This window comes from Peromyscus leucopus, chromosome 7 (assembly GCF_004664715.2).
Source record: "Peromyscus leucopus breed LL Stock chromosome 7, UCI_PerLeu_2.1, whole genome shotgun sequence".
NCBI classification, from domain to species: Eukaryota; Metazoa; Chordata; class Mammalia; order Rodentia; family Cricetidae; genus Peromyscus; species Peromyscus leucopus.
In genome coordinates, this window is record NC_051069.1 from 81,012,460 (window position 1) to 81,156,638 (window position 144,179).

General features: G+C 39.3%; 1 protein-coding gene and 1 long non-coding RNA gene across 3 annotated transcripts; one reads left to right on the forward strand and one right to left on the reverse strand.

Annotated features, from left to right (window-relative positions):
• Positions 1-45,900: 45,900 nt before the first annotated feature.
• LOC119088359 lies at positions 45,901-47,553 on the reverse strand. Its single transcript, XR_005092020.1, has 2 exons — positions 46,944-47,553; positions 45,901-46,513 (listed from the first exon to the last, which is right to left on the reverse strand). It is a non-coding gene; the product is annotated as an uncharacterized LOC119088359 (long non-coding RNA).
• Positions 47,554-47,566: 13 nt separating this feature from the next.
• Positions 47,567-118,340, forward strand: Plod2 (procollagen-lysine,2-oxoglutarate 5-dioxygenase 2). 2 transcript variants are annotated; one of them, XM_028865988.2, is made up of 20 exons: positions 47,567-47,924; positions 82,367-82,458; positions 82,768-82,904; positions 89,874-90,037; positions 93,614-93,726; positions 95,791-95,854; positions 97,505-97,602; positions 100,588-100,689; positions 102,758-102,883; positions 104,351-104,472; positions 106,262-106,366; positions 108,765-108,890; positions 111,267-111,408; positions 112,498-112,560; positions 113,485-113,598; positions 115,333-115,398; positions 115,965-116,069; positions 117,169-117,315; positions 117,416-117,541; positions 117,706-118,340. In XM_028865988.2, exons 1-20 carry the CDS (start codon positions 47,816-47,818, stop codon positions 117,859-117,861), a joined length of 2,277 nt encoding a protein of 758 aa, XP_028721821.1. In that variant the 5' UTR covers positions 47,567-47,815; the 3' UTR covers positions 117,862-118,340. The 2 variants fall into 2 exon arrangements, with proteins under 2 accessions (XP_028721821.1, XP_028721822.1); XM_028865989.2 differs by lacking the exon at positions 112,498-112,560.
• The last annotated feature ends 25,839 nt before the right edge of the window (positions 118,341-144,179 follow it).

Here is a 144,179-nt window from a genome sequence, read left to right on the forward strand (position 1 = left end):
TGAGTCCATATGAGCTGTGGTTAAGTTGATTTAGAGGCCCTTGTTTCTTGGTGTCCTCTATCCTCTCTGGTTCTTACACTCTTTCAACCTCCTTTTCCACAGGGTTCCTGAACGCTGAGGGGAGGGATTTGATGTAGACATCCCCTTTAAGGCTGAGTGTTCCAAGGTTTCTCATCTGCTGCATAATATCTAGCTGTGGATATATATATATATATATATATATATATATATATATATGCCCATCTGCTGCAGGATTAAGTTTTTCTGATAATGACTGAGCAAGCCACTGACTTATGAGTATAGAAAAATATCATTAGGGGTCATTTTATTGCTACTTTTTTTTTTTTAAAAGAACAGTAGTATTTGGTTTTCCCCTAGGTCCCTGTGCTATCTAGTCTCGGGTTCTTGGTCACCCAAGCAGTGTGAGATGTGGAGTGAGCCTTAAGTCAAATCAGATGTTGGCTGGTCACTCCCACAATTATTCTGCCATCACTGCACTAATGTGTCTTGTAGACAGTACACCATTGTGGGTCAAAGAATTTGTCCCTAGCCAATTTTTTAATTGGATCGCTTGTTTCCTTGACTTTTAAAAAATCCTCTATTATGTGTATTGTGAGAATATTCTTTCCCACTCTATGGGCCTCCTATCTATTCTACTGATTGTTTTAATCTGGCTTCTCCTCTCAGAGATTTCCACCCCCCCACACCCAATCTTAACTTCATATCCACCTTTTTATTTACTTTTTCAGTGACCTGTTGTCTCTAACTTGTGCTGCCTGGGTGGGGGCCATTCACTAGAGTATGGTTGACCTACTAGAGACCATACCCTTAAAGAAAACTGACTCTCTTTTTCCCCTGGTGAGTGACCAATTGTCAATAGCAACTCAGGTGTTCTTTTTGGGATTTGGGGACTCATGAACTTCTGTCCACTCTAGGATAGAATGCTAACTGGATTGATTTTGTGCAGATCTTGTACAGTCAATCACTACTATTGTGAATTTATCCGTGTAGTAGTCTTGTCATATCTAAAAGACATGGGTTGAGTCTGTCATTCCTGACCTCCTACTTCTACAGTCTTTCTGTCCCTTGTTCATGGTGGTCCCTAAGCCAAAGGGAGAGGGGTGTCCCATTTGTGGCTGAGCACTCCACTGGTACCTACTTTCCCTTGAATCTTTACCCATCACTCACAATGCATTTCCCATGTGCATCTAGGTATGTCTTTAATGTAAATCTCAGAAAAGACAGAAGCAAAGTGATACATTCATGAAGTCAAAGTGGGGGGTGGGTAATCTGTTATCTGACAGTATATAGCATGGCTAAGAAGAGCATGTGGTAGACATTCTTTCAGTATTCACAAAAAGAAGAAAAATATGGTAAGTTTGTGAAATATTATTATAATAGCCAATAAGCTTGGGTCAATCTTTCCACTATTTTACTCCATCAGTAATTACTTTATTGCATATCTGCTAAATTTAGGAACTGAACTGAAAAGCAAATAGGAGCACTATTTTATATATTATATATATATATATATATATATATATATATATATAATAAAGGCTTGTAGCCAAGACAGATCCTTAGAACACACCTCTGTGATGGCTGCCATAGACATTGACCTTTTGGAGTACTGGTATATTCACAGGGGGCTGCTAGCTCTGTACTATATGATTTACTGCGGTCACAATCAAACTATCAAGGCTGACTATATAGTATTCCTGAGAGAGTTCCTGGAAGTGCTATAGATAAGGTAAATTTTACAGCCATGTCTGCAAGCAGATTCCATCTTGATATACTTTTAAAAGTCAATCTGGAAATTTTCATGAAGGAAATTAGTGACTGGCTGTTTATTATAGCAGTACACAGCCCCAGACATTGTCCAGTCTATTTAATATTGTTCATTAGGAAGATACTGCTATGCAGCTGTGACCCCTGTGTAGCATGAATCTTAAATGGTCTTATTAATAAAAAAATTCGAGAGCCAGATATTTGAGTAAAAGCTGGAAGATCAGAGAGACAGAACAAGCAAGCCACAGCCAACCTCACCTTGATAACTTCTAAGCTGATATTATTTCCTCAAACTGGAAGCCTCTGAGTCCTCATCCGAATGGATCTCAGCTGAACTGCTGCTAAAAGTCTAAAAATTTAAAAAGCCTCTAGTTTCTGGTCCTCACACGTGACATGAGATCTCAAGTGCTGGGATTAAAGGTGTATGCCACTACTGTCTGGCCTCTATGTCTAATCTGGTGGCTGTTCTGTTCTCTGACCCCAGATAAGTTTTATTAGGGTACACAGATAAAATATTACCACACCCCTGTCATCCCTATGACAGGCCTCTGTGATAGGCACTATGAGATTTACATTGTAGGGTGGAGGAAAGCAAGTGGGAAACTTTGCACATGTTCACGCATGTTACTGTCCACAAAAGGACCACAAGTTCCATCTTAACCACATGCTGTGATCTTCCTCTAGGTAGTGTTTGGTTAATTTTCATTTTGATGGTGTATATGAAAACAGAACAGAATGGCAGCATGTTTTCTTGTGGTTTGATATTCTGGAATACAGTTGAGAAGGACTTGAGGCAGGAAGGAGGTCTTATATAAGGTGTACTCTTTTTAGAGTTCAATTGCATCCCTGCTAGTGCCACAGGGGTAACAATCAAACATATTTCCTGTGATCGTATGTGTTTTTAAATATAAAATCCAGGACAATACTTAGTTTTTAAATTCTTCACGAGTAATTAAATTTTTTTTGCCTGTAGCGCAAGTAATAATATATTATATAATTAACACATAATATTAATTAAAGTATAATATATACATATATAATTCTCTTCATGTCCACTTAGTAGTGGATCAATTTTTCTAGTCTACTCTTTGCGTCATGTGTACCTATAGGGCTTGGAGAGTCTCTATTATAAAATGAAACCTTGTTATGCCCAAGGCTGACTACCAGCCTCATCCTGGATGATGAAATGGAAGCTACTGTTCACAAGGTTAGTGGACTCCCATCCAGCCTCTCTTCATAGTCAAGCATTCAGATTGTTTATCATTTTTAACCTCTACCAAATTCTTACTCATCTAGAAGCAAGCTGTACTATACCATCAAAATCTTTGGTTTATACTTCAGCCACACTTTCTAGGTTTCCTACAGCAAGAGAATTCTGTGATCATTTACTTTGCAATCATAGCAGCAATAGAAGGGAACTATTAAAAACAACAACAAATAAACAAGCCAGCATGAAGTTTGGTACTAGATAAGTATGGGAAGGTCTGTAATAGAGACACAAAGTGGTTACATCGTGCTTGCAGATCGTTGCAGTGTGTTACGCCTCTGTTTTCTATTTTAAATGACATCAACCTTCATTCATAACATTGTTAAATTCCAGATAGTTTTTAAATGCTTAATATTCCTAATACTGTTGTTAGGTAAAAGACTGTTGAAGCTGAAACACAATGCTCACCTCAAAGAGAACAAGGAAGGGCTTGTTCTGGAGCCAAATATTTGTGACCATGAACACAGATTTGGTAACCCCAGATTCTGTGTTCAGTGCAAAAGTAGTTTCATGAAGCTTTCATAGTAACAGAAAAATGGAAGTTATAAACCATGACCCTCTCCAGATACACTGGTGAAGGCATCAAAGAAGCAGGCTGCAGCACAGCAGAGAACTCAGTCTCGGCATCAGGTGCTCTCTGTGGACTCTATGCTTGGATTTGGGGGGAACTGGTGTTCTGCTGATTTTGATATGCTCCAAAGGCTTTGATTTGTCACAGGACATTAGGTCTGACACTGAGGTGGGCAAATTATAGCTATTTAGGGGCTAAAGCTAGCCCAAGATAAATTTTAGTTGAACTCTAGAACCACAACATTTCAACTTCTCCACAATCGTAGAAGTTCTAACCAGCCTTGAAGAAAGTTCGGTTTGAAGGTATAGTTCCTAGGAACTTTTGTCCCAACCACATTCATTACTCCAGACACAAATAAAGTTCATTTGTCATCATCACAGAACAACTTTTTAAAGTTTGTCCAAATTGTCTTCACTAACAGTCATTAAGAATAATTAGAGTTCCAACTCTTTGCATTATAACATATAACAACAGAATTAAAATTGTGCTGTCTTTCATGCTTTTGATTTTGTAGAAATACACAAATGGAGGGTACTAGGGAGAAGCAAACTCTAAGTACAAGACCAAAGTGCTAACTGGTTTTGCAGCCTCCCCACCATGGGAGTCAGAAAACTGAATATGATGGTGTGCGATAGGGGGCAGCAGAGGCTTGTGGATTTCATTCGTAAACCACAATCATTTTCTCAGCCAGACTCCATCTGTTTTAATCTATGAGATGTAAGTATTCAAACCCGGAAGGGACATGTAGGACCTCTTACTCTACATTTTGTCTACAAATGAAGGAATTGACAACACAGAGAGAGAGAGGTCAGATATCCAATGTGCCCTGGAAATTCACAGAGAACCAACAGTGAAAGCACAGGTCTGTTTGTTGTTGTTGTTGTTGTTGTTGTTTTTTTTCCTTTTCCATCTCCTTGCCATAAAACCAAGACTTTCACAGAGTCTTGAAAACATTTAATGTAACATGTTTTACAGCACTGATAGTTTGAATTATTCGTAGTTTTCAGAGTTGTTTTTCAGCCCTCATGCGATCAGTCTACATAAATCGCCTAGCGCCTATAGAGCTACATACACTCTTACTGCTGTGACAGTCCAATCTGTGCAGGGCACACATCACAGACATCAGCAATGGCTATGTTCTTCCTTCAGCCACTTTGGAGGTCAATATATCACAGGGTGGTGAGAAACGCCAGACATCAGAGTTGTCCATCTCAGTCATTTGGTGGAAAACCACACAGTTTTTTTTCCCCCAGTTATTCAGTAAACCGACCCTTTAATGTGGATTCTAAGAAGTTCTAAGGAACACCCTGTTCCTTCTGAGAAAGAAGCCATCGGGTTTGGCTTCTCTTGGCTTCATACCAGTCCTGCTGCAATGAGCTCTGTAATAATGGGAGCTCTGTGGGTGATACAGACGACTCAAGGCTTTGCAGACAGACCTACTGCATGAGGAAAAAAATAACCTTGGTTTTGTAAGGAAGTAAACACTTTTACAACTTTGTGATTTTTTTTCATTATTTTGCTTATTTTATGTGTATATGTGCATGTCTACATGGTATGTATAAGGTCCAAGAGGGCATCAGATCTCTTGAAACTGGAATTACAGGTGGCTGTGAGCCACCATGTGGGTACTGAGTCATCTCTCCAGCTCCTGTAATGATCTTTGATAATGAAAATGATCCATCTTTTCCAGGTAATGTTGGGTAAATGATAACTTTTCTGCATAAAAACACAAAATTAAATATTTAAATATAAACGATATCTTTCATTGGTGTGTGTGTGTGTGTGTGTGTGTGTGTGTGTGTGTGTGTGTGTGTAAAGGTAATTTCAAATCAGGAAAATCTATGAATGTATTTCAAGCAAATAAATAGATATTATTCCCAGATCCCTAGGCTGCTGTGGGATGTCTTTCTGTATGCTGTGAATATGTGTTGCTCTGATTGGTTGATAAATAAAGCTGTTTGGCCTATGGCAAGGCAGCTTAGAGGCAGGCAGGAAATTCATGAGAGAGACAGGGAGAAGAAAGGCAGAGGTGGAGGAGATGCCATCACACCATCCTGGTAGCAGCATGTAATAGCACACAGGTAAAGCCATGGAACACGTGGTGACATATAGATTAATAGAAATGGGTTAATTTAAGATATAAAAGCTACCTAGCAAGAAGCTCAAGTCATGGCCATGCAATTCATAATTAATATAAGCCTTCCTGTGTTTATTTGGGTCTAAGCAGCTGCCAAACACTGGTAGGAGAGATTCCTCCCAACCGCAGGGCTGGGCAAGACTGGAGAAACCTTCTGGATACACTAGCCATGTCCTCCAGCTGTCTAAAAAGAAGTAGCAGACAAGTAAAAATAAGATTTTTTTATTTTTATTTCTTTTATATTTTTATTATTTTAATAATAAATTAAGGGGTTGCCCTGGATTTAGTAGATAAAGGAAATAAGGCCAATGACATCACTAATTCTTTCTAGATATGGCCTAGCCTGCCTGCTGGCCCAGCAAACACCTTGAAACAGACAACATGGCTGGGGTGTGAGAATATTTTATACAAAAGTTTGGCAAGTCGGATGTGAGGACTCATCATCTGTAAAGACGGGTGGCTATTTGATCTATTTAATTTCCTGATTTGTTTTCTGTCTCCTCTGCTTTGGCTATCTTCTTCATTCCATTTGACTTTCCTGTGGTTTTGTTTATAAAGTGTTCCTGCTATTTACTTGAAATATGGACAAAAGAAATCATGTTCAGAGGGCACTGTTTTCTCCCCTCTCCCATGTCTATGGGATAAAATGTTTTCATTGCTAGTGTTTAGTGAACTTCCTGTGTGAACATAATCAGTTGAGACAGGTGTAGGAAGGAAACACACATCACTTTTATCCTGGTTAGGCTATTTTAAAGAACATGCCATATTCTCTCGTAACAATCAGCCTAATGATGGGACAATAGCATGAGTTCCTTCCCCATCTCAGGCAACCAGAGGCCCCATAGACTCTTTTCTATAAATTGTACTCTATGGGTGTGCTAAGAATATACATTTTTTTAGACAGACTGTGTCCCCAAAGATACACAAAAATAGACAGAGCTGCACATGCCTACTCTCACCTTTCGCATTGACTTCTTGAGAAAGTCATCAAAGTTCAAAGAAAGTACATGAGGGCTGAGAAATGTCCAGGTGTCTTCTCCAACACCTTCTCTCTGCACAGGGATGCTATAGATTGTGAGTGACCAGGGTGAAGTTGTGCTTGTTCTTTCAAGCCTGTTCCCCATTTTTTACCCAACACTACAGTTTCTAACTTGCTATGAAGACTAGTACACAATGTGTTTCTGCACAGCTAGATGGAGACCCAGTGACAGTCCATTCCTGTGCAATGGTAACTGGCTTGGGTCTTTTTGCCAATGATCCTTTCTGTCTTTTTTTTCCCTGAGGACTCCAGTGCCAATGTCATGGTTGACATAGTGTTTCTTATACTTTCTTATATCTGTGTGCAGATATCAAGAACAGAAAGTAAATGATATAACAAGATCTTCTATTCAGAGCTTCTTAAATAAAGTAATGCTACCCCATAGTTGTCAGAAAATCCAGTGGCAAACTTGCATGTACAAAATGAAGAATATATTTTGTTTGCTCTGGAGGACATTTAAACACAACAACAACAGGTTGACCACTGAACAAAAATACCTTTTTTAAAAAATAAATCTGTGTATGTGTGTGCATGCAACTATTTCTAAAGGCCAGAAGAGAATGTGGACTTCTCTGGAACTGGAAGTACAGTCATACTCCAGCTTACTAGAAGTTTCTTTGGAATACGAATAAGCATCCCGTCCTTAGATATTGATTTTATTGTCTGAAGGTAGATTCCAGGCAGTATTTTAAAGGTTACTGTGGGTTTTGTCTTGGTCAGGTCAAGAGCCATTGAGCATCAGTCTCCAATTCCTTGTTATTACACCGAGAAGTCACTTGGATGTTGTGGGAAATCATACATCCACATCAAATTCCATAGCAACAGCAGCGGCACCAGAGTTCCCCAGGAGACTCTATCCTGCCTTCAAATTTAAGAATGTCTGCCTCCAGAAAACTTTCATCCAATTTGCAAATAAGTGAATAAAATATACTCTCTTGCTTTCATGAATTTTAATGAAATTGCTATATGGAATACAAGATGCCTAGTTCAATGCAAATTCCAAACCAAGTGTGGAAGCCCAAGCTTCCCTCACTCAACACAATAAAAAGGCAGATGATTCTCAAACCCCACTCATTTCTCTTCCACTCTAACTTTAGCCCATCCACCTCTCAACCAATTGAATTTGCTTTAGTTTTTGCTAATATTGATTTTTTTCTTTTTTTTTCTGACACATGCAAATGGTTCTAAATCAAAACAATACAGGTAGGCTAGCTACTGTGTGTGCCTGTGTGTGTGTGTGTGTGTGTGTGTGTGTGTGTGTGTGTGTGTGTAGAAACTCAAGTCTCATTTTCTTGCTAGTTATTATTCATGTGGAAATGAACTTCAGGGCACAGGTGTGCCTGCTCAACTACAAGTTCAGGTAAATATATCTCCTAACTGATGATTTCAGTGTCATTTTCCAATATAAACTATGCAATCTCCTTCTGAAAGAAAGACTATAATCACTGCCAACATAGAATCTCTGCTTTCCAGAACTTTCCATTAATCACACAACAGGTACATAATGAAAAATAATAACAAATGCTTACACTGCAACTGAATGATTTTCAACTGTGAGTATCATGCATATGCCTCTCAGGTCCTGAGTATTTTCTAGAGTCACCAGGAGTCATTTCAGGTATTCACTAGACTTTGTGGCCTGAAACCTGCAGCCACCCTTGCTAAAATGCCTACAATGTAGGCAGGGAATTCTGTAGTCTGCATGTCTGTGTCTAGAGAATTAACTCCACGATGACCTAATTGCTTTGATGACAGTGTTATTGTGAGAATTTATGAATAAAACTGTATTTTTTTAAACCTTGATGTGATGTAAAAATGTAGAAAAAGGTTTTGCTTTGCTTTATGCAAGGTAGGTAAGCCAGGCTTTTATAGAGTCTCAAAGCAAACTGACCCAGAAATAGCTGAAGAGACTTTTTTTTAACAGGCTAACTCTAAGTACTGATTTTCTGAAGGAAAGAAAAAAGAAAGACGACAGCCAAGCCACAAGATTAGCTCCTCTGAGGCTGCTGCCATCATAACTGGGGATCATGGACTGAGTAAATAGTCATGTTCCCCTCCTGGAAGCATTAAGTCATTGGAACCTACTGCTGAGTCACAGACAAACTTACAGGAAGATCTTCAAGTCGGAGAGGCAAAGGGAAAACTTCATTCCCTTAAGTCTTGGTTAACTCCTTCAAAACTCTCATTAAGCACCAGAGTCCATTTCTGTGTTCAGAAGTCATGGAAATCACAATACTTTTGGGTCCTCTCAAATGATATTCAATCATTACAAGCTCAAGAATTGTTTTACAGTATTCATGAACTAAACAAAACACAACACACCCATCCATTCAAAAAGAAACATGAGTAGCCATATTATCTGTCTAAATACAATTCATATATTTACTTTAGAATCCTAGAATTTTTACAAATGTGACCATCTACATGTGCATATCTATTCTAAACTAAATATTTATTCCTTGTGAGGAGTTACTTGTTACTTGGTGAGGAGGACTGGCTAGAGGAATGTGCTGCGGGATATTCAATCATACTGTGAACTCCAACTTTGCATTTCTGTTAATTAAATAAAATCAACCTTGGGTCAGGAGGCCAAGTTAGCAACTAGTTGACAGAAAGTAAACATAGAGAGTCAGAGGGTTAAGGCCAATAAGCTGATTTGCAAAGACAGTTTGGATTTGATGATGACACCTTGACCCTATGGCATTTAGCAGCTTTGAATGCTTTGGACAAGGTTGAACAATCAGGAAAGAGGTCGGAGTCTTTTGCTTAAATTATACAAGGCCCAAAAAAAGCCTTTACTGATTTTTTTTCCAAGAATTGACTTCAGCTATATATAGAACAGTATCAGATGGAGAATTTAGAACAGTATTAATTAAATCTTTGGCTTTTGAAAATGCAGGTGTGGAAAATGCCAGCATTGGACTAATGAATGAAGATCAAGAAGGAACAGGCAAGATAACCCTTTGCCATCGGGAAACACTTTAGTGGTCCTCTTGAAGGCCCCAGTATCAAATATGGTTCAGTCATTCCCTGTCAGCTTTGGATAAACTCATTCACAGGACAATTAAGATTTAATGTATGTTGTTAAAAAACAATGCTGCTCTGAATAGTAGATAAAACAAAATTTTCAGGAGAAATAATGAAACAAGTATTTTTGAAAACTTCTATAAATTATCAAAGACCAAAGCTAAAAATACCAATAAATGGTATTGTAATTGCAGGTTTAGTAGACATAGGCACAGATGTAACAATAATTTCCTTAAAAGCTTAGCATCCAGATTGGACTCTTCAGGAAGTAAATATTTACCTCCTAGTGATTGGAATTATATCTCAGGTAAAACAAAATGCAAGATAGGTTCAGTGTATAAGGCCAGAAGAAGAGATAGGAAAATTAAAGCCATGTGTGGCTAACATAGCAATGAGTTTATGGGGACATGATTTGTTGGAGCAATGGAAAACAGAGATTAGCATTCCTCCAATCTCATAAATAAGCCATAAAATAAAGAATACTTCTGAGAAAAATATTAAAAGTTATTATCAAGAATAGTCACAGATCATTCAGCTTGTCCATAAGCAGGGCACAAGAGTTGTTAATCTTTCAAAGGTACCAAGACCCCTACCTTTAAAATGGTTAACTTTAAAATAGATGAACTTGTCTTGGTAGAGTAATGGCCTTTGACATCAGTAAAATTACAGGCACTAGAAATGCTGGTACAGGAGCAGCTAAATGCTCATCATATTGAAAACTTGACTAGTCCTTGGAATTCTCATATATTTTTCATTAGAATGAAATCTGGAAAATGGAGAATGTTAAAAGATTTAACAGCCATAAATAAGGCTATTCAGCCAATGGGCTCTTTACAGCCTGGAGTTCCCATTACCTAAGAGATGGTCTATTATAGTGATTGATTTAAAAGACAGCTTTTTTTTTTAACTATACCTTTACAAGAACAAGATAGAGAAAAATTTGCCTCTATGGTAACCACTTATAATAATTCTCAACCTGTTAGAATATCCCAGTAGAGGGTCTTGCTACAATGAATGTTAAACAGTCTCACTTTATGTCAATATTTTATATGACAGACATTAGAAATAATTCTTAATCAGTTTCATCAATCTATAATTTACCATTATGTAGATGATATTTTAGTAGCTGATTCAGATTCAGATACCTTAGAAAAAGTGTTTGATGAAGTAAAGAGAATTTTGCCTTGTTGGAGATTTCTGCTGCCCGGGGAGCTAGTCTCCAGCAGCACTGAGCTTGAAGAGAATCCATGAAGTTGGTGTACTATGACTTTTTTATCTGAAGGAGTAAGGAGAAAGACACACTCTCTTGATGGTTTCCTTCAGACCTCTTCTTTATTCTTTTGTATTCTCTCTTCTATGTTCTATATTCTCTTTTATCTGTATCCAGAAATGTCACTTCTGTCTCTCTTGATGTTTTCCTTCTAACTCTATCTTTATTCTTCCCTATTCCTCATTTTTGGTGTTTTCTTTCTAACTCTGTCATTATTCTTGATGTTTTCCATCTAACTCTCTTAATGTTTTCTTCCTAATACTCTCATTTTTGAGGTTTTTCTTCTCTCACTCTATCTTTTCCTTACAGCTTATATACCCCAGCAAAATCTTTCAGGTGATATAAAAATTACAACATGGTTACATTCTATTTTTCTAATGAATAATTACATTGCATACAAATTAAAAAAACAGCATGTTTTCCATATCCCTTAACATGATTAAACATTTTATGTATTAGAAGTGAAAAACAAATAATCCCAAGAACCCACATACATTCTTATTATAGATTAACAGAGTGTAAGCAAGCAAGATATTCTTCTTAGTCAGTTCTTTTACTGGCAGGCTGCATTTTGTGGTTACAATGAAAGGACCAATCACTTTATTACTTATCTTGGAAGGTAATCTTATAAGGAATCACAAACCTAAACTTTTATACATGAAAAAGAATCAGTCAGCTCTACTTCAAGTCTTTAGGGTGAGTACCCACTCATCAATAGGTTTTTATAGTAGGAGATTGGGGGCAAAAATGGGTATAAGGAATTAATCATCACTTTTGGTCACCAACAAATCCTAGCAAGAAAGACACATCAGCTAATAATAATTAGACTGGTTTATTCTTGTTCCCTGACCTTAAAGAGTTCCTCACTCAAGCAGGTGCCTTTCTAACACTTTAGATTGTCTTTTTGGGTTTTTCACCTCAAAGCAATTTAACAAAAATATCTTAGTTTAGCTTTATTTTCAAAATTTTGTTTCAGCTATGATGCACTTCTAAACCTGTGAACACATCTCCCAACATTAAGATGAAAAGAATTTAAGTAGGCTGGGCTACTGGGACTCAATTGTTTTACTTAATCAGTAACCTAAGCCACAGTCTACATGGCTTCTCTTGAAAAAATACAAAGAGGAGATTCTATTAATTACCTAGGATATAAGCTGGGTTTATAGAAAATTTAACCACAGAAAGTACAAATCAGGAGAGATCAATTAGAAACCCTTAATGGTTTTCAAAAATTACTAGGAGATATTAACTGGCTATGCCCCACAATTGTCTTAGCCACTCAGGAATTAAGTAATTTTCTTCAAACCTTACAAGGACTTGTAAGAAAATTTTCAGCTGAAGCTGAGAGAGAATTGACTCTGGTAGGAAAGAAGTTACTGTTGCACATGTGGATTGCGTGGATCCAGAGCTTTATTGTATTCTTGTTATTTTACCTTCTACTCATTCTCCTACAGGAATTCTTATGCAGGTTTTGCTTCTGTTTCCACAGGAGAAGAAAAGCTATGAATGCCATCAAGATCAATAAAGATTAGATTTGAACACAAGAGACTGCTTGATTAAGGAGAGGCAATAGTTCATCAAACAGTGTGGCCATTCAATCCAAACTAAGTTATAATACTAAAAAATAACATCTTTCATTTTATCATACACACACACACACACACACACACACACACACACACACACACACACATATATATATATATATATATATATATATATATATGATATTTTTGAATGATAATTTATGAAAGGCACAATTGCCTTACTGGCATAAAAGGAAAAATGGGGTTTCTTAAACCACATGTCTTAATTCCATATTAGAATGCTAAATTGTAGATTGCCATATGGCTCATGCCATCTTGGATAACAGCTTTTGAGTTTTCTTCTAAAAAAAAAGGATATTTTTGTTGTTTACTATTAAAAACCCAGTTAAGAGATAAAATATTTTAAGTAAATTCAAAGGGTGACTATAAAGATGGTCTAAAATTCAAAATGAAGGTCCTTTGTGATATAAAAATAAATACACCTTAACCTTGAATATATATATATATATATATATGAATAGGTATATTTATCCACACATTAAATTATTAAAATACATTTAATTTCAAAAATGTTTTTAATTAAAAGACAATACTTTTTTCACTGCCCCAAAAATTTTGCCTTAACAAAATATAACCTGCCATAAAAGGAACTCCCCAAAGATAGGGATGGGGCAGAGTTTTATTTTTGTCTTTCCAGGATTTTAAAAGCATCCAACTAAATAATCTGGAGACTACTGGACAAATGAGACATTTGAAGAATGACAAATCATCATGAGAAAATGTCCCAAGGAAAAGAGTAAACTGACCCAATGGTATAGCACACCTTCAAACAGGTAATATTTTATAAATCTTCCCAAATGCTCTCTACAAACAAACAAAAAAAAGCAAATGGTCTTTTTGGTTTCAATTCAATCAAAAATTAAAGCTGGCTTTGGAGTTAGAGTGTGGCTCTCTCATTCTCTAAACCCATGCATGCTTGTTAAAAAAAAATCCAAAATCTCTGTCACATGGCAGAAGAGCCACCTGTTATGGGATGGAAGAAAACCAAAATTAAGGAACTATTCTATTGCTACTAATCTCATATTTCTTTGGTTTCTGTTTGATTCTTTAAATTTTTTCTTAAGGTGTAAATATTATCTCAACGTTTATAAGATAATTATATATCTATATATAAACTTTCTTTGTGATATTAATGGTTATATAGTGTAGCTAGAGTTTTCCTGCCTTGCCCACAGTCAGGACAAATCTTTGTCACCTGCCAGTCCCACAGCCGCTCAGACCCAACCAAGTAAACACAGAGACTTATATTGCTTACAAACTGTATGGCCGTGGCAGGCTTCTTGTTAACTGTTCTTATAGCTTAAATTAACCATTTCCATAAATCTATACCTTACCACATGGCTGGTGGCTTACCAGCGTCTTCACATGCTGCTGGTCATGGCGGTGTCTGCAGTGTCTCTCTGCCTCAGCCTTCCACTTCCCAGAATTCTCCTCTCTCCTTGTCCCACCTACTTCCTGCCTGGCCACTGGCCAACCAGTGTTTTATTTATTGACCAATCAGAGCAATTTGACATACAGACCATCCCACAGTAATATAGAGTACTCACTAATTCTAAAAAAAATCCATCTAACTTCTTGTATGTCTTTTTGGATTTGAGTCTGATCAGGTAATTAGGAACTAAGTGCATATACTCTGGATGTACTTGATAACTTGTGGCTCTCTAACTTTTCAGAGATCATCTACATATGCCATTTAAAATATTTAAGTTTTATGTAGTGAACCACGACCATTCCTAATGGCAACATTTGAGGTCTCCAAAAGGATGACATGGCCCTACAATGACAAATCCACCTGGACTGTGGTAATGCATTAAGCTGACAAACACCACCCAAAGATCAGTTTCAGACTACAAATTGCTTAGGACAACTTCAAAGCTGCTAGCTGAGAGGGTCCAGCCTCACACACTACTCTAGCCAGGACTTCAGATAAGCCCTACACTTTCCCATTACATAGAGACTGGACATCAAATGATACAGCTAGTTCTCCCAGAACTTGATCACTATCCCAATTTTCTCAGGGTCTACGTAAGATGCTGTGACCCCCAGACAGCAGTAAATAATTTGAAGAACACAATATCCACATTCCCAATAGGTGGGGTGGGTAATTTTTGATCATTTGATGGGTTATGGATGTTTGTCATTGTTTAGGTGTGTTAGTTGCAAGTTCTTACTGGTCATGGTCCAGGAGAAAACTAAGCAAAGGAGGTTAGATTCATGGATCTCTTTCTGAAAAGAAAAAAAAGGGTGGGGGGGAGGGATATAAAGATGATAGGATAAAAGGGTAGATTATTGAATCTACTTTTAAACTAAGAAACAACTATTCATCTCATATATTTTACATTGTTATAGATTTTTGTATATTGATACAAATTTAAGGTTATTTGTGTTAGAACATACTGTATATGTGTTTCTACCTTGTTTAAGGTACTGTACCTACCTATGCAGTTCATTTAAAAATGTAATGTAAAGTTCTACTCCTTGAAAGTTATTGTAACAAACTGTTCAGGATAATTAAGAAATTCAGGTTAGTTGTTAGTCATCCATATCAATCAAACTTTTAGTTATGTTAGGTATGTTTTCAAGGTTAAACAGATATATTTTAAAGAGAGATAGGTGGTCCTCAATAACTTCAGAGATCCACAGAGTATGATTTAAGATGTTTTAATAATACAAGGCTTTTCATGACAGTGAGATAGGTTGGCTCCTGGCAGTACCAATCTACTTCAAAAGGATGATGAGTATTGAATAACCTCCATATGGAGTTTGCTTTCAATGTAACAAAGCTAGCCACTGAGCAAGAAACTTCCCTTGCCTTGACTGCTGATACTATGCTGTCCAAATTTGACAAGCAGGACACAAAATAAGATGACTGCAGAACTTTGCCAAGACAAGGTAGAACAGTCCTTTAAAACTCTTGCTTCACAGAAAAGTCTGTCAGATATTCTAGGCTTATAGGCTGACTATGAATGCCCTGACATTGCAGAGTAACCTTGGGTGACTGTCCAGGCAGCCAGATGTCTCTGTCATTTCTGTACTTTCAGAAGTTGTTTGCTTTGTACTTCCTGTTTACTCAGGTAATATTTTATCCCTCTTGGGTCTTTGATGGGATTGAATACTAGATAGTTATACCATTTTCTTGGTTACCAAATTCAGAAAAGAAACTTACAAAAGAGGTACAAAGTTTATAAGGCTAAGAAACATAAAAGCCTAAGTTGTTTATGAAAATGTTTTAAGGTCTAAAAAGATATTTTTAGGATGTTAACAGAAGTTATGATAGAAAGGGTTTAGGTATAAAACTGTAGACTCATCAAGATAGGATAGATAATAGAGTAATTTCTCCAAATTTGCTACATACAAATAGACTGGGCATTGTGAAGGTAATCCTTACTTGACAAGTGTTCTTATTGTATATAGTTTTACTGTGTTAAGAGTTAAAAATCTTTCCTAGCAACTAATTGACAGAAAGTAATCATAGTCAGAGTCTGTCTGGAAAATGATAGGGAGACACAGAGGAAGTAGTAGGGAGGGACCTTTGTGTGAATTTTTTTATTTTTATTTTTTGGCAGAGCAGGAAAGGAAAGTCTCTTTCCGAGATGCCAGCAAAGAGAGAAGGTTAGCTAGTTGCTACTCAACCTCTCTGAGCTAACAGGTTTTTATCCTAGTCTTGGGCTCCTGAGTCTTATTGATAAATAGAACTATAGAGATTTAGTTAAATCTATATTTGTTGGCAGTGACAAAGCCAGTGCCTGTGGGAATGGAGTTCCCACCAGAGCGGCCAGGCCACTGCCAGAGAAGCAGGTCAGTAACGGCAGAGCTGCAATTCCTGGCTGAAATGGTAGTAGATTAAAGTGCAGCCTCTATGCCACCAAACAAACAACAGGTATGCCCTAAATTCTCATTTTTGCTGTGTTGTTTCGGACACCATCTTTTAGAAGTGCATCACCACCCCTCAAACTACAAAACTAAGTTTAGTTCAGAATCTTTGACTCAAATCTCTTACTCTCTTCATGCACTTATTTTAAACCCACTTTTAGAGATTTAGCAAATTGGAATTAATCTGAAAATGCTCTGGCTTTCCATTTACCTGTGTGAGAGATAAAACGTGTCTATGTTATGCTTTGCTTATCTCACGGCAGCTACCTTCTTTTCTTCAGAGGTCATCACAGCAGAAAGGCATATCTTGTTCCTCTTTTGAAAATATTTACATGCATGGGAGAAAGAACTGTAGCATATGTTCTTCTGTGTCTAATTTCACTTAGCACAATGTATGCAGTTACATCATTTTGCTAAAAATGTCAGCATATCTGTGGCTACATAATATTTTGATATATATGCAAACCACATTTTCTTCCTCCATCCATCCATTGATAAGTAGTTACCTTAATATCATATTGTAGTCATGTTGAATTATGTAGCAATAAACTTGAACGTGCAAATGTTTTTTCAAATGCTGGTGCCATTTTCTTTCAACATATGCCCAGAAGCGAAAATGGGGAAAGGGTTATGCTAAAAGTGGTGACCCAGGTGTGAAACAGTGATTACCGTAGCGAGAAACAATGAGAGGTTGTTTAACTGGTCCAAGAAGACAATGAAGTTATAGTATTCTACAGCACAGCTTAGGAATTGTCCAGAGAATGTAGGGTTTTTAATGAGGAGAAGAGAGAGTTCAATGTCTCCAAACACTGAGCAATAATAAGAAACTGGGGATATTGATTACCCCGATTTGATCAGTGCATATTGTATAGGTGTGTTGGAAAAATCACACTATATTTCAGGTACCATTATTATTTGTTAACCAAAAATTTAAAGTTTCTGTGGAGGTGGAAATGTTAACTATCCTGACCTCACTTTCACATACTGTACAAGTATAAAGTTAATGTTTTGCAACTCCCAAATAAAAATAATAATTTTTAAAAACCTTCCAGTCTTTCAAAGTCACTTCCTTCTTATTCTCAGAACTCAACATCATCAGAAATGTAATTTATTAACTTGTTTGTAAGAAGTTACAAAGGGGCTGGCTAGAGAGATGGCTCACTTGCTGCTCTTACAGACACCCAGGTTCTATTCTAAGTAGCCCCATCAAGCAGATCATAACTACCTATAACTCCAGTTCTAGAATTTTCAGTGTCCTCTTTTGGACTCTAAGGGAACCTTCACACACATTGGGCACATACATACACCCAGGCATACACACACACACATACACACACACACACACACAGACACACACACACACACATGCTCACAAAGTAAATATTTTTTTTTAAAAAAAGAAAGACCCCAAGCTCTGAAAAAGTAAAGGCGTTGCCTGCAATGTTTACACTGTGTCTTCATTGTTCATATAGTGACTGGTAAGAATCAGACTAAACAAAGATCATCAGTGTTGAATAAATGACCCATTGACAAAATTGTATGAGGGTCATTATGAAGAGAATATCAAAAGAAGAGTTTTAAAAAGTATGGACAAGGATGACATTAGAACTATTGTGTTCCTAATCAGAATCAGTGCTTGAGATCACAGCTGGCTACCCAGAAATATTCATTGGCCATAAGAAAAATGTCTGTAGGTTGAAAGTGAAAAACATTTTTTCCTCAGTCTCATTCTCTGCTCTTAAACTCTTGTTCGCCTTTCAGCTAGAAATTTTGTTCCAAGATTCAAATCTACTAAAAATTCTTTTGCTTTACCATCTTTTCCAAAACTGTCTTGCAGTCAAGAATCCAATAAATGTCTCTGAAGTAGGCACAGGAACCTAGAGAGATACTAGCTGTTTTTGTTTTTGTTTTTTTCTTCTTCTTTTTTAAATTTTTTTCTTTTATTTTACAATACTATTCAGTTATACATAACAGCCACAGATTCCCTTGTTCTCTCCCTTCCTGCCCCCTCCCCTTTCCCCCAGCACACCCCCCATTCCCAACACCTCCAGATCAAGGCCACCCCCGAGGACTGAGATTGACCTGATAGACTCAGACCAGGCAGGTCTAGTCCCCTCCTCCCAGAGTAAGCCAAGCGTCCCTGTATAAGTCCCAGGTTTCACACAGTTATCTCATGCAGCGGGCCCAGGACCTGGTACCACTGCCTAGATGCCTCCCAAACAGATCAAGCCAATCAACTGTCTCACCTATTCAGAGGGCCTGATCCAGTTGGGGGCCCCTCAGCCTTTGGTTCATAGTTCATGTGTTTCCATTCATTTGGTTATTTGTCCCTGTGCTTTATCCAACCTTGGTTTCCACAATTCTCGATCATATAAACCTTCCTCTTTCTCGCTAATTAGACTCCCAGCGCTCCACCCGGGGGCCTAGCTGTGGATGTCTGCATCCAGATTCCTCAGTCCTTGGATGGGGTTCTGGCACAACTATTAGGGTGTTTGGCCATCCCATCACCAGAGTAGGTCAGTCCCGGCTGTCTCTCGGCCATTGCCAGCAGTCTTTTGTGGGGGTATCTTTGTGGATTTCTGTAGTTCCTGGTAGACAAAGCTGCTGGTAAGGGAAGTAGAAGTCTGTTATGATGTTTTAGACATTTCTTTCCAGAAGAAAAACCAAAGGAAAGCTTAGGTTGCCAAATGGGCAACCTGTGGCCATCATAGTAGCTTCTGGAATGAATTAACAGTGGTGGTTGTTTTATTTACTGTTGCAGCTGCTCCAAGAGCAATAATTCCTGGAGGACAGTGGGCAGAGTTTGCAGGGAGGACGCTTGATACATAGATAGAAGCAATCAATGACTTTGTAACTTTCTGGGCTGGGAAGCCGTTTTAAAATTAATAAGTAACCCCAAAAACAATAACAAAAATCCAGGGACAAGTTGCCTGCAGTGGACAAACAAATACATTTAGGCCAAAGGAAACTCTATTACAAATAAGTTAGTTGGCTTAGCAGAAGGGAAGAAGGCTGAAACTCAAATCTCTTCAGAGTGGAAAGGCAATGAAAAATCAAGTCCTGGAACCCAGCTGATAGGATTAGTCTATTCTTTAACTTCTAAAGAATAGTTTTGTGCCTGGAACACAGTCACAACACTCTGGTTCTCTTATGGAGAGGGAGGGTCAGTGCCCCCTCCCCTTGAATGTGGGCAATCTTTCTGTTATGTCTGTTTCAGTCAGTTAAGGAAAGAAAGCTTGACACTGTGTAGCTTGTGACTCTGAGACATGAGAAGCACTGTTTTCTACAACAGATTTTCTGGAACACACATGCTCAGGGCCCAAAATTTCTGTGTAAAAGCAGACTTATCCTGAGGCTATAGGAAAATAACCAGAATTATCTGTCAGGGCTTAAAAATTTATTTTTCCTCGACTACATAGTTTTAGGGTGTGTGTGCATTTTTATTGTATTTTATTGCGGTGCCAAAAAGTGAACCCAAGACCTTATGCATGGTTGGCATTAAATGTCTTACTTCTGAGCTATATGCCCAGGCCCATATAATGTCTATTTTTAACTTAAAACAATAGCTATAGATGAAAATAGCCCACACAAACACAATGTTTTTGGTGTTTCTAATAACTTTCAAGTGTATAAGGTATTTCTACAACAAAAACTTGAGAATCTCTGGCCTGGGTAGATGGATGTGCAGCATCAAGGAAGTGAACATGAGATGTGCTTTATAATGATGTAGTGTCTATAGCATATGCCAGTGTCTGTAAAATGTACAACGTGGGGAGGGAATTGAGAAAAGAGGAGGATGGTTACCGCTGGAGGAGGAGGTCGTATAACCTGCGAATTCAAGACTAGGGCAAGAGCAGGAACCTCCGGAGCTGCAACAGTGGGACACACAGGGATGACAGCTTAGAACTTCCACACAGATGACATCTAACTTTTTATTATGTAGAAGCCAAAGGCTTGCTTTCTTCTTCCTTTCTTCCTCCCCCTCCCTCCCTTCCTTTATTTCTTTCTGACAGTTGAATCCCTGGATATAGAGAGTCATGTGCAGAAGTGAATTTTTGAATTTTTGAACCATCTTATAGACAGAGTCTTTGTTTTGCTGTGGCTGCTAGTATATACATATCATTCATTTAGATTTTCCCCATGCAGAGAGGAAAAAAATGAGGGAAAGTTTGTCTTAGAAAATGTAATAAATTAGGGCTCAGTGATAATTTACAAACCCTTTTATAAATTCCAAGCATTAATAAATAACAAATAAATAACTTGAAGTTAGATAGCATGAGTAAAACTTGCCCTTAACCACACATGAAGCTAAAGAAAACCTTTTTTTTTAATTCTAGGAGAGCCCACATCCTTATTGTTTATATGTACAGTGTGAAAAACAGTCTGTCAATTTCTAATCTAGTATGTGACTGAAAGGTATAGAGCTGGAGTTAGATCAGAGTTAGAGTGAATTTCATACTTGATCAAAAAAAATTCTCTCCTTGTAGAAAAATCCATGTGGCCTCAGCTCTACAAAAAGAACTACTAGAAGTAACTGGGTAAAGCTGTGATTGAGAAAAGTGGCCCTCCCTAAGGAAGAGCACACCAACTGGTTGTCCAGGGCCAAACAGTCAGCCCTGAAAACATACAGGCAAATTACATTATATGGACTCAACAGGTTCTAATTGAGAATGTAGATGTATATACAAATAAGTATGTGCATGTAATTATAATTGATGAAATGAGAGAACATGAATTTGAAGGAGTATGGGAAGGGTATATGGGAAGGTTTGGAGCGAGAAAAGAGAAGGTAGGAATGTTGTAATTAAAATATAATCTGAAAATAAACAAAAAAAGAATTAAAAATGTGCTCAAATGGGAGCTGTAAAAAAATAATAATAATAAAATTTCCCCTTGCAGCTGGCATTCAAAGCAGTTTGGGTTACTACAACTGCACTAATGGAACCAGAAAGGGATGTGCTGGGTCCCACTGTGCTTCTGTGTCTTCCAAAAATATCATGTTCCTTTCAGGCTCTTCCGTGAAAACACTGAATAATGTTAAACACATGACTCAACTCCACCTCAAATATTTGTTCAGGGACAAAGGCCTGGTGGAAAGGCCTTGGTGTGGCTCTGAGCATGCCATGTGTCCAGGGCATGGGAGGTAATAAAAGCCACTACCTGATGAGATTTCATCACACAGGCAGAACATCTTGAGGCATAAAACGTGGTCTCACAGCTACCTCACCTTTCACAGAGCACCACATCCCTGAAGGAGATGCTGCTGTTGATAAAACTTGCAGTGATTAATGGAAGCATCAACGATGGCAAATTGTGTCAGCAGAGCCTAGTGAGGAAGACCAAGCCTCACTCTTCATGCTGTCATAAGCCAAAATACAACTTTATTCAAACTATGCAACAAAAAGTCACTTCAGATTTCTTTTATAAAGCTATACCCTTGAAAGCCTCAACAACACTCGCCCAGGAGGGAACCGCATGGACTTAGGTCACCTTGCTGGGTGATTCTATGAGGAGAGTACCTGCACCTCACTATTGTGTTACTCTGTCACATCAAATCACCCACACATTTATTTCACAACTGGAACTGATACCTTGATTTCTTAGTTAAAATTGAAAACTGTACCATTTATAATATTTAGAATGTATTATGAGAAAATACAATAATAGAATACATTCTAAATATTATAAATGGGACAGATTCTCACACTACTGTAAAAAAATAAATCAGACCAAGATTAAACAAAGAGGTGCCTGGTGGATGCCCTCTCCCCTCTGAAGTGGGTCAGCATTTAAGATCACTCCAGGAGTAACACTGATTTCTGTTGACTGTAGCAATATGTTGAGAAACTGTCTTTGTTTAAGAAGGAAAAAAAGTATTAAATTTGAGCCACTTCTGTGGCTATACCTTGTTCAGCTTCTTTTATTTATTTATTTATTTATTTATTTATTTATTTATTTATTTATTTTACAATACTATTCAGTTCTATATAATAGCCACAGATTCCCTTGTTCTCTCTCTTCCTGTCCCCTCCCCTTTCCCCCAGGACACCCCCCATTCCCAGCTCCTCCAGATCAAGGTCTCCCCCGAGGACTGGGATCGACCTGATAGACTCAGTCCAGGCAGGTCCAGTCCCCTCCTCCCAGACTGAGCCAAGCGTCCCTGCATAAGCCGCAGGTTTCAAACAGCCAACTCATGCAACAAGCCCAGGACCTGGTACCACTGCCTAGATGCCTCCCAAACAGATCAAGCCAATCAACTGTCTCACCTATTCAGAGGGCCTGATCCACTTTGGGGCCCCTCAGCCTTTGGTTCATAGTTCATGTGTTTCCATTCATTTGGTTATTTGTCCCTGTGCTTTATCCAACCTTGGTTTCCACAATTCTCGATCATATAAACCCTCCTCTTTCTCACTAATTAGACTCCCAGTGCTCCACCAGGGGCCTAGCTGTGGATGTCTGCATCCAGATTCCTCAGTCCTTGGATGGGGTTTATGGCACAACTATTAGGGTGTTTAAAGCCCTCAGAGTTTACTATTAAGGGTTCTTCCGGTCACTGCAACTGCTATGAAAACGTAAGATTGCATTATCAGTCAACAACCTACAGAGCTGGCGATGCATGCATGTGTTTATCCTGTGCTGGACAGAGCGGCAGAATAACTCCACACACATGACCTACTGTATGACGTCACCATGGCTTGAATCCATTCACAGAAAACAATACAGCTCACAGGTTCCTAGACAGAATACAATTTATAACTGCATCCGTACACCAGAAACCTTTGGAATTTTTGCATATAAATCTTACTAATACTAAGTAACCTGTTAGCTGTATTGTAGGTCATGTGTGTGGAGTTATTCTGCCGCTCTGTCCAGCACAGGATAAACACATGCATGCACAGCCAGCTCTGTAGGCTGTTGACTGATAATGCGTCTTACGTTTTCATAGCAGTTGCAGTGACCGGAAGAGCCCTTAATAGTAAACTCTGAGGGCTTTAAAAACCTAGAGGCTGAGCTGGAGACATGGCTCAGTGGTTTAGAGCACTCACTGCTCTTGCAGCAGACCTGGGTTTAGTTCCCAGCACACACTGATGACTCAGAACCATCCTTCAATGCAGGTCAAGAGCATATGATGTTCTTTTTCACTCCATGGGTACCAGGCATGCATGAGGTGCCAACAAAAAAAAAACATACACATAAAAATAAATATAAATAAATTATGTTTTTTAAAAAACCTAGAAGTTCCATGTTACCTTTTAAGGGGAAATTCTTTGAAGAAAGATTTAAACAATCTAATACTGAAAAGCATTTAAATTTTGGTACAAAAATTTAAATCATATTTAAAAACACTTAACAAGGTTATCATTTAATTCAAAATCTGGCTTCTAGCTTTTGTATGTGTGTGGGTGTGAAGTTTATTTCTTCTTCACTCCCAGAACATTCTGCTTCCAAGTCTAAGATGTTTATTCACAATGTATGTTCTGTTCTATTTTGTTATCTGTAAATCGTCTTGTGTGATGAATGAAAAATATTTTAAATATGAATAGGATTCCATTTCTGTGACTCACTCTAAGTTGTCTTCTTCTGTAGCAACTCAGCTACCAGGTGCTGACCTGGGTCTACTCCCCTGCCAGCAGCCCAGCAAATCTGGCTTCCAGGCTTGGAGACATGTATATTTAGGACACACTGGCCAAGAAGTACAAGACAGATGCTTAATGTAAAAGTTCTCTCTTCTAATATTTTTCTGCCAAATTTCACTCAGTATTCTAGACTCATTTAAATTGTTTCTGGTTTCATGAGAATACATACTGATACAATTTCATTTGTATTAAGTCTACTTGTCTGTACAAAGCAAAAAAAAAAAAAAAAAAAAAAAAAGCCAAGTTTAAATGTGTTACAGACAGCCCAAGTCCATTTTTATAAATCCCTAAAAACCCACAACTTGTCCTTTAAAAACTCTCACAACTCAACAGCCTGGGAAAATGTCAACTAGTGTACAGTAAGCAACTTACAAAAGAAAAGTCTTACAGCATGCTTGCTTACCATGCTCATGGGGAACAGACTGGCTTTCATGGTACTGCTATGGCTTCTTATAAAGCCAGGACGCACATCATATTATAAACTCACCATAATTGTACAGTTGCTAGAGAGCAATTTTATGAGCACCAATTCCTTCCCTTTTCCTACTGATTTCATTATTAGATTAGAAAGGTTCTCCACTAGAAAACATTGTGGTTCTAATTATATCTTATTTCAAACTTTACTCTTTATTTTTTTAGTTTGGATAAAAATTCAGAAACCACAATGTAAAACCACAAAATGACATCATTTTTTTTTTTTTTTACTTATCCTAAAGACTTTCAATGTTTCAGGAAACAAAAGTATGCCCCAGCTGAACTTCAGAAGTACAATAATGGACAATTAGCCACAATGTACAAAAGTTCTCTCTAAAAGTCTTTATTATCAACTTAATTCCAAGTTACCAGAATTGTATCTAAAAAGAAGTGGAGACAGAGACTCACAAACAATGATTAAAAGAGAACACATGAAAATAATGAGGTGCTACTACAACAACTTTAAGATTATGGATTTGGGTTCAACATTACACAGATGAATCTTGTTTTATTGGCTACTGCATAGAATGTAAAAACGATATGTTTTAATTACTGAAAGCCTGCTCAGAAGAGGGAACCAATGAATTGGGTCATTATATTTGGCAAAAAAGGAGAGAAAAAAGTAAACATATTCATTCATTCATCAGGTGGTTATTACATGCCTGCAGTTTCAAGGCACTGTGCCAGGGCTTCAGGGAAATGTAAACAGGAATCAGGCATCCCTGCCTCAAAAGAAAATACAACCCTTGTATGAGGACCTTGGTACACTCAGAAACACCGCCATTCCTCCCTCACGATAGAAAATTAAATAAAGGTTGGAAATTGCTTAAACATTTGCTTGTTTCCTTACTCTGCAGATAAGTAGATCTTGTGAGCTTCTGGCAATAATCATCCATGTGTTAAAATAAGCAATTGCATAAAGAAAGAAGAATTTAGAAAGGAGAATTTGGTGCAGAGGGATGCCAGACCAGGCAGAGGAGAAGGGAGCTTTCTTTCTTAGCTGCAGAGATCTGAATAACTCTTTAATTGATAAAACTGTGGACTGTGTTCCTTTTTCTCATGGAATTTTGGCAATTAAATTCTTCAGTGGCTAAACTAATGTTGATAATAAAGTTTTAAAAGAGTGCATGTTTAGTATGTTGGTCACTCAGAGTTTATTCACAGGTTTCTAAAGCTAACACTTGGTTGACTGTAAGTTCAAATTCCACTGTGAAACAAAGCAATTCTTGAAAAAAATGTTTAAAAAGGCTATTGAATTTAGGAGATCAGATTATGTAATTTTCACACAAGTGAAGAGGTTACTTTGTCCTCTGTACAGAACATGCGGGTCAGAAAAGTGGTCCAGCTTTGAATGTATACCAGTAAAATGGAGATTTACTCCCTACAGACTGTGGAGTACAAGAACACAAAGAGGATCAGCCTAACAGGACAACACTTCAACGCCACAGGGAACTGAAAAAGGATGTGACTTTTATTTCTTATCCTCTTTAGGAGCCATAGTATAACAGCCAGGCTGAAAAGCTGTCATCTAATGCTAGGTTTAAAAGCTATGCCACTCCTGTTTTCAGGATGGAGGTTTTGTCTGGAGATAAGATACATCAGAAGAAAAGGTGGACACTGACAGTTGGAGCTGTCCCCAACAAAATGACTGACTTCTCGTCTCATTAACACTGTCTACCCACAATGGACCCAACTTCAACACACTCACCTCTCTCTGGTCTGTTGAACATCTTCTTACTGTATATTAAGGATAGTTGAGGCATTTGAGGTAAATGTTTATTATATAAACATAGTGTCTAAATAAGCAAACGAGCTAGATGATAAAAAAGTGCAAGCATGAAATGGAATGTAACAAGATCAAAAAATTATCCACATGTGACACACAAGCAATATAGTTGAATAATTAAAACAAAACAATTGTTATTTGATGATGAGCATTCAGAAAAAAAATTCGTTCTTAAATTTCAAATTATGACACCCAAATTTTGAAAATGGTAGATAAACTTACAGGATTTTCTATTAAGCAAGAAAATGAAGGAAAAGGTGCCCCACAATGGGTGAGAGACAGAGATGCCATGCAGACAGCATTCAGGAGTTTTATTTGGTGGGGAGAGAAGAGAGAGGGGAGAGATAGTTAGCTTTCTTCTATGGTCTTGTTGAAGATCTGGTCTATGCCATTGACCTGGGATTTGTCTCCTCCTTACCTAGTCATAAGTCAAGGATTTGGTCCTTGCACTGTGTCCCATAGTTTCTGCATGTATCTTCCTTGTGTGCTTTGTTTGGTCATTTTTTTTTCATATTACTTGCCTGTGGGGTCTAATGCACCTACTTTATCTTTTAGTTTTGACATTTTATCTTAAATCATTCTACCTGTAAGACATTCCACTGAGTTTTCTAATTTAGTTATTGAGTTTTTCAATTTCATCTTAATTTCAGCTTGAGCTCTCTTCAATAATTTTGTCTCTTTATTGCAAATCTTGGAATATCTTCATCAATTTATTTATCGTTCTTTGTGTTTTCTTTGACATCAGTCAGGCATTTATTGCCCTTCTTTTTAAGTTTATGAAATGTTTTGTCTTCTTTAATATCTCTGAATTCTTTGATGAAGGTCGTGATTGTTCTGTGCAATTGATATTTCTCATTATCTACTGGATGCCATTTTTATGAGACTTGTAGATATGGGATGCGATATACTATAATGAATGGGGTATGGAATCCAGGCTAGGTATGGGATTTGGGAAGGTACAGGCAAACGAGGTGTGGAAGGCTCATCAGACTGGAAAGGAGCACAGGATGTGAAACCTTGGATAGGTCATGAAGTTTGAATGTTGTAGGCATGCTATGGTCAGGCTAGCTCTCCAGGCTGTGCTGGTGCACAGGATCCAGAATGAATACACTCTAAAGTGACACTATGTCCATCACTCTGACAACAGAACTATTAAAGCAATAGGCCTAAAAAGACTGTAATCCTCCATAGGAATCTCATACTGAGAGAATGAAAAGGCTGAAGCCTGGTACCAGAGAGATTCTGCCTCTCTGAAAGAGATTTCACACATTTCTAAGATCTTAGTAGGCTACCCTGATGGAGAGATGGGGATAAAGATAGGTCAGTGGTGAACAGGATCACCACTTTGCTGGGACTGCTGTTATGCACATAACCCTGTCCCTCTAATCTCATTTCAGGACCCCAAAGGTAGACTGGAAGGGGATCACTGAGACTCTTTATCCTTCCCCCCAAAGACTTCACACTGGGCAAGTCTTCTTCCTTATGCTTTTACAATTAATATGGCTGTTCTGATTGCCTTCTCAAAGACAGGTGGCTGAACCAGGCTTCTGGAAGTACAGACTGTGACTCCAATGTCTGGTAATAGTTTCTACATTCCAGGTTTTACATTAGGATCTTTGATTCATGTTAAATAATTTTTGCTCAGAGTGAGACATATGCGGATCTACTTTGTCTTTTTTTTTTTTTTTTTTTTTTGGTTTTTCGAGACAGGGTTTCTCTGTGTAGCTTTGCGCCTTTCCTGGAACTCACTTGGTAGCCCAGGCTGGCCTCGAACTCACAGAGATCCGCCTGGCTCTGCCTCCCGAGTGCTGGGATTAAAGGCGTGCGCCACCACCGCCCGGCTCTACTTTGTCTTTTTTATGTGAGTTTTCCCAGCACTTTTCATACAACTAAGAAATGGAACCAGCCTAGATGTTGATCAACAGATGAATGGGTAAGGGAGATTACTACATATGCACAATGGAATTTCATTTAGCTGTAAAGAAAAACAAAACTATCAGGAAAACAGAAGAAACTTGAAACTGCATTAAGCAAAGCGGCCCAAACTCAGAAAAATAAATATTGAATATTTTCACTCATATGTAGATTCTACATTATAATTTTTATGTATGTGCAGATGTGTGTGTATCTATCTGTGTTATAAAACTGGAAAGGAGATCATGGAAAGGGCAAAAGAAGTCTTAAGGGAAGGTTGGGAAAGAAAAAAAAGTGAATAAACAGAATAAATGTGGTGTGTGAACAAAAGGTCGCCTAAGGGAGAGAAGAGACAGAAGAAGTGGGAGAAGAGGGGAAGGGAGAGAAGGGGGAAGGGAGGATCAACCAAAACAAAGTAAGCATAAAAATGCCACCAAGAACCCCGCTACTCAGTATGCTAACTTTAAAACCAAAGAAATTAAAAATAATAAAGTGAAAAAGGAAAGCAACTTTATGTCAGAGAGCTTAGAGAATGTTTAAGTTAGGTGATAAGCCCTTTTGGTCAACAGTAAAAACTACAAATAAGAAAGACGGAAGGAAGGAAGGAAGGAAGGAAGGAAGGAAGGAAGGAAGGAAGGAAGGAAGGAAGGAAGGAAGGAAGGAAGGAAAGAGAGAGAGAGAGATTGCCTCATATTGTTTATGCTCGATGTAAATATTTGGTCATTGTTATTTTTCAAGGTAATTGAAGTTTCAAAATTGTATCTTTCCTTGGTTTGTTACAGATTTAAGAAAGGAATGACACAAATGAACATGCACAATATTTTGGCACAAGGGCTGACAAGAAGACTCAACAAACAAAGTCTTGCTTCTGAGTCTGATTGATGACCAGAGTTCAATCCCCAGGACTCATGTGGTGGAAGAAGAGAACTAACTTCTACAAGTTGTTCTCTGAGCTACACACATGTGATGTGGCATGGGGACACACACACATACATACACACACACACACACAACAACAACAACAACAAATAAAAATGCGATAATTTCTTTAAATAAAACAATACAAAAGATCATAAATCTAATGTTTTATTACTTAATGGTAGAGCAATATCAAACACATTTTACAACTATAAACAAGGTGTCTAGATAGTTATTCAAATTGTTTTTTAATCTAAGATATTGAAATATCTTTAGAATATCTACATCCAGTACTCAAATAGCATTTTTTCTAACAAACTTTTATTGAGATGCACTATAGATTGGAAAAAAAAAAAAACAGTAGTGTGTAGACATTTGAGGGGAGAGAGTCTGTTCCTCTTGGAATCTGGCAGGGTCTGAATGCAACAGCAGCATGGCCACTGCCAGCTCTCCTCAAGCCTCGGGTAAAGATGGCTCCCATTTTGGTTCAGCAGTGAAAACAGCAACAGTTCTTGCCTTTCCTGCTCTGCTGACACCTGTGATCTTCCAATAGTGACTCTGTGAACAGCCTTGAATGGAATAAAGAAAAAAAAAGAGATTTTCCTACTTTTAGGATTCATTTTTTTTTCTGACATTTTTGCTGCATGGACTTTATAAATGTTATTTGTTTTGAGTTAGGCAATAAATATCCAGTACTGAAAAGCTGAACAATTCAAATGAGCCATTAAAGTAATTAATTTCATAGTGTTTTCCATTTTATGAGTTTAAAGCTTTCATGGAAAAACTGAACCTTATTTAAAAACATACTTTAAGTGGTCACATGGCTTTTACAGCCTATACCTGTATTTTTGGTAGATGTCGATTATCCTTTGAACTTAGTAGTTTTTACTGTGGGATAAAATTCATGTTAATTATCTCTAAATTGTGATTTTTAACAATCATATTAGTGGCTAGAAGAAAAAACTTAAGAGTTCCCACATGCTTTAACAAGGTAACATTACAGTTACTTAGAAAAACACCATGATTAAAAGGAAGATAAATTAGAGGGCAGTTTCCAAATGGCAGCTTTTTGATACTGGAGTGGTATGATGACAAAGTCAGAGGACTTTATAACACAGGTGTCTGCAAGGAGCTCATGAGCATTTCATGTGCCGTGAGCAAGAGAGCTGCATGCTCATTATGGCGAGGTTCACAAAGAATCAAATGGCTCTGAGCTTTGCCATCTGTGCCTGTAATCCAGAAAATTACACCTGATGCAAAGTACAGTTTTAGAAACCCGTAATGTAATGGAAGCTATTCTAAAGGAGACAGCATGGGCTTTCTGGGGTGGTGTGTGCAGACTCAGCATGGAATGGCCACACTACAGGGTTTCCTCAATTGGCACACCCTTTCAAGTACATGCTCTTTTTCAGTTCCATGGCAAAGGCGTTTCCTGTAATGTATGCCACAGAGCTCATACTCCAGACTAAGAATGGTATGGGTGATTTCATGACATACATCTGAATAATGGTCATTTGTCTAAGACCAAAGCTTTATAACTTCTATTATTTTATATTCTGTTCATATCATCATATAGCATCATTATCTACAATTACTTTCATTACTGATGGATCTCTCTCTCTTTTTTTTTTCTACATTAGGTTGTACTTCATTTCAGGGTGACATTCTTGAAGAGCTCACCACAGGGCATCATAATGTAATTATGTAAACTCAAACTGCTCTTGTTGGATCAAACAATATAATCAATGTATGTTAAGTTCAGGTCTGCCAGAATCAGCTTTGCAAGAATAAAGGTTAGAATACCAACAGCAGTGGCAGGGCACAGAGCATGAAAGGAATCACTCAGTAGGTACTATGGTTTGTGCCACTAAGAGGACTAAAGAGGTCTAGAGGTAAAATTACATTGTTTGGGACTGTATACAATGGTGACTTCAGCTTGAGATATCTCAATGTAAAAGTACAGTTCTTATCTGTGGTGATACATTGTACACGCCAATAAAGCTCACTTGAAAATTGTGTACCCCAATAAAGCTTGCCTGGGGATCAGAGGACAGAGTCAGCCACTAAACTGGACATAGAGGTCAGGCAGTGGTGGCACACACCTTTAATCCTATCACTCAGGAGGCAGATCTCTGTGAGTTTAAGGCCACATTGGGTTACACGAAATAGAACCAGGCAGTGGTGACACATGCCTTTTTAATCCCAGGAAGTAATGTGGCAGGACACAGAAAGGTATATAAGGCCTGAGGAAACAGGAACTCTCTCTCTCTTGAGGCTGAGGATTTCATAGAGGTAAGCTAGTGGCTGGCTGTTCCACTTCTCTGATCTTTCAGGCAAGCTTTATTGGGGTACACAATACATCACCACACTTATCTCAAACAGGGCAAGGTTACTCTGGAGTCAAATATGAGTGACCATGGCCTGTGAACACAGGTTCGTGTTTCACAAAACACTGTCTTCCAACATGGTAGCAGCTTCTTGAAGTTCTGATTGTAACAAAACAGTCATAAGTCAGTATTATAAAATATATTTGTGGGAACATTAGGCAGGCTGTAGAAATGTGAGGAAATCTCTGCTATGGGCCTTGGATTCTATCTGATGACATTCTTAGCTTTCTGGTTGGTGGAAGTTAGTGGTCCCTTGTACACTGCCAATAGATTTACTTGTTAGTCACAAAGATGAATATTAGGGAAACACAGTGGTGAGCAGTGAATGACCATAATTGAGGTTAAAGGTAACCCAAATCACTTGGTTCTTGACATGAGACATTCCAGCTCTCCACAACCACAGAGGTTCTATTTGCTCTTTTCACCTTTGTGCTTTATGTAGGTTGTGGGAGTCAAACTCATGTCTTCAGTCTTGTGAGGCAAGCATTTTTATCTGCCAAGTCATCTTATAGGCCTATGACTGAGGAGGTTTTTTTTATTTCCTTTTGGCGGGGTGGGGGGGGTGGGGGTGGGGTGGGGGGAGGGTTGGGACAGGGTTTCTCTGTATCTGGCTATCCTGGAACTCACTCTGTAGACCAGGCTAGCCTTGATCTCAGAGATCCATCTGTCTCTGCCTCCCAAGTACTGGGATTAACGGCATGTGCCACCACCACCATCCAGCTTCAATCTGTGTTGAAGAATCCTTAATACAGGTGTGTCTTTTTTCAAAAAAAATCAATCCATAGGTGAATTAATCAGTCAGAGAGTAGAGACATGAGTTTATGATGAAGATTTTTAAATAAAATTGTATAAGAAAGTGCTACTCACAGAGGAGTAAAATAATCTCATTGTAGGCAAAGAGCACAGCATACAGAGCTGATCCAGGAAGCCCCAGTGCAAGGCTGACTCTAGAGGCTCCTCAGAGTCTCAATATTACATGTCGGACTGGTTCTAGATTCTAGGGACTGGACAAGGAGACAGTAAAGTCAACTAGGACTCTACTGTCTTTAATATTTTAGGGATATTTTCAAGAAAGAAGTATAAAAACTGTGAATGTAAAACAGGATACGGATGTTATGGCAGGCTGGTGTCTTAGGGTTTTCATTACTGTGAAGAGACACCATGACTATGGCAACTCTTACAAAGGAAAACACTTAATTGGGCTGGTTTACAGATTTGGAGTTTTAACCCATTATTGTCATGATGAGATATGGTGTTCTGCAGGCAGACATGGTGCTGGAGGAGGTGTTGAGAGTTCTACATCTTGATCTGCAGGTAGCAAGAGAGATTGTTTACAGGGAGTAGCTTGAGCATATATGAGACCTCAAAATCCACCAAGACAGTGACACACTTCCTCCAGGAAGGGCATACCTCCTAACAGTGCCCCTTTCAACGGGCCACATATTCAAACACATGAGCTTATGCAGGGCATACCTATTCAAACCACCAGCAATGGCTACTACAGTAGCAGGGATGGGACTGTCAAGGAATGAATGATACAAATAGATAGAAAACAGGTTTATTTAGCCTACTGTAAGGGGCAGCAGACTAGACAATAAGAATACCACCTGTAGCATGAGGCACTGAGTTGCAATATCTTCGTTTTAGAGAATTTCCTTTGTTAGAGTGACGTGCTACTTTGCAGCTTCTTGACATCTCATTCCTGCCATGTGATTAAAGGTAGTCAAGAATGGTTTATGTATGGTCTTGGGAGGTTAGCATGAGTTGTGTTGTGTGTGTAATAAGTAGTCATGAAATCTTTACCATGCAAATAAGGGCTGTCCTAAGTGACCAGTACGGGCTATGTGAAGAAACCTAGCTTACAGCATTCTGTAAGTAGCAGTACAGCTCAAGGCAAACTTTTCTCTTAGGGATTTCTTGAATAAGCTTGAGAAAATTCCCTAATGGAAACTGCAATAATAAATAATGCTAGTTCATGGAAAAGTTGAGACCAGTTGCCTCTTAAAATGATTCTTTTAAGGGAAGTGTTATAACCACAGGGCCATGACCATGCCTTGAGATGGGAGAAGACATAGCTTAAAATGAAAGATAAGAAAAGATAACACTAACAAACATCATGGCAGGGAAACTGAGAGAGTCTTCCAAGAAAATCACAAACAAAAAGAAGGTCTGGCTTTTGTTAAGTTTTATTGGGTAATGGGAAATTCCACCCTACATTAATTTAGTTTGACACAGTGACTCCTGTTATGCATGGAGCCAATACTAGATGGGACCCTAAGTTTCTCTTCCAGCTACAACAGAAAAACACTCAGTTTGATACAGTGTTTTCAAGGTAACAGATTTTAGAAGGGCATGACCTTCTTATGTGTGTGTGGGTCATTGGATTCCCTTTGAATTCTTAGTCTCACTAATAAAAGAATTTAAAAACAGACTTACAAGCATTCTAGATGACTATTTTATTAAACATTTATAGAAAAACAAGAGTATATGAAGGCTAAAAACCCCAGCAACCACAAAACACAGAGCGAGGGGGTGTAGAGAAAAAGGCATGCTTTTTCAGTTAGGCATGGAGGTCAGAGAAATGGTTAGAAAGGCCAAAGTGTGAGAGAAAACAGGCTTAGGAATGGTGAACCATAGGTCTGAGAGAGGGCACCAGATTCTAGCCTCTTGTGTTCCGTGGCAAAGGACTACATCAAGGACACATGGTAAGAAATAGGAATAGCATATTGAACCACAAAAGACTCCAGATGGCCAAAATAATCCTGAGTAAAAAGAACAATGCTGGAGGGATTACTCTTCCAGACCTCCAGATTACAGAGCCGTAGTAACAAAAACAATATGGTACTGACATAAAAAAAAAAACATACCTGCAGATCAACAGAACAAAACAGGAGATAGAAATGTGATTACATATAATTAAAGCCATCTAATATTTGTCAAAGATGTGAAAACCACACATTGGAGCAGACAACATCTCCAACAAATGGTTCTGGGAAAACTGGATGTCTACATGTAGAAGAATAAAACCAGAGCCATATTTATCACCCTGCACAAAAATCTGACTCCAAACGGAATCAAAGACCTAAATGTGAAATCTGAAACACTGAACCAGCTAGAAGAAAACATGGGGAGTACCCTACAAGTCATAGATGTAGGAAGAGATTTTTGAATAGGGCCCACTTTGCCAGGAATTGAGGCCAGCAATTGATAAGCACGATCTCTGAAACTAAAAAGCTTCTGAACAGCCAAAGAAACAACCAATAGAGACTTTGGCCATTCTGCCTGGGGTAAGATGAAATACTAAAGTAGTTTTCATTAGCATTTCCCTGATGGCCAAAGGTGTTGAACACTTAAAAAATTATCCCTAAGCCATTTGTATTTCATCTTTTGAGAAGTCTCTGTTTAAATCCATGTCTCATTTTTAAATTGGCTTGGTATTTCCTTGATGTGTAGTTTTTTGAGTTACGTGTATATTTTAGAAACAAATCTTACATCAGATATATAATTGGTGAAGATTTTTTCTCATTCTGCATGCTGCCTTTTCATTACGATGATTTTTTTTCCATATTAAAAATTTTTAGTTTTGTGAAGTTCCATTCATTAGTTGTTGGTCTTAATGTTTGCACTATTAAGGTCCTGTTCAGAAAGTCCTTTCCCCTGCCTACAAGTTCAAGTGTATTCCCTACTTTCTCCCCTATCAGATTTGGGGTATCAGGTTTTATTTGAAAGACCTTGATTCATTTTAGCATTATTTTGTGCAAGGTGAGAGAAAAGGATGTAATTTCATTCTTTTACATGTGGCTATCCAATTTGAATAGCACCATTTGTTGAAAATGCTGTCTTTTCTTCAATGTGTATTTTTGGATCCTTTGTCAAAATTTGGGTAGCTGTAGGTGTGTGGACTTATTTCTCAGTATTTTACTCTACTCTGTTGCTCAATATATTTGTTTATGATGCCTGTGTCATTTTATTTATACCCTGTAGCATAACTTGAAATTAGAAATAGTTATACCTCCAGCCATTCTTTTATAGTTAGGATTATTTTGTCTATCCTGTATTTTTTGTTTTCAAATGAAATTTAAGATTTTTTTCAATTTTTATGAAGAACTGTATTGGAATTTTGATAAGAATTACCTTGGCTCTGTAAATTGCTTTTGGTATGATGGATATTTTCACAACATTTATACTATCAGTTTAGGAGCGTGAGAGGATTTTCCATTCTCTGGAGTTTTCTTTAATTTCTTCAATATATTCAAGTTTCTATTACATGCATTTCACTCCCTTACTTAGAAATATCCCAAGATATTTTAACTTTTTAATGGGACTGTTTCTCTGATTTTTTTTTCTTGGTATTAGGGTCATTTGTATACAGAAAAGCTACTAATTTCTGTGTTTTCATTTTGTATCTGGTTACATTGCTGAATTCATTAATCAGATGTAGGAATTTTCTGGTGGAGTACTTAGTCTTTTATGTTTAGAATCCTATCATCTGCAAATAAGGATGATTTGATGATTCCTCTTTTCTTATTTATATTTCTTGTATTTACTTCACTTGTCTTACTGTTCTAGCTAAGGCTTCCAACACTATTTTGAACAAAAATGATCAAATGAACAAACTGAACAAAAACAAGACAAGGCATCCTTGTTTTGATACTCATTTAATGGAGATCTTTGAATTTTTAAAAAACTTATTTAACATGATGTTGATTGTGGGTTTATTGTACACTGCCTTTATTATGAGGAGATATCACTTGTATCCTTAGATTCTCTACTACTTTTTATCATAAACGGATATTGACTTTCATCAAAAGCCTTTTCTAAAGCTAATGAAGTGATCATGTGATTTCTGCCTTTGAGTCTGTTTATGTGATGGTGGATTACAGTAATCCTAATACTAATTTATGTATATTGAACTATTCCTACATTTCTGGAATGAAGCCAACTTGCTTATGGTGGACAATCTTTTTTATATGCTTTTGAATTTCATTTGTAAGTATTTTATTGAGAATTTTTGCATATATGTTCATTAAAGGTATTGCAACATGATTTTCTTTTCTGTTTTCTTTCTTTTTTTAAATTTTTGTCTGATTTTGGTATCAGGGTAATTGATGCATCATAAAAAGAGTTGGAAAGTACTCCTTTTTCTATTTTATGGAATAATTTGAAGAGTGCTGGTAGTAGTTCTTTGAAGGTCTGGTCAAATTCTGTCCTGAACTAATCTAGCTATGGGCATTTTTCAGTTGGGAGATTTTTAATTACTGCCTATATCTCATTGGTTACTATGGGCCTATTTAAATTATTTACTTTATCTTAGTTTAAATTCGCTAGGTCATATGTATTGAGAAATTCACCTATTTGTTTTATGCTTTCCAGTTTAGTGTAGTACAGATTTTTAAAGTTTGTCTGTATATTTTTTCAGAATATTTGTAATGTTTTTTTTCATCCATAATTTTATTAATTTGTGTCTTCTTTCTCTTTCTTTTAGTTAATTTGGCTAAATGTTTGCCAATTTTAAGTCTTTGAAAAGAACCAACTCTTGGTTTCATAGATTTTTTTTTGTTTGAATTTCATTAAATTCAGTCTTGGCTTTTATTATTTCTTCCCATCTAATCTTTTTTGGTGTTTGTAACTAGAGTTTTCCTGCCTTGCCCACAGTCAGGACAAATCTTTGTCACCGACAGTCCCACAGCCGCGCAGACCCAACCAAGTAAACACAGAAGCTTATATTGCTTACAAACTGTATGGCCATGGCAGGCTTCTTGCTAACTGTTCTTATAGCTTAAATTAATCTATTTCCATAAATCTATACCTTGCCATGTGGCTCGTGGCTTACTGGCATCTTCACATGCTGCTTGTCATGTCGGCAGCTGGCAGTGACTCCTTCTGCCTTCTTGTTCTTTCTTTTCTCCTCTCTGTTAGTCCCACCTATACTTCCTGCCTAGCCACTGGCCAGTGTTTTATTTATTGACCAATCAGAGAAATTTGACATACAGACCATCCCATAGCAGGTGTTGTTTGTTCTTGTTTTTCCAATACTTTTGGGTGGATCATTAAACTATTAATGTAGGATTTCTCCAGGGTTTTTTTTTTTTTTTTTTATGTAGGTACATTATGCTATAAACTTGACTGTTAGGATTTCCTTCATTCTGTCCCATAAGATTTTGGTATGTTATGTTTTCACTTGCATTTAATTCTGGACATTTTTAGTTTTTCTTTTTGAATTCTTCCTTCACTCAATTTTCATTCAGTAGGGCGTTGTTTAGCATCCATGATTGTACTTCCTGTTGTTGTTGATATCTGGTTTATCCCTGTGTGGTTACATGATGTGCAGGTTGTTATTTCAGTATTTCTAAGTTTGTTGATTCTTGTTTTGTATCTCAAGTATATGGCTGGCTTTAGAAAACATTCCATGGGCTATTGAGGAGGAACTATATTCTTTAGTGCTTGGGTGGAATGTTCAGTAGGTGTCTGTGAGATCCATTTTGATTTATGATGTTATTTAGCCTCTAGGTTTTCCTATTTATTTTTTGTCTTGGTCTATGGATAAAAGTAGATAGAGTATTAAAGTCACACACTATCACTGTGTTAGAGTCAATCCATGATTTTAAATATGTTATTGTTTCTTTTACAAAACTGGTGTCCCTGTGTTTGGCACATAAACATTTAGAATTGTAATCTCAGTGGATTTTCCTTTAATAATTATGAAATGTCCTTCCCTCTCTCTTCTGATCAGTTTTGGCTTGAAGTTATTTTTGTCAGATACTAGAATAGCTACTCTGCTGTTTCTTGGTTACATTTGCTTGAAAACTTTTTTCCATCCTTTTAGCCTAAGGTATGTCTATCTTACATGGTAACGTGTGTTTCTCAGAGGCGGCAAAAAGATGGATTCTGTTTCCTAATCCAATCATTTAATCTGCATCTTTTTTTTTGCTGGGGAACCAAGACTTAATATTAAAGTTATTATTGAACAATATTAATTCTTGTTATTTTCTTGTACCATTTTGCTCTTAGACCTCTTTTGGTTGACTGTTCTGGGACTATATATTCCTTTTGCCTTCTTGGGTATGTTCAGTCTTCTCTTCAGCATGAAGTGCCCCTTGTAATATCCTTTACAGAACTGGGTTTTATGAGCATAAATTCCTTAAATATGCTTTTTTTTTTTTTTTTTTTTTTTTGGTTTTTTGAGACAGGGTTTCTCTGTGTAGCTTTTGGAACCTGTCCTGGAACTCACTTTGTAGACTGGCCTCGAAATCACACAGATACACTTGCTTCTGCCTCATGAGTGCTGGGATTAAAGGCATGTACCACCACCACCACCACCACCACCACCACCAAGCCCTTAAATCTGTTTTTATAATGAAAAGTTTTTCTTTCTCCTAAAATTGTGCCTGAGAGTTTTTTTGGGTATAGTAGTTTGGTCTGGCATCTGTGGCCATTTAGAATTTACAGGACATCAGCCTGGACCCTCTGGTTTTCAAGAACTAGCTTTCTATCTGGTGATCTGTATGCCTCTTACACCTTAATAGGCATTTCTTTCTTCATATTTTGGTAATTTTCTTCTATGATTTTGTTGAAAATATTTTTTTGACTTTTTACCAGTTTCTTCTTTTTCTTGTATACCTATTATTCATAAGTTTGTTCTTTTTATAGTGTCCCAGATTTTCTGCATGTTCTATTCCTATTTGTTTTTTTTAACATTTATTTTTCTTTGATCATTTCTCTACCTTGTCTTGAAGACTTCATGTTATTGCTGTAATCTGATCCAACCTATTGTTGAGACTTTCTGAGGCTTAAAGAGTCCCTCTTTTCCAATATGCGGGTACTCAGTCACATACCTGTCTATAACTTTTCAGCCTTAGGATGAACTGAACATACTTAGACAAAGAGGTTCTAGCTGCCAGCTAGGGAAGACAGGGGCCCAGTGTGATTCTCTTATAAACTCCAATGAACCAAATACTGAAAATGGTTGATAACAATTTCTTTCTTTCTTTTTTTTTTTGAGACAGGGTTTCTCTGTGTAGCTTTGCGCCTTTTCTGGAACTCGCTTTGGAGACCAGGCTGGCCTCACACTCACAGAGATCCACCTGCCTCTGCCTCCTGAGTGCAGAGGGATTAAAGGCATGTGCCAACACCCCCCCCCCCCGGCCAATTTATTTCTTACAGGCCAAGAAACTCTCAAAGTGCTGGATCTCGTATCCCCTGACCCATTACAGGACTTTCACATATCACCTGCCTCTCAAAGGTTTCAATAGCATGTGATTTTCTGGAGCATGCTCTGTTCCTCAGAAGCCCAGGGAAGAAAGGGCTCCTAGTCTTCACTATGTGGCTTCTTTTATATGTTAATCTTGATGTTTCATTCAGTTCCCATTCTCCAGCCACAACCTGATATCTGAGTGGAAAGGTGAGGAGGGAAGGAGAAGGGAGGGGAAGGGAAGGGGAGGGGAGGAGACAGGAAAGAGGAGCCTGGCAGTCTGTGATCTGACAGGGAGTGTTCCCATTTTTCTCATGGAAACCGGGCTGTATCCTGCCGGATGTAAAGCATGGCTTTTCAGACTGTGTCTTTCCCTGATATACTCCATTTTTTTTTAAAATTAATTTTTATGTATTTTATTTAACTTTTTTTCCATTCATTTTATATACCGACTACAGTTTCCCCTCCCTCCTCTCCTCCAGTTCCCCCATCCCCCGCTGGCTCCCATCTACTCCCTCCCCACCCACTCCTCCTCCATTACCATTCAGAAAGGGGCGGACCTCCCATGGGCTTGAACAAAGCATAGCTCATCAAACTGAGGCACGACTAAACTCCTCTCCCTGTATAAAGGCTGGACAAGGTAATCCAGCATGGAGAACAGGTTCTCCAAAGCCAGCTAAGTGCCAGGGACAGGTCCTGATCTCACTGCTAGGAGCCCCACAAACAGACCAAGCTACACAACTGTCACGCACATGCAGAGGGCCTAGGTTGGTCCCATGCAAGCTTCCTAACTGTTGGTTCAGAGTCCATGAGCTCCCAAGAGCTCAGGACAGCTGTCTCTGTGGGTTCCTCCGTCATGACCTTGACCCCTCTGGCTTGTAAAGTTCCTCTTCCCTTTCTTCAGCAGCACTCCAGGAGCTCGGCCCAGTGCTTGGCTGTGGATCTCTGTATCTGCTTCCATCAGTTACTGGATAAGGCTCTCTGAGGACAATTATGGTAGTTACCAATCTGATTACAGTAGATGGCCAATTCAGGCACCCTCTCCACTAGGGGTCTTAGCTGGGGTCATCCTTGTGGATTCCTGGGAGTTACCCTGGCACCAGGTTTCTCCCTAACCCCAAAATGCACCCCCCTCATCAAGACAGATAGACTCCATTCTGCAAGCAGATTCCATTTTGAGGAGGGAGGCTAACAGTGCGTTTGGTAGACATGCAAACAACCCATCTGTCTGGCACTATCCAACAAGCACAGAGTGATAGTTAACTTATGCAGAAAAGCAGAGAGTTACCTGATAAATTTATCAAAGAAAATTGGGACTACTGGAGCATAAAGGAATGCTAAAATCATACCAGGAAAACTAGGCTCAAGAACGTACTGAGTATCAGGCTGGGAAAAGGTTAATCTTGGACCCCTCACTTGGACCCCATAAAGAGGACACCTAACACTGCCTTGATGCGAGTCCCACAGCCCTATCATCTGATCACCCAGTGTGTACATCAAAGGATAAATAGGCAGAGGGCTCCCAGCTGTCCCAGGAGCTTCACACAGGCTCTGTGGATATCTTAAACTGCCATCAGTCATCACCCTTTGTCTATTTGGACCTGTCACCCAACTGTGCACCCATTCTTTCATCTGGATCTGGTCCTGCCCTTCACCTCTCTAGCTACCACAGTCCCACACCTCACTCCTGCAGCTCAACTCTGACCTGACAGTCTGTCTCCATGGCAGCGACAGTAAGAGCAGCAGCACTTCATCAGATTTCCATCCGGGCTCCCCGTATTCTTTTTGCAGAGACTTTCATGCCTCTCAGTGAGTTTCCCAGCTTCTGACTCAGGATTCTTTGAAACTCCTTAAACTCTGCTGCAACCTCTTTAACCCTTTTGGCTATTCTACAACTGACACAGAGCTGTTCTATTTACAGTGTGATACGTGAAGTGTGGTCTGAGAGCTATTACTAGTTATTAAGATTGAAAAGAAGCCACTTGTATTTACGTTGGCTAGTGTCTTAAGAGTTTCCATTGCTCTGATGAAATGCCATGACCGGAAGCAACTTGTGGAGGAAAGGGTTTATTCCACAAAACAGGCAAGTCCATCATCAAAAGAAGTCAGGGAAGGAACTTGAGGCAGGAACCGAAGCTGACAGAGAAGTAGTGCTGCTTACTGGCTTACTCTGTGTGGCTTGCTCAGCCTGCTTTCTTTTAGCGTCCAGGACCACTATCTCAAGGGTGACACCACTCCCAATGGGCTAGGCGTCAATCTCTAATTAAGAAAATGCATTACAGATTTGTCTATATGCTAGTCCTATGGAGACATTTTCCTCAGTTGAGAATTCCTCTTTACAAATGACTGTAGCTTGTGCCAAGTGGATATAAAACTAGCCAGCCCAATTGGCTTTCAGGAAAATGGGCCTACTTGCTATACCCTGTGTATTATTTTTTTGTTCAATAAATCTTGACACTGTTGAAGGACTCAAACATGTTTGTCTATGTTTCCAAAAGTGTGTGTTCATGTGATGGTCCTTTATTCCAGGCCTTCTCTCCACAGACGTGTACTTACTTGGTGTAATGAAAAGAGTCCTAATACTTTACTGGATAAATGAAACTGAGGAAGGCCCTGGGTCATTGAATTGGCTCAGTGACTTAGAGCCTTTTGACCAGAGTGCCACCTCAAAACTCACAGTATAAAGAGATAACTCACTCCTCAAAGTTGTTCTTTGACAGCCTCCCACATCTCTTGTAGCATATCTCCCCCCCCCCACTAAAATATAAAATGTAAATTAAATCTTAGGCCCCTTTTTCTAAGAGCTCCATGGCAGTGGCTAAGAGATGTTTTCTTAACGATTCTTATTGATTATGACCCGGCTTCCTTTCCAATCAAGACTAAGCCTCTACTCCCAGTCACCTCTCACATTTACAACATGTGTGTGAGACTTGAGCCTTCCTAGCTTCAGGACAGTGTGCCCCTGGGTCATACATAATTAAGGGGATGAGAACATTGAAAAACAAGAGAAACAGAAAGAAATCATTAGAAACTACTGTTGAACAAGAAAACGAGACAGTACCCATGGCGAGTCACACTTGGTGGAGCTTTGGCGTTATGTGTCTCAACCGATCTGCTGCAGCACTGGACTTCAGCGAAACATAGTCGGATGGTAAAGGCAGACACCACGACTGTCTGCTGCTGGGCTTGTGGGGTGACTCACAGCACAGACAGCTCTGTCCCAATCATCCTGACTAGTCAGAGAACATCTGCTAGAGTCATCTTCTCAGAATACCATGCACGATTTGGCTCTCCTTTTGGCCCTGGCCTACTTCTGTTATTTTAACTTGGCTGAGTTGGTTTTATGTCTGACATCATTTTCCAACGTACATGGATTTCACAACTCGAATCTACCTAGGGATGATTGATACCATATATAAGATGACTAAAGCATGTAATTAAGATTTAAACAATGATATTTAATCTGCAAGTGTCGGATGGGAACCAAGATTTTTTTTATAGAAAACTATATGCTTATTTATCTCTAATGACATACAAGTGAGAGTCAATTAAAAAAAAATCACAATACAAATCAATCAATTCTCCCTGTCATAAGTAACTAGCTTTGATTGCTGAGGATTTGATAATTTAACTTTCTCTTACTGGCTGAAAAGACATTCAACCTCACAAATATATATATCACCTGGGACATCACCTTTGCTTAGATTACAGCTTGAAACACTGGAAAACGGCTGGGGCCCTGGAGCATGCTACAAACCTCTCATACTTGAAGGGCAGTGTCTGCTTTGTGGTAACTTAACCATCCTTAAGTGGGGGAGGCTGCACTCTGATGTGCTCAGAAAACGCCCGGTTTAGATGGAATCACAAAGGAATGCTCTGCTGATTTCTCTTTCTCCACCATGTGGCTTTCACTCCCTTCTGAGGTTTATATCTTAAACTTGTATCCCGACCACTCAAACACCACTCCCCTTTCCCTAAACTTCTCTTTTGCTGATCCGTTTTGTTTGTCTGACTTTATTGGTTTCCTCCGCCTCCAGAAGGCCCTCTTTCTTTCCTTCCTTCCTTCCTCTGTCTCTCTCTCTCTCTCTTTCTTTCTTTCATGTCTTGGCTCTCTGGTTATTTTCTTTCCAGTTTGTTTCTTATAATGGTCCTCTCTCTGTTATGTTCCACCCCAGTTATGAAGTATGTTCCCAGAGCATTACTTCTCATTCACTCGACAAATATTCACTGAGTAAATATTCCTTGACATTTTTTCTCCTACACCCACATACAGACCATCCAATTTGTTGGCTGTACAATAAAACTTATTGAGGAATTGACTTTGATTTATTAGCACCAATGTGGTTAAAGCCACCATGGTCTCTTTGCTGGGCTTCAGTCTTTAAATCGGTCTCTAGTGTTGCTTTTTGCCATCCCCTGCCCCGTGGTTCTTAATCCAACATCTGGAATCTCTTTCTTTCTTAACCCACCTCAAAGCACACTTCTGTTCTGCTTAAAACGTCCACAGGACTTTTCTCTTCACCCAGGAGGAAGCCACGGAGGCTCCCTATATGCTCGCTGTTTGCCTCTTTCTTGTTATCAGTTCTTCGGTTTTATCTTACTTTTTTTTCTTCTTCTTCTTTTTTTTTAATCTTACTATTCTTACACAGTATGGAAACCCAGCTTGGCCTCTCTTTGTCCCCTAACTTCAGGATCTCTGAGCTTCTGTTTATGGTGCCAGGATCACCTTGCTCACACTATACAACTCAAGTATGTTCTCTGTAATGCTGTCCCAGAAGCCTTTATTTAAATTTATAGCAAATTTCTTCTTTTATATTTTTGCTATTCCTGATTTCTCTATATCAAGTGTTACATTTATACACTTAGTATCTTTTCTTCACTTGAGAGTAAAACTCCAAAATGTTTTCACTGACATCAGAAAAAAGTCTAGTGAAAAAACTACAAAGGAAATAGTCTTGGCCAAGCACTTAGCATGAGCATGAACTCTGAATATTCTGCCCTATCCAAGTTGTAGTCGGACAAGATACAGGAGTCTCTAAGAAGGTGGTTCTTGAGCTGGTTAGGACAATGAAGGAGTAGGCTATTTTTCTGTTATCTTTACACAAAAAGGTAACATGAACCAAGGAATGTAGGCCTACTCCTGCTTCTTCCTCTGATCTTACCATTTCTTAGCATGTCAATCTAGCTTCTTACAGTCCAGAGTTACGTAATCATTGGTAGGTTGCTGTATCTCTGAGCACAGCTGGCTGGGAATATGTGGAAAGCAAGACATGTTTCATGGCCCTTCAGTCAATGATTGACGGAGGTGGGAATAAAGATAGCCCAGGTATCTTGCACCCTGGCTAGTTATCTATGAGGGTAAATTAGTGCCTGTGGACAAAGGGCCACACCCACTGGGTTAGACTATAGAATGAGTCAACTTCTATTGTCTTTTCTGGAATTTCTTTAACCTCACCTACCTCAGTTTCTTCTGACGACCACACAAAACACTCTTCCTGATAACCTTGGGTCAAGGTTGGCCTATGGAGGAACCCAAATGATGTCAATAATTGCAATACAAACGTTGCAGGGTAAAAATAAAAATAAAACTTCCTGCTTTGGTAGACCAAGCAAGCCAAGTCAATCAAGTGTAGGATATAGAATGAGGTGGTTTAATATTTTAGTAGAATAATCTGAATCATAGACTAATGGGTTAGGACTGTTTTCAGATCTTCTGTGAAATCTGTGTTTAGGGATGAAAAAATCACGAGTATGATGGTTCTAGCCATAATATAGAGTGGCACAGTTTGAGACAGGAAGCAGCCACAGGAAAGTTGGCCAATGAGAATACAGTTTCAGCTGTGGCATTAGGGGTGTGTTACTTAAGCAGGAAGGAAAGAATGGAAGGAGACAGAGAAAACGAGAAGGAAAAAGGTAACAGTTCTCTGGGTTGGTGGTAATGAGAGCACATTTTTTATTTTTTTTTAAATCTGAAGCCATGTAAGGTAGAACATCATTAGCAAAGACAAAGAAACTGGATGTGAGATCTGTATTTAATGAGCTAAAGATTCTAAATGTTTGTCATGGGAACAGTGAGGTAGACATCTCCAGCAGAAGGCAGGGCTGGCAGCCTGAGATGGCAGGAAGGCTTTGGTTTCATAATGGGACACTTTCAGGCTGTGATTGAAGCGTCTGGCTATTTTGAAAATCCCAGAGACACTTGCTTTATAGAAGCTTTTAAGTTCTGACGTTGAGACTCAACAGAGGAGGAGAACGTCATAATAACCAATAATTATTGGTGGACTCTATAGTTAAGCATACATGGAAATTCCAGTACTAGTCAGGCAAATTGAGGACTTCAGAGGTTCGGGAAGCAGGAAGTCAAGTTCAAGGAACTTGGCAGTGATAAGGATGGAATTCTGGAAACATATTTACCCCAAAGACTAGCCATTCTTCTGAGGGCTGGTTCTGCTTGGCTCTGCCAAGATTCATGACACTGCACCTGCCACCCACACTGTAAAGGGCTCCATCCCTCAGCTGCTCCTTCTTCAGACGATCTAAGCCTCACTTTATTCTTCTTTTTCTTCTCCAGTCACACTTTCCAATTCTTGATTATGTCTACTCATCTCTGAACTTTCTCCAATTTTCCTTTATTAAAAAAGGGGGTGTGGGGAGGGAGACAGACAGTTTAAAACCTTCAACACACTGTAATAACTGGCTTAGTTTTAATCTCAGGATTTTCTTTTTCTCTAAATGTCACACTCAAAGTATTTACAAACTTTCCTACCTGTTTTTAATATGCTAGCTACTGTTCCTCTTGATTTTATGCTAATTTTACAATTGAGTAATTTTTTACGTCAAAACTTTTGAGTTAGAATGAGTATTTCCTTCCTCTTATTTCAGGGAGATTTAAGTAGGAGATTCTTGAATGCGGTCCATCTGATTCTTTCTTCTTCAAGTAAGAAATACCATGGAATGTGTGAGAGAAAGTTGTCAAAACTTTTGCCCCCGCACAATTCAGTTTAAATCCTGGGCTAAAGAATAAGAACACAGGAAAAATGATTTTGCATAGACATACTTATCAAAACCCGAAGTAGTGGAGGCGGCTCCCAGGAGCCCAGGAATGGCTCCCCCACATCCTCAGAAGTAATTTTCCATGTGCCGGACAGGAAGATCATGTTAAGGCACAGTCGGTCTCAGGTTGCACAAGCTGGTCTTGGAATCAGCCGGATTTACAAGCTTCATTACTGGAAAGAGTCTATGGCTCTCCTGGCATCAGCAGCCGGAGAAATGTTCAATAGCACAATGAAAAGTTTCTGTTTACAGAATAAAACCAAAAGCATGGCCTTCTCTGCCATGGGGGTGGCTAAGCTCAGAAGCAACAGTGTCCTGGGGATGGATCCCCATCACTGTGGCTGGAAGTGTGACCAGAGTCTACTCAGCCAAGCAGGCTGAAGCCCCGGTGGTCACCACTCACCTCCGGGAGCGCCTGGTTCAGTAGAGGAGGGCTGGGCAGGCGCGCCGTGGAAGCTTCTGGAACGCGGGGAGAGGGGCGCACTGCCCGCAAAGGCGCTCCGGGGAGCCCGGGCGTGAGGCGGTGCACGTAGGCGTAGGCGACTCGGAGGGTGGGGGCTCAACCTCGACGGCCCGGGACGCGGGGTCCTGGAGCAGCGCCCCGCCCCCGGCCCCGCCCGCCCGCCCTCCGGGGCCGCTCTTAAACCCGCGCTGCCCTGGCCGCCGGTTCGCTCGTCCGCTCCGTGCGCTCTGGCTGCGCGTTAGTCCGTTCCGTCCTCTCCGCCCGCTTCGGCGTCTGCGCACGCAGCGGGATCCGCGTAGCCCGCTCGCCGCTGCCGCCGCCCCGGGCCCGGGTCCGGCCCAGCGCTCTCCGGGGTCTCCGCGTCTCGCGAGAAGTCGCCGCCGCAGGCCTCGGGCTCCCGGGCGCAGGGGCGAATGGGGGGCGGCGGAGCGAGACCCGGCCGGCTGCTGCCGGTGCTCGCCCTGCTCTCCTGGGTGGCAGGCCTGGGCGTGGCGGAGGAGACGCCCTCGCGCATCCCTGCAGGTGAGCTCCGCACGCCGGCTTCCGCGGGCGGGTCTGGCGGGCACTTGGCATCTTTTCTTTCCGCTCCGGGACCTAGCCGCGGGGGCTCCATGCTTTCGGATGGACGGCGACTGTCTTTGCAGCGCCCCGGGAAGCCCCCGCCATCCTGCCTCTGCCCCTAAACCGCGCTCGGGACCAGGCTGCGGGCCGACCCACTGCGCGCCCACCCACTCCTCCTGGTCCACCCTGGGACGCAGAGTCAGGCGTCCCCGAGCTCTGGCTCTGGCCGGTGTTCGGAAGCTGAACTAAAACTAGTAGTTGGAGGCAAGATCGTGTGAACAGAACTTTCTGGGTTCAGCCAGAGGAGAGCCCCGCCGCCTATTTGTCTAAACAGGACTTTGCTGCGCTTTATCGCGCAGGGGAGTTCTTTCAGCGGTTTCCACTTTGGGGCCCTGGGCTCAACTCCCTGGAACTGAGCCTTGGGTTTAAATGACCTGATGCGATAACTTTGCCTTCTTCAGTAACTAGTTGGATTCTTTTCTGCTGCAACCTAAGCCCACGAGCGAGCAAGCATTTCTAATCTCGGGATTCCAATTTCAGAGGGTGACATTTGGCACAAGTTCACTTGGTCTGTGTACCATCGTTTTGTCTTCCTCTTCGGGCAATTCATGAAACTTAAGCGCTTAACAGCTTCTGGTTCTGTGGAACACTGCTTGCTTTGTTGGTTGCAGAAATGTGTGCCTTTATTATATCAGTCACAGGGAAATCTGAACCCGCATGATTATTCTGAATTTGAGCTAAATTTAATCACACATCAAAAGCCATAACACTTGAGAAACACACAGATAAATGCAAATAGAGACATAAAGTGTAAAAACTTACCTTGAAAATTTTCTTTGTTAAAACACCCAAATAAGCTTTTATTGATAAATAAAAGTAACCTCGAGGACTTGCTAATTTCAGAGTTTGGCTCCAGAATTCTTTGTGTTTTATGCCACTTGGATGCCACCTCTCACTTTTTACAGAGGATATCCGTGCCAGGCTGCTACCTTTAAATTTGTCGTCAAAAATCACCTCCTTCCCTGTGCAAACTTTTAAGTTTCCTGGAATCAGATGTTAAACGTTTTATGGATTGTCACATCAGAGGAAGGGAATTTCAGATACGAATGTTTTCCATATAAAATCCAGGGTTGACTTCTGAGACTTGGTGTCTGTGGTAGGTGGGCACAGAGTTCAGTTATGAGCTAAAGGTTGGAAATGTTAGTGTGTACTAATGGAGCCAGCAGAGCAGTAACCAATCTGGTTACATACAAAGGTAGGTGGTCTTACATGTTCTGTGATAAGCTAATAAGTGAAGAAGATACATTGTTTGGTAATTTGGTCAGATTTATCAGCTGTGGTTAATTTTTATCCCTGAGGTGGTACACCTGAAAATTACTACATAAATATGGAAATAATCTTTAAGGTGTAAGTTGTCTAGATTAGTAGGCCTTCAGGAAGAGTACCAATCACCTCTGACCCCATTATTTGTCAGTGTGTCCCAGCTAGTCAGTAAAAGGTGTATTCAGAGCTGGGGAGATGGCTGGGTTGGCAAAGTACTTGTCCTGAAACTGTGAGGATCTGAGTTTGGATCCCCAGGTTCACTTTACGGTTGGGGGTGGTGGCCTGGGCTTGTAATCTCATTGACGGTGAGATCATAGGCAGATCCGTGGAGCTGACAGGCTGGCCAGCTAGTGTAGCCTGCCTGGTGAAGATACACGCTAATGAGAGACCCTGTGTGAAACAGGTGGCTGGTACCTGAGGAGTGACTCCCGAGATTGTCTTCATACCTTCACAAGGCACACCCTCCCACACAGAAGGAATGGATTCTCTCAGCATTTCTTGGCTCTATCAATAGTTTGGGCCGTACCCCTTTGCTCCTGGTGGCTGTCTTATGCATTATAATATTACCTGTGTCCTTGACCTCTACCCACTAGTTGCCAAGTAGCACTCAGCTCTGGATGTGAGAACAAAAGAAATCTTCAAAACAGCAAAAGGTCAGTCTCCTGAAAGGCAAATGGTCCACGCTGGAGAATCTGGGCAAGATAAATAGGTGTCCCAGAGTGAGCATGGCATAATGGTATCGGGAGAGTAGTTGCTCCTCCTCTGCCCTTTCATTTATTTTTGAGAGTTTTTCTGGAACTCCTGGGCTCCTGTAATCCTCTCACATCAGCCTCCTGAGTAGCTGGGATTACAGGTCTTCACCCCTTGCCTAGCAGGATATTTTTTTTTTTTTTTTTTTTGGAAAGCAATTTTTTCTAAGAATTTTCCACTGTTAAAGTGAATGTACTTTTGGAATAGGTTTCCTGCTTTGGGATGTGTGCTCAACAGTTGGGAATGTCCTACTTGTTACAGCAACTGAAAGGTCTGCTGCCCTGAGTGCCTTTTGGCTGCCCCTGTATTCCAGACCAAGAGAGAATGTAGACAAGATCTCAATGAAAAGCATCATTTGTACTCATTTGTCCTTGAAACATTTGTCAGAATTCTCTCTCATGGAGCTTTCCCAGGCGGAGCTCTTCAGTCCAGTTCATGTGTGGATGCTTCTTTTTGTACTCCATGCCTTCTAGGTGAGAGGAGGGGAGTGAGTTCCTGCCAAACCTTTGCAGTCTGGGTGCTAGACCTGGATCCAGACTGGTGTGTGCCTTTAGAGGCACCTTGACTGTTTCATGAACTAAATTGGGCAAAGACCAAGTTTGAAGCAAAATCGAAGGAAATGGTTTCAGACATTTCTGTTAAGACCAGTATTTTTCAATGATGTCCATTTATAAGCTCTTTAACTTGCTATGTTGAGTTCGAGGAAGACAGAAAAGGCTTGTTCCTATCTGCTGATGCAAACCAGCAATTTACAGGGTGGAGAGGGGAAAGCGAGTCCCTGGAGAGGCTGTGGGGAGGGAAGGAGGGAAACTCCTCTGTACTTCCTCTGTCTGTCTGTCTGTCTTCTCTGTAGTTCTCCCAGGCAGTCTAGAACATAGGAAATTCCTCTCCTGGCTGTCTTTCATTTTTGTTTTCCTTTCTTTTATAACTTTTTAATATGGTTGGTATATGCAGCTCAAATCTGTTTTGCTTTGTGTTTATGATTTAATGACTTATAGATTACATTCTTCAGAATGCAGGCCTGGATCCTTTGACCACAAAGAGATTCACCGTTTATTTTGTTAAGCTGAAGGTCTTCTTTAAGAATTATGAAAAGTAGTATGCAGCCAGTGAGGTTAGTAGCTGCTTTTTTTTCCAGGCCTTCACCTAACTTGGCCGATCGTTTTTTTTTCTCCCTCAGGTACCCTTGCTACCAAGACTGAGCACTGTAACCGTGTCCTGTCAGCCAGGACCTTGTTTCCAAGTCACTGTTGATGGGTCTTCTCCACAGCTCATGTTTTCTCCCGATTTCTCTTATAAAAGGTGGTGCAGACGGTGTTCTTCTCGGGTGCTTGTGTGCCACAGTCTGTTATAGGGCCAGAATTGAGATTGGAGATGGTCCACACCTTCCACAAGGCCACTGGGGAGCAATAAGAGAGCGTGTACTCTTTCCCCAGGCTGTTTCTGTTTCTCCGTGCCCTTCCTGCCTTCATTATCGCTCTGTTGGGTACGGGGAAAGAAAATAGCAGCTGGGCTTCAGTGGCTTAGAGAGAGGGATGTTTAACAGGAAAAGCATGCTGTTCGTAGGTTATGTACATATTGGTATATGTGCAAGACTATCCCCTCAGCCTAGGGATAGACTACCAACCATAGGCCGAATACGTAAGGTGAAACCTGGCTATGTGTTTTTGTACGACCTTCCAGCAAACAGACTTCACACTTTCGGATGGATGGGAAAGATCAGAAGGAAAGTAGTATACCATGGCATGTGAAAACTTTATGAGCTAGAGGCTGTATTGGCTGCAGTCACATTCGTGTGCTGGCATGTTGTCTGTGGTGGTATTCGTGTTCCCAGGCTGAGCTGAGTAGTTCCACCCAGGTGGAACTGAGGACGCAGTCTAAAATGTTCACCGTCTTGCCCTGTGCTGCTCCTTGCCGAAGGAGATGACATTCTCATTGAAGCTGTAACACATGTCGATTGTTCCTCTCTTGGAAAGAGCCACATTTGGGACAGTAGCAGTTGGCTCTGGGCATGGCAGAGGCCTGGTTTTCATTTTAGAGGTTGCCAGTGATTTCTGCCGTTTTTGAAATACAACACTTGAATCTAACTAGATATATACTTTGGTGTAAATACTGTTTATGTAGTCAAAGACCAAACAACTTTACTTTGGCCAGATGGGAAGGAGATGCATTTTTCTTTTCTTTAGGGTTTTTTATATTCTAGAAATTTATTCAAGATTGGTGATTCACTTTGGCTTAGTTCTTTGAGTAAAATAATTAGTACATTTGTCGTTCAGAATTTTTAATCTCCTGTAACTGTAACAGTAAATCAGGCTAACGGAGAAGGTGGTATATTTTCAAGTGACTTGAACTGTTTTGTGTGTGTATTTTACTTTTTTTTTTCTCTGTGAACACACTATACAGGAGTGATTTCCAAAGCTATTGAGATTGTAGTTAGCCCTGAATAGTTACTTGGAGTAGTAGAATGTGGACAGTGTCACTGTACTGAAAGCTTGGTTTGTTAGGCAATTGCTGTTAAATTAGTACCCTGCTAAGGGGCTCACAAGGATACTTTTTATACTTGCAACACTTCATAATTTCAAAATGTAACTTCAGATAAGTTACCGTTTATGTAAAAAATGTGGTTTAAACTTAAAAGACAGTAACTTTATGTAAGTTTTACTATTTTTCATTCAGGATAACTTCACTTGGATTGGAGATGTGTTATTTTCATGCAGAAAAGTAGATTTCCTTTCTATAACATTATGAATATCCTTATTTTAAAAATTCATTCAAGCCAGAGCAATTATGGACTTATCTGTGTGACTCATGACTTGCAACAATGTCCTCAAAATAGCAAGAGTCTCTTGCATTCCTGTTACCACAGGAGTTTTCTTAGACTTCTTGAAGGAGAGATGATTATGTGCAGAGCGACCTATGGGGAGTCAGTTTGTTAGTCCTGTGTAGTACACTGTGTAGTACACTACACTGCTACCAGAACTTTCACTTAATGTCTAGTCTGTTGCCCAGCCAGTGAGATGTCTCTATAAGGAGGCCATGGGCAGTCTTTACTCATCATTTCCAGAGCGGCCAACACTGAAATCCTCCCTTTCCCTGCTCTTTTTGATTGCCACTTCTCAAAAAAAATACCCGTGTCTTCGCCAGTTTCTGAGTGACAGGGAGACTCCTCGAATTGCCAGGACAGGGAGAGCTCTTGTCCGGGAGTGGCCGTCTCTTCTGTCTGCGGATTTCTGTTCCTGAAGGACAGCTGTACGGAAGAGTCTTCACCAGAGGTGAAAACAGACCAACCAACCACCACATTTCACATTTTTATGCAACCTACAGAACATGATTATCATTATCAACAGTCCCAGCGAGGATTTTCAGTTAACATACAGTCATATGTGGGCCCAAATGTGGGCTTGTCAGGAGGTGTTTCTGTCAAACTAGGGTGGGAGTTTCTTACATAGGCCAGACTTAAAATTACATCTCATTTGTTGTATTGATTATTTATTGATTTTAGTATTGCTTAGCTTATTGTTGGATGCATAAGCCATCTATTTATTATGTTAACTTACTTTGGGCTTATTTGCTTATTAGGGTTGCCTGTCAAATGTTGCTGAGGACTCCTCCGTCTGCTGTTCAGTTTTAAGGTTTCTTCAAAAAGCAGCGTGAAAGAGGCTTTTCATTTGATTTCACTGTTATGGTTATGTTCCACACAGGTGAACTTTTTTGTTTTTGTTTTAAATAAATGAGCTTTCAAATATGTGATTTTTGTGTTTTGAAGAAGAGGAGGGCCTGACTATGTAGCTCAGTCTGGCTTCAAACATATTCCTCCTGCCTCAGCCTCTGGGGTTGTAGTATGAACCATCATATCCACCTCAGCACAGACAGTTCTTATGCTCTTACCCTCACTGTCCCAGACACTAAGATACACATGAGATATTAAATATGGGCTAGGTCACAAACCCTCTCACATGGGGCCACCCCCTCCCCACCCCATTTTCTCATCCCCATTCTGGAACTGCCAGGGAGGGCTGACAGGCAAGTGCTGCTTCTTAGATCCCCACAGATGAAGTCTCCACTCCCACTGGTCTCTCCCTCACAGCTCTCCTACAGGCTAATCCTTCTCTTTACATTTACAGATAACTTGGACTGCAGGGGTGTTGCAGACAACAAAACTATCTTATGACATTCAACTATAGCCATTGTCACACAGATGACCCTTATCCAGGACTGCCCCAGGGACCTTATAAACATTTTCCTCAGAAATGCAAGCAAGGATTTCCCTGGTTCTAACTGTGTGATGTCAGCTGACCTTGGGCCTACTTTTTTGGGTACAACACCTCCCCTCTCCCAATTGTCTCACCAGGGACCTTAAAATAACCGTCTCTGCTCCTTCTGGGCCAGTTGAAACTTCCCTTTCACCCCACTGTCCAGTCCTGTTCTCCAATAAACTCTTTGCCCGACAGTCGGTCCTACTCTTTGCTCTGTTGGGTACCTTTCTGTCCTGTAACCAAACAGTGCACAGCATGGTTGACTCTCCTGCAGGCTTAGCAATACATGGAAGAAGTGCGTGGATTCAATCATTGACTAAGTTCCTGATGCTGGAGCATCCTTGGTTGGTAGGGGGCACACCCAGAAGCCATCCTTTTTCTTTCTAGAGTCCAGGCACATCTCTGCCAACTGACTTTGGTTTAGTTAGCTTGGAGCCATAGTTTATATAGGGCTTTAGGGTGCTCATTACTTAATACCTGTTGCACAGAGGGGAGCCAGTTATTAGTTACTTTTCCTTTTTTTACGGTCACATCTCGCTTAGTAAACTGCTGGTCCTCTTGCCTCTGTCTCCTTAATGCTGGGATTACAGTCCTGTGCCACCATGCATACCTCCTATTTTTGGTGATCTAGATCGAGTCTCAGACAGTTCCTCAAGCATTTAAAAACTCTCCTTCTTGGTTCTATAAGTATGGTAAACACCAGCAGCTATTTTGTTTTGAAAAATTCTGCAGATAGAGAATTTCAGTCACTATCTTTGAAAACCCAAATGACCTGGCTAGCCCACTCTCCCAGGAAGTCTTGCGAGCCCGTGTGCCCAGAGCCGAATGGGTGTTTGTTTGGGATTTTCCAGTCCTGCCCAAGCCAGCTCTGAGGCCTCTTGTCTTCAGAGGTCCCAGCTCCCAGTCCAGCCATGCTGGTATTTCCTGGCTGCCAGCTGGCACTGTGGCTGTGACCAGAATGGGCTGCTCATCCAGGCCCTCCTAATTCCTGCCGGCCACTTCTAGAGGACAGTTCTCTTTTTCTTCTTAGTTTAGTTTAGGCAAGGCTGGAATTTTTTAAACAGTGACTTTACTAGGTAACCAAGGGCAAAACAAAACCAAACCCGAATCTGGAAAATCACCAAAGCAAAGAAATGAACAGACCCATGTAGCAGACAGAGTTCTCAGTGTTTTCTGACCTTGGCGTCCTTAGAGCCTCCTGCTCCTGGCACACTCCTGGGTTCTGGAAACTCCTGCCTAACTTTTGTTTTCTACTTCTTTATCTCCTGGTTTTCCCCAGCACAGTATTTCACAGACAGCCGTTTTCCAAGGCAGGAGTCTGTGACTGACATTCAAGGTAGACAAGAGCTCATGGACGATCAGATTTGTAACCTCTTGGCCACATGTTAGCATTCCGTTTTCTTCACTAGGAGGAAGAGCTTGTGCTTTTATTCATTTACTTGTTTATTGTACATGTATGAGTCCCCTTTTTCTTTACTAGTTCTTTCAGAGTTTTGAGTCTGTACATGTTTTGATCATAGTCACCTCTTCCACCAACTCTTCCCAGGTGAAACCCCCCTTCCCTACCCACCCAGCTGTGTCCTTTTTTAAAAAAAAAACCCTTCAAGGCTAGTTTGTGCAGTCTAAATATCCTTGGATGTTTGGTCTTCCAGTAGAGCTGGTAAACTAACTCGTATTGCTAAAATTCTAGGTTTTGAGTAGTGATTTGCAATGGCTTTTGTGATTCTATGGTTTACTGCTAATTTAAGTAGCCAAACTATTTTTCCCCTTAATAATATTTTCTGTTGGTAGCTAACAGTGCCACAGTTCTCATTGTTTAATACTCTAGGTATGACAGTATTTCAGGGCTCAAACATTTATTCAATGACTTGTTTTGTGCTTTGTGTGGAGGGAAGGAAAAAATAACACAAACAAACCCACCATAAATCAGTTCTTTTGTACACTGCAATTGTAGGACTCATGATAGGAAATAATTCACATGTAAAGCTGTAGAAATCAAAGGGCCTTCAGGAGGAATCCTGGGGAAGAGAGTAGACAGCTGGCGCCAGGAGGCAGGGATCTGAGAGCCCTTCCTTCATTCTGCAGCCTGAGCCCTCACACCCGCAGCACACTTGATTTGCAGTGTATGATCTTGCCGTCCCTGACACTTGATACTTCTTGAATTTTAATGTAGGATGAGTGGCAGAAACCAACTACTGCCAGAATCAGAAAAGAGGCCTTGGGAAACTTAACTATTATTTTATTAGGCCAAGGAGAACAGAGATACACAGTGGTCTTGTATTTTGAAATTTGTGTTTGCTCTTAGTTATTGTATCTCACATGGGATTTGACTGAAACTTGATGTGGCCTTTTTTCTTAATGAGCGTTTGATATAGAGGTAAGATAATAATGCCAACAATAACTAGAATTAAATTTACATTTTAAAATGCTCCGAATGTTTCAAGAGAGAGGAAAACAGTCTAGTGTTTATATGAAGCTATTTCTGTCTTCTCAGAGGAGTCAGAGAATCCAGTACATTTAAATATTGTAAAGCTTTCTAAAAGAACTGTATATTCTGTTGCTTCCTTCCTATTTAAAATGTATAAATTAACAAAGATGTTGCTGGTAACTGTGGAATGGTTAAAAGTCAGCCTATGTAGTGTACAGTATTTAAAAATTGATGCTCTTCAGTTTGTTACTGAAATAGATTTGTCCTGTAGTTTTAAAATATGATGGCATTTAGTGAGCTAGAATCATATGTTCAAAAGAAATCACTTTATAGAAGAAAAGTGCAGGTGTGTGTGTGTGTGTTTGTGCTCGCCTGTGTGCCTGTGCTCACAAGTGTACGTGCCTGCTTGCATGTGCTGTTAGCTACAGAGATCGCCCTTAAGCCTGTGGAATGGAGTGACCCTGAGCATGCCTTCTCTGACCTGTTGCTGGATTGCTGTCTCAGCAGTATTTGTTCTTCCTGTTTGCCCTTCCAGAGCCGAATGTTATCTAGTGAGTGGTACAGTCTTACTGATAATCCTAGGCAGATTTCTTTTTCTTTTCTTTCTTTTTCTGGGACTATTTTAGGTACTGTTTTCAAAAGGACCACACTAACCTCCCACAGTTAGAGACCAAACTTAAGGTTTTGCTCTTGCTAGGCAAGTGCTCTACCAGTCAACTAGACTCCGAACTCTCCAAAATGACTTTAGGTAAATGAAAGGGAGAAGTTCAAACAGGACAACTGGGAGGAACAAGTGTACATTTTGAAAAAGCAAAATTACTTTTGTTGCGATACTCTCAAATTGCAAAAGCATTCGTCTTGAGTATTGGGGAATTAACCGTGATTTGTTGAGTAAGCAGATAAACCTTAGTAATTATTTGTCCCAGAATATTAAAGAAACATCTAATTTATTAAAATGCTAAACTCTTTTGTGTATAGTTGTACACGCACATTTACACATGTATGCGTTCACGTGAATGTGGGTACACATGAGCGTGTATATGTGTGTGTGTGAATGGCAGAGATTGAGGCTGGGCATCATCCTAGGTCCCTCTGCACTTTATTCATTGAGAGTTCTCCCTGAACCCAGTGCTCCAGTACTTTAGCCAGTTAGCTTGCCCCTAGGATTTCCCTGTCTTCCTTCAAGATTATTATTATTAAAATAAATTTAAATTTTCCTTGGGATTATAATCTTGGAATTACTCACACACCATGTACTCAGGTTTTTTTTTTTTTGGTTTTTTGAGACAGGGTTTCTCTGTGTACCTTTGTGCCTTTTCCTGGAACTCACTTGGTAGTCTAGGCTGGCCTCGAACTCACAGAGATCCACCTGGCTCTGCCTCCCAAGTACTGGGATTAAAGGTGTGCACCACCAACGCCCGGCGTACTCAGTTTTTAATATGGATGCTGAGTATCTAAATTCTGGTCCTCAAGTTTGGGGGCAAGCCCTTTATCTATTGAGCCATCACCCCAGCCACCAGTTAACAAAACTTCATATTTCTAAGTATTGCGTATTTGATGTTCTTATATTCTTCAAGTGCAAGCATTTTCCCCTACAGGGTGTCAGTCCTAAATAGCTAAGCTCATCATGTAAATCAGTTAATGGATCAGTTATCTGACATATCTGACTTATAATGATTGGGTAGGATTAGATGCTCCTGGCTGAAGGATGAGTGTTTTAAAACACATACCAGCTAACGGAAGCCATCACTGATAATGTGTTTTCTTTCTTATAACTAGTCTTGAATTCTGTGTGAGCAGCTCAGTGTTAAGAGTGCTTGACTATCATGTTCAAGGACCTGTGTTCAATCCCTAATACTGAAAATGAAAGGAAACAAATTCCTCATAGGTATACGTGCATTTTCCTCAGTAGTCATAATCACCCACATGTGAATTAATTGAAGAGTATATTTGAGTTTTAGAAAAACCTTTTGAAAAATACTCATGTGAAGAGGTGATAGAGGAGAGGCAGAGAAATTGCTTTCAAGTGTGGAAGAAAATTGCAAAGTATGTGATCTGAAAGGGTACAGACAATTAATAAAAAATGTTAACCAGAATCCATTGATAGGCACCGGCATTGGAGGTATTTTGATTACTAAGTAGAACCTTTAATTCTGTCCAAAGTAGAAATATGTTTTGAACAGTTTCATTGTAGGAGTTTATCTAGGTTATGCTAATTGATGTTATGGCATTTTATATGGACCATATTGGAAGAAGGACTGTTCCCGCTGTTCTTGCTAGACCATCGTGCATTCAGCTTGTGGTTTCCTGTGGGTGGACTCTGGCAGTACACACACACACACACACACACACACACACACACACACACTTGCAGGAAATCAGCTGGCTTCTTCCATGATTAGCAGAGATGGAGAAGTGTAGATATTATCAACTGTACATGGATGTTCTATGAACAGGGTGCTCATACACATGTCTCTTGTTACTTCTGATGATGAATTGAATTGTAAGTCTGCTCTGCTGTGAATGACCTGAATAGCTGTATTAATTCCACTTTCATTCTGTTTAACATTACAATGAGTTTAAATATGGCATTACTTTCTTTTGAAATACTAAGAGAAATGTAGAAGGAATAGAGAAGAGTGTGCTTGCTTTCTGAGAACAGCCAGAGAAGGTTAAACATGGAACTCTGATAGACGCCAAACTTCCAGTTAAAAGTAGCTATGATGTTGCCTCTGATACTGGGATACATGATACATTTGAAAGCCAAAAGCTTACAAATTCCTTACATAGTAACTGTGAAAGATAGATGATGTGGAAACAATGTGTAGGGCAGTAGTTAAGAGGATAAAGCCTTTGAATGAAAACAGAGACTTAAGGTATCACACATTAGCAGATTATCCTCCCAACAAGCTACTTATCCTCTCTGAATTTATAATAGTTCTCTAATAGTAATGCTGCTACCTAGGCAATTATTTGAATATTAAATATGATAGTACCTGTAAAAGAAGCCTGCCTACAAATAGAAATTGCAATTTGTGCTATTACATTTGTGCAATTTTAAGAAGTATAAATCTAGTTAGCATTTTTAACTTGGAACCTAAAATAGTGGAATTACTCTTCTGTTCAGATAAGGGGAGAAATACAGGATTTCAGTGGGTTTTAACACCTGAGTTGTAAAGACAGTACAAGTTCCTAGGGACTTAAAGGAAACAAATGATAAATCATACAGTGTAGATACTGTCTTTTTGATGAATCTGATTACGTACTCAGTTTCAAAACTTAAATATTGCCGGACGGTGGTGGCGCATGCCTTTAATCCCAGCACTCGGGAGGCAGAGCCAGGCGGATCTCTGTGAGTTCGAGGCCAGCCTGGGCTACCAAGTGAGTTCCAGGAAAGGCGCAAAGCTACACAGAGAAACCCTGTCTCGAAAAACCAAAAAAAAAAAAAAAAAAAAAAAAAAAAAAAAATTAAATATTTTCTCATTGTTCTGATGTATTTTTTTTCTTTCTAAGCCCAGATTTCCTTGGAAGCTGTGATCATGAATCTATGATTCACCTGCCCCTCCTGAGTCCCCCAGACTCCTCTGTTTAGTCCAGGTACTCAGACAGGTTCCAGCCACTCCCTTGTCACCTCTGCTTTTCTAGTCTGCGGTAGAAGTGTGTGCACCAGTTATTAAAGGGCTCAGGCAGGTACGGGCCTTAAATACATGATCGGAAGCTATGACTCTCTGAAAACATCTTTGCTGCTGTTTCTCAGAAATCTCTTCTCAAGGAGGTTCTAGATCAGATCCATTTTCTCTGTCCCTGAATTCACCTCACAGCTTTCTCCACTCTACTCTAGGCTGCAGAGTCAAATCTCTCCTGTTTATGGGATTTCAGAAAAGTCAAATCGTGTTAGGTTTTCAGAATCAGGGAATTTTACCTGAAATCCATTTTTCTTGTCTTGGTGGGGAGAGAAGAAAAGGGGGAAAGGAGAAGGGAAGGGAGAGAGGGACAGGCAGTTAGGCAGGCACACAGACAGACAGATTGACTGACAGAGATACCCCAGAGCTTCCCACAGGACACAGGACTGCTAGGGGATTTGGGGGGAGGAATGCAGTGCGCTGCTGTTCCATGCCTTCACTCTTTGACACTTTGTGTCCCTGCACTGGGCACAGGTCATAGAGATAACCATAATGTTGCAGAATATTCATTTACACTGTGTGAAGATGTGTCACTGTGACTGGTTCAATAAAGAGCTGAATGGCCAATAGCTAGACATGAAGACATTAGGCGGAGCTTCTGGGGACAGATAGAGATCAGGGAAGAAGAAAGGCAGAGTTGCCAGCCAGATGTTGAAGAAGCAAGATGGGCAGTACAGAGTAAAGGTAACTGAGCCACGTCATAGAATGTAGATTAAAAGACATGGGTTAATTTAAGTTATAAGAGCTACTTAGAAACAAGCCTAAGCTATAGCTGAGCTTTCATAATAAGTCTGTGTTTTTTTTTTTTTTTTTGTTTTGTTTTGTTTTTTGTGAGCTGGTGGCTCAAATTAAAATCTGGCTACACCATAATGTTTCTTACTATGCTGCTCTTGACCTCTCTCAAGCCCAGTGGCTCTGGAGCAGAAGACATTCTCCTTATGGATATTTGATAATGTATGTAGATGCTCTGTTACAAGTAGTAGGTGCTGCTGCAGTCTTGTGGATAGACTTTGGTGAGTGGGTGAGTGAATGGGGGTATGCTACATGGTACAGCATGGTTCCAAGGAAGAATTACCTGCTCTGATTGGCAGTTCTGCTGAGTTTAAGGAAAGACTCATTATCTTAGCTCATTCCTGATTATACTGCCTGCATCCTGTACTTCTCATGATTCTGAGTATATCCATATTCCCTCAGTATTCGCAGTGGATTCTTAGTTGTCAGCCACATCTACTTTTACCTATACCCACTTTTGGTCATATTTCCAGGGCCCTGGCTTTTAAATCCTACTTAGCAATTCTGTTAGTACATCCATGGAACAAATTTTGATGGCATTTTATCACACTATTCTATAAAAATCATCTTACTAGAAGTGGAAGCCTTTTTAGAAAAAGAGTATTTTACTATATTCTCCTGGGGTCCTCCATCCAACATAGGAGAGCGGATGTAGAGGAGTCTTAGGAATAGTCTGGGTTTCCTCAGCTCTCCCTGCCACCCTGACCTCCTGCAGTGGCCTGGGCTGATACATGATCAGTTACTGGATATGCAGAAAGCTTTTTTACATTCTTTTTCGTTGAATCAGTGTTTTAATCTGAGCTAGACTTTTAATGGGTATGGGAGAGAAACAGGACCTCCTGGTATTGGTTCTGATATATCTCCAGCCCAAGCCTCTGGAAGCCTTTTGACTGCCTGCTCCACTCACGGTGGGCAGGACATAGTGCCATAAATAAGAAAATGGGAGGAGGGCTGCCGCCGGTCAGCACTCCATTAAGGAAAATTCATTTTATAATTTCTGGTTTTATATTTTAAAATCCGTTTTATGTATCTCAAACAGAGGGGCTATAAGAACTCATTAAGTGTAGTGTCCTGGTTAGTTTTGTCAGCTTGACAGGCCTGGGAAGAGGAAACCTCAGTTGCAGGATTGCCTATATCAGATTGGCCTGGGGGTATTTTCTTTATTGCTAATTGATGTAGAAGGACCCGACTCCTTGTGGGTGGGGCCAGTCCTCAGCAGGTGGAACTGGGGCTATAGGAGAAAGAGAGCCGAGCAAGCCAGAGGAATCCAGCCTGTAGGCAGTGCTTCTCTTTGGTCTCTACTTCAGTTCTTGCCTGCAGATTTCTGCCCTGGCTTCCCTCAATGATGGACTAAAATAGACTCTTTCCTCCCCAAGTTGCTACTGGTCAGTGTATTATCACAGCAACAGAAAAGCAAACTAGAACAAGCTTATGATTATTGGAAGGGCTTGAAGAGCAAGCTCTACATCAAGTCTCTAGCAGTTACTCCTAGAACATCAAAGGGTTCCGACCAAGTAGAAGGTGGTGCTGCGTCTGTTCCACTGGGACTTCAGGAGGCTTCCCATCTGCGCCCTTCATGAATCTGGATTCTGCTACCTTAAATACGACTGAGGCATTCGGAAGCATCCCCAGTAGCTCTGCACCGTGAGATTGGTGCTGATGTCTGGATTCTAGAATACAGAATTAACTTCTGCCTCTGCCTCTGTCTGGCTCTGTCTTTCTTGCTGACTTCCCGTGCCTCCCTCAGTGCCCACTGTGAGAGGCTGACCCTGGAATTCTGGGGGGTGATCTTCTGTATATATTTGGCTGTATTTGTTGACAAAGACGTGGCTGAAGGTGGGGGAAGGAAGCTGGTAGTGTCAGATCTGCCGCAGCATAGCTGACAGGCTCTTGTTTTCTCAGAGTGCAAGGGTTTTTCAGTTTTGATATTTGAACTTTCTGTGGATTTTTTCAGTGATTACACTCTCTCGTAGCATGAAAAGTAATTCTGTGACTTTAGAATTGCATAGATGTCTATTTGACAATAGAGATCCAGGTACAGGCAACAGAACACATCCACTGTGGAACTCTGCACGGAACTTGGACAATCCAATTTATTAAGTTTTGAGATGAACAATTCATGGAGAAAGTCATGGGAAAAATGAAAGAAAACTCTGAAATGGAAGTAATTCATGGAGATTACCTATTTCCTCATTCCCCCTTCTTTAATGATCATGGATCATAATTTAGGACAAGGAGAGTGTAGCACAGCTTATCTCTAATTTTAGTTATACAATATTTTATTTTCAGCTGTTTATTTAAGTGTCTACTGTGTCCATTTTACAGAGTAGCTTTTGTTAACTTTTAGTAAATACTTAGCAACTCCAGTTACTTTCCTGATGAGAGACCAGGGCTTACTCAAGAACTTGAGAAGGATCCGGAGATAACAGAAAAATTCTGCCTCATTGAGGAAGGAGGGACTTGACTCAGCCTCCAAGTGCTCACGAAACTGAAAGTACTAAAGCGAACAGCCTTTTGAAATGCACTGCCTTGCTTAGCCAGCAAGAGCAGAGGCAACAGCAGCAGCAGCACACTGGAACTGCTTGGTGGTTGGTGTCTCACTGTTGCTAAGTAGCCCTGAGCAGCTCTCCCTGTCCCTGTCCTGGGCTTCTGATAACTATGATTCTGTCTCAAGGTCTAAGAGATCTGTTTGCTTAGATCCCATGTATGAGTGCAATCGTGTTTTGTCTTTGTGTGCCAGCTCTTTTCAGTTAACTTAATGACCCCCATTTCATCAGTGTTGTTGCAAATGGTTAACTTTTTTTTTCTTTAAATCCAAGACAGGGTTTCTCTGTGTAGCCCTGGCTGTCCTGGAACTCACTCTGTAGACCAGGCTGGCTTCCAACTCAGATACCCAGCTGCCTCTGCCTCCCAAATGCTGGGTTAAAATGTTTGCACTACCACTGCCCGCTCTTGAGCTCCTTTATGTTTGAGTCGTATTCCATTGTGTGTATGTGTCATATTCTCTTTAACTACTCAGAATGAATTAAAGACTTAAATTTAAGGTTTATATTTCTTTAATCTGCTGCCATGGCAGTTGTAGCTCTCTCTCTCTCTCTCTCTCTCTCTCTCTCTCTCTCTCTCTCTCTCTCTCTCTCTCTCTGTGTGTGTGTGTGTAGGCATGTACCTATTTGTGTGTGTTTGAAAGGATACATTTAAAACCTGTTTGCTTTCTTTTTATTGACGACTTATGTTTGTATTTAACTGTGTGTACACCTGTATGCCCTGGGTGTGGGGTGGGGATGTGCACATGAGTGCAGTGGCCAGCAGAGAAGAGAAGGGGTAGTGGGGTGCCCTGGGATGGAGTCTCAGTAGGGAGTGGCCAGTGTGGGTGCTAGGACCTCTGGAGGAGCGGACAGCACTGTGAAGCACTGAGTCATCTTGCTGGGGGGGAAGCTCCCCCTTCCCCCAGCCAATGTAAAAATAAATCTTTAGTGAGTCTGGCTTTGTTCTCATGACATGTGTCAATGAGTTCAGGTTTTTCATCTGTAGCATCTTCTAAAATGGTCAAGTAAGAAATGACAGCGAGAACTTCAGTAAGAAATGTCAAAGCACCAGTAGAATCAGTGAAGACTGATTAATATAAATACTATGTCTTTACTTAAAATTGTGGTTTTTCTTGCAGTGAAATGGATTTCTGTAACTGAAAGTACAGTTAAGAGTAAATTAAATTTGTCTGTGATACCACTATCAAGTAGTAAGCAAAATATTGTGATATTTTTCCTGTTGTTATACCTTCATGTGTTTTCTTTACAATAAACAGTATATCCACGTCGACAAGCATTTAAAGGCAATTTTGTATTCTGCTTTACTTCAAAACATTGTTCTATAAGTATTTCTTACAGCATTTATTTCCTTTCAGGTTATGGTTTCATAGTAATATCTTGGTATCTGTGATGGGGTTGCTTCAGATTTCCTATGTTACTGCTCACTGTTGAACAAATGCATCATTTAGATGGTGTATTAATACAAATTATTTTGTAGTAATATTATTGAAAATACATTTTGGATTTTATTTTTAGTTACTTGGATGTTATTTGTAAAAGAAAAACGTGTCATGGAGCATGGACTTTGTTTTTTCTTGTGTCATGTATCAAAGTGCATAGCAGAAAGCTGTGTGGATTATCACCTGCCCCTTACTTTTGTATTGAATCATGGCAGCTCTGCTGATACCACTACTGATTTATTTCTTGAATTTCCTTACTTTCTACTTACCAGAATAAGAGATTTTTTCCTTCATTTTTTTGCTATTTTTTTTTTTCTGGGAGATGTCATATCATTTTACTGGAATACACAATCTTGTTTAGTGGAAGAAGCACAGTAAATAATTGTATCAGTGAATGTGAATGCCAAGAAGAAAGTGTGTGTGTGTGTGTGTGTGTGTGTGTGTGTGTGTGTGTGTGTGTGTGTGTATTGGTGATGCAGTGTAAGAATGATGGGGTTGGAAGCTGTCATTTCAGGCTTTATTCCATATTTGTGTTCTAAAGAGGCCGGGGGATGGATGCATCTTTCTGGGAGAGAAGCGCTGCAGCTGCAGAGCTTAAGTACCAACTTCCTGAGTCCAGGATGTGTCTTCAGAATAGCTAGACTCGTGGGCTTGAGGTAGCTGGTGCCAAGAGTTCAGACCCAGGGATGGAGAGATGGGTGGCGGTTAAGAGCATTCCAGAGTCCTGAGTTCAATTCTCAACAACCACATGGTATGGTGGCTTACAGTCATCTATAATGGGATCTGATGCCCTCTTCTGGCATGTGGTGTATATGCAGATAGAGCACTGTATACATAAAGTAAATAAATATGAAAACAAAGAGAAAAAGAAAAAGTTCAGGCCTACAGACAGGTAGAGAAGAAGCACAGTGGCAAAGAGTCTGACCTTTACTGAAAACAAGAGAAAAACTGCTGAACTTTTCGGAGGTGAAAGAGAAGATTTGTGTGACTTGGCAGGCCACCTCTTTTGATGACAGGAACAGATTGACGAAGTCTGGAGTGATTGCTGTGTGGTCCTTTAGAATATGGGTTTTCATGATCAAGAGGAGATGTTGGTGTCAGAACAGGAGACATGGCCAAGAGAGCCTAGACCACATTATGCTGATAGAATTTGTAGGCAGAGTGCACATAAACATGAGAGAGGAATATAGGATATAAGGCATCACTACAAGTTTACATGTAAACGACAGGTTAAATGTTTAAATTTGCTTCAATCCTCACAGAGTAAAAATGCATTATGCCTGCTCTAACTTATATTCTGATGTGGAGGTAGACTAGCACTTTCTCAGAAGCGTTGGTGGTGTTGCTTATTTTTGCTCTTCTGCAGGACCCGCCTTCGAGCTCCCAAATAAATCATACACAGAGGCTTATTCTTAATTATAAACGACTGACCTTAGCTTGGCTTGTTTCTTGCCAGCTTTTCTTAACCTAAATTAGCCCGTCTACCTTTTGCCTCTGGGCTTTTACCTTTTTCTATATCTGTATACCTTTCTTTCTTACTCCATGGTAAGCGTGGCTGGGTGACTGGCCCCTGATGGCCTCCCCCTTGTTCTCTTGCTTTTTCTTTTTTTCCTCCCTGACTTCTCTTCAGTATATTCTCTCTGCCTGCCAGCCTCGCCAATCCTTTTCTCCTGCCTTGCTGTTGGCTGTTCAGCTCTTTATTAGACCATCAGGTGTTTTAGACAGGCAAAGCAACTCAGCTTCACAGAGTTAAATGCAACATAAACAAAAGTAACACGCCTTAAAATAATATTCTACAACACATCGGTGACTGTTTTAGTAATCACTTCTTAAAGCATATAGCCTTTTTATTTTTGTAATGTTATCTGAGCGCTTAATTAAGTTTTGTGCTAGGGTTGAAAAACTGAGTGCTGAAACAGGGATTCTGCAGAGGGACTTGGGGTGTAAAACTCCAGGAAGATCTGGAACAGCTGCTGCTGGTCACTCACCCTGTGAGTTTGGGACACAGCATTCTGCAGAACTTTAGTACTGAGAAATTATATTCCCTGGAAGCTCTTACATTCACAGCAAGGGAAATGGAAACCAGCGTGGGAGGCTGGTTCCAGGGCTCTAAGATCACTGCTGAGGTTCCGCTGAGTCAGCTGAGGTCTGTTCCAATGTGATAAGCATATTTGATCTGATGCCCATTAGATTATCGAGCTCACTGGCTGACAGTGTGTGATAAGTGTATTTGATTTGATGCACCGTTGGCACGCCCGCTGGCTGACACTCCTCCCTCATACTCTGTTGTAGTACAGTAATTAGAAGCTTTATTTTGAATTCATCTTTTTATTTATTTCCTATCTATTACAAATTAAATTTGTTTAAAGGCAGGCATTGCTTTGCATGTTTCAGCTTGCTTAAGGGAGGCCCTGGGCATTTATGTCCCCTAAAAGTGCTTTCCTCTTACTCCACTGTCCGTTTAGTTCTTGGGGGTTGCTTTACAGTCCCTGATGGTTTTTTCTACTAAACATGTAGCCCTTGCAATTTTAGAAGGGTGTTTAGAGGTGATGTTGCTAAGTGTTAGTCTTAACTTTCAGTAAGGGATAAAAGGGAGAAATAGCTGGAAAAGAGACTGAAAGGAAGAGAGAAGAAGAGAAAGAATAGCTCTGAGAGGCACCAGTGGAGGATGGATGAATGCAGCTGGACAGTGAACTTGGCACCAGCTAGCTTTGCTAATAGACAAGGGACTTTATTGCATTACATAATTTTCTACTTAGTGAAGAAGGGAAGACTGTTTTTCTTCATGCTCCTTCCCCTCAGTGGCTGTGATAAAACACTCTGATAAGAGCAGCTTAGGGGAAAAAGTTTTATCCAGTTACAGTTCCTTTGGTGGAGATATTAGCTTGAGGGCCCTGGTCACGTTGTGTTCACAGTCAGGAAGCAAAGCATGCTAAATGCTTGTCCTTGGCTCACTTCTTGCTTTTTGTATCGTCTAGGAACCCAGGCCAGGGAATGGTGCTATGGGTGGGTCTTTCTACCTCAGTTAGCCTCTTCAGTCTCTGAGATGAATCTGGATCTCATCAAGTTGACAGTTGATAGTGGCCATCGCCTTATTCCTAATGGTTCAGAAAGTATTTTTTGTAGTGACAGAAATTAGTGGAATGAGTCAGTTCATGGTTAGAGAGATGGCTCAGCAGTTAGGAGTATATACTGCTATTGCAGAGGTCTTGAGTTCAATTCCCATGTCGAACTAATCACATCTGCCTGTAACTCCAACTCTAGGGACAGTTGATGCCCAGGCTCTGTGGGCACCTGCACTCACATGCACCTACCCAACCCCAATTAAAAATAAAAACAAATCTTCAAAAGAATTTTTAATGCTGTGCATTAAATAATGACAGTGGTAGTTCTGTTACAGTATGTTTAAAAGTACTTTCAAAGGTATAAAACATTTTCTTGATCATTTTTAATTTAAAATTCTGAGGGACTGGAGAAGTAGATCAGCAGTTAGGAGAACAGAAATTATTCTTCCAGAGGACCACTGGTTTCATTTCCAGCACCCCCTCCCCCATGGTAGATCACAGCCATCTGTAACTTCCAGTTCCAGGGGATTAGACTTCTTCCTTGAGCACCAGACAAACATTTGTTGTACTTACATGCATGCAGGCAAAACACATGCATTTAATGTAGAAAAAAATTAATTAAAATTTTTAAAAATAAAAATTTGTGGGCTGGGGAGATAGCTAAGCAGGTAAAGTCCTTGCTACTCAAGCAAGAAGACCTGAGTTCAAATCTCCTGTGTCCTCATAAAGCCAGATGTGTGGTTCATCTGTAACACTCACTCTGGCTAGCAGCGATAGGTAGATCCCATGGGCTTTCAGGCCACCGAGCCAGCCTCGCTGAAACAGCCAGCTCCACAAAAGACCCTGTCTCAAAAATGAGGAAGACAACAGAGGAAGAGACTCGAACTCTTGACTCTTGGCTTTCAGATACACGGTCAGAATGCCAACACTTGTGCACACATACATGCGCATGCACAAACAAACAAAGTTGTTAAAACTTTGCTACTACTTTCCTGACAGCAACATTTGATCAGTGGTAGAGCAAGGGAAGTTGTTGTCTGGCCTCCAACTCTCTAGGAACAGGAATAGCAAAGGAAGTCTGGCCCTGGAACATCATGTATTGCTGGTTAACGTTTAACACCATTTCCCTGCAAATACATTTCTTCACCTGGTAAACTCCTTTTCTTCAGGTCTCACTGTTAATGTAAACCCCTTAGAATATTTCCTAACCTAGTTTAATCCATTTTTCTTTATTTAAATCTCTCATCTCACTATATTAAAAAAATATCCTTTGCTCATTTATCACAGTTAGCATGAACCCTTAGTTTTCTGTAGGGAGTTACTTATTGTGGCTTGTTTTCACTCTACCTAACTTATATGGAGTCAGAAACCACCTTTCAAAGTAAGTCTGTGGAGGACATTTATTTAAACTCAGAGTTTTTAAATTGTTAATTCATGTTCTTCTAAATTTTAATAATTCTTGGCTTCCTGTTGCATCTTTCGATGAATTGGCACCTGTTTCAAAGTGGACAATGATAACTGTTGGAAGAAAAAATGAAACGAGTAATGATAATTTGTCAGCCCCGAGGTAGAGTGGAGCCTTGGGTTGAGTCTGTGCTCCAGGAGCCAGACTTGCTTGAAGTATGAGAGCTTCTTTCTCTTAAAACTCCCAAGAGTCCTGCTACTCCTTTGCTATGCATGAGTTTTTCCTCTGACCATAAAGGAAAAAGACAAGAAAAATAGCCTTTAGCTGGGCGGTGGTGGCGCACGCCTTTAATCCCAGCACTCGGGAGGCAGAGCCAGGCGGATCTCTGTGAGTTTGAGGCCAGCCTGGTCTCCAAAGCGAGTTCCAGGAAAGGCGCAAAGCTACACAGAGAAACCCTGTCTCGAAAAACCAAAAAAAAAAAAAATAGCCTTGAGATTCTAAGTTACTAGTTCATCTAGGGTGTATTCTAAGTTTAAAACATTCCTCAGGTGTTCATGAAGGTTTCAGAGTTACACCCCACAGGAAGATGGACCCACTGTAGAGTGGTATTTGGACAGAGTGTTCTTTTCTTCAGTTATTACTCATTTTCCTTTAGCAAGGGAATCTCTAGATAGCCTGTTTGTGTGTTTCTCCAGCAGAAGTTTGGAATTTTTTCCATGCCTTTCTAATAGTTCTCAAAACATAGTTACTTACCTTTCAGTAGATACCATGGACGCCTGAGATAGTTTTCACTGCTGCAGTCTGGAAGTCTCTTGGGTCAGTTTGGCTTTTCTTTCAATCATAATAATAGTAATAATAATAGCAATAATGGTGATGGTGATAATGAAGCTCCCTATGTTTAAATTCCTTTTTGCAGACTCCATCAGAGGAGGTATATGCAGTCTGAGCAAGTTACAAGGTAAATCTCCAAAGACTGCATGTTGTTAATCAGTTTAATATGGATGAAAACATGGAACACAAATAGTTTAGCAGAGTTAACTATGTTACCTGGTCATACCTTAAAACCCAGCTATTATTTATATTTTTTGTAATGAAAGACTGTTTACAGCATGAGAAAATGTGTTTTCCACAACTCAGTATAAAATACATTTTTAAAGTCAGACAGGGATAGGTAATGAAGAGGCATGCTGCATAGTTGGTGGCATCAGGTACCCTGACCCTTCAAATATTAAAATGGGAATTAAGAAGTAAAAAGGCACAGCGCCAAGAATGTAGCTCAGTGGTAGAACACTTGCCTACCATACGCAAAGTCCTGAGTTCAATCCCCACCATCACAGAAACAAAAGCAAAACAAGAAAAAAGTGAGTGAAAAATAGTCTGCAGTTCTTCTCATATGGTAATGAGAAGTGATAGAGAGTTATATTTTTCATGTGCCTTTTCTAGTTATAGCATGATGCACAACACGTTCTGTTAAATGGTGGGAATGTGGTGTAACAAGAAAATACAGAGTAATTTATGTAACTTTCTGTTCTTGTTTGAAGTCATGTTGTATATCCATCGAAAGACACACACACACACACACACACACACACACACACACACACACACACACACAGCTTAGTTTGATCTGGATTGTTTGTCCTCTTTAGCTCTAAATTAAATTATTGTGAGTTTCCTCTTTGAGAAATCTTGGAATTAAGAGCATTCAAAGCACACTGGGAGAGCTCACTGATTCTGTGCTAGCAAGAAGTGCTAAGGCTGCTTCTTGGCTGTAAAAGTCTGACATGGATGAGTCATAGCTTGAAGCTTTGCAGCATTGGGCAGGGTGACCCTGTACTGTAAGAGATCTTTGGAGAGCTTGCAATTCTGAGGATGCTTGTTAGAAACTGGTCACATAGGATATTGGCTAAGCTCTCCAACAAGAGTGAGGGATGTCTTCATTTCCTGCTCCACAAGTGCCCTACTTGAGTTGCTGACTGCTTGGATACTCTACCTAGCCAGTGCTCTGGGGCATCCTGCCTTAGATTGCATTTAAAGAGCAGTTTTACAGACATTTGCTTTAAATGTGTGTCATCTGTATGACTAATTAATGTCTTGCTGTGTTCTTTGGAGTGATCTTAGTATTTGAATAACTACATGGCCTGACATTTATTTCTAATGTATTGTAGCAAGAAATTAATTGAATATGACTGCACAGAAAACAGGGAAAGAATGGAGGGAAGAGGGAAAGGAGGGCTAGGTAGACGAACAATTCTCTGTGACGGTCCTCAACAGTGTTTTTTTTTTTTTGCTAATAGGATATTCTTTCCCAGTGAATTTCAATGTATGCATTCCAAACCTTGTAAAAATTTTCTTAGTAATGACTTAAAGTGGTAGGTTTACATAGGAATGTGCACCATTGGCTTGTTTAGTCTACAGACTAGTTTAAAATCTCTGCATACAGACTGCTCAAGTCTGATAAAATTCGAATTAATGTGAAGTGTAGAGAAGCTTTTGGTATTGGGACAAGCTCAGTCACCACCATTCACACAGGGTAGGAACACATTTTGGTTTCTTGATAGTTTGTGTTCATGATTCTCTTGGCAACAAGTATGAGCACAAGAGAAGCTATTAGGTCAGTGTTCCATTCCAGAGGGAGAATGTGACATTTAGATTTTTTTTTAGGATCTGTATTGTCACTGTACATACTTTTAATTTAAATATTTTCTTGACATTTTACCCATGCAGTATACTTGTGTTCTGGTCAGGTCATCTTAAATAATTTGGAATTCCTCCTTCCCCCTCTTCCTCACAAAGTGAATTTAATACATCAGTTAGCCTGTTGAATTATTCCAAACACACCCAAGTTGGTTACTTTTCACATCCTTCACTGCTACTCACTGGTTCTGATCATGACCTATATATAGCCTAGAGTGTTCTTATAGACCCTTTCCTAGCCAACGGTGCCTGAATTTATCCTTGCTTCTTTCAGTGAAGCCAATCAATCCTGTTAACTTGAGTCAGATGATGAGAAAGCCCTATTGCATAGCACTAAGAGCATGGTTTCCAGAGCCAGATCATCTGGGCTCAAATCTGGGATTCTGTCACTTTAAATACATTTTATTTAAGGCAATGCATTTGATGTAAAATCAAGAGAGCATTAGTAGTTGGATATAATGAATAGTAGGTAAACACGGTTAGTATCACTATTAGCAGATAATAATCCTGGCAACTATTATGTTATCCCTTTCTCCAAAATTCTGTTAGCTTCCCATGTCAAGGTTAAAATCTGTAGTGACCTGTGAGTCCCTGTGCAGTTCAGGAGCAGCTCTGAGTTTTGCATGCATCATATCTTCCCTTGCTTGATGTCTTCTGGCCCTATGCATGCCCGTCTTGTCCTTCCCCAAACTAGAAGCCATGACACACTTGATATTGTTTCTTCTTACTAGAATGCTACCCCACATAGCTGCATGGCTCACTGCCTCAGCATCAGCCCTCCGCTCAATGTGCCAAGTGTGTGATTGCAGCAGCCATGACTCCCCGTGTTTCCTCTCCATGTCCCTTGGAGCAGAAAGCTGAAACATTGTGCATTGTGTTTCCCCCCTGACAGCAGAGGTTGATTTGGTTTCTCTTCTACTCAGTCTGGAGTACTGAGCCTTTAAGATACTGTGTGCTACATGGTGGAACACAGCACATATTGAAGATCAAGTTCTGGCATCTTCAGAATGTGTATCCTCACTTGCAAACCTTACAGAGAGCATCCCCACCCCCAACCCCCACGGAGCCTGGTACTTCTCAGAGCTCTGCATGGTCTTTTTCATTTTGGCTTCCAGATGCCTTTACTCTCAGCAATGCATTTAACCATTTCTTTTCTTTTTGATGCAGAAGATGGGATTCTCTTGCCTCTATTTCTTATTATCTAAATCTTACCCCGTCTTCAAGGCCCACCTACAGTTTATTTCTTCTGTGGAGTAATCCTGAATATTCTTCAGTTCCTCCTCCTCCTCTGTTTTGTTGCGTCTCGTTGTGGGTATTTGCTGGCATACCTAGGTCAGTAGTTGTATAATGTGACTCCCATTCAGCTTCATTGGTATCTCCTGATGTACAGAAGTTCATTCCTCAGCAGTTCCTTGTACACATTAATTGAGGAGCATTGTGACCCAGCATCTCTGTAGGCCTTGGATAGTTCTGACACAGGCTAATGTCTGAGAGCTAGTTGATAAGGACATGTTGATGGAACAGACTGGCCATACCTGAGATTAAGGAACCAGTTGGTAAATCATTATTACTAGCACTGAGTTATCAGGGATTAGTAGTCCCTAGGAATGGAAGAAAAAAAGGGGAAATGGGGGCCCAGAACTACAGTGTTGCAAGAAAGAATAACACGATAAAAGAATAACTGGGAGATGTCCCGCAGGACAAAGGACAGTCAAGGAGATGAAAATCTGTCAGTGTTTATGTCTGTGGTTTAGACTGTCTTCTTCTGAGCACATATTGGATAATAGATGGTTAGCTGCCTCACTTCCTGTGGGGTTCGCAGTGGGCAGATTTTGAGAGTGGTAAGCCATGCCAAGGCTAAATATGGCACATATGGCCTCCTGTGATGGGTGAGTACCTTAGATTACAGCTTCAAGACGGGACTATGACAGGACTGGTAACTAACAGAAAAAGTGAAAGAAAAGGACCAACTTTGTGGGAGAACTTAAAATTGAAAAGTACATACACTGAGTAAGGGTGGTGTGCTCTTCAGGATAAGGTTAAGTGGGATCAAGTGTGGGGATTGCTTCTTAGGGACAAGTTACATATATATCACTAAAGTCAACAAAGTGTCTTCTGGGAGCTGTGCATCAACTTAAACATTTCACTTGGAGACAGGCCATGTGTGCTATGTATCCTTGTATCTCTTTGGTACCTGAATAATGGATTGAATTAAATGCTTTGATTACCTACTGCTTATGAGTAGTCAATTACCATACATTTGTATTTACTGTATGATACTAAGTACTTCGCTTTCGCTCTCTGTTTATGACGAGGATAAACTATACTTCTTGAACACTGCTGTTGCTTTTCTAGCCTGCTGAAGGTTGAGATGGACACTTCCTAAACCATACCATGCCCACCTCATGGAATCAGAATGAAGTATGGTATCCTTTCCAGCCAAGCTGTATATTTTTTTGCCTCATTTTTTTTTTCTGATTTTGCTTTGCAGTCTCACTATAAACCTGGCCAGAAATAGCCAGTAACAGTCATGACACAGACTTGAGTGCTGTGCTCATATAAATAAGTGCATTGTTTTAGAGTTCTGCTTCATTCAGATTTCCAGGACGCAGGCAGAACATAGTCAGAATATAACCAGAGTGGCCTCGAGCCCAATTTCTAGTAGTCTCTGCCACTGCCTGCAACTCCTGAGCACGGTCTTTACTGTGCTTGTTTCTGTCAACATTCCACAGCACTCCAGGTTTCTCTGTGTCCCAGCTGGAAAGTCCTCCAAAAGCTGTTCCAAAGGGCTGTGAACTACATGGGCAGGTTTATCACACCCCAAGAACCCCGGTTCTCTATACTAGTTTTCTGAACTCATTCATTTTCTTGTTGCTGTGACACCATCCCTGACACATGCAGCTGAAGGGAAGATGACTTATGTCAGCTGGTGCTTTCAGAGGATGGCCGCCATCATGGCAGAGAAGGAATGGCAAGCAGGAGAGACTCCATCTGTGCTTGAGAGGGGGACTCGGTGACTGGGCACTTTGGGCTGACCAGGAAGCAGAGAATGCCCCGGAAGCAGGGCCAAGCCATTACTCTCAAAGGGTCACTTCCAGGGTTTGTTTTTTTCCAGGCTAACCTTATCTCTTAAAGGCCCCAAATCCATGCCGACAGGTGAATACTAGCTGCTGTGTACCTTTGTGGGACACGGCAGATTCAAGTCATAATAAAATTGAACTTGGAATTTATTGTACAGATATAATATATATGCAAAATTATGTACATCATGATCAATTGAATCTTTTTAAATGTTCTTAAGGATAGCAGTGTTTTAGGAACAGCTTAACTAAGTCACCAACATAATGGTTAAATAACTTATGGTTTATGTAAACAATATAATGCTGTTGTGTTCTGTTTGAAAACAGCTCAAATACATGCAAAGCCTATGAAAGGAAAATATGAATTAGCATGTAGAGTGTGTTCATGTATAAGAATATGAAATACCCACTTGTGTGGTATTGGGATCTCTGTAGAGGCAAGCAGCAAAGCCAGTTTCTTTATTGTTTTGAAGGCGACACTCAGATGTCTGAAAAGATGTTTTAACTTCATCATTTAATCTAAAAGCTAGATTATAAGCTGGGCGGTGGTGACGCATGCCTTTAATCCCAGCACTCGGGAGGCAGAGGCAGGCGGATCTCTGTGAGTTCGAGGCCAGCCTGGGCTACCAAATGAGCTCCAGGAAAAGCGCAAAAGCTACACAGAGAAACCCTGTCTCGAAAAACCAAAATAAATAAATAAATAAATAAAAAAAATAAAAATAAAAATAAATAAATAAATAAAAGCTAGATTATAAAGAAGGAAATAGCAGTCATATATGTATAATATTTTAAGTATTTTTTTTTTTTAAATAACTTAATGTGCATGAGTGTTTTGCCTGAATGTGTGTCTGTGCACCACATGTGAGCCTGGTACCCACAGAGGCTAGAAGAGGGCATCAGAGCTGCTGGAACTGGAGTTACAGATGGTTGTGAGTCCCACCGTGTGGGTGCTAGGATCAAACCTGTGCTCTTAAGAGCCAGTGCTCTTAACAACTGGACCGTTGCTCCAGCCCTATGTGTATATGTTTAAAATCTTTGACTTGGCACAGTGAAGCTAGACTGTTTATTATAGATTCTGAAACACTCCAAAAACTGATAACTTTCCTAGTAAGGTTAGAGTGTGATGTTTGTTACTATAGCATACAGATTATTTTCGTGACGACTGTAGTAATTCCACAGAGGCTGAATCTATAGTGGTGGATTATGAGTCATTTGGGGGTTACCTTTATAGCACCAAATTATCATCTAACATGCTAGTCTATATTTTTAGTGATCTCTTATATGGCAGCTTCTTCTGAATAATGTGAGTTGAAGTAACAAGAATGTGTTAGATTCTGACTTCCTGGAATTGATATGAAAACCTTACAGACAGAGTGAAGCTGAGCTGCTGCTTAATATAATGGAATTGTTTATACATAAAGGTATACAGCGTGGGCATCACCTGTTTCTATTTCTTAGGTTTGTTATGTTGAGAATTGAAGCCAGGCCACGAGCATGTTAAATAAGCACTTGAACTAAGGCAAAAAACATCATTCCTAGTCTGACAGGTCAACCTTTTAAAAATAATTCTGTAGTGTTCTCATAGAAATTCAGGATAGAAGAAACAGCTATTCAATTGTAACTGAAGATGATAAATGAAGCTTAGGATGTTGTTTGCATCAAATTTCAGCAGCACATGTGTCTAGATATTTTTTAATTAGAACATTCTCTTAGAGCATGGTCTCTGAGTTCCAGCACAGCTCAAAGTGGCCTCTGTTGCAAGGCAGCTCTTACAAGTGTGTAAGCTGCTAGGAATGTATGTTGTCTTTATCTATGGCTTTTTTGTTTTAGTTCCTCAATAGTGCCCCTTTTACATGAGCATAGGGAATATTTTTAGTGCCTGTATAAAATACAGGATCAACAGTAACAGGTCAGATGTGTTACAGTAAGCTACATAATCCCCTTCCAGATTTTAGGAAGTCTCTGATGAAGCATTTTGCCTACAGATGTCTTACTCCATTCTGCTCAGAGAAAGTTCTCTTCTCTGGTACATCTTTCTGTTTTGGAGACTTGTTGATGCCTCTGAAGCCTTGGAATTGAACAATGTCTACTCCTTTTTTTGGTGGAGGGGTGGTTGTCTGCTCTCAGTTTTGTTGACATTGGAATTACATTTAGTGTTCATATTTGGAGATATCAAATATGTAGTCATAAATTCTGGAAAATTGCATTGTATCTGTTGTCTCTAAGGGATAGGACACAGCTTAGTTTTCTTATGTAGCTCATTTATTTTGGATATCTCTTCTCAGTCCTAGCATTGACACATCTTCCTCAAGTAATTACTCTTTTTTTCTATCACAGCCAGCTCTCTAAAATTATACAGAAAAAACTTGTTTATTTTTCTCCCCTTTTAAATGAAATGAGTTACCACAAATGGTAGTTGATTTTTTTTCCCTCTTATCCAAGTAGAAAGAACTTCTCAGCCCCCCAACTATTATTGTATGGCATGACTTCCAGATCTCTTGCCACCCTGGTCAGACTCTGCACAATCAACACTTCTTATGTAACTTCTCAGTCTTGTCATTTTCATACCTGGAAGGAGTGTACAGATGTCACCTGCCTTGTTAACATGACTGGTTCCTTTGCTTGCTTTGGCATGTATCGGCTGTTTTTGAGCCTGTGTTCAAGTTCACGAGGTTTTGTGTTTTTTTTGTTGTTGTTTTGTTTTTTTAATTTTTATTTTAAAAATTTAACTCTGGCTTGACTTGCTTGAATTGCCACCTCCTTTAGCATGATCATTCTTTGGTGTCTGGATTTTGTTTTCACATTATAAACTCCAGAAGGAATTTTTTGGATCTCTGTATATAGTTTTTGGCTGCCAGCCAATCCTTGTGTAACTCGTATTTCCATGTTTCTGGGAAGGGATTAGTATGGATGTGGGGGAGTGGATGCCTTCATTTTTCTTCCCATTGTTGATCACATTGAGGTTGGGCTCTTTTAACATTCGAGTCTGCGTAATTGAAGAGAAGCCGAAGTGTGGGCCTAGAGGAATGGTGAGGAGGGAGTATCGATGTTGGTGAGGTGTTCTTACAAAGTAATTCTGAATGAGGTGTGGTGTGTAGAGATGAAATAAGTTATGTGGCTCATGTTTTATGAATCTTTTCCTTAAGCATGTGAATATTGTTGCAACAAGGGGATGAACTTATCTAAACTGGTCACTGGGTTATGGCCAGCTTTTGTCATTTTAATCTCTGTGGTCAGTGGTTGTTATCATTGATATAAAGTATATGTCCAATAATACTTTATATTAAAAATTACATCTTGCCAGGCAGTGATGGTGCATGCCTTTAATCCGAGCACTCAGCAGGCAGAACCAGGTGGATCTCTGTGAGTTCGAGTCCAGCCTGGTCTACAGAGCAAGATTCATAACAGGCACCAAAACTACAAAACCCTTTCTCGAAAAACAAAACAACAAACAAACAAATAAAAATTACATGTCATAGTAGGATAGAGTTTTATGGTTTCATTCTTTACATATAATCATTTTTTACTATAAAATACACTAACTTTGATTTTATTTGCACTATGATTAATCTACTTGCATACTTGAAAATGTCTTTAAGCTTCCATAGGTTTGTGAAAGTTACTTTGTCTTCCAATTGCTATGTGGCTACCTACAATTATATATATATACATAATAAATAATTTATATATATATATAAAATCAGAAATTAAATATATTATCAGAAAAATGGTATGTGCACTATATGTGCAATTTTATATTTTTATATGTCAATTGAAAATAAATTTAAAATGTTTATTAATTAACTCCTAAATACCATGAAAAACCTGGTGGTCTAGTTAATGGCTGAGGACATCTTGACTTTTTGGAATACAATCTAGTTGGAGAGAATTTGGTCATAAATTTTAACTGTTCTAATGAATTTGTAATTGCAGTTTCTGGAAAGTGTTGGAAGAGAGCTGGAGAGTGTAAAAACAGTATGTGCTCTTAACTGCTGAGTCATCTCTCCTGCCCTTAAGTTGAGTTCTTGAATTAGTTGTTGAAGGTTTTTGGTTCCCATCAGCACTTTGTTCATCTTTCTCTGCTTTTAATTAATAAGGTTCATTTTTCCTAATAGTGATGCTGAAATGCACATGAGAAGGTAGCTGTCTGTGGGTAATAGTAGAATGCACCTGCCTTTAAGAGAGTTGTGTACATTTTGTATTGATTATTAGGAGCAGTACAGAAGCAATAAGGCTCTTTATTTGTCATATGATTGATAGTGTCACTTGAGTTTTTTTTATTGAGTTTACTAACATTTTTACCTTCCTAATGGTCTTGCTGAATTATGAGTCCTATTAAGGATGATAAAATTCATGTTATTAATTTATACTAGTAATGGTAAATAACGATCTGTCCAGTCAAATCTCTGAGCGTGTATCAGTTTTTGATTTATGTAGAAAAGATAGTTTAAAATCATTATAGAAAATGAGTCCCTTATAAAGTATTCTCTTTGTCTTCCTAAGATCTGGTGCTCTGTTTTAATGTGAACTATAAATAGTGACTGGCTAAATCATTAGTCAATGAAGCCATGTTCAAAATATTAAAAGGGAAGTTGATTCATATTTATTTAGTTTTTGTGTTTACATGTGTGAGTATATTGTTTATGTTTGTGTTCATGTGTGTGTACATGTGAAGGCATAGCCATGGCACAGCATTCCAGCATAGAGGTCAGAGAACAACCTTGGGGTGTAGGTCTTCACCCTTCCACTTTGATCAAGTCTGGGTCTTGGACTAGAGAAGTGGCTCAGAAGTTAACAGCAATGGGTGCTCTTATAGAGAACTTGGGTTCTATTTTCAGCATCCATACAGCAGCTGACAACTGTCTGTAACTCCATTTCCAGGGGACTCAACACCTTCAGGCATTCACAGGCACCAGGCACCCATGTGCAGATAAAGCACCCATACAAAGAAAATAAAAATAAAAAAATCTTTAACACAATGGATTGTGTTAAAGCTGGATGCCATCACTACTGCATACGGCCTGCTGGCCAAGAGCTTCTGCAGATTCTCCTGTCTCTGCCTGTGTCTCCCCTGCAGGGCATGCTGGGGTTAACAAACCCTTTTGCTGCTGCTGCACCCAGCCTTCCTTGGGTTCCAGACATCCAGCTCAGGTGGATGAGCCCATCTTTCCAGCCCTGGAAAATTTTGTTCTTTAAAAATAATAATTTAAAAATATCTTTAAGATACCTTTATTCAATATCTTAGTTAATGTTCCGTTGCTATGAAGATTTGACCAAGGCAAATCTTACAAAAGAAAGCATTTAATTAGGGACTTGCTTACAGTTTTAGATAATCCATAATCATCATGGTGGGAAGCAGAAAGGCATGGAGCTGGAGCAGTAGCTGAGAGCTTTACAACCTGATATTCTGGCAGCAGGGGGTGATGGGCGGGGGCTAGGGGGAGCAGGGAGATAGACAACAGACAATCTGACAGACAGAGACAGAGAGACAAAGAAAGACATTGGGCCAGGCATGGGCTTTTGAAATTTCAGAGCCCACCCCAATGACACTTCCTCCATCAAGGCCACAACTCTTAATCCTTCCCAAACTGTTCCATGCCCTGGTGACTAAACATTCAAATATATATGAGCCTATGGTAGCCATTCTCATTCAAACCACCACTCAGATCCTCAGATCATCACATCATTAATTAATAGATGGCTTTATTTTATTTGCAACATTTATTTATTGAACCATAAATTTTGTAAGATACACTTCTTTTTTAACAGAAATCTAAAAATGCATTATTTATCTTGATGGAAATGTTTTTCCTTTTGGTTTAGATAATGAATGTTTATTTTACCTGCATTATACTTATTTTCTATAGTGAATTATTTTTAGAACTTGAGATGAAGAATTACCTTAGTTTACTAACAGATTCCTATGTTCCATAAATCCCATGACTAAAGATTGTGTATGACTTAGGGGGCATGCAGGACCTTTTCAGTTTTCTTACATCTCTAGGCCATGGAGAATTAAGTGGGATAGCCTGGTGCTTATAATGTTGAGATGTTAGTTTGACTGTTTTTGTTTATGACTGCTCCTAATTGTGGAAACAGAAATGCCCCCACTCTTTAGTGCTTGCTAGGGAAGATATATCTTTTATGAATTTTCTAGCATCCTTTTGTATGATAAATATTACCCATCTGTCTACAGTAGTTTTTATAGATGTTTGCTAATAGGTCCTTAGTCTGCCTGCCTCTGTTAAGAGGTACTATACTAAATTAGAGGAAAGCTGCTATAAAAGGGCACTAAGCCTCCGTATTTACTGATGGCATTGCTAGCATTGCTGATTTTTGTCCAAATTACTGTTTAAGAAACTAAGTAATAAATGTGTGCTACAAATGTGATGCCTTTTAAGACTTTTAGTGTAAGATTTTATGAGTAGGAGGAAAAGTAAGACTTTTTCTACAATCTGCTTTCAATTTGTTAAGTTTATTTTAGAGGATTAGAATTAGTCTTGCAGTTAGGTCAACAAGTGTCACTGCCGAGTAAGTGGAGTCTCCAGGAGATCACTTGAAATTATGCTTCAAAGCTGGGATGGTTTATAGGTAACAGTGTGGCTTGGTAATGAGGTGATAGCTACAAAAGTTTAACCCTTAGAAGTAAAATAGGCATTTTGTGAAAGCTTTTCTCCTGTATTTGAAATCTCTAGTCAGAATTTGTTTTTCTTGACCCACTAATGAACTTTATTTGCCATTAAAATAATTTCTTGCTACATGGCTTCATCATTGGAAAACTCATCCGAAATGCCTGTTTTTTCAGTTCTTCTTTGTTTAGTCTTATCTAAATTAACTAATCAAAAGCATTCTCATGAGATTATGAAGTTTGTAATCACTGTAGAGAGTTATGGAGTGATAGTGTTTAATTTTTTATAAAAACTTTTTATGTCTTCACAGATAAATTATTAGTCATAACTGTAGCAACAAAAGAAAATGATGGATTCCACCGATTTCTGAACTCAGCCAAGTATTTCAATTATACTGTAAAGGTATGATATATCTTTGAATCTTTGGATTTGTTAGAAGGCTAGAAGGTTTCTTCATTTAAGTCTAAAAAACAAGAATAAGATAATATGAGAAATACTTTGAGTCTACTTGTATGGGTTAGAGTCAACTTTTGAAATGTTGAGAATGGTATGCTAGAATTATGACCTGCTCATGCATTAATTTCCTCTTCTCTAGCATTGTGCTTTAATTAGAAATAAATAGTGGGTTACTGTATAAGTTTCTGTTGACATTTTTATGCTATTATTACCACTGGCATTTTTCTCAGGATGACATCTTGTTTTCATTCATAGGTTCTTGGTCAAGGGCAAGAGTGGAGAGGTGGAGATGGGATGAATAGTATTGGAGGGGGCCAGAAGGTGAGGCTAATGAAAGAAGCCGTGGCCCAGTATGCCAGTCAGGAGGATCTGGTGATCTTGTTTACTGAATGGTAAGAGAAATATTCTGTGGGGTTTTCAGTCTGTATTATATTACATTTAAAGATTGAAATTTATAACTGAAGTTTGAATGTTGAATTATTTTACTGACAAAGGATCATTATTATAATAAGTATGTTTTCCCCAGTTATAACTGTTTCTCTAATAAGTGATCTCTGTTTCTAAGCCCAAACTTAAAAGCCTGATTGCTTTATACTCAATTTTTTCATTAGCAAGAATTTTTCTTCTGTGTAAAATAAATTTATTATGCATGAAAAATCACAATCTTGGCCAATATTGTAATATACTAAGGGTGAGGAGTTATAATAAGAACTAATGTGAAAAAAGACCTAGTTTAACATTTTGTGAAATTCATTTTAGTCTTGAGTTAAAGTGTGATAGAGTTCATACTTGAGTATACAACTGAGGAGACAGCCGAATGGGTTCTGTTTAACTATGAACAAAAGTATCTTGTAAAGTTATAAATATAAGGGAGATATGAGACCCTGTACTGCCAAGTACAAAGAACTTTTCGGGCATAAGTTTCTTTGCATTTATTTGCTTTTGAGCTTGAGCTGAAATCCAAAGGGCTACACACCCAAAGCGTGCATTCTACCATTGAGCCATCCCCCTAGTTCACAAATACCATTTTGTATATTGCCTTATTCTCCTAATTAGTTTGAAATATCTCAAATCTTTCCTTAACTTCTTAGGTATCTTAGAAACACAAGTTGTGCCATATTCCGTTCTTCGTATCTTCCTTTTTCATTTTTATGGTGCTGATTCTGATCATTCATTTTAAATCCTGTTGAATTCTCCTCATTGGTGTGAGAAAGCCATCTTAAATCTTTTTTTTTTCCTTTTCAGTTTCCAAATGCAAAGACACATTAATTGCAGATGAAAATAAAGGTGTTGGTTCTTCAGCAAAGCTATAGTTAGTTGAGGATGGCCTAAGCTTTGACATAGAAGTCGAAATAATGATAGCTAAGTGCCATCGACACTTAAAACTTTCATGCTTAGCACTTGATGTCTTCCAAATAAAAACTTGCTTATATGTACCTTTTGCAAGATGAATTGTGATATGGCAGATGTGGTGTAGCTTGTGCACTGTGAAGTTTTCTACGTTGTTATATATATATATCATATATATATATATAAAATATCTAGATTAAATGTTGAGCACAGATTTCTTGTACTGACCTCACTGAGCTTGAACCTGACACAAGCAAATTGGGATTTTGCTTATAGGCAGGTAATCTGTGAACAGGCAACCTCATAGAAGGTAGTGTTGATTTTAAGGTTCCTGAGCCTCTGAGTTCGGGGAACCTGGTTTTCTCTGCGCCTCCCTTCTCAGCCTCCTTCTTTCCCTATCTGTAAGATTTCGTCTTGGAGAGTTGGCAGTGTGAGGAGCCCAGCTGTTTCTGACAGACGGGAGAGGGGCATTACAAGACGCCCATAGCCTGGGGCAAGTCAGTATTATTCAGTTGGATTGTGTTCAGGACTCAGCTTCATAGAAAATACAAGCATATTTAAGGAAGGACCGGTGTTCCTAGGCGCTGTCAGGGTTAGCCATGTGTCGGTTGGCCAGCTAGATACTCCTGAGAGCAAAGCTTTAAAAGCAATACCTGTAGTTTTACCTAGAAAAGCAGGTTTATTTGATGATGCCCTCTCCCTGGCAGTAGTGACAGCTTGAGTGTGCAGACACGAAGGAGTTTGTCATTAGTGATAGGCAGCATTCCATTTTATTAGGAAAGAAACAAAACACACTGTGGTCCCCTGTTTCTGTACTGTGTAACTTTCTTTTTTCCAGGAAAGACTGAAATTGTTAGATGTTGCTTTAAACTTAGCTCCCTGTCGTCCATTCATTGGTGTAAATGTGCTAAAAATTAAGTAGGAAATGGGTGTGTTTTCCTCTTTCATGCTGTCTATATATTCTTGTCAGTATTCCCTGGCTTTAGTCAGTATAGTTGTGGCCATGGAAGAGTGAGGGAGAAGCACATGGTCTACAAAGGCTTTGTTAGCATGTGATTGCAGGTGTTTGTCATAGGTGACAGCTGTGACTCTGTGTGTGTGTGTGTGTGTGTGTGTGTGTGTGTGTGTGTGTGTCTGTGTCTGTGTCTGTGTCTGTGTCTGTATCTGTGTGTCTATGTGTGTTGCAGGTACTAAAGGTTCCATAGTGTTGCATTAGGGTTTATCTCTGGAAATACCAAAATGTATCTGAGGGGAGACTTGAGACACAAAGTTTTCAGATGTGGGCCTGCATCTGTTTTATTCTGTGACTTTATTTCAGCCTGTCACTTATAGCTAATGGTTCAGATGATTGTAATTTTTGTTTAATTCTATGCATGTGATGATAAGTAAAATATTGGATTAGGGAGGAATAAAAAAGTTACAGGAGACTTATGTGGCTTTTCTCCTTGGCTACCCAGTAGCCTTTACCTCTTGTTTAGATACAATATAATTCATTTATTGGCTGAATCACCCATTTGTTCAAGAGACATTTACTGAATATCTTTGAGATCCTCAGCTGAGGGCCTGTACAGATGGTAAAATCATGAGTCCAGCTTATAAAGGAAAAGATGTAGCCTGGTTTAAGAGAGGCATTTTTTGACTAGGTGCATAAAATAGAAGGAATATTGGGTGAGTAAGGAGAAGGAAAGGCTAATGAAAGGTAGCTGGAAAGAAATGATATTTTCCTGCCATGTTGATGTCTGGAGGAGTTGACATTGGAAATGGGCCTTGAAGGCAAATGGCTTGGACCCAGTTAGAAAACACATGTTGAGTAGATGCTCGTTATGATAACACACTTGATCCCACATGAAAGAACTGAGGTTGGCTTCTGAATAGGATAGTACATGGAGATTATTTGTGTGCGCCTGAATTTACATTTTATTCTATAGGACAGGTATCCATAAGTGGGTCTTATGTGGCCAAACATTGTTCTGTAACTCAGGATCTGCATTTGCTTAGGTCTTGTGACTGCTTTTGTACTAACCTAGCAGAATTAAATTTTTTGACCAAGTCTATGTGTCCTTCAGAGTCCAAACTGTCTTCTACAGGCCAGTGTAAATATTCAGTGACTCTTATTTTAGGCCACACCTAGAAACTACTGATTGACTCAGGGGTGTGGTACCTCAAGAGACTATCTGAGCCAGGAGTGTGTATGGCAGAGGGTGGTAGATCCCTGGGAGGGTGCCTGTGTAGCCTGTGGGGTCTATAAGCCAATCAGGTTCATTGTCTTCTGGGAGAGGAGTTGAATAGTAGATGTAAGGTAGAATCAGTAAGACAAGGCGCATCGATTTTGATGGAAGCTGTCATGATTAGGGCCGTCCAGGATGAAGGATGGAATTTCTTCCAGTCTGGGTAACTGTGATTGAAGGTACCAGAGAAATAACACAGAAGGACAAACACTCATAAAATCCCAATGACCTGTTGGAGATAGAACTGTGACATGTCTGGGTTCAGTATTATGGGTTTTGCAGGACTTGGGGCTATTTACCTTGCTTAAATGTGGAAAGTTTTATTTTATTCTTCATGTTTAAAGGGACTGAGTTCCTGTGAGAATTATTTTTATGACCTCTGTGCATTCATTTTTAAAGAATTTTTTTTTTTTTACATTTTTGTGGTTCAAATAATTTTAAGTAGAAAAACTTTGGTTTTGAGAAGTTTTAAATAGGCTCAAAGACATTTTCTGAGGAATTTAAACAGAAATGACACCTGCTAGAATAAATGGGGAAAATGTCACCATCCTTACCTTTTTAGCTGTGTGTGGTGGCACATGCTGGAAATGCCAACACTTGAGAGGTGAAGGGAGAGGGATCATGAGTTCAGGTCCGGCCTGCACTTCATAGTGTGTTCTTCCCTTGCCTGGGCTACATAAGATCCTTTCTCAAAAAAGGAACTATTTTATATTTTTAGCCAATGTAATATTCTCACTTGAATTGTATGAAAATGATTTCCTTTTCTTGTGCTTTAAAAGAATTGTATTTTAAAAGTAATTTTTTTTTTTTTTTGGTTTTTCGAGACAGGGTTTCTCTGGGTAGCTTTGCGCCTTTCCTGGAACTCACTCTGTAGACCAGGCTGGCCTCGAACTCACAGAGATCCGCACTCACAGAGATCCGCCTGGCTCTGCCTCCCGAGTGCTGGGATTAAAGGCGTGCACCACCACCGCCCGGCTTAAAAGTAATGTTTATAAAGTGCTAAATTATCAAATTAAACATCATACTTTCTCCTTTTATAAACTATTGGCTTCATTAATAGTCTGAGATACAGTAATATCTTTGTCCTTCACTACAGTTTCAAAGATGAAAACATTCACTTTCCAAATGGCATCTGTGACTTTTTTGGGGCTGTGCTGGGGATCAAACCTTGCCAGCCTTCCTTCTCCTTAGGCCAGCGCTGTACCTGGAGTTGCACTCCCAACCTCTTTCGTAACTTTTGGGTATATGGTGCTACTTACAAATTTTCTAAGGTTAGATTATAAACCATGGTTCTGGGACCTACCAAGCTATATTTTTTACTCTTTTCAGAAACTATCTTGGCCTCCTATGAGGCTCACTGTATACCTCCCTCAGAGTTTGAGTTTTTGGCCTCATCTTTGGTCTTATTTTCTCTCTCCACGTCTCCCACCCCCTCTTTCTTTCTCGTTCTCCCTCTCTCTCTCTCTCTCTCTCTCTCTCTCTCTCTCTCTCTCTCTCTCTCACACACACACACACACACACACACACACACACACTTCACAAGTACTTTGGAATAAAACAAGTATGTTAAAGGTAAGATTGATGAAGTCAATTATACTGAAAAGTGTATTTTTTTGTTTTGTAAATCAGGGTAGTTTGTTTAATTTTAAATAAACATATCAAAAAGTTAATTTTGAGATGTCAGTCAGAATAATTTTATTGAGATCTGAAGCTTATTGTTTAAAAATACTCATATCTTTAGAGCTTATTTTACACTCATGCTTACACTGACTTTTCCTATGTCCATTTCCTAAGCAGTCCCTCCTCCAGCTAATAACCAGAGGCTACTGTGTTTGCTTATTTATGCAGTGCTTCTAGTGTGCAAGCAAATGTTATTTAACAGCATTTATAGACACTTCCCTTCTGCTTTACAACTGAGAAATTAAACCAGATTAAATAACTCGTTTGGTACTCTGATGGCTGGCAGCAAAGCTGGGCTCAGCCTGCAACTGGCAGCCTTCATACATGATGTGATAGACTTTTTGACTATGCTCTTAGTAGAGCTAACAGCATCTCGCCTATTGATTCTGAAAAGAAAAAAAAAATTCCACTATGTACCTATGTATCTGCAATCTTTCTGTATTAGTCTGCCTATCTAGATATTCATGAACAAATTTAATTATGAAGTATAATATTTCATAGTAGAAATAAAAGTAACTGATAAAATTTAAATTTTCTAGATTGATTTCAAATGAAAAGAAATGAACTGATTTTAACATTGCTTTCAGCTTTTATTAAAGAATGAGTAGGTATCAAGAGTGGTGGATTGTATGAATAATTTCAGTCCTCGGGGGTTGAGCTAGAAGGATTTCAAGTTTAGGGACAGTCTGGGCTATATAATGAGACTCTTGTCTCAAAATAAATTAGTAAATACCAGTTTTGTTTAGCAGAATTCCAGAATTTAATTGTGGAATTAAACTCATTTTTGAGTCAGTTGGTCTATATTGTAAAGATATAGCACGTGTTTTCACCAGTCAGCACTGCGCCCAGTGCAGAGGACAGAGCAGGGTGGTGTGGGCAGTGTCCTTTTCAAAGGACAGGACCTGGTGGTGATGCAACCTACTTCCTCTACACTATGCTGGATAGAGTGAGTCGTGTGGCATGTCTTCCCTCGTAGTACTTTCTAAGCAAGATGGCCATGTGCTCAACTTACACATGAGCCTTGCCACTGTTAAAGGGACAGGGATTGTCTCTGCCAAGAGCCTAATGGAGAACGTAAATTTACAGTAGTTTTGCTAAAAGTTACTCCAAATATTTTTTGGCTTTTAAAAAATATATCGTAGAGATAAGTGATAATGTGTTATATTTTGAAAAAACAATGTAAATACATTAAACTATACATTACTAAATCTTACATGTGCCTCTCCAGTAAATACAGATGGAGAGCATAGATGGAGCAGCTGTGTACTTCCTGACAGGTCCTCACAGTGCATCTAAGTGTTAGCTAAGGAGCTCTTGGCAGAAGTCAGGATCATGAGCTTGCCCTTCAAGTTTGGTACCTAAGATAACCATTCTCTTAGTGTCCTGCAGGCATTTGACTTTCAGGTACACTGATGTAAAAACAAATACAGGTAAATTTGAGGTTGCAATAAGCCGGGACTTTTCTGCGGAGAGTTTACATTTCTCATAGAGGTTTTTACAGTTAATTTTCTGTTACATTGTGATTCGGTGAGTTAGCTCTGAACAAATAAAGTCCAGGGGAAAAATGTGGTCAAACATTAGACCTCAAATTATATTATTAACTTTTACCTTGATTCAAATTTATAGAGCTTTAAAAAGATGAATATGCCTGAATAATATTCCATAATACATAGTATATCAGTTATTAAATGTGCACTGATGCCTATGTGAGACATTTGTCAAAACCAGTTTTTCAGAGATAATAATAGATTGGTACACATATCACTGAAATATTTGACTGTTAAGATGAAAACTTTTATGTTTATGCCTGTGCCATTAATTATATGAATTGTAACATTTGCACACTGACTTTACAATTTTTATTGTATGTTATAATGAAAATTAGGACATGTTTGTATTTCATTTGTGAATACGTAGTAAAAGCAAAATCAAATGTAGTTCATATGTGAGTTGGAAAGAGATTGATGTGTTCTCTAAACAGCTGTGTTAATTCTAGGATTCTAAATTCTTGTTTTTTTAAGGAATTTTTTTTTGGGGGGAGGGGTTGTATGCTTGAATTCTGAACCATGCATTTTAAAGCATGTTTGTTTCTCTTTCAAACAGTTTTGATGTTGTATTTGCTGGTGGGCCTGAAGAACTCCTAAGAAAGTTCCAAAAGATGAATCACAAAATCGTCTTTGCAGCCGACGGGATTCTATGGCCAGATAAGCGGCTGGCAGACAAGTACCCTGTAGTGCACATTGGGAAACGCTACCTGAATTCAGGAGGTATGAATGATGCTGTGAATCAGGAATGAATGAGGCTGGGCCAGCCTCACAACCATGATCTTGCTGTGAAGTATTCTGAGAGCTCATGTACAGTTTAGAGCTGAAAAATCATCCCTGTGTCACATCCATGTATCTAGGCTGTGCGGATGTCTGAGCTTCCATGTTGCAAGTGAGAAGTCATGTCTTCTGATTACCATTTATTGAAAGGTTTTGGGTCCAGGATATTAAGTTTAATAAGCTTACTTTGAAAAAGTTCATGTTTAATCTGTAATCACATGATTAAAAACAGCCACTTGTTAATGTGATCTGTTTTAAAATATATTGTGTTGAATTACTTGTTTTGACTTTTTTTTTTTTGGTTTTTCGAGACAGGGTTTCTCTGGGTAGCTTTGCGCCTTTCCTGGAACTCACTTGGTAGCCCAGGCTGGCCTCGAACTCACAGAGATCCGCCTGGCTCTGCCTCCCGAGTGCTGGGATTAAAGGCGTGCGCCACCACCACCCGGCTGTTTTGACTTTTGTAGCCAAAATTTTAAATAATGTCTGAGTGTATAGCAGTATTACATTCTCTATGTGAGTCACCACAGAATAAATAACCATGATCATACACACTCCTCTAATGATAAATGAAAATTGGACCTTGGGCGTATTGTGACTGCACTGTGTTTCCCTTGAACTGTAAACACACAGACAGAAGGCATAACCATGTAGGATGGAGGACTTGTGTTCTGTGTAGGAATAACGTGTGAAAACCATACTTTTGGTTTCCAATGAGTGAGTTGATTTAATATATAAAAGCAAAAATAAAAGAGAAAGTTGCAGATAGAAACATCAGACATCAAATTAGCCATTTATAATATGCAGCAGTAGCCTGGCTGAGAGTACAAAGGAGGCTAACACTGTCAAATCAAAACTTAGGGCATCCAGCAGAAGTCGGCTGGGGGAGATGCAGCGGGGCAGGGTTCCTGAGAATCCCTCCCTCAGTGAGCTGGCTTCCTGTTTCCACTGTCCTGTGTTATGGGAGAAACAGTAGTAACCAGTGTTGGAAATACTTCACCTTCAAGCTGTTCAATTAAACGATGTGTTTACTGCCTTAGCTGTTAACTGGTTTTCCCATTTCAGAGTCAGGGGTCAGCCTGGCCCAGGACATGGTTTTGGATACACTTGACATGAACATGCTTGAATCTGACACAAGAGAGGACTCTTAGCTGTTCAACAAGCTTAAATAGAACATGACAATTTACCAATATAGTGTATATTATAGCATGGCAGACAGATAAGTTAGGTCCAGTTGCAAGTCATATTGGGAAATGGATGTTTGGAGTGGTCTTTGAATCGATAGTGGATCCTGTTCAGACAGCTCCGTAAATGCTGTTTGAGGTAAGCATGTGTGGGTTGCAGACATTGCTTAGTCATCTGTGGTGATGTAGCTGTTAGCAAGCTAGTCATTTCTCTGTAGTGACTCAAGCTCAGCATTTACATCTATATTTCATTTTAGCAATTCTCCCTACAGTCATAATTTAGACCTTTTCAGTCTGTATGGACCTCTGAGACCTCAGGTTTCAGCCTGTGCTTTTTAGAACCCCCTTTCCTCCATTCCAACACATATTGTCCATGCCTTTGGGACCTCTTGACCCTTGTATATCTTACCAGACTGTTTGCTATCCTTGAGGGGCATTGTTGTATTCAAGTCAGTGTCTGGGATTTGCTGTGTTAGTCTGCTGACATCACTGCCCTGCTACTGAGCTGGCTGCCCACTCTTCTTTCTCCTCTGGAGCCATTGCCCCAGGTGTGGTACTGATCCTCTGCCCTGGCCACTGAACTGCCGAGCTCTCAGTCACAGTACATAGTTCATTTTACAATTGGACCCACATTAGAGGTTTTTAAAACATACATTTTAAAGGAGATGTATAGCTTTGGATTAGGTTACATTTTGTATTAAGTTAATTTTTTCCTGGAAGTGGCATGCACATGAGAATCTGTGGTAGACATTCATCTGGACAATAATATAGTCATTGGGGGAAATTTCAGAGGGACCCTCAGTGCTGTGGAATCGACAGACATTAGCAAATAAGTGCTGCTGTTTGCCAGTGACCTAATACAGGGCAAGTCCTTGGAGGTATAGCACTCAATTTCTATCCACAGTCAGAATTATTAGAGAGAAGGCAGGGAGCATGAGTGCGTGCAGTCAGAGCGTGGGATTTCAGACAGTTTGGGAGAGACAGTCAAAGGACATGAGTTATGACTTAGTAAAAATGTACCAGTTACTTTTAAAACATGTTAATAGAAAAAATAATTTATGAATGCATCTGACCGTAATTTTTTATTTCATTTCTTTTGAGATATTTGGTCTTAGGAGAAGGGTAAGGAAACAATTTTTTTTTTTTTTTTTTTTTTTTTTTTTTTTTTTTTTTTTTTGGTTTTTCGAGACAGGGTTTCTCTGTGTAGCTTTGCGCCTTTCCTGGAGCTCACTTGGTAGCCCAGGCTGGCCTCGAACTCACAGAGATCCGCCTGGCTCTGCCTCCCGAGTGCTGGGATTAAAGGCGTGCGCCACCAACGCCCGGCAGGAAACAATTTTTTATAAGACAATAATATAAGCCATTGGAAAATGTTATATCAGTATTTTTTATTATTCAAGATCATTCATAGTTATGAAAAGTACATTTTCAGGTGGTAGAGATGCTCTGTGGTTGAATGCTCACTGCTTGTCCTGTTCCTGGCACCCACATCACATCGACCAGCTCACAAGTATTGTAGCTCCTATTCAAGGGGATCTGACATTGTTTTTTGACCTCTGTGAGCACCTGTATACACATGGCTCACATAAATACAAGCAGGCAAAAAAAATATTTTTTTAAAAGTTCAGTTTGTGTGTGGTGAGTGTTGTCTGTCAATAAAGCAGAGCAGCTGGCCGCATGTCTGAAACTCAGGGCAAGACTTAGAAAATGATCCTGTTGTCCCTGTCTTCATAGATACGTGCCATTGGCAGATTCATCACATAGGCTCGAAGGCCAAGAGGAACACTCCAATTTTAGACTTCCTTTTCCCAGACAATGACATGTAAATCTAGCCAGAAAAACGGTCTACCAGGCACAGTAAGACCGGTTTCAAGAAATGGAAAACATTCCCCAAATTCCCTAGATAGAAAATTTCTTCAGGATTTTTGTAGCTGGTGACAACCCACATTCTTTGCCTACATTGGAATCTTGGCACAGCAGGAGACATTTCCTTCATTCAGAAGCAGTTGGTTCCTTTTCAGTGGGTTCAAGAGCAATTCACAAGGTCTAGAGGAATTCCATCTTACTCTGCTCTGTCCCTAGTTAGCCTTCCTTTAGGAACCTTGTAAAGTAAGTTCTTATTTGTCAGTTAACTTCAGGAATGCATATATTTATATATATTTAAAAGCATCTTTGATTATCTTCCTTTGTTTTATAATTAGTGTTGTCTCTCCATTATAGCACATGTACATATGTGTTGGACCTCATGACTTTACGACTTTATCGGCTGTTGGGTGGAACTAAGTTGACATGCATTTTGGTCTTTGAATTCTGAGCTCTCCGCTGTGTTTGTGTATTGCAGGCTTCATAGGCTATGCTCCATACATCAACCGTCTGGTCCAGCAGTGGAATCTGCAGGATAATGATGATGATCAGCTCTTTTACACTAAAATTTACATCGATCCAGTGAAGAGGGTAAAGAATAGCTTGCAAGTTCTCCATTGCTGTTTCGGCTGCTTTGACTTTTGTATTTTCCTCATCAAAGTGGTCAGAAACAAAAGGATTTGGGGAAACTGAATTGCAATTTATTTTCATTAATATCACTGTTGAAACAGTACAAGTCCCTGGAACAAGCAGTGAGTAGGTGACCTTGGTCTCCCTCCTTTCTTTGGGTATGCGAACTCTCTGATTGTCTCTGTATCTCTTAGTGACCGAGATATTGCCCAGCTTAGGTTCATTAGAGAGGCAAAAAGTAGGTTGAAGACCCTGTTATTCACCATATTATGTGGAAACACATCAAATGACTAGAAAATTCAGGGCCAACCTCGACCAGAGTGTAGCCTCACCTGCTGTATACTCACTGCCAGGTCTCTCAATATCAGAATGAGTAAAGCCAGTAAGGTGTCTGAGCCTGGAGACCAAAAACAGTACCAGACAATGATGTCATATTCGGAGTAGATATCTATCATTAAGACACGGTGTTCTAGCAGTAACAGTTTAAAAAGTCTACCGCTATGCCTGGCAATCCTTTGTTTGATACTTTGAAATGGCATATGGATAAGCCCACTGAAAAGTTTGTCACACTGAAATGGACGTCTCTGTAAGACTTGTCCCTTGGAGTTTGAGGTGCCTCACCATTGTCCAGGTTGCTGGAATTGTAGATATAGCTTTCGACATGGTCCTGTGAAGATAGATCTCATTGTGTTTTATAGCTGGCTGGAGGACTAAGAATGTTTGCAAAGAGGCTGAGCAGATGGCTCAGTGGATAAAACATTTGCCTTGTCAGCTTGAAGACCAAGTTGGGATCCTCAGTACCACATAAATGCCAAGCAGGCTCACTTGTAGTCTTAGTTCAGAGAAACAGAGACTAGAGGTCCCTGGAGAAGCTGGCTAGCTAGATTAGCTGAACTAGTGAGCTCCAGATTGAAGTGAGAGACCTTGCCTCCATAGGAGGTAAAGAACAATTGAAAAAGTAGATACTCGGTGTCTACTTCTGGCTTCTACATACATTTGTACTCACACTAGGCAAGCGTGCGCGCGCGCGCACACACACACACACACACACACACACACACACACACACACACACACACACACAGAGGCCAAAACAGGGGGAGCAGAAAAACAGAGTGCTTTAGAGTGTAGATTGTGGAATGACTAGATCATGAAATTCCAGAGACTGTGGCCTGAGATTCTAGCCTTATTTCCTAATAAAAATACTATAATTATCACAAATAAAATAACTAAAAATAGTAGTGGGCTAAATAAGGTAGGTGTTTGTCCATGTTTTTTTTTTTTTTTTTTCCTTCTCACATACTAAAAATAAGAGGAGCATTGGCTGTAACCGTGGTGTTCTGCTTTCAAGCAAGGTAGCTCTTCACTGTTCTATAGTCTGGAGTACATATTTCAGTGTGTCATTGGTAGCCAGAATCACTACTGGAGTCCCAGTCATCACAGTCATGTTCTGGGCAGATAAAATGCAGGATAGTTTAAAAACAAAAGTGCCATTTAAATTTGTGAGCTCTCCTTAGCTAGCCTTTCAAGAAGGGTCAGGAAGTGCATTTACTTTTCTGGACAACTTATCATGTAACTGCACATAACACAAGTGAAATTTCTTGCTTTTACAAAAACATAGGCCATACTGAAAATCTGGGGACTGCAAGAACCAAGTCTGCCACAGACTTTATAGAGAAAGTTCATAAAATTGATTTAATCTTTAATTCAGAGGGAAACAAGCAAACTGTAACTTGAAACAAATTGTATTTAAATAGTATGAAGTAATGTGTTGTGCATTTTCTGTGCACTGCTGATGCAATTGTAATGTTTCTTGAACTGGGCGTTCTGTGCACTGTCACCGGGGAAGCAAGGCCTCCGCGTGTGCTCCACAGTGCTTGCACCTTCAGTGCTCTCTTAGACACCTGAATAGTTTCACTAACACACTGGACATCATGACTGTGTTGTCGTATGGCTGTTTCTGTTGTAATTGTCATGTTACCTCTTTTCCGTTTTTTTTTTTTTTTTTTTTTTTTTTTTTTTTAGGAAGCTTTTAACATCACATTGGATCACAAGTGCAAAATTTTCCAGGCCTTGAATGGAGCTACAGGTACAGATGCCCACACTGTCTTCTCATGGATGTGAATGCCTATTTTCAGCATTCTCTCCTGCGTTAGAACATTTGGGGCTATGACCACGGTGGCAACCTTTAAAATGTTAAAAAAAAAAAAATCAAATACTGAATTTAATTTGGTGTCAGTACACTCCTACAGAGTGTGTGCATGCACCGACACACTTAAGACTATCTGCACAGTCTGTGCACACTTTTGAGTACACTCATAGTATGTGTATATACCTGTATACTTAAGAGTACACTGTGTGCTCATCCTGCACACTTAGGAATACACTCCTACAGAGCACATGTGCACTCCTACAGAGCATGCTCACTTGCCCGTGCCCTGTGCACCTATGAGTATGTACACACTGATAAACTTGCAAGTACATATGCAAAGCATGTGTACACACATGGACTTGTGTGCATATACTTAGAGCATGTGTCCACACTGACACATAAGTGAGTACACTCTAACAGTATGTGCACATAACACCTGCACACTTTTGAGTATATGCACAAAGTGTACACACACCTGCATATGTGAGTACACTCACAAAGCATGTGTACATACCAGTACCTATATGAGTATGCTCTCACGGAGCATATGGGCACACATGTACACTTGTGAATACACAAACAAGCATGTTTGCATACTTGTGAGTTCACGTGCAAAGTGTATGTGCACATGAGTACACACATAGCATGTATATACCCCTGCACATTTTTAAGTCCTGGCTCAAAGAACATGTGAATACACCTGCATACTAATGAGTAAATGTACAGTGTATGCACACAACTACACACTTTCGGTTATTCAAACAGAACTTGTGCACACACGTACATACTTGTGAGTATACACACAGACATGTACATCCCTGCATATGTGAGTACATCTGCACAGATTGTCCATGTACATACTTGTGAGTATCCTTGATATTATTATTTATTTAGAATTAAGTATATGTTATAGTTCTATATAGTTCATGGTGCTGTCCATAGAGTGATTAGATTCTTGGAATAGAAGGCATGTAGTGTTTAAAACTGTGAGGAGGGTTGGGGATTTAGCTCAGTGATAGAGCGCTTGCCTAGCCAGCGCAAGGTCCTGGGTTCAGTCCTCAGCTCTGAAAAACAAAAACAAAAACAAAAAACAAATAAAAATAAAACTGTGAGGACAGGAACCAGATATACAAACACAACACCTCTCGTGATCCTCTGTCTTTCTGGACTGTCACAGAAGGCCAGTTGAGAGCTGTACATCTATCAGATGGCCAGTCAACTGTGAAAGTCTTGCTTATGCTGGGCAATGCACCTTCACCATACACACATTGCTTGCTGTTTCTAGAATAAACCTTCAAGGCCAGTCTGGGTCCACTACAGGTAGATAAGTTGTGATAGTATATCCAGCTGGTGTCACACTGCTAAAAAACAGGTCAGGGACCAGCAAAGCACTCGACAACCTGGCTTAGTGCTCAGGCATTTGGTTAGAAGTCAGCCTGTGTCTGTCCACACTGTCCTTCAATTTTGAAAACTACTGACTTGGGGAAAATAGTTTCTATGCACTGAAAACTGTGATTGTGTGTCTTGGAAATCCATTAGACCTACAAATGTTTGAAGTTAACACAAACTTTTCTCCTTTGAACCTAGATGAAGTGGTTTTAAAATTTGAAAATGCTAAAAGCAGAGTGAAGAATACGTTTTATGAAACACTGCCAGTGGTAATTAACGGAAACGGACCCACCAAAGTGAGTACCTGTGCCCTTAGTTGATTATCTGTGTCTCAGGGTCGGACTGTGGAGCAACATGGGAGGGTCATCATCCCTTTAAAACACTTGGAAAACTTGAGTGTGAACAGTTTATTTACTTTGTCTTTTCTGCAGGGTAGCATCTGATTTAAAATAAACAGGATTTTCTCTGAGCAACAGTATGACCTTTTATTCTGTAGGTAGATACTTCACTTCAGTGTCTACTGTTCTAGGAACAATAAAGGCCAGAGGGCTGGAGAGCAAGCCTTATTCCTCTAATTGCTCAGAGAGCCTAGAATAACCACCTGTGTTACACATGAAAAGAAATAATTTCTTCAACTAATTTGATCCATAATAAAAACAGTGACCTTAATCCATGCCCTAAAATGATAGTGCTTAGCCACTGTGACCTTGACTGATGGCTAGACGGAGTGGGGGGGTAGGCTCTCTGTGAGGGCAGATGACATCATATTTGGAAGTGCTTTGAAGAGGACTTAGGAAAGTACTGGCACCCTGTGCCCAGAAGCCCAAGGCAGCCTCGCCCCATAAGCCACTTTCCACACCTTCCATGGCGGCCAGCAGAAACGTTATGAGGAAAACAGATGCCCTGCTGTATGGGAATTGGGAGGGGATGAGTAATCTCTGCCATGGGATGACAAATACAAGGACATTTCCCATCAAAAGTACTGTTTCCCAATATCTTAATTACCCCTGATACAAAGGGCAGAAGGTGGAAAGTTACAAACACAGACTTCAGTTCTGAAAGCTGAAAGCTATGCCCCTTGGTGCTTTACCCCTTAGGACTATTGGCTATTTCCATATTCATACAGGGAATCGAGTAGGCTAACTCATGGCATAAATATTAAATTTTTATATTATTTCTAAGTGGGAAAGGTGTCAGTTCTGGTATGTTGCGAGGATTTTTAATTTCAGGGGCTTATACTTCCTTTTAAAAATTATTTTCAAGGATCTTTTAATGAAGATTATGTGTTTTGTACTTTGCATTTTTCCTGTCCTTTCAAAGTAACATGTATTAAGGGGCACATTTTTATATAACTGTTTTATTTCAATGCTCATTTGTTATTTGACAATCAGAAGTACTTTCTGTGTCTGTTTTTATTACGCATTTTAAAAGCTACCATTGCTCCCTACCCCTTTTGAGAAGGTGCCGCTGTGTAGTCCTGGTTAGCATGGCAATCACCTTGTAGACCAGGCTGACTTGGAATTCAAAGATATCATCTGCTTCTCCTTCTGGAGTTCAAGGATTAAAGGCATACCTGACCATGCCCAGCCATACTGACTCTTGAAATGTCATAATGACTCTCATGATCATATGGTTTCTGACTTCTGAGTTACCATATCATCCAAAGCAAGTGCCCTGGTGACGTTTGTCCAGGTCTCAGGTTTGCAGAGGTTCATCGTATCCGCTTCTATAGCATTTAGGCAGCACCAAGGCTTTCCTGTCCTAATGCCGAGCTCACTGATTTCAGTATCTTCAGTGCAGTTGAAATACTCGGAGAGACCTGAGGAAGGACTCTGGTAAAATGGCTGGCTGAGGACCCTCATCTGTGCTGTACTTTAGGGGCTTAAGAAGCTGCAAATACCTTGGAAGCACTTCTTTACGTGCTCACACTGCTGTCTTTAATATGTTTGACTATTTCTTTTGACTGTCTTACTTTTTTTTTTTGGTTTTTCGAGACAGGGTTTCTCTGTGTAGCTTTGCGCCTTTCCTGGGACTCACTTGGTAGCCCAGGCTGGCCTCGAACTCACAGAGATCCGCCTGGCTCTGCCTCCCGAGTGCTGGGATTAAAGGCGTGCGCCACTACCGCCCGGCTTGACTGTCTTACTTTTACCATGTTAAAACAAACAAACAAAAACATGATTAGCCGGCGATGGTAACACAAGCCTTTAATCCCAGCACTTGAGGAGACAGAGGCAAGTGGATCTCTCCAAGTTCCAGGGCAGCATGGTCTACACAAGTGAGTTCCAGGATATCCAAGACTATACAGAGAAACCCTGTCTCAAAACAAAAACAGAGACAAACAAGCAAATAACATAATTATATAAGCATAGTGAGGATTTGAGGTGTGTTCTTACAATGCTTATGTTAATTTACAACGGACACTGTGTGGTATCAAAATCGCAAAGCATGTAGTAACTTCGTTACAAATACATCTGGAGAATGAGTATCTTCTGCAGTGTCCCGATTTCAGAGAGTTTCGAGGTATTTTGAGGGCGCATAGTATACTTGTTTCTTGTGCCTTCTTCCTTCTGTCACTGGCTACCCTTCAGAACATAAAATCAGTTTTTTACAAAATGAAATGAATCCCAGTAGATGCTTAGAAGAGGGGGTCCGGTCAGGGAGGAGGTACCCTGTCAGGTGGGTAAGCAGCCTACACTTTAGCTTCTCCTTGGTTTGTGGAGTGACTGTATTAATCCCTTGCTGCGTCTGTCCTCTGAGCAGCACCCCAAAGCCTGGCTGACATAATGTGTCTCCAGAAATACCTTAATGTTCTTTGGTGATGAAGCAGCCTCACTCTTTGTTTTGTGTGATGTGTTGGTGAGAGATCCCGTTACCCCTTCCCCATTTACTGCACATGTCTGTGCTGGACATTTAAACATATTTATCTCATCACTGCACACAGAACTCATGGTGGTTTGTCTAAATGGCTTGTTTGCTCCTTTAAAAGTTTGTTTGGCCCTCTTTTTTTAACAATGGTAACTTCTAGTATTATTCCTTACATCAAATTATATCAAATACTATGACCTGCTGCATCTTTTATAATAACTTGGACATTTCTAGACATAGTTTGTAGCACTTAATGATTCGTCATCTGAAGAAAGCTTTGTTTAATGTGTATATGTTGGTGTGATTAGGGGATTGTACCAGGTACAGACAGAATTCTGTGCAGCTGTGTGATTATATAGTGAGAACGTGGTGGGTAAGGACTGCTTCTGTTCATCTGTTTTTCTTGCACTTATTAGATTCTCCTGAATTACTTTGGAAACTATGTTCCCAATTCATGGACACAGGAAAAAGGCTGCACTCTTTGTGACTTTGACACAATTGACTTGTCTGCAGTAGATGTAAGTGGAATTCATTTGTATGAACTTGTATCAAAAATCTACATTGTCATGAAATGTGACTCAGGAAAAAGGCAGATTGTTGTATAGTTTCCATTGTATATTTGATAATGGCTTTATAATGAAAAAGTACAGTGTCTTAGAATCTAGAAAGCTTGCCTTTTGAATTGTTTTGAAAGCACTAACAGCTGACAGTTGACCTCATTTGCCGTAAGGGTACTGAACACCTACAGCGTGCCAGGGAAGTCAGAGCAGCACTGGTAAAAAGAAAGTCCCCAGACGCGTGACTGTCTCTGCTGTGGAGTGGCAGCAGGGTCCCACAGCACAGAGCCCTGGAACTCCCAAAACAAATGCTTGATTTCTCCTCGCTGCCTGAAGGGAGGATCAAAAGTAAATTGTCTACATTTGGTACCTTCTGAATAGAGCTCTATGTCACTTGAAAGTAAGGTTTTTTGGCCAGACTTTGAAGCAACAAACTAAATGTTTCCTATCTGGAAAGAGGACCAGAGCAGTTCTGAATGAATCCACACCATGGATATGTTTAAACACTTGTCTTGATGTTTTTTGCAGAAAATGGTGTTGTCCTCTGGAAGGAGAATCAATTCCTTCTGTTTGGATTTTCCCTTCTAATTTAAACTTTCTGGTTCAAGGGTAAAATGTTAGTGTTGAGGTTTTTATTCATATAAATAATGTTTTTTTGCATGTTAATAATTTGGTTTGCAACTGCATTTGACTTTAAACTTATTAAAATGTTCTACAAAGGGAAAATGATTTATTCCTAAATATAATAAAAGACTGTAGTTTTTAAAACATAGTGATCATGCAATCGTGACATAGAAATGAAATATTTGTAGGAGTTAAGATCCCAGATACAGCATATGTTTAGATGTGGGTCCTTGCAGTTTCTTACTGGGTAAAATTAGATTTTTATTCATTTATGCTATGTGTGTGCATGTGTTTGTGTACAGTTAGTGTGCACATTCTGCTGCACATGTGGAGGCCAGAGGACAGCTCATTAGAGTTGGTTTCCTTCTTTTACTACGGGAGGCCTGGGTCAGCTAGACAAGCTTGGTGGCAAACACCTTACCACCTGAGTCGTCTTGCTGGCCCTCCACATGTATATTTTAGATACGTTTTTAATTTAATATTTAAATTAGTTTAATAGATATTTAACTCCTGTTGTCACTATTTAAAAACTTAAAACAGAACCATGCAATGGCTCTATATTCCGACTCTGAGTTTTATCTTGCTTGTATATAAATGTGGGATGGCTAACTTCTAAGGCTGTTAGGATATTTGAATTAAACCCGTAAGAGAAGATGATGGACTGCCATAGTTAATGTGTATTACAGATGTTTTCATATAAAAGAATAAATGAAAGAAACTACACCTAATACATGCTTAAAGTAGATTTCAGAAAACATATAAAAATGTTTGCATTAAGATAATATATTAGTGAAAGTAGTTTTCCTTATATAAAATAACATGCCAAAAAAAAAAGTAAAAGCAGCAAAGCCTGTTATGTTAATAAGATGAGATCATTCCTCCTCCTCTTCCCTCTTCCTCTCCATACCCCTCCTTTTCTCTTTTCCTTTCTCCCTGTCTCCTCTTTCTCCATGCCCAGGGATAGGTGGGCACTCTACCAGTAAGCAGCATCCCTGACCTAGAACTGATTTTTTTTTTAATAGAATTTTTCAAAACAGCATTCGGCTTCTTTCAGAGAAGCCCCAAAGGAAGTGGGTCACTTCTGTAGGCTGTGTCCTGTGTCACCCATATGGTGAATAGGATAATACCTTTCTTTAAGTTATAAGTCCAAGTCACAGGAACGAGAGGTAGTTCAGTAGAATCACTGTGACTGGCTTCCTAGATATTGACTTGCTGTGTTAGAGGACCGTCAGTGGTTGGTGCAAGTCTAGTGAGTATATGCCGACAGGAAAGTCTTGTGTTTCTTGGTTTTATTTTGTTGTTGTTTGTGCCCCCCCCCCCCCCGTGGTACTGGTTAAGATTTGAATAGATTTTAAAATCATACTGATCATAATTATTTTCCTTTTGTGTTTGCTGCAAAACATAGGTCCATCCAAAAGTAACAATAGGTGTTTTTATTGAACAACCAACCCCTTTTCTACCTCGATTCCTGGACTTACTGTTAACACTGGATTATCCCAAAGAAGCATTGAAACTCTTTATTCATAATAAAGTAAGTATTTCAGTCTTGAGTGTTGAACGTGAGAGTTTGTTTTTGAAGCAACTCCTCCTGTCCCTAAAAACCAAGTGGAATATTTTACTTCTATTATGTGTGAAGAATTGAAAGTTTAATCTAATATTAGGCTGAACCACATGAAATTGGCAGTTTCTATAGATCAAAATGGCTGCATATCAGCCATGTTCACATAGCTTGTCAGCATAATTTATGAGGATGTGCAGAAGAGCCTGTGTTCCTTTGCATTGGGGTGACTTTGGCACTTTCTTTTATAGACTGGCCATTGACAATATTTGTAGCAATAATACTATAGCTTTAGAATGGACATGACTCCAGAACTCTGCTTCCATCCGTCTCCAAGCGGCATGCCTCTCACCAGAGAAACTCGATACTGTTATTTTTGTAAGACATTCAGATCCTCCCAGACATATAATTTAAACATAGTCATTTCTGTCAGTATTTGTCTTATTTCTTTCTGTTGAAAGTTAGTTCTTACTCCATAGAGAAAAAGTTGATAGCCCCGAAGCATGCTGTTTTCTACTTTGTGGTGATAGGTTTTTGTTTAACTATTATTTTTTGGGGTGTCTTATAATCATTTTTTTCCAGAGACTATTTTAAAATTTCAGAAACCTACCTTTAGTAAGCTCAAAGAGTTTATTTCAGACATTTGCTGTCCAAAAATAATCATAACATAGATACTTAACACAGACAGTTTTTATATTAGTGTTATTGTGCTTTGTGTTGACCTTGTACTTGCTTTCAAATGGCCTTAAATTCCTTCACGTCAGTTTTTAGCATTCTGTTGAAGGCTGTGTCATGCAGCCTCATGTGATAGCTGACCTTACCCTGCTGTGACAGCACTTTTGAGAAGGCAGAGTGAGATAGGATGCATATAGAACACTGCTGCTGGAGAGGGAAGCCGCTTGAACATCAATACAGCTGAGTCACGAGTCCTCCTAAATCAGTGATTTTACATTGCTTGCTGTCTGTCAATATGAATTTGTTAGTCTCTTTTTGTCTAAAGACAGTTTTGTATGTGGTCATTAATTGCACTCTTTGGCTTCAAAAATTATTGTTATATTTTATTTTTCACAGACTAATATCTGTTACATTTATAAGCCTCTCTTCTGGATTTTTATGGCAAATATCTAAGATTCTTAGGCAGCAGGATTTTTTCCCTTTCAGCTAGAATTATTTTTAATGACTAGGATTTAAGTATTATTGTGGAACTTGACCTATGAGCAGGCACTGAAATCATTTTGAAGCAATTTATCCTTTTGGATATTGATATCAACCTATTTTATGTTTTTTTTGTGTGTGATTTTTCAAGTGATGGTTAAGTGCGTTTTCTGTAATTCAATAACCGAATTATATAACTTATATTTTGAGTATGAAGCATTGTCTTTATGAACAATTCAGGTTGTCTGTTTCCTCTCTAACTTTTATATTTAAAATCTGTTACAGGAAGTTTATCATGAAAAGGACATCAAAGTATTTTTTGATAAAGCTAAGCATGAAATCAATACTATAAAAATAGTGGGACCAGAAGAAAATCTAAGTCAAGCGGAAGCCAGGAACATGGGAATGTATGTCTGAATAATATATATTGAATTGTTATTCTGGTAGATGAACTTTAAGGAAAAAAATCCCCCAAATTATTCTATTAAAGTTGCAAGGCACCTCTTTGCATGTGTAGGCCAACCATGCAGACACAGGAGTCAGTTCTGGGTGGGTATACACAGGAGTGGCCATGGAAGTTACTTATATTTTTCTTTAAACCGAGTCAAAATATTTAATCACCTTATGAATTAACTTCAGATAAAGATTTAAACAAAACATAAATGAATATTATGACTAATAGTGAATGACTTACATCTAAATTCACCATCCAACGGCTGTGTAGTAAAGCTCCTTGGGGAATATGTATGTTCCTGCTTAACATCACTAATATTCTATACTCAGAGAGTATAGAATTCCTTTAATATTTCCAATAGAGTGCTTGTAAAAGTCTCCTCACTGAACAGTTGTGTCTTAGTGAACGCCAAGCTGAAGCTCTGACCGCTTTTTGAGAGCTGCTTGTAAGAAGGCAAGGATTCTGTGCCTTCTTATCAGGAGACATTCTTGTCTGTTGCTGACTCATGCCTTGTGCTGTGCAAGTCCATCTCACAGCCAGGGTTTCTTCTTGGGAAGGGCTTTAGAATAGTCCGAAATGCCCTAACTCAATTCATTGGGCAATCCCTTGAATCCCCATTCAGGACTTACTCTCTCTGATGGTTTGAATAACTGTTGTAAGTTTTCCCATCAACTGTTCTGCTTGGTAGCTAGTTTGAAAAAAAATGTACTTAAGAGAAGAAAGTGGCCAGGGGGTCCAGCTGTGAGGCTGGGAAGATGAAGCAGGCAAGAGAATCCTAAATGCAGAAGCCATAGCATGTGGAGGGTTTCATAGTATCATCAGTGGCTTAGTCCTTGGTTTCCTGTTGAAAACACTGCAGTCTCTCCTGGAAAAACATTTTTAGTGATCAGGCAAGACATAACTGTCTTAAAAAGCACTCTATGGAATCAAGTGTAAAATGTTAATACTTAAGGAGCCTTTAACTTTATCTCTGTAATGCTTTTCAAACAAAGTTGTTGGTGTCTTAGCATGTATAAGGCTAGGATTAATCTTATCAACACACACACACACACACACACGCAACCCCAACCCCCTAAAAATCTGAATTATTGGTGATATAGTATTTCACTTTGTGTATCCGATCTGTTTGCATGTAAAAAGTAATATAGAATATAAATAAATTGGGGTAAATTATTTTTTCTTTCAGAAAGCCTAAGTTTCACAAATTCCCATTGTTACCAGGTGTTCTGTGTGTGTGGTGTTAGTGTGCACCTATCATGCATGCAAAAGCCAGAGCAGGGTATCAGATGTCCTTATTTATCAAGATCCACCTTTTCCCCTGAGATAGCATCTCTCACTTCCCTGGAGCCAGGCTGGAAACCAGCTAGTCCTAGCCACCTCCTCTGTTTGAGTCCCTGAAGTACTAGGGTGACAGGCCATGCTTGTCTTTTTACATGGATTTGGGCCATAAGTTCTTACCCTTGCACAGCAACCACTATTATATACTGAGCCATCCTCGTGGCTACTAAATGTTTTTATGCCTTAAAATATTTAGTGACGTCAAATATATATCTTATTTGGCCTAAAATTGTAGTAATCTCTACCTACAGATATATGTGTTGATGAATTAGTCATTTTCAATATCAAGGCTGTTTTGATTGGAAAATACATCAGAATATTCCTACTTATGTTTGCTTTATGCTAATATTTCCAAAAAGGAAATTTTATCTTAATACTTATTTTATTTTCCTTCTCAACATCAGGGATTTCTGCCGTCAGGATGAAAAGTGTGATTACTACTTTAGTGTGGATGCTGATGTTGTTTTGACAAACCCGAGAACTTTGAAACTTTTGATTGAACAAAACAGGTACTAAGATTTAACATGAATTCATTAGTAATATGATTATTTCCCACATCTGTGTGGGCCCACTGCCTGTGTAATCAATGGAGGTAGGTCCCATTCAACTATCTACTACACTTTGTAAGCTCCCAGGACTAAGTATTCCATTAGCAGTCTTAGAAATGAAAGCATTCAGTAATACTTACTGTCAGACTGTGGCTGTTAGTGGTATTTGGTCTAATTTTCTATTTAAAGCTAAGTTCAATTATGTTATTGTTTCTGATACTAGTAATTTACATTTTTTATCATCCATAGGTATTTTCATAGATATTTCATTCATATTTTCATAGATAGACCTTCATAAAACATCAGTTATTTCAGAGTTCTAGCTCTCGAATCAGACATTTCAGATACACTGATCATTTCACAGCCAGCTGTGACTGCATTTATTGGTGTACCGACTGTAACTGAGCCGCTCTTCTCACTGACTCACACTGAATGGAATGAAGACATTATGGATATCTAGTTACAAGACTCGTAGTCCTACTTGTCATACTACAGCTGCTACCGATGCTGTTGCTATTCACCGCTCCCCATAGCTCGCATGTGCTGTTTGTCTATATTAACACAACTGTGTCTCCAAGTAAAGAGAAAATGTAGAAGCTAAAATGTTAGTATGACTTCACTATGCTAAGTAACATATATAGGAAGTTTGTAATGCTGCTCCAGGAGACACTGAGGTTATAAATTTTAAGGGTTTTTTGTTTTTGTCTTAATTGTCAAAATACTTGATGTCAGCTATGGACATTGAACCATCATTCCCTGAATACCTGTAAAACTAATTTATACCTTTATTTCTAGTGCTATAGTTATTCCACAATACAAATCCACGTGCTTCTGGCCGATGTTTGGTAAATGGCAAAGTTAAAAAAAAATAGCTTTGTGGGCATATATTTTTTAAGTTAATTTTTTATGTGTGTAAGTACTTGTTCTGCGTGTATGTCTGGGTACCACATGTGTGTGTGTGTGTCTTGTTGCTTAGAGACTTGAAGAGGCTATCAGCTGACATGTGGGTTCTGGGAACTGAACCTGGGTCCTTTGGATAAGGAGCCGGTGCTCTTAATCACTGAGCAATCTCTCTAGCCTTGATATATAATCTTTTATATATTTATCTTACTTTTGTATATGTACAAGGAGACCAGCTCATCTTCATAAGTGTTAGGCATTTTGAATCAGGATTCTTTGTGGAAAATGTTGAGTCCATAAGCATTTTGGAAGAATTATGAGCTTTTCTTAAATTGTAAGGTGCCACTGCAATATCAAAGTAATTATGGAGGAACATCAGACTTTTTACTCATTTGGAAAAGATTGATATTATAAATAGGATTTCCCAAGGGAAAGCATGACATTTCAAATCTGTACTGTGTTAGTATAAACAGGACCACTTTCCAAGCAGTTATTAAAACAGACTATTGTCACAGTCTCTTACTCTGTTTGCTATGGCTCTAACAAAAAGCCACCAACTGGGTGAAGTATAAACAGAAGTTCATTTGACTCATAGACTTGGAGACTGGGTGGTTTGGCATCGCATACAGGGCTGCTGTAGGGCTGCCTGCCTGCCTTGTAACGTTCTTGGCCATATTGTGAGGGGAGGAGGGACAAGATGAAGCTATAAGAGCGGAGAGCGAGGGAGGAAATGAGTCTCTGAACTTCTCTGAAATTAAAACCGAGATGCATTGGTGACCTCTCAAAGTCCCGTCTCAGCACCATCAGGGTACCAAGTCAATTTAAACTCTAGTTTCCTGAGGACTTTCAGTTCCAGACAAGCAGCTCTGTTTTGTTTTCTGAAGTAAAGGCTGACGTATCCATTGCTACCAGGCCAGCTTACAACTACAACCCAGTTTAAAAAGTCATAAAATACTGGAGACAGATGGTAAAATGATTAAGATTTGTTTTAGGAACATTGCCTCTTCAATGTCTCAGCCCATCTGCATGTGTTGTTTTTCATTCAACAAATATTCACTGGCTACCTTAATACTGTAGAGAGTGTTCAGTTTGCCAGTTTTACTTGAATTTAATTTAAATACAATGAAATAATTTAGTTTGACTCTCATAGGATGTAACTAATGTATTGTTAAAAAGTTATCTTAATATTTTGTTAATATTTTCAATAAATTTTCCCCTTTTGTTGCTCCTTTTAATTAGTATATTTGAAAATTTTCCGTGTATTCATTGAAGAAAGATGTCGGGATTTTTTAAAATTTTGTGTAATATGTATTATATATGTATATACGTACATATATACATTTATATATACACATACACAAATAATATATTAAATGAATTTCACTGTGTTATGTGTGTTGCAAAATGTACACCTCTGATAATTTAATGATTAGTAATGATGTCGGTTTCCCTTTCTTAGGAAGATCATTGCTCCTCTTGTGACACGTCATGGAAAGTTGTGGTCCAACTTCTGGGGAGCACTGAGCCCTGATGGGTACTATGCTCGCTCTGAAGATTACGTGGATATTGTTCAGGGGAACAGAGTGTGAGTTACCTGATTTAATCTTTTCATGAACAGAATTGTAAAGATCTGCTCTTATTAATATTACTTGGTAATCATTTTTATCTCCCTTCATTTACTTAGTGTGAATTTGAGAGCTTGGAGATCACAATACTGAAATAGTTATATAAAAACAGTATATATACATATATAATATATATTTTTTTTAAGTTAAAAAGTATTCTTTATCATTAATGGGGCAACCTCATTGCTGTGTGATACTTGATTGCCATAGGTGCCCATCTAGTGGTAGAGAGGAGTAGAGCTAGCTCTTTCCTGAAAGTTGGGAAAGACAGTTGAATTTAGCTAATTCATTTAATAGCTCCAATGAAGTTGTCTTGATTGCCTTTAAAATTTATAAATACAGGAATACTAATACAGAAAACCAGAACTTCCCAGCATTCCCAGTTGCATGCGGTGTTTTGTTGTTGGAGGTGTAGCTTTTAGTTTGTTTTCTCATCTCTGTGTGGAGTAGCGAGTTATATACAGATAAAGATGGGAAATTTCACTGACAGTTGATTTCCATCTTTTAGATGTTGAAAAAATACATGTGCAACAAGGCATGTGTACAAAGAATATTTACTTCCTAGATGATAATTGATATTTTCCAAATAAAAAATATCCATCAGTCAAATACCAAATGAATTCTGTTAAAGAAATACTAGGCAAGAATGTTGCTCTTTTTTCCAGATGCAGATTAGCACACTTTGTCTTAATTATCCAACTCACCTGCTCAGTTAAAAAGTGGAATGTACTGTGGCATCTAGAAAGAGGTGCCCTTAGGTTAAATACCTTATACTTTTCTTGAAATGGTGGATGGTGGGGGAGGGGTGCTTTCCTTCTGAAAATAAGGATTGCCATAGGAGTTTTACATCTGAATGATGCAGCTATCGTAAAGGTTTTGTATTAGTGAAATTATTATGGCCACTCCACGTAGTTAAAAGAAAGATTTATTTAGTGGGAAACTTAAAAAAAGGGGAAAAGTAGGTTGTAGGGTCTGGGGAAGGTGTATCGAAGTTCAGTGGTGTTCTCTGGAACTCTGCTCGGTCAACCTCCACTGTCTAGGGTCCAGGAACAGAGAGCGTGCGCTGGCCCATCCAGATCTCAGGTCGGCGCCTCCCTTTGCCCCGCCTTGGGGGTTGGAATTTCCAGATCAAAGCTGGAATGGCTACCCACTACAGTTTTGTTGTTGTTGTTAGCTGCTAGCATGGTAGGTAAGAAATTAGTATTAAGACAATTCTTTGTTATTTCAACTACTTTTATACACTCTAAAGTGACTTACATAAGCCATATATGTGATATTTTCCATGGGTTGGATGGAAATGAAGGTTGTCAAATACAGAGCATGCATTCACATTTATTGTAGTAAGGCACTGTTGTTTTGTACACAGTGATTTCCTGCCTGACTTATCCACAGAATAAAGATGGTAGGGACCTTGGTCAGTTAGTCAACCAGATGAGAGAGTGACAGCTGATGCCATGTGTGTGTGCACCTGCATTTGTACCCTTGGAAAGAAGCATCATGTATTCCATCATGATTAATGTTTGAATTTACCTGACAAATTATATAGGTCTAAAGGCCTTTTGATTTTTGATATTTTCTCATCTAAGTAACATAAAATTATGCCCTTGTACATTTCCTTGGTCGAGATTTTCCCATTCTATTTTCTAAAGTGACAGACACAGGCCTCCAGGTTGGTATCTCCCAAATAGAAGGAGTCCTCTCAGAATGGGAGTGGGGTTGATGAAGAGAGAGAATTGTATGTCAATACCTACACTTCAGCTGTATTTCCTCACCTCTTCCCCTTTCTCCACACAGATTGAACATAGTTCAGTGAATTTTATGGGAATATAACTTTTCTTTATTACTTTTTATTTTTTTATTTTTTGTGTGGTTGGAGGAATCCCCGCACTTGTAGTGATTACAAAGTTCTGTAGTATAAATACTTCTCTGGCTGATTTGAGTTTCTAATGCAGTTAGCACTGGTGTCTACTCTAGGGAGCTATGCCAGCTAGGGCCCAAGCACCTCTGGATCAGTGTCATTGCTTTTGCTATCAGTGGTTTGTGATTAGACAGAAAAGCTTCTGTACAGTAGACAACCATGACCTAACTGCAGCAGCGGTGGCAGGAGAGCCCCCCAGCTAGATGCAGCCTAAATTAAAGTGTCGGAAGATAAGAACTTCTCCTAACCCTCACTAGGATGTGTGTATACCAAAACACTTCACATTCGTCAAATACCATGATTTATGACAGAATAGTATATATATCTTAAACCTACACAAAGCATTTATTTTAAAATGTAAGCATGAAGCACATTGTTTGTATGTATGGTATTTTTGGAATATATCTTTTACTTTCAGAGGAATTTGGAATGTCCCATACATGGCTAATGTGTACTTAATTCAAGGAAAGACACTCCGATCAGAGATGAGTGAAAGGAACTATTTTGTCCGTGATAAATTGGATCCTGATATGGCTCTTTGCCGAAATGCTAGAGAAATGGTAAGCTGCGGCTTGCTTGAACATTCGACACGATGGCTTGCTTTTCCAGTCCGTGTGTCACTGTATTTGGATGCCCTTTTTCGTCCTTATTTGTAAATACTAGCCAATTTTTTTGGTTCTTTATTTTTTGGAGAATAATTTGTGAACATTTGTAGCATAGTTTTTAAATGTTAGCATAGGCCTGACTTACAAGCCACATAAGATTTTAATAAAGACAGAATTAAGAATAAGCTTTGTTCCTTTAAGAATATACCTTTACTCACATCTGGAATTCTGTACTAAGAAATCGAGTTTAGTTAATGTTAGTTTGAATGAAATGTTCTTTACACACTTAGTAAGCATATAATTTTGTGAAATAAGTGACCTTTTTCTAAGTGTACCCTATACTATTATTGATGGTACACTCTTACAAGGCAGGCTCCCTTAACTAGGGAAATAGTATATTTAATCTGTATGAAAAACTGATGATACATTAGTGTTTTAGAAATGTACTTTTACAATAAAACATAAATGCTTATAGAAAATAATTTTTCAAAATACACAAAATATGTTTTAATTCAGAAAACATATTTTAAGATTTTCTGTTTCAGATATTATGTTATTTCTTAATTTATATAAGCAGTCATAGCCTTAGGAATATCAGAAAAGTTGGCAAGTGTTTTTTCTTAGTTTTAACAAGGCATGTGTCGTTCCAGTGTGTGTATTGCCTGTGTACTGCCTGTGTACCTGTGCATCCTCTCTGAACACCCCCAGTACCTGTGGTTGTATTTGTGCTCATGTTTGGCTGACTTCACTCAACAGCGCATCCGGAATGGCCTCTGTTACTCATTTTTTCCCTTTGTCTCAGCGATGTACCTAATGAAGTGCTAAGGAATGAGCTTGAATACGTGTTTCACCAGCAAGTTACAGTGAGACAGTGGGAAGGCTGGACGGTCTTTGTGTGCACTGCAAGCTTCGCCTCTTTTGCATGTTGTCTAGGGAGGACATTTCACAATGTCAGCTTTTTATCAGAGCCGCTGTGTTCATTTACCACCATGCCTGGCAAATAGGTGTGCAGATCAACTGACCCAATGCTTCTCTTCATTTTAGACCTTACAAAGGGAAAAAGACTCCCCTACTCCGGAAACATTCCAAATGCTCAGCCCCCCAAAGGTGTCATTTTTATTTATTTTTATTCATTTTTCTTTATGTAATTATGCTAGATGTGCTGTGTTGAGTGGCAGTTAAGTATCCTTAAGAGCGAGCCGCCTTTGCATTGATGGGTAAAATGTTGGTACTCATAGGCTCCTTATCTGTCCGTATGTGTGCTGTGGGATTTTGCAGGAGTGTTGCTTGATGGTCAGCTCTTGGGTCATTGAAGTCATTTACATTTTATAATTAGCAGGTGAGAGAAATAACCTCAGATACTTTTACTCAATGTTGTAGGGTTTTGGGGTGCTGAGGAAAGGAGAAGGGAGTAGGTATAAAGTCCACCTCCATTAGAGATGAGGTTTTAGCACGTTCTGATGTGTTTGCTTGCCACTGATCTTTTCACCAACAAGAACAGGTACAAAGAGACATCCTTGGTATCCGCCACATTTGTTTGGTTTAGGGAAGAACAAGAGACTTCCCTCTTAACTGCCTTAAGATGCCTAGAGCATTGTGCTGGGTCTGAAACAATACAACAGAGGAATATGAAGCACCGAGGAAGTCCTTCTGATATCTTGAGTTCTCATAAAATATGCATTTCTTTGAAAGGAAAAGAAGCCGAAAAGAAGATGCATGTCATTGCCCGTGCATGTCTGAAAAATATTTCTGCTTTCAAACAGGGTTTTTGTTCCTGTCTGTCTCTAGGGTCCTTAAGAAAGTGACAAAGCAGCCCACTCCCCCTCTTCTCAGTTGACCATAAGTACTGTTAGTTTGGTGTGTTTTCTGGGTTTCTAATGATTTTTATTTATTTTAAAATGATACACGTTTTATGAAAAAATTAAAATGCATATTTATGAATTGAATATAAAAGTTAATGCATTCTCTATATTTTTTCCATGATTAAATGTCCTGTACTTTGAGAGTAATACTGCTGTTTTTGGTACATAGGGTATGTTTATGTACATTTCCAACAGACATGAATTTGGACGGCTATTGTCAACTGCAAATTACAATACCTCCCATTTCAACAATGACCTCTGGCAGATTTTTGAAAACCCTGTGGTATGTTCATGTTCAGCTCCCTTTGTTTATCTTCCTGTCGCTCTAAGTGGATATAAATTGAGTAATAACATTAGCACATAAATGTTTCTAAATGAGTACAAATAATTGTATTTTATGATGTGCAATAGTTCTAAACTTGATCAAGAACTTTTTAAAATTAAGACACATATTACCTTAAAGAAAAGGAAAATTCAGTTTCTTTGCTTTCTCCCAAAATTCCTACTTTCTATATTTAAAAGTACCATCCAGTTCTTAACCATAGTTTTAGAAGAAAAAAAAAAAAAAAGAATCACGTACATATCTTCTAAAGGGGGGGGGGAGACCTCAGTTACTAAAGATATGGTTTGGGGATAAAAATCTCCCTGCATGAAAAATGCATTAGGTTCATCCCCAGCTACCCCCACCCTCAACCCTCACATACACAAGATATATTGAGAAGTTAGTTTGGAAAAATACCCATTGTTTTTCGACTTACTAAAGTGTTAATGACGATTTTGTAAATATATACTGAAGATAGCCAAAACACAATGCAGAGTAAAGCTTTCTCCCGTATAAAGAAACATGTTCTTAAGTTGAAGAAATTTGAGTCAGATGGTAATAGCCCTTGGATTTGAATTATCGGGACCCCTTTCTGCAGTATGGTTGGCACATTTATCCCTTGAGAAAGCTTTCTTGAGTAGTCATTTCGGTTGCCTTCTTAAAATCTCTTCTCTTCCCCTTGCCAACAGTGGGTTTTGAATTACAAAGAAGCAGGACACCTGATGAGAGTAGTCTTCGATTTTACAAAAATAACAGGATTCCAGAAAGAGCGACATTGAATACAGAATCCTCTGTTAGATAAAAGAAGAGTGCGCCTTTTCTTTTTCTTTTTTTTTTTTTTTTTTTGGCATTTTGGTATTTTAAAATACTTTGTCCCATTTTACCTGCATATTTTCATCTTTAATAAAGGAAAACTGGAAATGGTTTTCTTTTTTAGGGAGAGGGGAGAATCTACACATTTAACTTGGGTTCTGAATTTTTGAGTGTTCTGAGGGGTAGAATTACTTGGCTATCAGCTTCCAGGTGAGCTCTTAGATCGTATCCTGCATTGTATATATTCCTGTAGGAACTTGGTGCTCTTGAGAGGTTCCAGGGAAAGTGATGAGCTGAATAGGCTCTGTTTACCTTCCATGGCTTTGGTCATTCTTTCAGAGTTACTTTAGTCTGGAGATGTTCTGTGGCAGAACACTTAGTGATTTCCCCATTTTCAGAGTTTTTAAAAGATAAATGAGATCATAATTGACTCAATGATTGGAAAGATGTTTTCAAATAAAGAGTTAGTGTTAGCGCCCAATATAAAACATTAGGGACTTTAACATCAACAAATTTAAAAGGATGACCCAGCCTAACTGGAATGTGAGGGCTATACCTAAGCAGGGAGCTTTTCTACCCTTAACACTCTGAGCTACATTCCCAGCTCTATTTTTTATGTTTAAACACCACATGCTTAATTTCGCTTGTATATCTTCTTAAATATTGTATATAAATCTATACATTATAATATTATTCAGTTTTAATAACCTGAGACATCAAACTTTATAGATAAAAGACTTTCTTTAAAAATTGAAATATAAGCCAGCTTGTGAGAATTATTATTTTGTCCAATACACAGCTCTTTATAGGTTACTTGAATGATTTCTATAATGTATATACTTATTTATGGAAAAGTTATTTGTTTATTGTGCTTTTTTTTAGGACTGGAAGGAAAAATATATAAATCGTGATTATTCAAAGATTTTCACTGAAAATATAGTTGAGCAGGTTTGTACTAATAATTGTAATGTGTAGAGTGGTTTTCCTATAATTTCAACAAAATCTGATTTTACTACACTAGCAGGAATTTTAAATATGGAAAATTGTTGTTTAGGTACAATGCATGAGGTTTACTTACAGCTTTTATGTTTTTAATGGAGCCTAGCCTTAAAAGCTCACTCTTGAAAAACACAGACATGCTAAGTACTGGTGCTCCCTCGAGCCTCAGGAGCTGGGGGACTGTTGATAGAAAGTGGCACAGTTGAAGTTTATCTCTGGAAGACACTTTCTTAAACAGTCTTTACATAGAAAGACTTATTAAAAATGCACTATATTTCAGGGTTCAAAACTGTCACTCAGATTCGATTTTGAGAAAGATCTTTCATCGTGTCTGTATTACACCATTGCTTTATGTACCAAGAGGAAGAAAAATACACTAGCAATTAACTGTGATAAAATGATTTTCTAGTGAAGATTTTAATATGTGTGTGTGTGTATATTCAATATATATATATATGAGAGACAGTGCTATTACTGATATTGCTCTGTCTTCTAATGGTGGCACTGTTTTACAGCCTTGTCCAGATGTCTTTTGGTTTCCCATATTTTCTGAAAGAGCCTGTGATGAATTGGTCGAAGAAATGGAGCATTATGGCAAGTGGTCCGGGGGAAAGCATCACGTGAGTTGTAACTTTACAGAAAGGAGTAAAATGAGGAGGGGAGGGGCCGATATTCAGAGATTTCAGAGGACATGTACCTTTTTGTTGTTGTTGTTACATATCTCAGACTGTGATCTAAATGAATTGGCCATCAAAAAAGCTTTAGTCTAATTTTCTTGGTTGCTGATTGTTTTAAATCCCTCTGTACCTGGGTTCCTTTCTCATGTATGAGAGTAATTACACTGGCCATGAGGGATCAGGGCCCCTGGACTGGAATTGATTAGGAAGCACAGTCTTCACCGATCACCGTTCTTTTCCAAGGACAGTTTTTATTCCCTGTGCTCATTTTCCCGGTGCACTGTAGTGAAAATGCTAGGAAAACATCCAGTGTCAGCATGATTTTGTGTGTGTGTGTGTGTGTGTGTGTGTGTGTGTGTGTGTGAGAGAGAGAGAGATGGTACTGTGAAATCTGTAATTCTGCTTTTTATTTACATCCGGGTAGGAAACTTGCCAGGCAGTCACACCAGCATTGATCCCATGTGTCTCTAAGAAGCCACAGGGACAGACAGCCCTAACCTTACTGCTCCTAAACCTTACAGTGGAGTTGTTGTGGGATAGTTTGACTCTTCCTGCATTTGCCTCACTTGGCTCACAGCTGTGTAGCTTTCAAAATATGAGGAAGAACTCCAAAGTCTAGAGGTGGCGGTGTGCTGGTAAATAATTGTTGAAAGACTTGGATTTCACCAAATTAAAGCAAGGTTTGCAGGGCTTCTGATTCAAAGAGCACATCAGTGGAATTTACCCTGATGGTGATTATAAAACATTAATTTCAGGGGTATGTGTGTGAGAATTTAGGGAGTCCATTTTATCAATTTTATAGTGATATTGAAACTCATATTTACAGTAAGTAGCTAAGTGTTTTCTAACTGAAGCTCGTTTCACCATTGACATATGTCATGTGCAAAATTCTGTTATTTAAATGGTCTTGATCTTTTAACTAAAACAGCACGCCATAATCAAATAACTGTTTATTTTATTATGCATTATGATTCTGACTAAAAAAAAAATACCCAGATAATATCAATATAAATTGTCTTGATGCATTAATGTGTATTTGTAGGATAGCCGTATATCTGGTGGTTATGAAAATGTCCCAACTGATGATATTCATATGAAGCAAATTGATCTGGAGAATGTTTGGCTTCACTTTATCCGCGAGTTCATTGCTCCAGTTACGCTGAAGGTCTTTGCAGGCTATTACACAAAGGTAGTTGTCCTGTTCCTCATGCCTACAACCTACCAGTTCCCACACGAATATGCTCTTCTGACTTTGCATTGTTAACAATTCTACTGTGTTACTTTCCTAGGGATTTGCACTGCTGAATTTTGTAGTAAAGTACTCACCTGAAAGACAGCGTTCACTCCGTCCCCATCATGATGCCTCAACATTTACCATCAACATTGCTCTCAATAATGTAGGAGAGGATTTTCAGGTAATTATGATAAACATATTGAAAATTTCCTGAAATTCTGCATTATGGGGAAGGCTCTGCTGAAATTTGTTTTTCATTTGCTATTTAGATGGCATGGTTTGAATATTGCTACTGATTAAAAATGTGAACTGTTACATTGACATATTTGTGTTTATCTTTTTCAGGGAGGTGGATGCAAATTTCTAAGGTATAATTGCTCCATTGAATCCCCACGGAAAGGCTGGAGCTTTATGCATCCTGGGAGACTTACACATTTGCATGAAGGACTTCCTGTTAAAAATGGAACAAGATACATTGCAGTGTCATTTATAGATCCCTGAGTTATTTACTCTACTCAGACTCAATTGTTCTTTGAGATGACTGGCACGAACATGTCTTTGAAGTTGTGCTTGAGAAGATGAGAGGAATATTTAAATAATGTCAACAGAACAACTTCACTTTGGGCCAAACATTTGAAAACTTTTTATATGAAATTGTTTGATGTCTGCTCTGAGCCTTAAAACACAGGTTGAAGAAGAAAGGAAAAAAAAAAATGAAAGTCGGTATTTATTTCTATGCTTTAACTGTCTCTGGAGGTAATGACAAGTTATAAAATGTTTAGGTACAAAGGCATGAATGATAATAAGCCTAGTAATATTTTCTTATTTAAGAAAAACCTGAGATTTTATTTATCATTGTGAAGAAGTATAGAATGTCGATATAAATGAAAATCAGCAAGTCTGGAAATCTGGATTACTGAATTTACATGTAATTTTTAAGCCATGTCGACCTCTGTGTAGGTCTGTTTCTCAGTAATTAGGAAGAAAATCCAAAGAAAATATTGCACAGAGGTTTTCTTCAAGAAACCTAGTGCAGACCGCCAATGGGAGCATATCCATTGGAAGTATACGTAGCACGTGAGGCGGTTCTTGCTTTCGATTGGACAGTGGACCCCTGCGTTCCTCCAGGGCAAGCTCTCAGGGGAAGCTCACATCTTTCTGCTTTGCAAAGTGCTTAACTCCAAGTGTCCTTATGTCAAGCAGGAAGTTTGTTTCCTTCTATTCTTTCTCCCCTGCTAATTCTAGAAACTAGTAAGGATACAACAGTTTCATTGAGATTAGTAGTACATTTTACAGTGTTTTTAAAAACTTCTTAACTACTTGAATTTTATATCAGGAAAATGGGTTTTGAGCCTTGTTTCTTCGCTTTTACTCCGAGTTGTTCTCTTTTTTTCCCACTGGGGGTTCCTTTCTTTACTTCACCATAATTTTATCATTCCTTGGTCATTTTTATTGCTTTTCCTCTACCCCACATGTAAAAAATCTCCACAGCCCAAATTTTTATTTCAGCTTTCAATATTCTGAAAGAGGTTTAAATATCTTTATTATAGCTACTGTTTTTAATTTAAAGGTTAAACTTGAAGAAAGTTCTTATTCCCGGTGCCAAAATTCATTTTTCTAACTCTCTGTGTTAGAAAATGATGAAAAAATAAAATAATTTAAAATAAACAGTGCTTTTCTGTATTATTTATTGATGGTTCTTTAGAAGAGAGTATATTGTAAACTAGCCTGAGAGCATATCTGGATATAAGAGCTGTAATTATTTCATTTAGCTTGATGGTTAGTATTATTAAAAACAATTACTATCTAAATTTTAAATTCAGTTACACATCTCTACTCTTACAGTGACCAGGTAGTTGATATTACTCATTTTACAGGAGTGGAAATGATAGCCACACATTTGATCGACATACATATTTGTCTAGTGGTAGTTTCGGGTCTGTAATGATCCAGGCTCTGTCCCAGGCAGTGAGTCCATAGTGATTCAGCTGTAGTCATCACTAGGAGATTGATTTGGGAAGAAAGTTGGGTTCTCTTCTTGTACTCTCCTTTGTAGCAAGATTTCTTGTTGGACTACCAGCCCACAAATAATGACACAGAGATTTATTAATTATGGAAGCTTGACCTTAGCTTAGGCTTTTCTCCAACTAGCTCTTATGTTGCACGAATCCCAAATGGACTTACAATAAAAACCCAGAGCCAGATATCAGAGTGAAAGCTGAAAGATCAGAGAAGCAGAGCAAGCCATAGCTACCACCTCTTACCTCATCAACTCCTCAGCCTGAAAGAGCAAGAGTTCCTGTCTCCTTCAGCCTTATAGTCCTTTCTCTGCCCAGCCATATAATTTCCTGTTTCAACCTTCCTAGTGCTGGGATTAAAGGTATGTGATCCCAAGTGCTGGAATTAAAGGCGTGTGCCACCACTGCCAGGCCTCTAGTGGCTTGTTCTGTCCTCTGATCTTCAGGCAAATTTTATTTGTTCAAAATATTACCACATTCTTATATTTTAACACATATATATTTTTAAAACTACATTCTGCCACATAGCTCAGTAATCTCCTTTTAGTATGGCACATCTGAGTTCCTCAGACTCTGCTGGTGAAATCACGTGCCTACATTCTTCCTACCAGTTTCTCTCTGCCCATAAACCTTGCTTATTCTCTCCTGCTTAGCTATTGACCATTTGGCTCTTTATTAAATCTATCAGGAGGCACCATAGATTGAGACACATCATTACAGTGTAAACAAATACTCTGCAACACTTCCTGGTGGTCCCAACTATCCACAGTAGATCAACTAGATTGAGGAAGTGTTTTAGTAGAGATTTGTGAATTTAATTGCACTTCAGACAGAATGTTGACAATATGTAGATCTGGTTGGCGTTGGGGCCATCCAGTTGCACCAAACTGTAAAACAAGTGGAGTTCTTTCTGCGATCTAGCCTCACTCCCATTGCCACACTGTTCAGAGGAGGCCAGATGCCAAGCATTGGCTCCTATGTGGTGGAATACATAGACTGCCACCTAGTGTAATGAACGTCATGCCATGGTTCCAGAAATGGAATAAAGACAGCCAACTTAGCAATTTTTCTGTTTTTTCATCTCACTTTAATGAAATAATATAAAATGTATCTTAGAATCATAAGTAGTGAGGGAAAATGAGTAAACCTCCCATAAGTAGGTCATACAGTCTAAAAGATGGAAAAAAACGTAGGATTGGGTAGATGGAGAAAGCTGACTAATGAGACACTGATAAGAAGAATTCCTGGATCTACCTTTGAGGCATGATTCATGTGTTGTTTCTTTAGGAACAACAAAATGTGACATATCTCTAGAAGAGAGGTATGTCAGGAAAAAAGAGCATTCTAGCAGAGTGCAGTACCAGATGTCTTAGGGTTTCTGTTGCTGGGACAAAACCCCATGACCAAAAAGCAAGTTGGGGAGGGAAGGGTTTGTTTGGCTTATAGTTCCGCATTGCTGTTCGTCAATGAAGAAAGTCAAGACAGGGACTCAAACAAGACAGGATCCTGGAGGCAGGAGCTGATGCAGAGGCCATGGAGGGGTGCCGCTTTACTGACTTGCTTGACATGGCTTTCTCAGACTGCTTTCCTTTTTCTTTTTTTCTTTTTTTTTTTTTTTTGGTTTTTCAAGATAGGGTTTCTCTGTGTAGCTTTGCGCCTTTCCTGGAACTTACTCTGTAGCCCAGGCTGGCCTTGAACACAGAGATCCGCCTGCCTCAGCCTCCCGAGTGCTGGGATTAAGGGTGTGCGCCACCGTCGCCCGGCTGCTCAGCCTGCTTTCTTATAGAACCCAAAACCCCCTGCCCAAAGACGGCGGCACCACCTATAATAGTGCCTCCAAATTGATCACTAATTGAGAAAAATGTCTTACAGCTGCATCTCATGGTGCCATTTCCTCAACTGAGGCTCCTTCCCCTCTGATGACTCCAGGTTGTGTCACATTAACACATAAAACTAGCCAGTACACCAGCTATATTAAAAAACAGTTCCATCTCTCTGTGCCTCTATCTGTTTCTCTCTCTCTCTCTCTCTCTCTCTCTCTCTCTCTCTCTCTCTCTCTCTCTCTCTCTGTGTGTGTGTGTGTGTGTGTGTGTGTGTGTGTGTGTGTAAAATATTCTAGAGAGGAGCATAATGACGTGAGAACTTGGAAGAGTAAATGGATTTTGTGCTTTTTTTTGTTGTTGTTACCTTGTTACTGAAGACTTACTATGTAAATACATTTAGGAGCAGGAATATCATTTATGTGTGTGTGACAAGACAGCTTTCAAAGCCTCATGAAGGTGTCGCTGTTTTTCGTTACCTTTTCCCACTTTATGTTTTCTTCTTTGTTCCTGCTTTCTTCCTTTCCTCCTGTTTGAAACCAGCACCTCTCGCTTGCACTCATCTTACACCTCTGACCTTTTGTTTGCTAACTGCTGATGCATGTAAGAATCAGTGTGAATATTGTCCACCAGAACACATAGTCTTTCCTTTCCATTCTGCTTTACCTTTGAAAATCCCTAATTTCTATTGGTAGTTTTATAGAGTAAAAATATGGAAAAACCATACATATATGTATTAAGTGGGGGGCCTCCTGGTGACAGGGGGTCCATCTTCCGGCTTTCCTATCTGGGTATACCTGGTTAATTTGCCTGTTTGCTAAGCACTAGAGTGCATCTTATGTGTTAGTGTTTGGACATGGTATTCATTGGGAATGTGGAACCTGTTTGCACAACGCATCTCTTTAAAGTGCAGACAGATTTAAAATTGCTGTTCACAGTGGAGAGTCGGTCTGTGTAAATAACTTCCTTTCACTAGGTGCAGTTTTAGAAAATTAAATTATTTAAGACACCATGAAAGAAGGCTTGTCAGCACTGTTTTCCTGTGGCCTTTCAGAAAACAAGTATAGACTTTCAGATTGCTAGTAAGAAAAAGACATTGAAGAAAAAAAATGGGAAATCCAGAAAGGCTTTTTATGTATGTGTGCATTTATAGAAGAAACAGGCTTTGAATTCAAATTTAAAAAGTAATAAAGAGAGTAGAAAAGTACATGGAAGCATACTATTAAAATGCAAACTCAGGCTGGACATGGTGGCGCACACCTTTAATCCCAGCACTCAGGAGGCAGAGGCAAAGGCAGGTAGATCTCTGAGTTCGAGGCCAGCCTGGTCTACAGAGCTAGTTTCAGGATAACCAAAGCTACACAGAGAAACATCTCAAACAAACAAACAAACAACCCCCCCCCCCCCAAATCCAAGCTGAGCTGTGGACTGGTCTTGGAGCCCTGTGGAAGGGCTCTTGTCTCACAAGAGCCTCCAGTTGTGAGAGTGGTTTTCTTGCTAACAAGTTTATGATGTTCACATTTGTTCACTTATTGTATTAAGAAACCAATTAGCATGTTCTGTTTTCACTAAAAAATACATGATGATTTTCGAATATTGATATTGTAACTTAGGAGTTTCTGCCTCTATTATGGTTAAAAAACAAAAAACCAAAACAAGTCAGTAATTTAAAATTAAAATAGCATGCCATAAAGAGAGGTTACCACCCTGAAACCTCCTCATTCGAAAGTAGATGTTACTTTGTCACTTAGAATTAAGGTGTGGAGAAGATTTTCTGTAGATAATGTGGTTGATAATAAACTGCTGTGTGCATAGTTACACAATACATCCAGACTGACTCGGATCTCTTAGAAGAGCAAAGGGAATCAAATCACGTGGTGGTTGTATCTGGCAGAGCTCAGTAACAGCCCAAGCAGCGCTGGGCAAATGGAAGCATATTTCCTACCGAGCATCAGCGGTGCATAATTGATTAACTGGAAATACTGTGTAGTTGCCAAATTAAGTTAGCCTTGTACATTGTGTTTTATTAAATTATGTCCATGTTTTATAAATATTTCCAAACTGTGACGTCACAGCTCCACCTTGTGGTTAAAATCCACACATGATAGTCTAATCTGAGCAGGATGCAAAAACTTTCATTTTCTTTTAGTTGTTGCTGCGTATTTTTTTCTTTCAAAGCTAGTACAAATGAAAATGACAGAGATGATTGTTTTTCACAGTTCTTTTCAGAATGTTTTGCTGTGATATATATCAATGTTTTCAAAGGAGGAATCGCAACACCTTATTCTCAAAGAATAGGCATGCTTCCAGTGATGAAATGCTCTGTTCTCAATTCTTGACTGCTTTGTAGGCTTCTCATCTGTGTTCAGTCGGGATTGCTAGCCTGTGTGATTAATAAAATGTGTGTAGAAAAGGTCAGATGCAGGAGCAATTGGTAAGCATTGGAATACTCAGGTACATCTGGACTACCACAGGAACAGGTTCGTAGGACTCTATTGTACAAAGGAACATTCTTTGAATTACTGTGTATGAAAAAGAAATAAATAATAATTGTGAGTGATCAACAAAAGGCTGATGGTTGTAAAATTAAGGACCAGATTACTGCGGTTAAGAAAATAAAAACTAGGTAACTGAAACTCTGAAAGTTACAATGTCTGTGTTTCTGACATTAACGAAGCTCTTGCTGGTGTAAATGGAGGGAGGTTGGCCAAATGGTTCATAGCTATGCCTGCTTCGTGTAGTCACACCTTCACCTCCACCCTTTCCTCGTGCCTTGGCTGTTGAACTGAAGCAAAGGGCCCCAGCTTAGTCTAGGGTGACATATCTCAAGGACAAGGAATGGGAAGTATTGGATGCTTGTGGCAGTGAGCCTGCAGGGCTAGTCCTGGATGGGCAGTGACATGAGCTCTTGTGAAGTCACTGTCCTCCACATCAAGTCAGTGTGGGCTGAAAGGAAATGAATCCTTCCAGAAGTGGTAGCTAGCCAGCCTAGCTTCCAAGTGAAATTGCAGAAGAACTTACGGCTTTAGTTCTTTGGAGAGTGACTTGCAGGGAAATCTCTCCAGACTCCAGGTGCCGTGTTCTTTAAAAGCTCTGCCAACAAAGCTGAGCACCTACTTCAAGCCAAGTCAGACATGAAGAGGCAAGGCCCAGCCACTGAGCTTCCATGAGAAGCAGACGAATGTCCCACTACCAGTGCTTCTCTGAGCACCTGACTGTGTTTTCCTCTCCAGGCCCTGAATGTCCCCAAGGCAGAAATGAAGGCTCCTCTTTCAAAAGCCTTTCCATTTCTGGAGCCTCTCATACATTCTGGCAACCCAGTCTGGAACCTACTAAATGCTTGACTGTGATTGGGAGATGCTTTTATTTTGGAAATTTTATTGTGTTTTTGAACCAGTATTTGCTAGGGGACTGGGTGGGGAAAGAGGCTTTGAACTTGACAGGTCAACACTTTTGAAAAAGCATGGATTTTTGCCTGTGTATGAGATGAAGGTACACAGTCTGTCCCTGAGTAGAGAGAGTACATACAGTCCAAGCTGGAAAGAGTGATTCATTAAGACTGTAAGAAGAACTTACTGTCTCTGCTATCCTCATTATTTACTCAGTTTATGAATAACCTGTTCACTGGTGGCATGTGGTGGGCTTCCAAGCCATTTTAAATCAAGTGAATTGGTGTTACATATCTTAAAATAGTGTATTTATATGTGCTGCAAAAAGTGCTATGTCTATAAACTACCTAAAATGTGCCCGTTTACTCCTCCAACTCTGAAGAAAAAAAATAGTACTAAAATAGCAACTGGTGAAGAGAGTGGATTCATATGTGGAGAAAGAGAGTGGCCTTGAGGTGTTTACTGGAAGCACATGGTTACCCTGGTTACTGATGGCCTTGCTCAGCGTGCTTGGCTGGCTGGTTGGACCAAACATCATTTCAGTGTCTTTTCACATTGGTCTGAGAAATGGGACAAACATTATTTAGGAAAGTTAAAACTAGAGTAATGTCTAAAGAAAAAAAAAGGCTAGAATTTAGAGATTCTCTTGGCTGAAAGGTAGATAATAGTGTATTTTACACTGTTACTATTATTAATTACCCAAACTTGGAAAATAGTATTCTCTTTTTGTGAAAGTATAGAGAAGTTATTTTTAACTTTAAAATTGCTATAAGTGAGTTGATCACCTGTAAACGTACAGTGAATTAAAGGGTAAAGTAGTGATGAAGATGGTAGGCAGGGTTCAGAAGGAATAATGATTATTCATTTATTTTTATTTTCTAATTTGCTTCCTTTGAGATGGGGTCTCTGTGTAGCCCTGACTGCCCTGCAACTTGCTCTGTAGACCAGGCTAGCCTTGAACTCACAGAGATCCACCTGCTTCTGCCTTCCCAGTGCTGGAAATAAAGCTACATAGCACCATGCCTAGGAAATATTCTGATTTTTATGTAGCAGATGTGGAGAAAACGACATGAACTCATAGGTAGTTTGTTGCTGGTTAAATAGCCTCCCTCTTCTAATTTGGAACAATTGTCTTAGCAAACATAGTGTTTGCAATACATTTAGGACAGTTCCATCCTCCAACAGACCATTTTGTTTAGTCCAGTGCGAAATTATTGTGGTCTAAAATGAGGACACAACTAACATCAAAATGTGTACTTGTCTCTGTACATTTAAACTATACTTGTCCCTCAGATGCTGTGGGCCTGGGTGGTGGGTGATGGTTGACGTGTCTGATAGTTATAGGTACTCACTGTATACACATGTGCTTCCAGATTTCCTGCTTGCTCACAGGTGGGATCATGTGACTCCATGGATCACTCCCCAACACAAGCACTTAGCATCCATTTGGGACACCCTGTAAGGGATGTACACTGAGAGGCCTGACCTTAGAGTCACTCTTAGAAGCGAGGACATTTGAGAGCTGCAAGACCCAGCACATTTGCATGAGGAATAAAGTTGATTATTTTAGTGAAGTAACAGATTTTACACTTTGCCAAGTGGTTTATTTCCATGTAACTGATGATTTGAAGGAGATACCCCCATATTCTCTGGCATTTGAATAATTTGTCTACAGTAGGTGATACTTACTATCTGGGGAAGCTTAGAAGGTGTGGCCGTGCTGTGTGAAATGTGTCACTAGGTTGCAGGCTTTGAGGGTTCGAAGCCTCCCATCATCCCCACTTCTCTCTCTGCTTGCTGCTCTCAGTTACAATGTGAGCTCTCAGCTGTTCCTGCCCCCTTGTCTCCCTGCTACCATGCTTCACCACTCTGATGGTGGTGGACCCTTAGCCCTCTCGAACTCGAATTCCCAACTAAACCTTTCTCTCTATAAGTTGCCCTGGTCACGATGTTTTATCACAGGTAACAACAGTCAACAGGAATAGAAAAGGATATCAATGTCTAGTCACTGACTTACCAACTTAGGTTTTCTTTTCTTTTCTTTTTTTTAACTTTTGGTGATTCAAAAGCAATGCACTTGCAGTATAGACTGCACTTCAAATTTTGAATTTCTATGTTTTCTCAGAGTATTGGTGCACACAGTACTGTCTGTGTTTCAGTGTCAGCATGCTGGACTTCCCAGGAAGCCTGGGCTCAGGGTTCTGGTGCCCTGCACTGCTATGTCAGGATGTCAGCCTTGTCCTAAGTGTACTTTCAACTTAAGCATTTTGAATTTATTATGTGTGTTGGGATATAACTCCCCTTTATTCAAGAAACATCTGGGTTTAGTATATGTTGAGTTTCCAATAATAAGATAGTAGCATCATCTGAAGACATGAGAAGATGGTGGTTGGTCCACAAGGCTATGCAGTTCAAGCTCTGTGAACTGTTGAAATCTGACGTGTAAGTTCTACTAAGAATATGTTTGTATATCTGGGAACAATATGAAAGAGTATATATACACATGCATACCAACAAAGTATTTAAAATATTTTAATATTTGTCGTAATTAGCACTCTGATTAAAATCTTTACAAAATATAGATCTAGCTTGGACTGAATTTTCTGAACAGGTCTGTACATTAGAGATGTGACTTGCTCATAATTAGGTGACATGAGTCAGGGAAAGACTGACAAATTATGTTAGGTGAAAAAAAATCACCTTTCAGAAATACAGCAATAACCTAAAACTGTAATTTAAAACCATAAAAAGAAATTGAATTCAATAGCTTTCTATGTTTGGCTCAAAAAAAGAAAAAGAAAATAAGTAACTATAAATTTACGAGACTGATTGTTAGGAGAACAGAGTTTTATCTGACCACAAATTGTCTGTAATAAAATACAATTGGTGTGTGCAGTAGTCAATGCAGTTGGAGTGGCCCAGAGTTTCTGAACTCTATGAGGATGTGTTTTCAAAAGAAGTCAGCACACGTTTGAGGTGAAAAGCACGGACCCAGAATTTCTCTCCTGATATTCTGCAGCATAGGAGGGGTTAGAAGTATCGCCATGATCTTTCCCTCTAGGCTAAGAGAGCCTTGGCTGTAGTCTCCATTTTCCAATAGATCAAAGCAGCTGGATTTAGCCGTGTTCCTTTAATTATTAATGTCTGGGAACTCTCAGTGGAAAGATTCTGTAATCAATTCTGAATTTTTAGTTATCAGGTTTAAAGTTTCCTTGTAATAATGTACCATGGCTCCCTTCAGCAGAGATGGTTCATACATTCTTTTGGCTATATTTTTACTTAACTTTATATGGAGATAATGGATATCTCCTACCAAGGGCAGATCTTAGATGTAGAAGATCTAATGGGAGTGTCTCTGACCAAGGAAGCCAAAATCTCTAGTCAAGTTTAACAATTAGTGTCTCTTATTCGTTAAATACCAATGTAGAGTTATCTTAGGCATAAATACATTTTTGTACAATAAATGAAATTTTACAAATTAATTTAAACATTTGTTCATTAAATTAAGTTTCATGGTTACTATATAATTTAGCAAGAATGACTTAAATTGGAATAATTTTATTCTTTGAAAGATTTTTTCATTTACATTTTATTTTTATTTTTAAGTATGTATGTGAGTGCCATCCATGTAGAGGCTAGAAGAGGGCCTGGGATCTCATGAACCTGGAGTTCCAAGGAGTTTTAAGCCACCTGGTGTGGGTGCTGGAAACTGAACTCAAGCACTTTTAACCACTGAGCCATCTCTCCAACTCCTGAAATAATTAACTTCAACACATTTTTTTCTTACCTTAAGGCAGTCGGTACCTGGCATGTGGAGGCTTCAATGGGAAAATGTATCGGCAGCATTTAGTAAAATTCAATTACTGAGTTTTAAAAAAATCCATTCAGTAAAAGAATTAGACTTCAAATCCCTTTTCTCTGAGCTTGTATTTTCCTTTCTGTAAATGTTACTAATGTAACTGTCCTAGCAGAAGTTCAGATATTCTAGAGAGACATGGTGCCCCTCCCTTCAGCTATCAAATTATTAGGATAGTGGACCCCCAGCAATTGGAAATCTCCCAGAGATCACAGGAGTGCTGGGAGAAGGAAAGGATTGAGCCCTTGTGCCAGCCAGAAGAGAAACTGGTCTTCCTGGAAGATATTTCACAGTTTTGACAACTCCTTGCAGGAAAAGATTAGAGTTGAGAAAATGATGAAAGCTTGAAAGGCCATAGCACACCCTGGTCAGGGCATCCTCTGTTGAAACCAAACCTCAAGTCCAGATGCTGAAGACCGGCCTTGAGTGGGAGAAGGAGGTTATTTACCTCCTTTCTTCGTCCCAGTGTGGATACAACAGAAAGAACCTCATTTATCTGTCTGTCTGTCTGTCTGTCTGTTTGTTTGTTCGACTATTATTTGTCTCTTTGTCTTGTTGAGGATGTGTGGCTGATCCTAGCTTCTCAGGCCTATTGGAGCCCAGGCTCTGACCCTAACAACTCCAGTAACACTAAAAGCAGGACAATATTTTAAGAAAACTTATGTTCTCAACAGAAATTCATCCACTAAATCCATATTAAGGTATTGAATTTTGACCAAGAGAATTTTGATGACTTCTAATTATAGCCAATTTAGTCATGCCCCACCATCTTCACCTAAAATTTAAATTTATGGCATTTTTATGGTTTACTTTCACTTTCTAGTTTTGTTCTTACTTTGTATGTTCTATGTTGGAACAATACTTTAGGGTGTATCTAATTTGTAATCTTAAACCCTTTCTTATCTAAAAACATTTTTATTTCTTCTTTAACCTGCTCTCTTTTTTTCTTTAGCAAAATAATTAAATAACTTTTACTTTTCTTTTTCTCATTTGATGGTTTTGGTTTTTTTGTTTGTTTGTTTGTTTGTTTTTTAATTTTTATTATAACATTTAGGAAATGTGGGCTGACTGGTGAGATGGCTCAGCAAGTAAATGTGGTTACCATCAAGCCTTAAAACCTGAATTTGATCCTTGAGACCCACATGGTGGAAGGAAAGAAACAGCTAGAAAGACCCCTGTCACAACAAAATAACTGTTTCAGGAAATCACAAGAATTTTCAACTTACTGAAATGTGTGGATATCATTCTGAATTCATTGGATTTTCAAGGTGTTGATTCGTTTACATCCTCTTAGTGGAAACAAATCAGGAAAGAAGAAAAGGCTTGGACATTAATTGACCAAGAATCAATGTTTGAAGATATGCATGTCTTTATCACAATCTAATCTTGTTCGGACTGTAGCTCAGCTCACACCAGTAACCTCCAGTGCTTCAGGCCATGCCACGCAGACAGTCCTGGGGTTTTCTCTCCACAAATCTGAGAACACTGAGTAACATCTCTTGCAAATTTACGACCCTAGGTTAAATACAGGACTGAGGCCAGTAATTCAGCTTACCCACAAGAACAGCAAGGTCATGTTTGTGTCAAGTCTGGATATATCTAGCACTGACCAGCATCCATTGGGGATGGTTGAGGGATCAACTGTACTTCCTGGAGAACTTCATCTGATGGATACTCTCAGGCACTCTGCAGACACCACAGTTTACTTTTATTAAACAGTTTACATAGTTGACTGTTGGCAGGAGCCAAAGCTATGAAAACTAACATTATAAAAGACTAATACTGTCAATAATTTCATTTCTGTATAATAGTCTTGTTCCTTATTTGTTTTATCATCAACTTCTCCAAATATCAGAGTTTAGATACATGGGTGCTCAAATTTCTCTTGCAGTGAGGCTGGGAAGCAGAAAGATCCATTCCCAGCCTTACCAAGGTGGGGTGTGGGTGAAAAGCCTGTGCTACTAGAAGACAGAATTTTAAATAACTTGGGTAACACCCTGGATTTCTGACCTCTGTGTACCATCCACTGTGGGAAAAAGATACAAAGTTTTAGATTATCAAGATTAAAGCAAGCAAGGATTTTAGTACAGAAATTTTTTGAAATAAAGTCATTCCACATTTGTTTGTTAAATCTCATACAATTTTAGTTTGATATTATTCTTCTAAAAGTCATCCACTGGGATAAGGAACTCCAGCTAGTTCAGAAAGTGCCTGCATCAGAAAGCAAGATGTTTGTTATTTCAGGTTGTTCCTAGCACTCCTAGGCAGCAACAGAAGCCTCCCTGCAATTTAACTGTTCGTTTCAGAAGTTTCTCAACAGACCGGAGATCTGATGGAAGTGTGGTCTGTGCTCTGTTTAAAGAGTCGCAAAACCTCAAGGAAATCTCTATGGGAGAAGGTTCTGTTGTGAGTTTTATTTCTTTATGTATTGGTCCTAATCTCTCCTGCCAACCTCTGCCAATTAGTAGTAGGATGGGAGTTGAGGGTGAGATGTACCCAAGGAGAAAGAATTTTGGTGCTTAGCAGAAATGTTACATCAAAACCTTCCAATCTTCTAGGTTCCAGTAACACTTGGGCTTGTTGGAGTTTGCATTTTCACTCAACTGAGAAGCTCAAAGTGAAACTTTACTAAACTAATGATTTAACAAAACTTTGCCTACACTTATTAATATAAGTTGTGCACTGGAATGCGATAAGAAGTACCAATAGGTTTCATTAATAAAAGAATTTAAGAGTGGTCTCAAACGGAAGCTTGAGGGCTTTACCAGTGTTTGAAATGAAAACCCAAGGGTAGGAAAGCTGTAAATCTCACAGGCATGGAAAGAAGGAGAGTGAAGGAGAAGAGGAAGCCAATGAGGTCAGCCACTGGGCTGCAACCAGGCACTTATATGTGAGGTAAGAAGGGAGGCTTTAGCGAAAGAGTAAGGGAGCTGAAAGCAAGGGAGACTTTAAAATCGTACTTAGGGTCTGGTCAGCATCTGAAAGAAAAAGGTAGAAGAGAAGAAAAGACATCCTTACGACACCTTTCTGAGTTAGCACTCAGAAAGGCAGGCAGACCCAGACATCCTTTGCTTCACTCCTAGGTACGCTATAGGGGGTGGGAATTCTCAGAAGAAAAAGTCCATCTTTCTTTCTTTCTTTCTTTCTTTCTTTCTTTCTTTCTTTCTTTCTTTCTTTCTTTCTTTCTTTCTTTCTTTCTTTCCTTCCTTCTTTCTTTCTTTCTTTTTTTTGTTTTTTTTGGAGACAGGGTTTCTCTGTGTAGAACTAGCTGTTCAGGATCTCACTCTGTAGACCAGGCTGGCCTTGAACTCACAGAGATCCACCTGCCTCTGCCTCCTGAGTGCTAGGATTAAAGGTGTGCCACCACTGCCCAGCTAAAATCCCTTATCTAAAGGTGAACCTGCCATCCTGGGCTGGTCCCCAGCCAGGTCCCTGACCTGCATCACTGGTTTTACCCAGAAGGGAAAAGAAGGGGCAGACCCTACCTAGAGGTGAAGTCCGTTCTTAATAAGGGTGTCCACTGTTCCACAGCCTTGTAGACACTCTACATCGGCATTTTTTTTTAAAAAAAATTTAGTTATTCTCGTGAATATCGGATGGTACTCCACTGTGCCTTTAAAGGTGTTGAAAATCCATGTATTTATAGGTCTTCGGGATTTTTTTCATTCTTAAGTCTTAACCAACTTTGTTATTTTTCTTCTTACAGTTAAGCTGTTGGGGTGTTTATTATACATCTACTAAACATACTAAATATTTTATCCTAGTCCATAACTTGCCTAATCAACTTTCCAACAGTATCTTTTAAGAAACAGAAAGTTTAAATTTTGATTTTTAAAAATATTGTGTGTAGAAACATGTATGTGTCTTTCTGTCAGTTGGTACATGTGAATACAGTGGCCACAGAGTTAGAAGAGAGTGTCAGATACCCTGGGCCTAGAGTTAAGATGGTTTTGAATTTCCCAGTGTTGCTGGGAACTGAACCTAGGCCCACTGTAAGGCAGTACATGCTCTTCTCTACTGTGCCATCTCTCCAGCTCAAATTTTGATTGTTGATAAATCTATCCATTATATACATTTTTAAAGTTTAATAGTTTTCAAAGCATTATATTTTTAATTTAGAATTTCAAACAACATCAGTAGGGGGGAAAAAGGCTTAAACGTTTACCTTGAGAGCAATGGGCATGTGAGCACATAAGTAAGCATCATCAGCATTACATGTAAATATTTCCTATTTCTATTTTTCCCTGTGTATATGTTGTATAAATATATGCATGCATGGGTGCACTAACTTGTGTGTACTTTGTAGGCCAGGAGTTAATTTTGAGTGTCTTCCTCTGTTGCTTATTTCTGTTCACGTTATTTTTTTTTTTTCAGACAGGGTCTCTTTCTGAATATAGAACTCAGTGTTTGAGCTAGACTATTTGGTGAGCAAGCTCTGGGGATCCTCCTGTTTTCACCCCCTCCCCATCACAGATTTTACAGGTTCTATGAATCTGAACTCAGGCTCTTCTGCTTACACATCGGACATTTTACCTCTTGAGCTATAGCCCAGCCCTGGCATTTCATTTCTTTATAAGCCTCTATAGAAATCAATTAATTTCAGTTGAAAATATAGAATGGGTTCAGTAAGGAAGATGCAGTGATCAATGATGATATGTGAGTGTGAAGAAAACTTGGCACCATAGGCAACTGCAAAGGCTGTGGGAACTGATGCACCCTTGATGTGAGGCACACAGAAGGGCGAAGTGAGAGTAGATAACCAACACACACAACCAGGTTTTTGTTGGAGAAACTGGGTTCTCGATAGTTCCTTCTCCTGTGAGGAAAGCATGTTTGCATTCAGGAAAGGTGGCAAGCTTGTTTGGTATGATGAATTCTGGTAGTTGGAGGCTGAAACACAGTTTCAGGAGTGGGCTTTGCCACTAAAAAGACAGGTGTGGGGATCTGCAAGGCAAAGGTGGTTATTTGCCAACACACAAATGGACGGAGACCTCACCCACTGAAGGAACATAATGAAGCCTTCTGTGAAGGTTTGTGCTAATGACAGAGCAGGGGAGTTCTGGGATGATGAAGCGCCCCTCTCAGTGATGTGGCAGCTTGTGGGAGGAGCGCCCCACCACCCTTCAGTTATCCTGGGAGGTCCATTCTTCTGGAAACCTCAGCCTTCCTCAGATGGAAGGTTTTTTTGAAAGGTATTTGTGCATTTTCTTCTGTGGTAGTAAAATTTCTGAAATTAGACTTGAGTATTGCAAAGCAGAACTTGGAGTGATGGTTAAGAAAAATCTAACTAAAACTCCATTTTATTGTCACTTTGACCTGTCTTCTGCCCTTCGGTGTTAGTAGTAAATTGTAAATGCTACACGTACGTCTTATCCCACCATGTTTGTTTGTTTGTTTGTTGTTTGAGTAGAGGCTTGTTGACAAATGCTGTCGATAACAGCAGACAAGAATAAAGATTTGGTTAAAAATACAAGACATATGAGCCATGTTTAATTAAATTCTGGTGGCTAAGACAATATATAAATATTTTGTATTTGTGTTTATCTCCTTCGTGAGCTTACTGAAATCTCTAACCAGTTGCAGGAGACTGCTGAAAACAACAGCCATGCCAGTTGCCAAGAGTAAGCAATGCTGGGGGACTCTAGGGGTTCAAAACTCTCTATCATCTCCTCTTCTTTCTCAGTCCAAATGGGAGACATCTTTGACTGAAAGCAGATGTAGATACTATTTATAATCCACATTAATCATGACGACTACTCATGACTGTCAGAGTTCTCTAAACAATAAACTTGAGTGCAGTACAGCAACAACCACATCTCGAACATCTGCAGACATCTGTGGAGCAGGGGACTGAGTTTTTAGTATGAAGTACCTAAAGGTCATATGTGCTTCTGCAAGATATTCAATAGTCTTGATTTCCTATTTTGTTGTTAAATATTTGACTACTGTTAATAGATTATTACTCCTTTCACGAAACCTTTTTTGTTTATTTATTTATATTTATTTATTGGTCAGTTCTTGTCTTTTTGTTAACTCATACACAATTACTTTATCTTCTGGTTTGTTGAAGCAATCCATCAGACAACACTTGCCACAACGATGTCAGTCAAAATGGCTGACCATGAAAACTTCAGCACTACATTCATTGAAAGACACTCTCCACAAAAGTGACAATTTTTTAGCTTTTTCATGCACCTTATAGTGTTTCAGAACAGTCACCTTGCCCTTTTGTTACTCTTCTTGGGAGTGGTGTAGGACTTCTCCTTTTGCATAGTACCACCACCACAAGGTCTCAGTGCAAGATGAAGGGTGGGCTTCTTTTGAATGCTGTAGTCAGACAGACTCTTCCAGCTGTCAACAGCACTTCAGCCTTGCCGAACTGGAGCAATTCCTTCCTCATCCTGGAGCTGAGCCTTGCATTTTCTATGGGTCTGGTTCAACCTGGAGAGTGATGGTCTTCCTCATAAGAGTCTTTACACAAATCAGTATTTTGGTGGCTATTCCACTGAGCTCTAAATCCCCCAAGTTTATTGAGGATACTTCTAAAACTCTAAAGCACTTAACACATTTTTATATTAGGGTTGATGTTCATTCAGCACCAGTGCTTTGGAAATGTTTAACTGGAAGAAGCGGGCACAGAGATTAAACAGCCTTAGGTCAGTGTAGATAAAAGACTTATATCCTGCTCATATAACAACCCAGATTACCATAAAGTGTCTAGGTATTCAATCTTCCCCTCTAATTTGTCTCCCAAATTGTGGGAGGTCCCTGAAAGCTTTACAGCTGGCAGGGAAAATGATCTGAGAGAGGAAAGAATGAAACTCGGTTCAGCCCTATTTAAGTAACTGGTGCTGAACCAAGACTTCTTGGAGTCTGACATCAGCTCATATATTTTTTTTTACCATATTTAAGCAAGCACAATTTTGGAAAAAAAGTTTTCAGATGACAATTAACTCAGCCCTGTGAGTACAACCAAGCTTAAGGCATATTTACATTGATATTCTTTACAACCTACACATGGCTTCTTCCATCAAATGATTCTCACTGACTTAGAAACAATGTTCAAGATAAGGGTCTAGGGAGAATGACTGAGGTCAACATAATCCCTGTGGGAGTCAGGATTTGGCCTGGCCCTAAAAGAACGTAGAAATCACTTAGACTGTTGTAAAGTACAAAGGACATCTCTCACAAGGGTGAGTTTTACGGCCTAGAAGCAATGTTCAATCTTTTAGTGGGAAAAGTCTTAGATAAACAAACATAATATTTTAGGAGGTAGGGGTGGAGCCTGACTCACAGGTAGCAAAGGATTACCAGGTTGTAAACTACATTTTTCTCTAGTATTCCTGGAGAAGAGTCAAATATCTTCTTTCTTTCTAGAGATCAGCTGTCTGTTTAACTTTTTCTGGCTTCTCTGATGCTTATCTTTACATCAAATCAGGAGAGAATGTACTTGATAGGCCACAGCAAATTGGCTGTGGAGCATCGGTAAGTGTGGTCACTTCTCATCTGCAAAGATAAGACACACAAGCAAGGCTCTCGCCCAAGCTCCAAAAGCTTTGAGGGTTCATTGTAGATTTCCAAGAGGGTTGGAATCTACAGAAACTGGTAGGCACTGAGCTGGTGACAAGGGAGTCTTCATTGTAAACATCGGCCCTGCTATTAACCAATCTGTGACCATAGATAGCCAAAGCCTGTTCCTGTCCCTGGGCCAAACTCCTCATTTGAAATATATGTATGAGCTTAGGATTTTGGAAGCTCATTCATAGAAGTCTCTCACCCTCCTTCCTTTCTGCTGTGGGATGGTCTGTATGTCAAATTACTCTGATTGGTCAGTAAATAAAACACTGATTGGCCAGTGGCTAGGCAGGAAGTATAGGCGGGACTAACAGAGAGGAGAAAAGAAAGAACAGAAAGGCAGAAAGAGTCACTGCCAGCCACCACCATGACAAGCAGCATGTGAAAATGCCAGTAAGCCAGGAGCCACGTGGCAAGGTATAGATTTATGGACATGGATTAATTTAAGCTATAAGAACAGTTAGCAAGAAGCCTGCCATAGCCATACAGTTTGTAAGCAATATAAGTCTCTGTGTTTACTTGGTTGGGTCTGAGCGGCTGTGGGACTGGCAGGTGACAAAGATTTGTCCTGACTGTGGGCAAGGCAGGCAAACTCTAGTTACACCTTTCCACATTTCTTATTGTTTAAAAGGCTTGAACACTTAATAACTAGGTAGTTTTTCTTCAGGATATAAGGAAGTCTGCTGTGAAATAGTCACTTCTAGAAATGGCTGCATGAACAAGACTGTTACAGTGGCATTATCAATGGACTTGTTAACTTGGAAGGGGAAATTTTTGCAGGGTCCCATGCCTAGACAAAGAACTACAGGCAACTGATGACTGCTGGGAAGACATTTAACCTCTCAGCGATGTGCCACTATATTGGCTATCCAATGTAGAGTTGTCAACCCTGAAACTATATGCATACAAACAACCTAAATAAACCCAGTGGCTTGTACCTACATACACATTTTTTGTGTGCACATATTTATGTACACATGAATGTGTGTATATATATATATATATATATATATATATATATATATGTAACAACATTAATCAAACAAAAAGAGGGTATCAACTTAAGAATGGGGAGGGGGAATAGTAGTGAATCCAGGCAGGGTAGCTTGGAGGGGCTGGAAGGAGAAAAGGGAGGGGGAGAAAGTGATGTAATTCAATTTCGATTAAAATGTATAAAAATAAATAATAAAGAAAAAGCTGAGTAATTTTACACATAATCTATGTTTCTAGTTTATGGGGGCAACTGAAAAGCTTTATCCCTGTGGAGTCTGGGTAGTCCCAGAACAGGAACATAGAAGCCACAGTGGTGCCATCCCTGTGTACATGGGGTTCAGACTCTGTATTGCCACAGTGCCCACAGTCCCCCTCAGCATTTACCCTGACCTCACTAGGCTCTTTGGTTTGTGACCTATGGGATTTTAGACCTATGATTTTTCCTGCCGATTTCCTTTCATCACAGCAGGACTGTAATTCTCAATGGGCAAAGTAGTAATTACATCTTATTTATATTGCCATTTCAGCAGCCTGGCACACAAGCTGGAAAACCTTAGTACAAGACCAGACTAAATTAGCATAACGAGTTTTTTTTTTTCCCCTCTGCAAATTTTCCTTGTAGGTGGCAGACTTTCTACACTGCATGTCTTTCCCACATCTTAGGTGCTGGCTTCCTCTGTTAAACAGTATATCCTCAAAAATCAGATGATGTTCATTTTTAAAAAAATAGATTCTAGTCTTCTTTTCAAACTGGATCATCTTTTGAACAAACCAAGTTTGCAGCTTCAAAGCTCACAATGCCATAATTTATATTCTGTAGTCAACTGTAGCTCTGAGGAGTCCTGCCATGATAGCCCATTCCTGTAGGAAGTCCTGAAACCTGTGTCTCTTGGTATCAATTCATCATCGTGCCTCTGGTCACTGTGGGCTGACACTACCCTGCCAATTTGCCTTCTCATCTTTTGAAATGACAGGAAAAGCGAAGAGAAATACGGAAGCAGTTACAAAGTACACACTTCACTATTTCCCCGTTTGGTGTTAAGTAACTATGCTTATGCTCTATCCCCACCCCGGCCCCTCTTGGCTGCCTTTTCTGCATTGTATTTATGAATGGTGATTCTGTGAAAAATCAGTCATTTCTCTTTCTGAAACAATGTGTACCATGAATCTTAAAAGTTCTTATTAATAAAAACAAACCCAGAGCCAGGTATTGGGGTGAACAGTGAATGATCAGAGAAACAGAACCAGCCACAGCCACCTCACCTCGCCAATTCCTCAGCTGATCCTGTTTCCTCAGACTGGAAGGCTCTGAGTCCTCATCCAAAATGAATCTCAGCTGAACTGCTGCTCAAAAGCCTAAAAGCTTAACTGGCTCTAGTTTCTGGTCCTCATGCCTTATATACCTTTCTGCTTTCTGCCATCACTTCCTGGGATTAAAGGCTGGCTTTCTGGGATTAAAGGTGTGTGTCACCATGCCTGGCTGTTTCCAGTGTGGCTTTGAACTCGCAGAGATCCAAATGGATCTCTGCCTCCAGAGTGCTAGGATTAAAGGTGGGTGTGCCACCATTTTCTAGCCTCTGTGTCTATCTAGTGGCTGTTCTGTTCTCTGACCCCAAATAAGTTTATTAGAGTGAACAGTATATTGGAGAACACAATATCACCACAACAATGACTGATTCCCTGTGTCCCGTTAACCAGAAGGCAGGATTTATGCATTAGAAAGAGGACCATTTGGGTCTAACAAAGAAAAATGTGACATTAGACATGACCTGGCCTAACCCAGGAAAATGTGAGGGTGCCACCCACCTCACTCTAGCTACTGAACAGTTATGCAGATGCTGGTTCCCTCTTGCCAGGACTAGGCAGAGATAGTTATTTTTATGTCTCAGAGAGGGTGGAAGGCAATTTGGCCTGGAGCAGCTTTTACTCAGCAATACTGTGATACCATCTCTCACAGCCTTGCCAGGTAACTCAGAATCAGGATCCCCTGCTGATTCATGCAGATACCAGAAATGACGCTGTGGTAAAACTTGCCAGTCTGCCTAGCCAGACTTTCTGTAGATACTAGGTGATGGAAGAATGTGGAGGGGGGGATTTAGCTCAGTGGTAGAGTGCTTGCCTAGCAAACCCAAGGCCCTGGGTTCGGTCCTCAGCTCTGAAAAAAAATACAAGAATGTGAAGGAAAGAAGGGAGGACTCTGCAGATCACCATTCTTGACAGCACAGGGAATTCCAACTTTCAAAGCATTTTGCCAACATTTGCTATCATTTCCTGAAATTAAATATCTTTTGAAATGAAGAAAAATTATGATATATTTTCAATGAATACAAGACCTATTAAATGTACAGTTAATTTAATGCTGACAAAGTTTACACGTATGTCTTTAAATCCTTGTTATGAGAAGTGAAACAAGATTAAGGAACAATGACAAATATTCTCATATAATCTCCAGGAAAAGTTGGAGGAGAAAGAAATAATAAACATTAAAAAATAGCAAACTATATGACAGAAAAAAGAAACAGAGAAAGTGAAATGGAAAGCTGATCATTCCAAAAGATCAACAAAATTCATTAAAATAAGCATAAAAACTCACAAGTTCTAGGAATGAAAAAGAGGTTATTATTACATAACTCAAAAACTCAATAACAGAAATACAACAACATTATGCCATAAAACAGCAACATATGCTGAAACTACTTGTAAATGCAAATTGTAAAAATGTGCTTAGATAGAAAACCTGTTACCTTTGTCTTTTAAGGAAGGATTGAATTTAACACACACACATACACTCACTCACATACACACACACATTTATAGACATGATACATTTGCATACAAACACTCTCATACACACACGTACATACACATTCATAGACACACATTACATTCACATACACACTCTCACATACACACATACTCATACATACACACACACACACACACACACACTCACATCCATGCACACTCACACACAGACGCAGACAGGCTCAACTGGCTTCCCTGCTGAATGCAATAAAATGTTTAAGAAAGCTGTGATATGAATGTTAAAGAAGCTTTCAGAAAAAGAAGGAAGCACTGTAAACACATCATACCAAAGACTCACAATGATTTAAAGAAAAAGCAGAGTCCTGTGTATTACAAACACAGATCATCAATCTTAGTATATCAATCCAGCAATACATGAAACAAACAAACAAACAGAAACAATAAACATGGTCTTGTGAGATTTGCTTCCAAGAATGCCAAGTTGATTTAACATTAAAGGACATATTGATGGAATCATTGTACTTACAGAATAGGAGAAAAATCAGGATTAATTATCTAGAAAACAACTGAAATTTTTCAAAATTCTGACTTGAATAAGATAGAATGTATATTTCCCTGATGGCTAAGGATGTAGTGTTAATAAACTTTTAGTGGATCGACTTTCTCCCAAATGGATAAATTTACAGAAACCATTACAGTTCATGACAAGTCTGAGTCCTTTCTTCTAAAATTATCAGGGCAAATGTAAAAGCTATCTCTTTTTTTTCACCACCTTTTGCTAGAGCTCCTAACCAGTCCAAACAGGCTGTGTGTATGTGTGTGTGTGTGTGTGTGTGTGTGTGTGTGTGTGTGTGTGTGTATGCTCCTATTTGTATGTTCATAGAAAAGCATGTAAATGGCAAGAGAAAACATTTTATCTTACAATAGTGAAAACATATAAAAATCTACAAAAAGCTATTCAAATTCAAAAGAAATTTTTGTCCAGGTCAACATGCACAGACACATATAAAACAGAAGTGTAAGATATGATGCAATTGTATCTAAAGTCATAAAGTTGTTAAGCTTATCTCTAAGGGAATATTTTCAGTAAGCATTGAAAAACAACTCCACTGGGGATTTCTAAAGAAAAGCTAAAGAGAAGAGAGCTACATCATGGTTACTGAGAAGAGGAGCCTTGCCAGTCAATTATCTCAACACTTTCCTTGAAAATGAATTATAAATATGTATGTTTGCAATTTCTGGAGTCTGTCTGTGTTCCAGAAATGTATGCTTATGATGTGTACAAATGTGTATGTGATGTAGGGTGGGGCCTTGTAAAATATTCCCTATTCATGCAGGTCTTATTTAGTTAACCATATTGTTGAGATTAATGGGTACAACATTCCTGTCATGTCTAAGATACACTTCCTCAAAGCTTGTGTCCTGGTCCTCTGCACTTTACAAGCTTTCAACCAGTCATCTGTAATGTTCCCCGAGCCACAGGAATAGGAGTTGTGCTGTGGATGTAGTGATTGGGGTTCACCACTATGCTCAGTTGTTCTCTGTATTTTGACCAGTTGTGGATTTCTGTAATGGTTTCTGCCCATTGCAAAAAGAAGCTTCTTTGGTGATTGATGATAGTTACACTTATCTAGGGGTGTGAGAATACATATTTGGAATGAAATGAGACATTACACTGGTTTGGAGAAGCAGTAGTAGTAGGTTCAGTTTCTATCTGTTTACCTGTAAATGTCATGATTTCATGTTTCTTTATAATTGAATAGAATTCCATTGGGTGTAAGTGATGCAATTTCTTTATACATCAATCAGTTGAAGGACATCTAAACTACTTCCATTTCCTAGCTTTGAAAATACAATTGCAATGAACATGGCTGAACAAGTATCTTTGTACTAGATATCTTGTCTTTTGAGCATATGTCAGGGTTCAGGATAGCTTGGTCATATGGCAGATTTATTTTTAGCTCTTTGAGGATTCTCCATACTGATCTCCATATTGCCTGCACCAGTTTGTAATTCCACCAACTACGGATGAAGGTTCCTCCTTCCAACATACTCATTAGTATTTGTTGTTATTTTCATGATCTAAGCCATTCTGAACAGAGTAAGATGAAATTTGCATTTCGCTGCTGGCTAAGGATGTTGAAAACTCTTAAAGACATTTAGCTATCTTTATCTCTTCTTTTAAGAACTCACTCTTTTGATCCATAACCTATTTTTTATTAGGTCATTTGTTTTCTTGGTTCTTTGCTTGTTGAATTCTTTATATATTCTGGATTTTAGTCCTCTGTTAGATACATAACTAGCTGATGAGTAATGTCATTCTATATGCTGTGAATGTGTTGCTCTGATTGGTTGATAAATACAGCTGTTTGTCCAATGGTGAGGCAGAATAAGGTTAGGTGGGGCATTCTAACTAGAGAGAGAGGAAGGAGAAAGACAGAACAGAGGAGACACTGCTAGCCACTGCCAGGAGAAGCAAGATGTGAAGATACTGGTAAGCCACAAGCCACATGGCAACGTATAGATTTATAGAAATGAGTTAATTTAAGATGTAAGAGCTAGCTAGTAAGAAGCCTGAGGCATTAGGCCATGCAGTTTAAAAAATAATATAAGCCTCTGTGTGTTTATTTGCATCTGAGCCATGTAGGCACTAGGAATCTCACTGGAGTCCTCTGGAAAAGCAGCAAGCGTTCTTAGCCCCTGAGCATCTCTGTAAGATAACCCCTTATCTTACTGCTCGACCTAGTGCTTCAAGTGCTGTACTGGAAAGGAATGGATGTAATGGGAACCCTTGTTTCCTTCCTTATTTTAGTGAGATAACTTCTAGGTTTTTTTTTTTTCCATTTTTGGTGATGTTGGGCTGTGGGTTTGTTTTATATATAGTCCTTTTAATGTTGCGTTATGTTTCTTCCAGAATGACAGTAATTTTCTTGAATGTCTTTAAAACATCCGTTTCCAAGCCATGCACATTTGTTTAGCTTGATCATTGCCCTCCAGTGGCTCATTGTCAATTTCTGAACTGCACACCTAGAAGTCCAGGTGAACTGTTAGCAGAGTCTGACATTTCTTTCTGGAACTCTCGACTAAATCTTACAAGGCCTTACTCTTTTCTTTGTTTGTGGAAAGTTTAGCTTATTTCTAAGCTTAGCAGAGCTCACAGAAAGTGCCCAGTAAATAAAATCACCTTGAATGTCCTGTGAAGCAGTTGTTTACTTGCTGAGCTGCTGATCACTTTTGTACACTGATTGCCTACTCAGACTGGAGGGTGTCTGAAGAGGAAAGTCTCTTTAGGCACACTGATCCATAAGAGTTGTAAGCATGCTGGGATGCTGGGGACAGGTGTGTGTTTGATATTCAGGATTCCAAAAGCTAATTGCTTCTTTTAATAACTGTGCTATAGGAGTATAATTTTCCTATTTGCTTTTAAACATCAGAAAATTTATATTTATGGCTTTTAGTCCATAGGAGGGCAATGTTGAGCTGCAGGAAAAACTTCCTAGGTTTTTGCAAAGAGCATATAGAACTGGTTAATTTAAAACTTAATGAATTGAAACAGGTTAACTAATTTAAACATATTACCAAAAAACCCACTTTTTAAATAATATGCAGAGCATGTATTGATGGTCCATCCACATGTTTGCTATTCTGGAAATTGTTAACTGATGCCAATAATCCTTATCATCCAAAGCCAGACCATATTTGTCACTTGGGAGAATACTAGATCCTCTGTGTAATTCTTTACTACAGACAATGGAAGAACTTGAATTCCTTAGATATAGAATATTATTTATCTTTTGCGTATGGCCTGCAGATGTCTGTTTAAGGAGATTAAAACACTAATAGTTCTGATTCCCATGTTCTCTGACAGTCCTGTTGGGGGTATAGTTTATGGTTGCCTTTAGCCAAATCCTGTCCCAGAGCTTTGAAAGCCAAAAGTCCACCAAACAGTAGGTCTTAAATGAGATATAAATTTAAGTATATACAATTTATTATTATTATTATTATTATTATTATCATCATCATTATTATTGTTGTTGTGTGTGTGTCTTTGCACGTGGAGGTGAGAAGACAACTTTCAAGAGTGAGGAGTTCTCTCTTCCCACCTTTTGAAGTACAGTCTCTTATTTGAGCTATTCTACGTACTGCAGGCTAGTGTGCTTACAAGCTTCTGGGTGATTCTCCTGTCTCCACTTTCCATTTCACTGCAGGAGTCCTAGGATTACAGATGGAGGCCTTGAATGAGCTTTCTTATGTCAGTTCCAAGGCCTGAATTCAGGTTATCAGGCTTCCTGTTGGCAAGGAACTTTATTCACTGAGGTGTCTTGCTGCTGTGACATGAGCACAAGACAGAACTGAGTTTCAGCCAAATCTTAAGATGTGAAAGTTGGATTTATTTCAGTAT

Bases quoted from the DNA above. Each gene is read 5' to 3' on its own strand.
- Plod2 (XM_028865988.2), top strand. From the start codon at position 47,816: ATGGGGGGCGGCGGAGCGAGACCCGGCCGGCTGCTGCCGGTGCTCGCC. The intron at 82,905-89,873 runs GTAAGAGAAATA...TCTTTCAAACAG, and splicing joins GTGATCTTGTTTACTGAATG to TTTTGATGTTGTATTTGCTG. The intron at 117,542-117,705 runs GTAATTATGATA...TATCTTTTTCAG, and splicing joins ATGTAGGAGAGGATTTTCAG to GGAGGTGGATGCAAATTTCT.